This window comes from Apium graveolens, chromosome 1, assembly GCF_009905375.1.
Source record: "Apium graveolens cultivar Ventura chromosome 1, ASM990537v1, whole genome shotgun sequence".
In the NCBI taxonomy this organism is placed as follows: Eukaryota; Viridiplantae; Streptophyta; class Magnoliopsida; order Apiales; family Apiaceae; genus Apium; species Apium graveolens.
The window spans coordinates 152,804,001-152,948,179 of record NC_133647.1 but is presented as its reverse complement, the minus strand read 5'-3'; the positions used below and the strand labels follow the sequence as shown (position 1 = coordinate 152,948,179).

General features: G+C 34.7%; 5 protein-coding genes, 1 long non-coding RNA gene and 1 other non-coding gene across 13 annotated transcripts; 2 read left to right on the top strand and 5 right to left on the bottom strand.

Moving 5' to 3' along the window:
* Positions 1-57,741: 57,741 nt before the first annotated feature.
* LOC141668336 (reticulon-like protein B23) lies at positions 57,742-65,095 on the bottom strand. Its single transcript, XM_074475183.1, has 5 exons — positions 64,969-65,095; positions 64,435-64,747; positions 64,109-64,250; positions 62,707-62,776; positions 57,742-58,179 (listed from the first exon to the last, which is right to left on the bottom strand). The coding sequence occupies exons 2-5, from the start codon at positions 64,701-64,703 to the stop codon at positions 58,088-58,090; spliced, it is 573 nt and encodes a 190-aa protein (XP_074331284.1). The 5' UTR covers positions 64,704-64,747; positions 64,969-65,095; the 3' UTR covers positions 57,742-58,087.
* A 3,146-nt stretch (positions 65,096-68,241) lies between these two features.
* Positions 68,242-70,108, top strand: LOC141721225 (serine/threonine protein phosphatase 2A 57 kDa regulatory subunit B' alpha isoform-like). Its single transcript, XM_074524051.1, has 2 exons — positions 68,242-69,576; positions 69,755-70,108. The coding sequence occupies exons 1-2, from the start codon at positions 68,515-68,517 to the stop codon at positions 70,085-70,087; spliced, it is 1,395 nt and encodes a 464-aa protein (XP_074380152.1). The 5' UTR covers positions 68,242-68,514; the 3' UTR covers positions 70,088-70,108.
* A 1,177-nt stretch (positions 70,109-71,285) lies between these two features.
* Positions 71,286-82,385, bottom strand: LOC141668323 (E3 ubiquitin-protein ligase UPL3-like). Of its 4 annotated transcripts, none has more exons than XM_074475171.1 (19): positions 82,262-82,385; positions 81,041-82,009; positions 80,757-80,867; positions 80,534-80,650; positions 80,245-80,418; positions 80,011-80,172; positions 79,445-79,684; positions 79,230-79,351; positions 77,659-79,084; positions 76,166-76,264; positions 73,889-75,421; positions 73,571-73,789; positions 73,362-73,466; positions 72,890-72,970; positions 72,730-72,798; positions 72,516-72,644; positions 72,265-72,387; positions 71,933-72,147; positions 71,286-71,813 (listed from the first exon to the last, which is right to left on the bottom strand). In XM_074475171.1, the coding sequence occupies exons 2-18, from the start codon at positions 81,890-81,892 to the stop codon at positions 72,082-72,084; spliced, it is 5,628 nt and encodes a 1,875-aa protein (XP_074331272.1). In that variant the 5' UTR covers positions 81,893-82,009; positions 82,262-82,385; the 3' UTR covers positions 71,286-71,813; positions 71,933-72,081. The 4 variants fall into 4 exon arrangements, with proteins under 4 accessions (XP_074331272.1, XP_074331245.1, XP_074331262.1 ...); XM_074475144.1 differs by having other exon boundaries at positions 71,286-71,794; XM_074475161.1 differs by having other exon boundaries at positions 71,286-71,763.
* An 898-nt stretch (positions 82,386-83,283) lies between these two features.
* LOC141708293 (uncharacterized) lies at positions 83,284-83,949 on the bottom strand. The gene has a single exon (XM_074511854.1). The coding sequence runs from the start codon at positions 83,947-83,949 to the stop codon at positions 83,284-83,286; it is 666 nt and encodes a 221-aa protein (XP_074367955.1).
* Positions 83,950-108,642: 24,693 nt separating this feature from the next.
* LOC141668309 (uncharacterized) lies at positions 108,643-111,510 on the bottom strand. 4 transcript variants are annotated; one of them, XR_012552999.1, is made up of 4 exons: positions 111,383-111,510; positions 110,642-110,907; positions 110,348-110,411; positions 108,643-109,740 (listed from the first exon to the last, which is right to left on the bottom strand). It is a non-coding gene; the product is annotated as an uncharacterized LOC141668309 (long non-coding RNA). The 4 variants fall into 4 exon arrangements; XR_012553002.1 differs by lacking the exon at positions 111,383-111,510 and having other exon boundaries at positions 110,642-110,738; positions 110,826-110,957; XR_012552993.1 differs by lacking the exon at positions 111,383-111,510 and having other exon boundaries at positions 108,643-109,090; positions 109,172-109,740; positions 110,642-110,926.
* On the top strand, positions 110,978-114,193 carry LOC141668300 (amino acid permease 4-like). Its single transcript, XM_074475119.1, has 8 exons — positions 110,978-111,207; positions 111,464-111,612; positions 112,052-112,285; positions 112,383-112,476; positions 112,578-112,792; positions 112,862-113,022; positions 113,122-113,349; positions 113,515-114,193. The coding sequence occupies exons 1-8, from the start codon at positions 111,158-111,160 to the stop codon at positions 114,124-114,126; spliced, it is 1,743 nt and encodes a 580-aa protein (XP_074331220.1). The 5' UTR covers positions 110,978-111,157; the 3' UTR covers positions 114,127-114,193.
* Positions 114,194-127,282: 13,089 nt separating this feature from the next.
* LOC141683283 (small nucleolar RNA R71) lies at positions 127,283-127,389 on the bottom strand. Its single transcript, XR_012560218.1, has one exon. It is a non-coding gene; the product is annotated as a small nucleolar RNA R71 (small nucleolar RNA).
* Between the last annotated feature and the right edge of the window lie 16,790 nt (positions 127,390-144,179).

The window sequence follows — 144,179 nt, the reverse complement described above, 5'->3', positions numbered from 1 at the left end:
ACCGAATATATAGACCGATAGTCAATTAACAAGTCACATATAGCACATAATACATCACGTAATCAATGATATATTATTTATAAAGAAGTCTCGGGTCATAAATAGGCTTTCTGGTATTTAAAATGATTTTTAAAATATTTTTTGGAATTAAAACGGGTCGTTGGATCAATTTCGGGTTAATAAACAGGGTTCGGTTGGCCCATTCTGGCTCCGAAATAATTTTAGAATAATTATCGAGCCTTGGAAATAATTTAGAATAATATTTTAAAGCTCGAAACTATTTTTCAGAATTTTTAAATCATTTTTAAATAATTAAATCTAATTAAATAATTAATTAAAATCAATTAATAATTAATTAAATCAATTAATCAATTAATTTTCGAATTAATTGACCAATTAATCAATTATAAATTAACTGAAATTCATTAACTATTTAATTTAGATTTATTTGTGAATTAAAAATAATTTTCGAAATTAAAATAATAATTTTTAGAATTTTCAGAATTTAAAAATGAATTTTTATAATAAAAATAAATAGGAAATATGATTTTTAAACATTTTATAAACAGGAATCCTAAATTTGCAAAGTCTGGAAACTTCAGGGACCTAACTGCATCATTTTCAAAAGTTGGGGTACTAAATTGTAATTTTTACACCCCGTCGCCGGAAAACACAGAGGTGGCCGGAGAACACGTTCTCGGCGTCCTCACTTGTAAGTCATATGTCATAGCCTATTTGTATATTCGAGGATTTAACTCAACTCAAATAAGAATGTAATAAGTAAATAGTGGATCGACCGTCAGAGAGATCTCGCAAAGTAATATCTGTCAAAGGATTCAGAAACAATGTTCATCTACAGACTTGAGGAGGTAATTCACTGGAAGAAGTTCAAGAAGTTGATCATGCCTCAGTGATATAAATCAAGATCGTGGATTTAATCAAGTGACAGAGATCTCGTCAGAGTATCATTAATTACAAGGATTTAATCTGAATTCAATCAGAATATCAAAGTCAAGACATGAAGAAACGTCACCAAAGTTAGTCACTCATGAACCAGACAGTACATCGAGTGTTAGCATTGAAGTGGCGGAATTGATTCATAAGTCTCAGTGACTTTCAGAAGATTGTCAGAAGAATGGATGCTGCTCAGGGTTAGTATTAATTCTCTATTAATTAATTAAGTCATATAATTTAATTAAGAAAATAAATTATATCTGCAAGGATTAATTTATTGATTAATTGAATTAAATTGATTAATTAATTTAGAATTAATATTAAGGATTTACAGAATTTTAATTGGTTAAAATCTGTTTTAATTCTAAAAAGACAACTAATTGTACTAGTATGACAATCGGTATGACAATTGATAGTCATACCGAAAGTCATGCTAATTCAGTTGAATGTCTTGATAAAATTATTATTTAGATTAAAATCACTTATTAATTCAGTAAGACAATTTCATTTGTACTACTATGACAATCGGTATGACAATTGATTGTCATACCGAAAGTCTTGCTAGTTCATTTTAATTGTCTTGCTAGCTCTAAAGATTGTCACACCGAAAGTCTTATTGGACAAAGGATTGTCATACCAGTTTATTAATCTCGGCTGTGTTGATTAAAAGAAGCAGAAGCATCCAATTCATAACAACTAACAGAAAGCAATCAAACAGAACACATTCAAGAACAAAGAAAAGAAAGCAGCCGCCTTGAAACATTTTATTTTCTTCTCTGCTTACATCAAGATCAAAATTCTAGTTTGTTAATGTTAAATCCAAACCACTAGAATTATTTATCTTGTTCTTGTGTAACAATCTAGCGGATCAAAATCCCTAGAACTTAATCTCAAATCGCGTTTAGCATTTGATTCTAATTATTGCAAAAATAGAAAAAGTTCATGTCGAATTTATTCTAGATTTGTGATAATTGATTTGAGATTAATACCTTGTAATCGATACAGTTGTTGTAACACCTTTCAAGTTTAATAATATTTTTATTTAACTTGAATTTTGTTTCACATTTTTTATTCCGCATTTATTCGATTATTTGGTACTGTTTGTATTCAACCCCCCTTCTACAAACACATTGGGACCTAACAATTGGTATCAGAGCCTTCTGATTAACGAACAAATCAAGATCCTAGACTTTTGTGATTTTTCAACTCCTTGAATTTTTATTTATTCAAAAATTCATAATGACTTCACATAAAGTTGGAACCGTTAAAATTCCACAATTTGATAAAGAGAATTATATCATGTGGAAGAAGAAGATGCTATTATTTTTACAAGTTGCAAATCCCAAATATTCAAACTTGTTAAAGAAGGGTATAAAAACTCCGATGGTTATTGAACCGGAGGTAATAATAGATGGTGTGGTGACTGTTGAAGCTAGAACCTATCCAAAAGAGCCTGAAGATTTTACTCCTGCTGAGAAGGAAGAAGCCTCCTTGGATGCCAGCCTTCAATTAATATTAATTGATTCCCTTGATCCCTTGATGAACAGACATGTGATGAACTGTAAAAATTCCAAACACATGTGGGAAACTATTGAGGTGATTAATGAAGGCACAGAGGAAGTTAGGGAGAACAAGTTGGAAATCCTAACCTCTGAATATGAACATTTCAAATCAAATCCAGGAGAAGGAATTACTGAAGTGTTTGAGAGGTACAATGCGTTGATCAACAACCTGAACATCAATGGAAAGTATTATTCAATCAGGGAGGTCAACAAAAAGTTCCTTTTAACACTGCCAGCTCATCTTGAACATAGAATCACTGCCATTAGAGAAGCTAGAGATCTGAGTGAGATTTCTTTGGACAGGCTCTATGGAGTGTTAAAAACCTATGAGTTGGAGCAGATTCAACAGAAGGAAGTCTACGGGAAGGATAGAATGGTCAGCACATCTACTGCACTTGTAGCTGAAGGTCAACAACAACAACAATCTCAACAGTTAGAAAGAATGGTACGGTTTTCCAAGGGTGAGGAAAATGAGTTAGTAGCAGAATATGATCCTCCTACTACAAATCAATCAAGTGATGATTTTTATTCCTTGGAAGAGCTGGAGCAATTGGAAGATGAATCAATGGCCCAAATTGTCAAGAGATTCTCCCATGTCAGATTCAGGAGGAATCCCAAGCTTAAGTACAAGTCCAACTACAACAAATTCCAGAAAGGTGGATCTTCATCCTCTAACACCAGCAGTGGTGGGTACAAAACAGGGATGGTTGATCAGAGCACCATTAGATGCTATAACTGCAATGAGTTGGGACACTTTGCCACAGAATGTAGGAAGCCAAAGCAAGTAAGAAAGAACTCTGAAAGGGCTTATCTGGCAAAGGGAAGAAGCTGGGATGATACTGATAGTGAAGATGAAGAAGAAGGAAATCTTGCTCTTATGGCTATTGATGGAAAAGCTTCATCGTCAAGAAAAGAGGTAAAACTTTCTGATGCTGAAATGGTTTATCATCTAAGAGGTAACTTAGATTGTGCATGTCGTGATAATGAACTGTTAAGTTTACAGATCACAGACCTTGAGAAAGAGGTCAATGAATTAAGACTTGTGCACATTAATCAAGACAAATTAAAAGAACAGGTATCTTTTCTAGAGAATAGAGTTGACTGTTATAGAAAACTCGAAACTATTCTCAAAGACAAGATCACCGGTCTTGAGACTAAGGTTAGAGCCTACTTCAATTCTTGTTCGAAGGCTAAAGAGTTCTACAGTAAGCAAGCTGTTAATCAAACATCTGGAATAGGTTATGATTACAATGCTGCTATTGGAGAATTAGGCATAAACTCCCCTCCTCATGTATGTGCTAAAGGGAGGGAAGTACCACATGTGCTTAAGGGTGTTGATGAACCCCTCTATAAAGCATCAATTGCTGAACCATTTGATGCGACCTCTTCTGTTATTCAAGAAGAAATACGTGCTGAGGATCATGCTTATGAGAAGATTGTTTCCAAGTCAAGTGAGTTGAAAGTTCCAGTCAAAGTTGTGAAAGCAACTGAGACTAACTCAGACACACATGAGTTGGATAACAATAATGCCATGTCTACCATGCATAAATTGCCTGCTGTTAATCACTCTCATAAAGCATGTGGTGTTTCTAATTGTATATCTTGTGCTTTTAATATGATGTATGCTTATTTCAATGGTAAGCATGTGTCTAATGATAAGACTACTCCTCGTCAGCATGTGAATAACAAAAAGCATGATAGGTCTAAGACTGCCAGTCCTTCTAAGGCTAGAAAGGAGACATTTGTGCCTAAGCTTAAACAGAAATTTGTTAAGGCTGTTTACAAGGTCAAATGTTCAGTCATTGAGAAAGTTGAGACAATTAAAATTAAAAATGTTATTTTGCCTGACAAAGGACAGTTCTACAAGTATGCCGGGCCCAACCAAGTTTGGGTTCCGAAGAAGGTCTAATCCATTTGAAGTGCAGGGCAGTATACAGGTGTAACCGGTAGTGTGGATTCTTGATAAGTGGATCATCAAGACATATGACCGGAGATAGAGCCCTGCTATCAAATGTGGTTGAGAAAGATGGCCCCCTGGTTACCTTTGGAGATAACAGCAAAGGTTTATCTGAGGGATATGGCTGTTTGCAAGCTGGATATGTTATCAGTGAAATTTTGTATATTGTGCTAGGTTATTATCAGGAAGCAGTATTTAACATATAGCACCAGTGACGAGACTTGAGAATATTACGACATATCAGACACCTGCTGCTCATTACACTTGGAATTGTACTCTAGTAAGATGTGTACAAGTGTACTCCTGATTGGTGAGTCAAAAGAGGAAGTCAGTGCACCACAGTTCATGGACTTTGCAGTTGCAGATCTATTGGACTATGCAATCTCTTCTTCACAATCTCACTTCAGGTTGGTATGAACGAGTATACTGCTCAAGCAATCGTCAAGGACATGGTATGGCACTCTAACAGAAGTTATAATTTTATATGAATAAGTAGAGTCGTCATATTAGTAACTATCTTATCACTAAGCACAATCATATTGTTTTATATGTGCAGTGGTATATTGATTATGCAACATAACAATTAGTATCTAAAGTACTTGACAAGTATCGGTCAATGATATCTTGTTAACATTATGTTGCAGATATTTGTAAGCTTTTGACATGAATGAGAATTACTTAGACTTTACCCTAAGTGATCAATGTTTTATCAAAAACTCATTCATATTGAAAAACAAAATCAAACTTCTTTCTACATTAGTGATTTCTTATGTCATGTAAAATCTTTTGAAATCACTATTGTAAATCATTTTCTCTCTATCACCATATGTTCTGTGTTACAGGTTCAGTCTCCAATGACTTTCTTTCATTGACAGTCATGAGGTTGAAAACCCACAACATCTATCCCAGACTGTAAAGACAAACATAGAAACAGAACCAACCAACACTCTCTTACCACTAAATGTAGTATGAATGAGCGTGAGGGAGATAGTGCCTTAGTGCACCACATAAGGAAGGTTCTGTAGTCAACCCAGTAGCTCTGTCTCATACATAGATGAGTAGTATTTAAACCGAGACAACTGCTAGCCCCCATACATCTTCTCAAAAAGATGTAATGGCTAAAAAGGCACAAAAACAGTTACTAGATTCATTCTCTCAACAGGGTGCGTCTATTGAAATTTTGCCTGTCGGCCAAGGTATCCGATGTAGTGTCACCACTTCAAACATAATCAATTCTTGATGCACAAGGAAAGGTTACACACACAAAGGATGAGTTGACGGAAACAAGAGTTTCGACCATTTTAAGGTCAGATTCGATTGTTTAAGGTTCGTTAATGGACCAATTGCCTTTACAGGTGTTAGGAGAGGATACTGATCCAAAAGCCATATGTCAGTGGTCAGTGTCTACCTCCCCAGGCTTAAATCCCCTGGATGCATCTGCGGATAGTGGATCTGACATAGGCGCAGATCGGCAACTTGTTGACAATGATTCAGATATTACCTGATGAGTCACAAGGAAGTGTCTTCACAGACATTAGAAGGGAACTTTGATCTTTATGCTAAAATCGTTGGATCATTGTTTACCTTCCCAGAATTCAAATCTGGAACCCTAACAGGGAAATTAGCAACTTGTAGATTATGACTCAGATTTATCTGACGAGTTTAACAAGGATGGGGATTTGTGAACTCCCATTGCACCACCTGTGACCTCCTTAAAGGATGGCTAAGGTGATTTTCCTTGCAGGTACAGCTGGATTATGGAGCTATGAGAGAAGAGTGATACACTTGTGAGAATGAGTGTAAACACGAGTGGAGAGAAGAGTGAAACACATGTGAGGTACACTAAACAGAATCACACACTCACAGTGAGGAAGAAAGAGAAACTACTTGTTATTTCTTTTCCAACCAAGTGAAATATGAGAACTTCTTCAGACGACGGCATACATTCCTTCTTTAAGGGGGAGATAAAAGCTTAAGTAATAGTTTGGAGGATTCCTCAACTAAGGGGGGAGAAATAGCAAGGAGGAAGAAAAAGATCCTAAAAATGTACACTACACCACACCATTGTTGTTTCTAACTACGGATCCTATTGTACGGGAGAGGTGGTAAACACAAGGTGATTTCCTAGTAAGGGAAGAAGCTGTTAGGGGAGTACCATTGGTTTTTATCTGCGGATCCTATTGTACGGGAGAGGTGGTAAATGAAGGTGATCTTCTTTAATCAGTTAATTCTCATAGGGGGAGAAGCAAGAGAGATATGTGCTTCTCAACAGGAAATGTGGTTGTACAAATGAAGATGGAACTACTTGAAGATATGTTCAGTCTAGAGGAACATCTACTTGGAATCTGGAAAATGTTAAATCTAGTCCAGAACTTTTCTACTATTTACTTTGCATTTTTGTTTATATCTTTTTCTTGTTTGTTAGTTGAGTTATCCTCTAGGTATTTGTGTGTTATTGTCTAACAAACAAATAGGGGGAGATTGTAAGTCATATGTCATAGCCTATTTGTATATTCGAGGATTCAACTCAACTCAAATAAGAATGTAATAAGTAAATAGTGGATCGACCGTCAGAGAGATCTCACAAAGTAATATCTGTCAAAGGATTCAGAAACAAGGTTCATCTACAGACTTGAGGAGGTAATTCACTGGAAGAAGTTCAAGAAGTTGATCATGCCTCAGTGATATAAATCAAGATCGTGGATTTAATCAAGTGACAGAGATCTCGTCAGAGTATCATTAATTACAAGGATTTAATCTGAATTCAATCAGAATATCAAAGTCAAGACATGAAGAAACGTCACCAAAGTTAGTCACTCATGAACCAGACAGTACATCGAGTGTCAGCATTGAAGTGGCGGAATTGATTCATAAGTCTCAGTGACTTTCAGAAGATTGTCAGAAGAATGGATGCTGCTCAGGGTTAGTATTAATTCTCTATTAATTAATTAAGTCATATAATTTAATTAAGAAAATAAATTATATCTGCAAGGATTAATTTATTGATTAATTGAATTAAATTGATTAATTAATTTAGAATTAATATTAAGGATTTACAGAATTTTAATTGGTTAAAATCTGTTTTAATTCTAAAGAGACAACTAATTGTACTAGTATGACAATCGGTATGACAATTGATAGTCATACCGAAAGTCATGCTAATTCAGTTGAATGTCTTGATAAAATTATTATTTAGATTAAAATCACTTATTAATTCAGTAAGACAATTTCATTTGTACTACTATGACAATCGGTATGACAATTGATTGTCATACCGAAAGTCTTGCTAGTTCATTTTAATTGTCTTGCTAGCTCTAAAGATTGTCACACCGAAAGTCTTATTGGACAAAGGATTGTCATACCAGTTTATTAATCTCGGCTGTGTTGATTAAAAGAAGCAGAAGCATCCAATTCATAACAACTAACAGAAAGCAATCAAAGAGAACACATTCAAGAACAAAGAAAAGAAAGCAGTCGCCTTGAAACATTTTATTTTCTTCTCTGCTTACATCAAGATCAAAATTCTAGTTTGTTAATGTTAAATCCAAACCACTAGAATTATTTATCTTGTTCTTGTGTAATAAACTAGCGGATCAAAATCCCTAGAACTTAATCTCAAATCGCGTTTAGCATTTGATTCTAATTATTGCAAAAATAGAAAAAGTTCATGTCGAATTTATTCTAGATTTGTGATAATTGATTTGAGATTAATACCTTGTAATCGATACAGTTGTTGTAACACCTTTCAAGTTTAATAATATTTTTATTTAACTTGAATTTTGTTTCACATTTTTTATTCCGCATTTATTCGATTATTTGGTACTGTTTGTATTCAACCCCCCTTCTACAAACACATTGGGACCTAACATCACTCCACCAACACCTCCAGATCATATCTACACAACACCAGGAATACAACCATGCAATCAAAACAGCCCAACAATCCCTGAGTTGGCCGTGAAGTTTTGCAGTTTCCGACGAACATCGGAAAACTTCAAAATACAACTTCCTTATCTACAGACCTCGTTGGTTCATGAAACTTATACGACTAGATTGCAAATTTCACAGAGAACACAACCCACTATAACACAACATCAATTTATCACAGAATAAGAAACCCCCAAATTTTAATTAAGAACATTCATACGGGTTATAAACCCTAATTTTAAAATTCGAAAATCAAACTCAAATTTGAACATTTTATTGAACTCCAAATCAGACGTATGACATATGAAAATCATCAGGAAAACAAGCTCTATAACATGCAATCATCAAATCATACAAACAATCATCCGAACAAAAATTCATATTTTTAATAAAATAAATTCGAAAATAAATAAATTTTTAGAAAAATAACCTTGATTTCTGCAGTGAAACAAAGCTCAGAATCTGATAGAACACTTCAAATCCTTCGTTTTGGTTACTCAAGCTTTGAAAACAGAGATCGGTAACGCCTTCGTTTTGCTGTTTGATTCTTAGAACAGTTTTAGGAAATTAGGGCTTTTCTCTGAAAATTATATAATTAACTATCTGCAAATGATTTTTATACGAAATAAAATACGGTAAAAGGCTATTTATAATTACGGAAAATTTGTATCCCGTTGGATCATTCCGGATATAAAACGGTACGTTTTTTGTAAAAACTGATCCAAACAGTATCGGTTTTCGGGATAATTATCCAAATCAGTACAATTTGTACTGCGGTCTTGGTCTCAGCGCCTGGTTACACGTATTACGAAGTGATAATTGGGATAGTTTAATAAAAAGCTCCCGTTTATCGAAAATACGGGTTTTATTGATTTACCGAAACGAATATTGTATCGAAAATGTTGCGCCGGGACCCGCGCAGGACAAACCGTAAGCCGGATCGAAAAAGTCGAAACATGAAATATGCTCAGAATATTACAATTAGGTTAGGAAGGAGTTCTCGAAAGAGTTTCGGGTTCCAAAAACGTAACAACGGTTGACGTCGGTTGGTTCCCGTTTTTATAAAATAGATTTTAATTACCCGGAAAAAGATTTTAGAAATTTCATATGATTCTTATAAATCCGTAAACCAACATAAAAATAATTAGGAAGATATGACAATTATCTATATTTTATTTTGGACATATAAAAATTAAAATACTCAATTAATATTATTTTTTAATATTCAAGTACAGATAACACTTAACAATTAGCTCACAGAATAGATACTGAACACACATAATAATTATATAATAGCAAAAATAATTACACGATATATCCCGGATATTACATCTTTCCCCCCTTAAAAGGATTCTGTCCTCAGAATCTCCTAAGAAAATAAATGAGGGTACTTTTCTCTCATATCACTTTCTAATTCCCAGGTTGACTCTTCAACCTTTGGGTTTCTCCATAATACTCTTACTAACTTTACTACTTTATTTCTCAATACTTTCTCTCTTTCCTCTAGAATCTCTATCGGACTCTCTACATATGATAAATCTGCCTGAAGCTCTATTGGCTCATATTCTATTACATGCCTGGAGTCTGAATTATATTTCTTGAGCATAGATACGTGAAAAACATTGTGAATGTGCTCCATGTGCGGAGGTAACGCCAATTCGTAAGCTACTTTGCCAACGCGCTTTAGGATTTCAAAAGGTCCGACATATCTTGGGCTTAGCTTCCCTTTCTTCCCAAACCTCGTTAGTCCTTTCCACGGTGATACTTTCAATAATACCAAGCTTCCTTCTTCAAATTCCATGTCTTTTCTTGACTGGTCTGCATATTTCCTTTGACGATCTTGTGCGGCTATTAATCTTTTCTGGATAATTTCAACAACTTCCTTTGTCTGCTGCACCAATTCGGGTCCGAGTATTTTGCGTTCTCCTACTTCGTCCCAATATACTGGAGATCTACATTTGCGTCCATAAAGGGCTTCATAAGGTGGCATCCCAATACTGGCATGATAACTGTTGTTATAAGCAAACTCTACTAGGGGTAAATGCTCGTCCCAACTTCCTTTGAAATCAATAGCACAAACACGTAGCATGTCCTCGATTGTCTGGATCGTTCTTTCACTTTGGCCATCCGTTTGGGGGTGATAGGCCGTACTCATATTCAATCTTGTTCCCAAACATTCTTGAAAACTCTTCCAAAATCTTGAATTAAATCTTGGATCTCGATCAGATACAATAGACACTGGAACTCCATGACGAACTACGATCTCTTTCAAGTACATATGAACTAACTTATCGAGCGAAAATCTTTCATTTATAGGCAGAAAATGAGCTGACTTTGTAAGTCTATCTACTATAACCCAAATGGCATCATGATTAGCCCTTGTCCTTGGTAATCCAACTATGAAATCCATGGCAATATGTTCCCACTTCCACTCTGGAATCTCCAATGGTTGTAGCAATCCGCTTGGTCTCTGATGCTCCGCTTTAACTTTCTGACAGGTATAGCATTTGCTAACCCATTCCGCAATTTTCCTCCTCATATTTGGCCACCAATAATTCTTCTTTAAATCTCTGTACATTTTGGTACTCCCTGAATGGATGGAATATCTTGAACTATGTGCCTCTTGTAAAATTTCATTTTTCAGCTCCGTTACTGGTGGAATCCAAATTCTTGAAGAAAACCTAAGAATACCTTGATTATCTTGTTGCGTGCATAATTCCTCACCTACCAAACTATTTATATCTTGATCCATTACCTCTTTCTGGCATTTCTTTATTTTCTCCAATAACTCCGGTTGGAAAATCATATTATACACTTTTGCTTCCTCAGGCTTGCAAATTCTAATCTCCAATTCCAATTTTTGAAATTCTTTATATATCTCTTCAGGTACGGATAATACATTTAACTTTTCCTTCCGACTTAACGCATCTGCTACAACGTTCGCCTTACCGGGATGATAATTAATCGAGCAATCATAATCTTTTATCAATTCTAACCATCTCCTTTGTCTCATATTAAGTTCCTTCTGGATAAATATATATTTCAAACTTTTGTGATCCGTGAAAATCTCACACTTTTCTCCATACAAATAATGTCTCCAAATCTTCAAAGCGAAAACTATAGCTGCTAACTCCAAATCATGAGTAGGGTACTTCTGTTCGTGTGGTTTCAATTGCCTTGACGCATACGCAATCACCTTGTCGTGCTGCATAAGAACACATCCTAATCATTTGTAAGAAGCATCGCTATAAATTACAAAATTCCCTTGATCGTCTGGAAGTGACAAAATAGGTGTTGTGATTAATCTCCGCTTCAATTCCTGAAAACTTTCTTCGCACTTGTCATTCCATATAAACTTTTCATTCTTTCGTGTAAGCTTTGTCAATAGTGTTGCAATTCTTGAGAAATTCTGAACGAATCGTCGATAATATCCTGCCAATCCCAAGAAACTTCTTACCTCAGTGGGGGTTCTCGGTCTTTCCCAATTCGTAATTGCCTCGATCTTTGCTGGGTCCACTTTGATCCCTTCGTTACTGACTATGTGTCCTAAGAACTGAACTTCCTGTAGCCAAAACTCACACTTCGACAATTTAGCATATAACTTCTTTTTCCTTAAAATCTCCAAAGCTGTCCTCAAATGTTCCGCATGATCCTCCTCTGTCTTTGAATAGATCAAAATATCGTCTATAAATACTATAACGAACTTATCCAAATATTCCTTAAAAATTCTGTTCATCAGGTCTATAAACGCTGCTGGGGCGTTGGTCAATCCAAAAGACATCACTAAAAACTCGTAATGCCCATACCTTGTTCTGAAAGCTGTCTTTGGTATATCTTCTGGTTTGATCTTTAGTTGATGATATCCCGATCTTAAATCGATTTTGAAGAAATACTTGGCTCCCTTCAATTGGTCAAATAAATCATCAATTCTGGGTAACGGATACTTATTCTTGATCGTCAACTTGTTGAGCTCCCTATAGTCGATGCACAGTCTCATGCTTCCATCCTTCTTCTTGACAAATAATACCGGTGCACCCCACGGGGATACGCTGGGTCTAATTACTCCTTTCTCTAACAGCTCTTGCAATTGCTTTGCTAACTCTTTCATCTCAACGGGCGCCATTCTATACGGGGCCTTGGATACTGGTTCGGTTCCAGGTGCTAAGTCAATTGCAAATTCAATTTCTCTATCTGGAGGAAGTCCTGGTAACTCGTCGGGAAATACGTCTGGAAATTCATTTACAACTGGAATATCTTCAAGTTTTGCTGGCTCCTGACTTCTGTCGATCACATATGCTACGAAATGCTCACATCCTTGTCGTAGTAACTTCTTGGCTTGAATCATCGTTAAGAACTTCTTTACCTGCTTCTGTCCCTTGAACGTTACTATTCTTTCGTCTGGCATTTTCACCATTACTTTCTTATTTCGACAATCTATCTGAGCATCATGCTTAGATAACCAATCCATTCCTAATATAACGTCAAATTCTCCTAACTTAAACGGTATCAAATCTACACAAAACTTACTACGAGAAATCTCAATCTCACAATTCCCATAAACTTGGTTAACAGTTACACGTTCTTAATTTGCTAATTCCACAGTCATTATTTCATTTAAATACCCAACTGGACAATTTAACTTACTAACAAAATCTTGTGAAACAAACGATCGAGTTGCTCCCGAATCTATTAACACTTTGGCACATAAAGAGTTCACATTAAGCGTACCTGCCACGACATCCGTATCCTGGATCGCATCCTTCACCGACATGTCAAAAACTCCAGCCCTCGGAGTCTCATTCACTGTTGGGGTAGATCCCATAATCCTTAATGCATTACTGACTGGGGCTGGTGTCTTGCAATCCCTGGCCATATGTCCTGGCTTCCCACATTTAAAGCATGTAAATCCAATGACTGGAACTTTCACTGCTGGATTCCGGATAGGCTGATCCTTATTTACTGGCTCTCTTGCTGGCTGATTTCGGCACTCCCTCGAGTAGTGCCCTTTCTGGTTGCATTTAAAACATACCACATTCAAGTTGTTACAAACTCCTCCATGCTTCTTTCCACATACTTGACAATCTGGAAAAGTTAATCTCAACTGATTCGGCTGATTCACATTAGCTGAACGATTGCCCTGGCCTTCGTCTCCTACATTTTGTCTCCTGAAATTAAAATTTCTCCCTGGCTGAAACTTGCCCTTCTTAAAATTTGGAAACTTCCCTGTTTGTGACTGACCCTCACTTCCCTCAACTTTCCTTTTCTTGCTTTCCTTTTCTTTCTGGAATATCTCACTCTCTGTCTCTGCGATCATAGCTTTCTGTACAACCCCGGCATAGGTATCCAATTCAAAAATAGCTACCTTCCATCTGATCCATGGCTTCAAGCCTTGCTGGAATCTCTTAGCTTTCTTTCTATCAGTATCAACATACGACGGCACATACCTTGACAATTCCTCAAACTTCCCCTCATAATCTGTTACCGACATGTTCCCTTGCTTTAATTCTAAAAACTTCAGCTCCATTTGATCCTGAACAAACTGAGGAAAATACTTTTCTAAAAACAATTCCTTAAACCTTTCCCAAGTAATAACATCTGTGCTTTCCAATGTTTTCACATTTCCCACCAATAGGTGGCCTCATTCTTCAGATAGTAACTTGCAAATTCAACCTTCTGCTCCTCTTTCACTTTTACCAAGGCAAAAGCCTTCTCTATTTCCTTTAACCACACATTTGCTTCAATTGGCTCTAAGGAACCCTTGAATTCTGGTGGGTTTACTGCCTGAAAAGTTTTGAAAGTTACCTGGGGATTGGTCTATCTCTGCTGTTGTTGTGCCAGGTGAACTGTTTGTTGGGCCAAGATTTGAAGAATCTGGGCTATTGCTGGGTCCATGGGTCCTGGGTTCACATTCTGGTTTATATCATTTTGGTTGTTATTGTTGTTGTTGTTGGTTTCTTCATTCTGGGTGTTGGTGCGGATATTTCTTCTGGGAGGCATTTTCTGTAAAGAATCAATCAATTTATTTAGCTTTTGAATCAAATCTTTGTATAAAAGAAAAGTTTTGTGAAATAGAAATATCTCTTTTTGAAAACAGTTGTAACTAAGTAAATTGCATGCTTCTTTACAGAATATAAATAGTTATGGAAAACAGGGTACATGGTATCATAGGATATACTGGTGCAATAAATAAGGTAAAGTAAAACAGGTGTAAGAAAATAAATGACAGTGTTGGAAAGGAAAAGGTACTGATATATAGATCAAAAGTTTTAGGTAATACAAGCGTAAAGACGCTTCGAAAGTAAAAGCAAAAAGGGTACAACAACCTACTCACTAGTCAGCATCGCTAGTCTATAAATACAACTCAAAAGTCTTCTGATACACACTACACACTACTGTTCATACTACATAACCATAACAACACTGCTCAGCATCCCCATCTCAAAATCTCTAACTCATGGCAAATCTGGACCTCCTATCTCCTCAAGCTCCTCTAGAACCCACTTAGCCCACTCCACTAGGAAATCAGGGGTGATGTCCTCATGTGTAGCCTCAGCAATCCTTACAGCAGCTGCTCTATGAAATGCCTGGAGTCTCTCCCTAAGTCGCCTCTCACCACTCCCCATCTCTCTGGTACGCATGATATGCAATAACTCCTGGATCTGACCCTGTAGGAATCGCTGCTCCATAAGGCAAGCCTCAAACTGATGATATGGGATAGGATAGGAAGAGAACTGGAAAGGTACTCCTGTGACTGAATGACTAGTAAAGCCTGAATCAGCAGGTGGGGGTCCTCTAACAGGTGGCCTCATGCCTGGAGGTGGAATAGCCTGCAATGGTACGGGCTGCAACACCGGTGGAGGTAGAATAGCCAATGCTGGTAGAATCACAGGACGTGGATCCGATGCTGGTGCTCCAACTGAAGGCTCTGAGTGATCAGCTGATACGGGAATAAAAGAGTCGGTCATCTCTGCTAACTGAAATTATATCGTAATATAAGAATCTCGTACCACGACGCAAACTATACTAATATCGGTTATACCATAACACTCAACCTCTCGACGTTCTATCATCCTATACCTTACTTCTAATCCTATCCCTCTACCCATTCCCGTCAACCTAGGCTTGTGTCAGTGACTTATAACCTGTAGCTCTGATACCAAACCTGTGGCGCCCTCCAAACCCGGGTCAGAAGTTTGGGGTCCACACACACACCTTAATTATAACCTGCTTATAACAATAATAAAGATAATAATAATATATGCAGTGACCCTACTTACCAACCACCATGGACCGCAACAGGTTAAAGTATGCACACAAGCCAAACACACTAATATATTACAAACCATTCAAATCCCAACTATTCAAACTCAAACTGAGTATTAAACATTATTACAAACTTTTACAAATTTAACTTATCCCAAAAGAAGCCTACTAGCTCAGCTTTCTCAACCTGAACCCCTAGCTCTCGCGTTGGACTGGGGATCCTCTTTACCAACTGGTTCCTTTTTAACTGGAAAGAATATAAACAACATCGCACAAATGAGCTAACTAGCTCAGCAAGTCACAATGACAAAACTGATAATAATGATCATCAGGTGAATATGATTATGATATCAAGTGAACAATGGATTATGATTTAGAATTGGATATTATACTTTTAATTTAAAAACCAAGGTTAGGCTGCTGATCAGTCACGCAGTAACCTCGAGCAAGGCACACATCATTGCTCTAATTACTGGATCCAAGGCACACATTGGCCTAACTTGACCATTATATGGTCTGACCACGAATCTGGTCCAAAATTTTATAAAAATAATCCAATTCTAACATAATAACAGAATATGCAATAATAAGCAATAACCGAAATCATTAACAATAATAAATGTTTAACAATGAAAGGGTTTCAATCCTTGTAAGGATCAATAAGGCAATTTAAAAGCTTGGATGCTGGGTAATGAAAGAATTGGATAACAAAGGAATCAACGTTTCAAGGTTTCAAGGATTTGGTCTTTCAAAGTATAAGGTACCATGGGTTGAGTATATAATAGTTCATTTTAGTGTCTGGTATTTAGTTTGTATGTATTTGTGGAGTGGTATCGTAGATTTGTGGTTCTTGTTTGGGTATACAATAATCAATGGATTAGAAAGAATATGATTCATGGCTCAAGAACAATAACTCAAATCAGGATTTAGGTTTCTGTGCTTCAAAGCACTTGCAATATCACAGGATTATCAAGTACTACAATATCTCGAGAAAGTTTAGAACACTTGCCTGATATTAGGTTACTACACTGCACTCACTTCCAATCACAACCGTTTTACTCCTCAACTACCTGTTTCCCTTTCCTACGTCTTGCCTCTTCTGCTCACATATCATAAGTATCTATCAATAATTTACTCATGGAATTCTATTCAACACATACTTCTATCTACCCTTCGTTTTACCCAAATCCGATTAACGGATTGAAAGTTAGGCAATAATCAAGTAAACACCGAATATATAGACCGATAGTCAATTAACAAGTCACATATAGCACATAATACATCACGTAATCAATGATATATTATTTATAAAGAAGTCACGGGTCATAAATAGGCTTTCTGGTATTTAAAATGATTTTTAAAACATTTTTCGGAATTAAAACGGGTCGTTGGATCAATTTCGGGTTAATAAACAGGGTTCGGTTGGCCCATTCTGGCTCCGAAATAATTTTAGAATAATTATCGAGCCTTGGAAATAATTTAAAATAATATTTTAAAGCTCGAAACTATTTTTCAGAATTTTTAAATCATTTTTAAATAATTAAATCTAATTCAATAATTAATTAAAATCAATTAATAATTAATTAAATCAATTAATCAATTAATTTTTGAATTAAATGACCAATTAATCAATTATAAAGTAACTGAAATTAATTAACTATTTAATTTAGATTTATTTGTGAATTAAAAATAATTTTCGGAATTAAAATAATAATTTTTAGAATTTTCAGAATTTAAAAATGAATTTTTATAATAAAAATAAATAGGAAATATGATTTTTAAACATTTTATAAACAGGAATCCTAAATTTGCAAAGTCTGGAAACTTCAGGGACCTAACTGCATCGTTTTCAAAAGTTGGGGTACTAAATTGTAATTTTTACACCCCGTCGCCGGAAAACACAGAGGTGGTCGGAGAACACGTTCCCGGCGTCCTCACTCCACCAACACCTCCAGATCATATCTACACAACACCAGGAATACAACCATGCAATCAAAACAGCCCAACAATCCTTGAGTTGGCCGTGAGTTGGCCGTGAAGTTTTGCAGTTTCCGACGAACATCGGAAAACTTCAAAATACAACTTCCTTCTCTACAGACCTCGTTGGTTCATGAAACTTATACGACTAGATTGCAAATTTCACAGAGAACACAACCCACTATAACACAACATCAATCTATCACAGAATAAGAAACCCCCAAATTTCAATTAAGAACATTCATACGGGTTATAAACCCTAATTTTAAAATTCGAAAATCAAACTCAAATTTGAACATGTTATTGAACTCCAAATCAGACGTATGACATATGAAAATCATCAGGAAAACAAGCTCTACAACATGCAATCATCAAATCATACAAACAATCATCCGAACAAAAATTCATATTTTTAATAAAATAAATTCGAAAATAAATAAATTTTTAGAAAAATAACCTTGATTTCTGCAGTGAAACAAAGCTCAGAATCTGATAGAACACTTCAAATCCTTCGTTTTGGTTACTCAAGCTTTGAAAACAGAGATCGGTAACGCCTTCGTTTTGCTGTTTGATTCTTAGAACAGTTTTAGGAAATTAGGGTTTTTCTCTGAAAATTATATAATTAACTATCTGCAAATGATTTTTATACGAAATAAAATACGGTAAAAGGCTATTTATAATTACGGAAAATTTGTATCCCGTTGGATCATTCCGGATATAAAACGGTACGTTTATTTATAAAAACTGATCCAAACGGTATCGGTTTTCGGGATAATTATCCAAATCAGTACAATTTGTACTGCGGTCTTGGTCTCAGCGCCTGGTTACACGTATTACGAAGTGATAATTGGGATAGTTTAATAAAAATCTCCCGTTTATCGAAAATACGGGTTTTATTGATTTACCGAAACGAATATTGTATCGAAAATGTTGCGCCGGGACCCGCGCAGGACAAACTGTAAGCCGGATCGAAAAAGTCGAAACATGGAATATGTTCGGAATATTACAATTAGGTTAGGATGGAGTTCTCGAAAGAGTTTCGGGTTCCAAAAACGTAACAACGGTTGACGTCAGTTGGTTCCCGTTTTTATAAAATAGATTTTAATTACCCGGAAAAAGATTTTAGAAATTTCATACGATTCTTATAAATCCGTAAACCAACATAAAAATAATTAGGAAGATATGACAATTATCTATATTTTATTTTGGACATATAAAAATTAAAATACTCAATTAATATTATTTTTGAATATTCAAGTACAGATAACACTTAACAATTAGCTCACAGAATAGATACTGAACACACATAATAATTATATAATAGCAAAAATAATTACACGATATATCCCGGATATTACAGTATAGGGACCCAAAGGTGAAAACATTTTCTAAAACCGGGAGTCGAGGATCCCGAGTAGATTATATATATATATATATTTATATATATATGGTTATAGTTTTCAAAACTATTAATCGAATAAGGTTTATTCGATAACTTTATATTATTTAATGAATATTATTTCGAATATTCCTTCGAGGGCTTATGACTCGGCTTATTTTATTTATTGAATATTATTTCGAATATTCATTCGAGGGCTTATGACTCAGCTTATTTATTTATTGAATATTATTTGAATATTCATTTGAGGATCTATCACTCCGATTATTTGCTGAGATATATTCTTTATTTTATTAAAGAATAAGGTGTCGATAATCAAACTTATCTTTGATGATTCAAATAAAGATAGTACTTTCGTATAAGTATATCTTTGGTTATTTAATACTCATTTCAAGTATAAGTTTTACAACATCTACTTCAATTATTTTTATAAAGATTATTCTTTATGGGAATATTATTTAAATAATAATATTCAGATATTTTCTAATATATTGGGACTGATTTATTTTGTTAAATCAGCATCACTCCAAACATTCTTAAAAATGTTTTGCGAGTCTTCAAAATGATTTTTAAAAGTTAGAGCGGATCCCAAAACTCATTTTTATATTTAAGATCCTCATTTCGAAGGGGATTTAAATACTCGCTCAAAACCTGAGGGATCCGGCTCTGTGGTGTGTTTTATATTCGCAACAAGGTTGCTGTCTTAATAAAAGAATTTTGATTACTTACCCAACACTCGGGAAGTAAAATTCTTGGAACAAGTTAATCCATTAACAGGCATCGCCTGGGAAATATCGGTGAGTTTTCCTTTCCAACTAGATACGACTTCTTGGTGGAGCCGTATCAACAAGTTTCTACTTGGGGAAAGGGGGGACGAGCTTTACGTTTCAGAGTCGTGGATTTCATCTGAACTAGGAGTGGCGTAAGTGGTCGAGTGGCGCCGGCCCAGCCTTATTATATTGGCCCAAAATGGCCTGGAAGTTCCGCTAAGATGGTCCATTCCTTAGGAGTCCAGTGTTCGATTGACAAGTAAATCCGACAGGTTCTCCTCTACATGTAGAAAATGGTGGGGTTGTACTACTATGACTGATCATCGTAAGTGGTCTTCCTGGCGCGGCAAACTCCCGTAATGAGTTCATCATCCAATTGGATATTTCTGCAACACTACCCAGAGCACTTCGATAGAAAGGCTACGGTTGGGCGATTGTTGAGTGTTGGCAGGGTCAAGTTTTCAAAATGATGTGTGCATCAAATGAAGTATCTCATAACTTCATTTTATTTTGATGATATTTTAAAGATTGATTCTATACAAGTTTTGTCTTATAGCTTAATCTATGGGATGAACTATTTATACATTGAACGGTAGTAGTTCAAGTAGTATTCGGAAAAGATATAAGTATATTGGAGTATCTTGTAACTTCATCTTTTAAACTTATATCTAGTAAATGATTATCTTGTGCATGTCAAAGATTTTCAGAAAAACGTTGAGACAAGGTTAGACATATGAGATCACCTTGCAACGATATTTTTATACAGTTATAAACTGGAACTCTGTGTATATTATACATGTCAGAGGACTTCAAAGATTGTGAAAAGTATATATGTACATATACTGAATATTTTGCGACTTCATCGCATTAAGAGATCAAACTTGGTTCATTTCTTTTGACCAAGACTTTCATGAGTACTATGAGAAGGCTCATTTATTGTTAATCATTATACATATTATTTTGGTGGGCTTGCTGCTCACCCTTGCTTTCTTCTTTCATCACACAACATCAGATAGACAAGATGAACAGGATCAAGCTCCCAATTCGCGAGCGGATAGGAAACGTTCCGCAGTTTCCTATAGGCGTTGATGCCATTGTAGCTGAGGTAGGATCTACCAATAGGCTAGGCTTTCAACTTTTGATGTATCAGACTTATGTATATTTATGAATTGTAATAATGGCAAGGAAAATGTAAATTTATTCAGAAACCCTTTTAAGGTGTAATGACAAATAATTGTGGATTAAAATGACTCGTGTTATTTTTGGATATTCATCTCTGAGACTATAACTTGTGGTGTGTGTGTTTATTGTGGGGTCACAGTACGGAGTAGTTGATTGTTTATTAAGATTGGGTGTTATTAAGGGAAATGGAACTCGTGACAACCCGGATCCCCGACCCCGGATTTGGGGGTGTTACAGAAATGGTATCAGAGCTAAGCGTTATAAACCTCAGAGATGATATGACGTTAAAATAATAAGTTCACTAAGATAATAAGAACTCTTGCCAAGTTCATAGTCGGACTACCTAACGTAGTACTGACAGTTAAAACCCTTATGAGAACCCTTATAAATATCGTGATAGAAGCGAAGTTCGTTATCGTATATGGTAGCGGGACTCCGAACCCTGAGGTTGAGGAGCAACAACGCGATGATGTTTTATTAATTATTGGAGATCAGATTGTGGACCCGATAGAGCGTCCTAACGCAGGACCGGATGATGTTCATATTGAGGATGTAGCGGTTGAGGATGTTGTCCTAGAAGGGATTGTGGCTGAGGAGGATTCCGCGGAGGATCCTGACAAGAATGAATAAAGGACCACTGAGGAATTGATGACCATGGTTAGGGAAACTACCATAGGTAGGATTGGCCGGTCACTACCGGAGGTTCGTTCAAGTTTGTAAAGATAGTAGCCCCTTTGACGCGGCTTACTCGTAAGACTAAGAAGTTTGAATGGAAAGAGAAATACGAGAAAAGATTTTAACAACTGAAGCAAAGGTTGGTGGCGGCCAATATGTTGGCGTTGCCGGATAAAAAAGGAGATTTTGTGAATTATAGTGACGCTTCGCATAAGGAATTAGGGTGCTTCTTATACAGCACAGCAAGGTAATCGTGTACGCGTCAAGATAATTAAGGGAATATAAAATTCGATATCCCCACCTATGAGCTTGGGCTCATGGCAATAGTTTTGCCCTAAAGATTGAAGGCACTACTTGTATGGAGAGAAGTGCGAGAATTACCTAAGCCATAAGTGCTCTAGTACATTTTCACGCAGAAAAGAGCTCAACATGCGCCAAATGAGGTGGTTAGAGCTAATCAAGGATTACGATTATGAGATTCTTTATCATTCGGGGAAAGCCAATGTGGTGGCTGATGCCCTTAGTAAAAAGGAGAGACTCAAGATGATAATGTCTTTGAGAGATTTTATAAGAGATTTTGAGAAAATGGAAATAGAAGTGAAGGTAACCGGAGCCGGTACCGAAAAGCTGTTTGAGATTGCAATACAGACCGAATTATTGGAAAAGAGCATATTGTGCCAGAAAAAGGTGATGAATAAAGGCAGAGAGCCAACAAATAAATATGAGATTAATACCGAGAAAGATGATAAGGGAATAATGAGGTATTCCTATAGAATTTGGGTTCCGAATGTTCAAGAGCTTAAAGATGAAATCTTAGATGAAAGCTAGTTTGAGGAATAAGATTTAGAGCAAACCCTGAACGTGATAGTCAGGGAGGTCGCCATCAAGATAGAAGGAACCCATAACATAATGAAGTGGAAAATGAGGATTTTAACGTATAAGATAACCCCAAGTATGGGAGAAGGATGAAACATTTCATACTAAGGAAACATAAAGTCGAGTAAGGAAAGGAGACCCGAGACGGTACTCCTATACGGCAATTCATGGACCTGTCTAAAAAGGACTTAGACTATTATCCCCAACCACCACCCTGAGGAAACAATGCGGTGAGAAATTCTTTCAGGACCTTTAAGTCGCTAAGCCCTTAGAGTTCCAAGGAACAAGCTGACCCAGTCGAGGCAAGAGCCTGACTAAAGGAAATATAGGAATCATTTGAAATTCTAAATGATTGACGAATCACAAAAGACTATTTTTGTCACTTACCCTCCTAAGAGAGAGGCCACCCGCTGGTGAAAGGCCAAGGAAGGCATGGAGCAAGAGATTATAATAAACTGATTTAAGTTCAGTCAATTATTTTCAGGAAAGTACTTCCCAAGGTTATGGAGATAGTGTAAAAGCTTTGGATCCAGAACAAAGACAGACGAGTATGATGAATTATGAATCTAAGTTATAAAAGTTATCAAGATTCGTTCTGATGACAAGAATCCCAGAACGATGTGATGCTTGAAGTCAATGATTAGTGGGTTCATGAAATAATGATAAGAGAAAGGAAAATAAAAAGAAACTGAAGTGGAAAGGAATATAAAGGCAATAGAGTTTGAGGAATGATAAGGGAGTTGGGTATGAGGAAACCCTAAAGACTCGTAGCAATAGAAATAGAAAAGTATGTAATCGTCAGGATAAGGGTGATTCACCATGAGTTAAAGTTGATGATTGAAGGCATAAAAGATACATATATTTTATCCCCTGTAAGTTGGGAGGATTCGAGGAAACCTTGAGATAATTTGAAGGATAAATAATGAGACGCGGATAGACTGAGGAGACAAGGAAGTAAGAAATTAGGAAAATTGGATGAAGGAAGTGACCTTCAAGAATGTGAAGTGTAAGACCGGTGGCTTGATACCCAGAAAGGGAGACGCCAGGTATGAAAGATATCCCAACATTGAGATGACTGTTGAAATAAACAACAAAAGTAAATAAGGAATTATTAAGAAGAAGTTCCCGTTGAACACGACCAATATCTTCCAGAACATCCTTGTTATTGTTACCAAATTAGGCAAGAAAAGCGGATGACCATTGTTATCTTTTGGAGGCCATATGGATTGACCTCAATTTGAATAAGGATGCTATTATGAAATTAGGTATAGACTATCAAGGTGGGAATGATGAATAAGATAATCTATCAAGGATATATGACTTGATTTATCCATTGAAGGATGCAAGTACCTTTTTAAAGGTGGAATTAAGGATATAACTTCGATAACTTGAGATGAACCATAGGGGAATGCATGAAGGTTAGCATTTCACCCTTAATAGGGATAGTATGAGTTTTGACAGTATGAATTGGAAAAGATTAAGGTAATGATGACCTTTAAGTATCAGTGGAGAAAGTTTTTTAGAAACATATAGATAATGGTTCTAGTATTAGTAAAGGGTATTTTGATATGCCCTGTATCTAGGGAATACAGGAGGAACGAATCAAGGATAACCTTACAAGGAGAAAGGTAATATTCAAAATTCTCAAGAATAGAAATGTTGATAAAGGAGATATGACGTAATTATAATGATGCCAAGTGGGGCACGTGTTAAACCATGAGAAAGTATGGATTGAACCAGTAAAGGTCGAAACTGTTCAGGAAAATTAGGACCTAAGATAAAAGATGTTCTAAGTATGATTGAGAGTCATTCGTGACAGTGATTAACCTCTAAAGACCGAGGCAATAACTTATGGAAAAATGGTGATATTTTTTTTTTACTCATCAGATTTTAAGGAAAACATCTTCACATAAGCAGTGATTGAAATGAGGTAGAAAATTTATTTGGAAGTGGTTAAAATGACATTGATTGTAGGGAAATGTTACTATCAGGAAAGGCCAAAGAGGTGGCCGACACTTTAAAGGTAAGAGGATAATTATAGGCGCTTGTGCCAAAGGAATACAGTGATGATGGTTAAAGCTGTGAAGGTTGTATTATGGTTTGGAAGATTGACATTCCTTCTGATGACTATGCAATACCCAACCGTAATAGTAGTTGGTAAAGGTTTAATTCGTGTAATCGCCATGAGCGGGCTATCTATCTCAGAAGATACTATCTTGAGATAAGCCAGGACCATGTTTCAAAAAGGACTAGACGAACCTTTGAGTTAAGTCTTCTATTTAAGGCATATGATTAAGAATGGTATTAACCTGCTATCTTTGCTTTGATTGAAACTCTTCTGCAATTTTATCTGCTTCATGTCATGAATATACGCCAGGATCTGGAGTGTTCTTCATGAATCATGAATGGTGATTATGTTAACTCCTTAGAAGGATTCTATACGACATGTATGGACTCCGTATGGTTAGATATTAAGATTTCATGGAAAGTAAATGACGACAGTAGGTCAGTGGTGGACCATAGTAATGCAGCAATGATTCTGTGAGTAATGAGCTGATTACAACCGTGAGAGTTGTATTGGAATGGATGTTGAGGTTGTGTACCACTAATCGGGTCGTGGTAGTGTATAAGTTATCATTGATAGACTAATTAAGTAGAGTATCTACCTATTGAATATTTATTCCCTCTTATCAATAGAGAGTCATATTACTATACGAGGAAGGTTGTGGTGCAAGCACAGAATTCTAGTATCGATGATGTATAAAATGAGATTCCAGATTCGATTTTCGATGTCGAGGGAGTTTCAAAGGTGATTGAGTATAAGCTCGAGGAATAGCATGGGTCCATAGAATGATGGACGGAATAACAAAAATATTTAGGCATATGAAATACGATGCTATAATACTTGATGTTGATATAAATACATATATGTTTTGTTCTCCTATGACAAACCTCTATAGTTCAGAGGTAGGTTCCAAGCCAGATATTTTGTGGCAGTATATTTTTTTTATATATACAATTCTCTTCAATTCGTTCTTTTCTCTCATTTTCATTTCATGTAAGTTGAGAAGAACAACCCTTCCAGAAGGGGAGGTATTGCTGAATGACTATCTATCTGTGTGATAGAAGCCTAGTAGGATACCACATGTTGTTTAATTGCTTGTCAAGTACTAAAGGCTGGCCACCTTTTGTACTAACTATGTGATATAACAAGTGTTCATGATCATAGTGATCTCTCAATAAATTCTTTTACTTCTATATGAAGGATTAAGCTTTCGAAGATAGAAGCAACTGAAAAAGGAGTAGTAAAGTTGTGGTGGTATTCGGAATGGAAACACATTCGTGATACTAAGGTTGACGAGGTTATTAAAAGGTTATAGAACGCTAACGAGCAAAAGTATAACCAGTATAATATTAGGAACGGAAGGTAGTAGCGATTACGAACTGGAAAAGAATGGGTATTGAGAAGCAAAAGCTCTAATGCTAAAAGCTATAATGAGAGTCTGTGCAATAGACTTGAAAGAAATTGGAATGATCACTTAACACGGATTGAGTTTTCTTACGACAATAGATCATATGTCATTATCGAGTTGTCGCCTTATGAGATCCTTGAGGGAAGACAATGTCGATCTCCCTTATGTTAGGATGAAGTTGTAGAGCGCAAGATGCTCGGACCCGCAGTAGTCCAAAGGACCAAGGATATAATAGATCTAATCAGAGGACGGCTGGTAGTAACCCAAGATGGACATAAGAAGTATATTGATTTGACACGAAAGGACAAGGAATAGGAAGTAGGGGACCTAGTGCTGTTATAGGTTTTCCCTTGGAAAAGATGGATGAGGTTCGGAAAGAAAGGAAAGCTAGGCCCACGAATTGTTGGACCCTTGAATATATTAAGACGTATTGGGAAGTTAGCATATGAGCTAGCCCTACCCCCGAACATGTAGCAAGTTCATAACGTGTTCCACGTATCAATGTTAAGGAAGTGTAATTCGGATGCCAGATAAATAAGGGCATATGAGCGCATACACATGCAACCCGACGTAACCTATATGGAGCAACCAGGAAGGGTTATAGAGTAAAAAGGAACAAGTGCTTAGGAGAAGGGTTATCAAACTAGGCAGAGTTTGGTGGTAGGACCACAATGTGGGAAAATTTACTCGAGAGTTAGAAAGTGTAATGCTAAGAAAGTATCCCTATTCATTTTCTATCTGATTCCGGGACGGAATCCTTTTAAGAAGGGGAGACTGTAATAACCCCAATTTTTGGAATTTTTGAAACCCTTATGAATAGTGATTTTGCTGATTATGCTGAATAAGAAAACTTTTCATACCACACTATGTAAGGGCTCTTTTATTGATCTTCTGGGATATTATTAGTACTCTATATGATAAATAAGTGTATGTAAAGATCGTCAGAATCCAAATTCGAATACTTTGATTTTTCCCGAAAATCTACCAGATACAGAAAGAATTGAGTATAAGGTAACAGAATAAAAAGGATTTAAATTCAAGGATTATAAGAGAGGATCATGAAAGGAATATAATGTATTGAGAAAGGTTAAAGAAACTTAAGTAATAAGATCCCGGGTATGATCCCTCAAACGATAAACAAAAATGAAAGTTAAGCGAACTGTATAACAGATCAGCGGTCATTAGGCAAGCAATTAGGAGTTAATCAAGGAGGTTAGGGATGATGATATCATCAAACCAACAAGGTGTGAACAAGTGGAAGCATTATGACATGTGCAAGATGACATAAGCATGACAAGGGGTTTTGTTTTGTTGGTTGATTTTGGGCCATGTAAAATTTACCATGGTAAAAAGCTAAAACATTTTCCAAGGCAAAAAGGAGAAGAAACCAAGCAAATATCATAAAACACAAAAATTAGAAGTTGACTTTTGCTTCCAAGAGCAAAAGCTCTCGGCCAAAACAAACCCAGCAACTTTAAACTGCCATATCTCCTTTAATGCTCACTCAAATGTTGTGTTCTATAGCTCGTTGGAAAGGTATTGAGATGGTCTACAACTCTTGTTCACAAGTCTCGTCCAAATAAGCATGGTAAGACCCTCATTTTTACAGTTCTTTCAATCAGACTTTTAGAAACTTTAAAGCCTAACTTTGTGTTCTTGATATCTTTGGAAAGATCAAGCTTGTAGGAGGCTCCATAAGGCTTCCTAGTAACTTTCCACCCTCCAAGAAAGGTATAAATCTTCACACCCTTTAGTAATAAGTTTGAATGTTGAAGTTTGGAGATGGTTTGGATGGATGAGTAGTAATTTGAATGATAAGCATGATTCAAGATTAATTGTTAAGTAGTTTAGTTGAATTTGGAGATGTTATAATATATGATTGGATTGAGATCCTTGAGCTTATTATGACTGAAATCAGTAGAATTGATGTATATCTTGATTTGTTGATTAGTAGTTGGATTGATATGATTTGGAATGGTAAAAATTTGGGAAATCGCGTAAACATAGCCGTCGTAATGTCCGATTTACTTTAGACTATTTTTGCTCTTAACATCAGGACCCGAGAACTCCCTGTTAGGTTTTGACCATTGTCATGATTAGATATTTCATGTTACGAGCTTCGTTTTGATATGTGGTTCGTTTGAATCCGATGTACGGTTTAGGAAAAACGACCGTTTTAAGTAACGGCGTTTCGCGACCGAACCATTACCCCTCGCCTTACTTTGAAACCTTGGTTAAGGACTTTAAATGACTATTTAGGGTATGAAACATTTATTTAAAGTGGATTAGGCAGTTGTTAAGGTACTCGCGAAAGAATCGCTTTAAAATTCTTAATGGTTAATTTATTAAAAATGGTGGAGCCGAGGGCACTCGAGGGACTTAAGTAAATCGTTAAGCGCGAAAGCGAACGTTAGGACTCTAAATGGTTAAAGTCTAGTTTCTTAAGCGACCGGGGTTTAATTCCGACTTATGTTGTTGTTCATAGGTTATTGGACCCACTCTAAGCTTAAGTCTATCCGGGAGCACTCATGCAAGTTTTCTATCCGTTATACTGTTGTTGTGATGTATACACTTGTATATGCATTATCTTGTGATAGATGCATGATGGTTAAATTAGCAAATTCTTGCGATATATTGTAGCATGTGATATGGTACGTATGCATGCCTGTTTCGTATTCTTGCCATATATATCTGTTGGTTCAGTTGATAATACCTATGCTAGAGAATAGCGGTAATTTGCATATACCCTTAATATAGGGACCCAAAGGTGAAAACATTTTTTAAAACCGGGAGTCGAGGATCCCGAGTAGATTTTATATATATATATATTTATATATATATGGTTATAGTTTTCAAAACTATTAATCGAATAAGGTTTATTCGATAACTTTATATTATTTAATGAATATTATTTCGAATATTTCTTCGAGGGCTTATGACTCGGCTTATTTTATTTATTGAATATTATTTCGAATATTCATTCGAGGGCTTATGACTCAGCTTATTTATTTATTGAATATTATTTGAATATTCATTTGAGGATCTATGACTCCGATTATTTGCTGAGATATATTCTTTATTTTATTAAAGAATAAGGTGTCGATAATCAAACTTATCTTTGATGATTCAAATAAAGATAGTACTTTCGTATAAGTATATCTTTGATTATTTAATACTCATTTCAAGTATAAGTTTTACAACATCTACTTCAATTATTTTTATAAAGATTATTCTTTATGGGAATATTATTTAAATAATAATATTCAGATATTTTCTAATATATTGAGACTGATTTATTTTGTTAAATCAGCATCACTCCAAACATTCATAAAAATGTTTTGCGAGTCTTCAAAATGATTTTTAAAAGTTAGAGCGGATCCCAAAACTCATTTTTATATTCAAGATCCTCCTTTCGAAGGGGATTTAAATACTCGCTCAAAACCTGAGGGATCCGGCTCTGTGGTGTGTTTTATATTCGCAACAAGGTTGCTGTCTTGATAAAAGAATTTTGATTACTTACCCAACACTCGGGAAGTAAAATTCTTGGAACAAGTTAATCCATTAACTGGCATCGCCTGGGAAATATCGGTGAGTTTTCCTTTCCAACTAGATACGACTTCTTGGTGGAGCCGTATCAACAAGTTTCTACTTGGGGAAAGGGGGGACGAGCTTTACGTTTCAGAGTTATGGATTTCATCTGAACTAGGAGTGGCGTAAGTGGTCGAGTGGCGCCGGCCCAGCCTTATTATATTGGCCCAAAATGGCCTGGAAGTTCCGCTAAGACGGTCCATTCCTTAGGAGTCCAGTGTTCGGTTGACAAGTAAATCCGACAGGTTCTCCTCTACATGTAGAAAATGGTGGGGTTGTACTACTACGACTGATCATCGTAAGTGGTCTTCCTGGCGCGGCAAACTCCCGTAATGAGTTCATCATCCAATTGGATATTTCTGCAACACTACCCAGAGCACTTCGATAGAAAGGCTACGGTTGGGCGATTGTTGAGTGTTGGCAGGGTCAAGTTTTCAAAATGATGTGTGCATCAAATGAAGTATCTCATAACTTCATTTTATTTTGATGATATTTTAAAGATTGATTCTATACAAGTTTTGTCTTATAGCTTAATCTATGGGATGAACTATTTATACATTGAACGGTAGTAGTTCAAGTAGTATTCGGAAAAGATATAAGTATATTGGAGTATCTTGTAACTTCATCTTTTAAACTTATATCTAGTAAATGATTATCTTGTGCATGTCAAAGATTTTCAGAAAAACGTTGAGACAAGGTTAGACATATGAGATCACCTTGCAACGATATTTTTATACAGTTATAAACTGGAACTCTGTGTATATTATACATGTCAGAGGACTTCAAAGATTGTGAAAAGTATATATGTACATATACTGAATATTTTGCGACTTCATCGCATTAAGAGATCAAACTTGGTTCATTTCTTTTGACCAAGACTTTCATGAGTACTATGAGAAGGCTCATTTATTGTTAATCATTATACATATTATTTTGGTGGGCTTGCTGCTCACCCTTGCTTTCTTCTTTCATCACACAACATCAGATAGACAAGATGAACAGGATCAAGCTCCCAATTCGCGAGCGGATAGGAAACGTTCCGCAGTTTCCTATAGGCGTTGATGCCATTGTAGCTGAGGTAGGATCTACCAATAGGCTAGGCTTTCAACTTTTGATGTATCAGACTTATGTATATTTATGAATTGTAATAATGGCAAGGAAAATGTAAATTTATTCAGAAACCCTTTTAAGGTGTAATGACAAATAATTGTGGATTAAAATGACTCGTGTTATTTTTGGATATTCATCTCTGAGACTATAACTTGTGGTGTGTGTGTTTATTGTGGGGTCACAGTACGGAGTAGTTGATTGTTTATTAAGATTGGGTGTTATTAAGGGAAATGGAACTCGTGACAACCCGGATCCCCGACCCCGGATTTGGGGGTGTTACAAATATTGTTGCCTTCCGGGAGCATATACCCGATTAGTAGTAGAACATCAGAGAAGCATGAATCAGACATACCACGCTTCACTTTCAAATTGTACAACTTAACCAAAGCTTTTAACTTAATGTAACTCTTACATCCGGGATAAAATGGCTGATGTTCACCTTTAACATGGTTGATAAAAACTGAAGAATCAGAAGAAATATCATCTTCATCGTCCTCAGGTATATCCATTCCCGTGGAAAATTGATTAATAGATTCTGAAGTACTGTCTGTTTCAGTCGGTACAGGACTTTCTACTAAATTTGACTCCTCGTGCCATATCCAACGTGTATAAGTTTGATCGATACTGTATTGAAAAAGATGAATTTTAACCATTTGAGCTTTCCATGATTTACTATGTGCGCACCTTGTGCATGGACAACTAATCTTTTCTTTGGTATACCCCTTTCCATATGCAAACAACAATAAATCTTTAACGCCTCTTTGAAACTCTTTCGTTCTTCTATCAGCTCGTAACCATGACCTATCCATCTTATACTAACAAGAAACCAAATTAATCAACAAGTATAAGGAAATTAGAATGACGGTAGAACATCAACAAGTATAAACATAATCCACGAAAGCCCTGTTTTGCTATCTCATGGAAAAAACTCGGTTTACTACACTCATTAACTAGCTAAAATATACCGAAGATATCTTTATTACAATAACAAAACAAGATGACATTTATCTCGTGGAACCATCGCGTAGCTCTGCTCTCCCATCACATAATAAAACAGCGGTATTTAAACCATTTACTCAAGAACAAAATTATGATAATATAGGTGCTACTTATTTTGTGATAGGTTTTGTAGAGGTGGCTGCTTAGCTTAGCCCACTGCCGTGCTTTTCTTTCAATTCGATCATAGGTTAGCATCCCACTTGTTTTTAACAGACCTCGTGCATAAAAAAATTGTAACAATGACTACTTTCGGTGAATTATAAAACATATATATTTCTGCAGGTACTACATGGCCAATGCAATTTTTGATTTTTGTATATTTATGGACTGTAAAAGACAACAAATAAACCAATCCTGGGGGTGCTTAAAATATGTTTATATTGTTTCCTGAATCACTCACTCACAGTCACTACAGAAATCAACTTGGTTTCCTCTAGAGGATAGCAATACAACTAAATTTTAATAACAATTAATCACCACATTACCACAAACCATTATATCCACATCACCATAAACCATTCAAAAAGAAACAAATTAAAGTTCTCCATTATCACCACAAACTAAATTAGGTGCAGAACCACTAAAACAAACTTATCAAAATGAACTTATAAAAATGAATTCATTAAACATTTACATAAAATGAAGTGTAGATGGTCGCCTTGATGAAACAATTAGCGGATGAAAAAGATGAAACAATTTGCCTTGATGAACAAATTAACAGAGTAACGGAAAATAAATTAACAGAGAAAAGATGAAAGAAAGAGAAGCACTGAGGAGAAAAAGAAGAAAGAAAGGGATAAGAGAAAGAAACCAACGACCTAATTGTTAGAGCCCAATAATTGTGTTCTTATCTGAACACAATTATTAAGGGTGTAAATATTAATGTCTGTCTTCGATTAATGTGTGTGATTATATTTAAATTAATAAATATTATTAATAAATTATATCGTCTTTCTATTTCTATTAGTAAAAAGTCACATAAGATATTTTTAAAAATTTCAAGAATTTGTTCTATTTAATAAAATCACTTTCCCTCGACATCTGTACGGTTGGATCGTCCAAAAAACATTTTAAAAAAATCATTCCGTTAATCTGCAATGTATCTCAGTTTAGGGGTTAGCACTTTCGCTTCATTTTCCTTATTAAGTCACGGAAGATTATTTTATAAAATTCCGAGAATTTTTTCTAGTAAGTAAAATCGTCTTCCCTCGACATCCGTATGGTTGGATCGTCCAAAAAATATTTAAAAAAATTTTTTCCGTTAATCTGCAACGTATCTCAGTTTAGGGGTTAGCACTTTCACTTCATTTTCCTTATAAAGTCATGGAAGATAATTTTTAAAAATTCTGAGAATTTTTTCTAGTCAATAAAATCGCCTTCCCTCGACATCCGTATGGTTGGATCTTCCAAAAAACATTTTAAATCGTTCCGTTAATCTGCAACGTATCTCTGTTTAGGGGTTAGCACTTTCGCTTCATTTTCCTTATTTTCGAGAATTTTTTCTAGTCAATAAAATCGCCTTCCCTCGACATCCGTACGGTTGGATCGTGCAAAAATCATTTTAAAAAAATCATTCTGTTAATCTGCAAAATATCTCAGTTTAAGGGTTAGCACTTTAGCTTCATTTTCCTTATAAAGTCACGGAAGATAATTTTTAAAAATTCCAAGAATTTTTTCTATTAAATAAAATCGCCTTCCCTCGACATCCGTACAGTTGGATCGTCCAAAAAACATTTTACAAAAATTGTTCCATTAATCTGCAATGTATCTCAGTTTAGGGGTTAACATTTTCGCTTCATTTTCCTTATAAAGTCACGAAAGATAATTTTTAAAAATTCTGAGAATTTTTTCTAGTCAATAAAATCTCCTTCCCCTCGACATCCGTACGATTGAATCATACAAAAAATATTTTAAAAAAATCGTTCGGTTAATCTGCAACGTATCTCAGTTTAGGGGTTAGCACTTTCGCTTCATTTTCCTTATAAAGTCACGAAAAATAATTTTTAAAAATTTCAAGAATTTTTTCTATTCAATAAAATCGCCTTCCCTTAATATCCGTATGGTTGGATCATCCAAAAAATATTTTAAACAAATTGTTCCGTTAATCTTCCATGTATCTCAGTTTAGGGGTTAGCATTTTCGCTTCATTTTCCTTATAAAGTCACGAAAGATAATTTTTAAAAATTCTGAGAATTTTTTCTAGTTAATAAAATCGACTTCACACGATATCTGCACACTATGTAGAATAAATAATAATAATATGTTTTAACGATATGGTACACCCTTGAATGAAAAAATTGAACAGATTATTCAATTTTTACGGGTAACCGTAGTCCTGAACCTGTTGAATTACACAACGGTTTCCGGACAAACCGTTGTAAGAAATAATATATGTGTTCACCTTAAAAAAAAGACAAATATTAGATAATACAAATAATCCTAGTCGTTAGATCTAAGCAACTCTAGCATATGGGTCGTTGCTTCGAAATGAAAATATTTTCACTTTCCCTCCCCTTTTATTTTATTCTCCCCCCATTTACTCTTTTAGTCTCCCGACAGTTTTACAAAATCAAACACCCAAACCCATTTCTCCCATTTCTTCACTCAGCTCTTATCTCACCGGCGATTTCACTCATCTCAAACCCATTTCTTCGGCTATTTCACTCAGCTCAAACTCATTTCAGCTCATCCATATTATCAAAACAACCCATTTCCGGTACATATTTTCAGCTCATATTTCTTTTATTGTTATGAACTTCATCCGTATTTGGGGGTTTTGGATTTTTACATGTCCAAAACCTCAATAGGCCCTTAATTTGTTTTAAAATAGTTCGATTGATTTGGAAACCTTGATATCAATTTTTAGGGTTTTATTATTTGGGGATATTTTTAAAATATTTTTTAAGCCCTTAATTTGTTTTAGCATGTGATGATGTTTGTTTTAGGCCCTTAATTTGTTTGTATTATGTGTTGACTTTGCATGCATTTGTGTTAGTAGATAGTTTTGATGTATTTGTGTTTGTTTGTTTGCATGTTTGTACACTGATATAGAGATAACAAGGCAGAGAAATTAGTAATGAGTATGGCTAAATATGAAAAAGATTACACAAAAAGAGAAAAATATGGATGAATTGGACTTTGAAGTCTGATTCCTCAACTGAAATGATGACATTAAGGTGTATTGCGTTAAGCTTAACAACAGAGTTTACGGAGTTGATTATGTGAAATGGAGTTGCTGAATGTTGGTTGATTATGTGAAATTTAGTTTGGTACCAGAAGTATGATAATATGTAGTGATTATATACTGATAATATGTTGAGTATGAAGTATGCTTTTCAGTTTTTGTACGTACTTGTCCATTATCAATAATTTTTATAGATACTTGGTGGTTAAGAGTTTTACAGACTCAAACTCTGTTTCTGGTTTTGCTAACAAGGTTATTGGAGCACTTCCTTTAGTTGGCCTTGTTGCTAGTATTTGCTAGGTAATGTTGTGATTGTTATGTGTTACCTATGACAAGGTATTAATAGTTTTTAGGCCATTATTTTATTTTATTCAAAGCATTTATATCAAGTTATACATCAATCTTTAATTAGATTGCATTATGTTTACGTCATTCATTCCGTGATTAATAAATATTAAGTGTACTGATACTTATTTGTTTGTTGTGTAGATTATGGCCAGTCCAAATAAAAAGGGAAAGTCGAAGATGAATGAGTCAAAAAAATACAGAGGCAAAGAAAACAGAGTCGAAGAGGACAGAGATTAAAAAGACCAGTCGATCATCACCCTATACAACTACCATGAATGTCATTAAGGCATTAAAAAAGACAAGGTCCTTAAACAACGAGACCCCCACTCCGTCGAGTTCTTCCCCATAATCTGTAAAGAGGAAGCCCATATCTGAAAACTTTCAAAAGGAGATTTCCAAGAAAAGAAAAAGAGAGAAAGCTGTTAGCACTAGTGACAACAGTCAAGGACTAAAGCTACTCAAGCGAGGCAGTGTGACGATGCACCGAATTCTAAGACACAAGATGTTTGGGATCAAGCTTACAATGTCTTTTAATGCAAAAGGAGGGCCATATGGTAAAGCGACGGGAGAGATGCAGTCATATATAGGAGTCCTGGCAAGAACTAAACCCCCAATATGGCATGATTCTTGGAAATATGTTCTTCAAGACACAAAGACAAAGATTTGAGACTGTGTGCTGGTAAAAAATTATAATGATCTAGTTCATTTACTTTCTTATTATCTTTACATTTAGTTACTTGCATTTTTTAACTATAATTGTGTTGCTTATGGATGTAGATGGCTTTCACTACACCTCAGTCAGCCAAGAAGATGGTTTTAAGATCCGGCTGTCAAAAATGGAGGGAGTTCAAATGCCAGCTGACAAAACATTATATTCTTCAATATCTGGATCAACCAAAATTGTTGGCATATCCTCCTGCAGACTATTATTTTATAGAGAAATCCCACTGGGACATATTTGTTATTAATCGCACGTCGAAGGAGTTTATGGTATGCTTCTAGTTACCTTTGTTCACATACAATTTGTAGTTTTACTAATAATATTATATAACCTCATCAGTGCTTTTTATGAAGAAAATTCGTGATGAACAAGTTCAAAGAAGGCTGCTGAGTTATATCCACATCGAATGTCTCGAAAAGGTTATGCTAACCTCGAGAATGAATGGGTTAGTGATAATAAAACAAGTTAAATTTTGGTTCCACGCTAATTTTCCTAACATGCTTATATTATTACTAATGTGATGTTCTATATGTTATGCAGTTTGAATCTCATCCAGAAGCAGAGGAGGTAGACCGATCAGATACCTGGCTCAAGGGAAGGAAGAATAAAGATGGAAATTTTATAAACGATGCAGTTGCGGAAAAAGGTAAGGAAATTGTAAGTTATTGATAGATATTTAATTCAATTAAATATCTTGACTAGGCCATTTTTTTAAAAATACTGCTTAAAAGTAACTACAATTATTTTAAAAAATCTTTAACATTGAATAATGAAAATATGTGACTAATTAAAAATTCAATTAATAAATAAAGAAGATCTATTTCAACGTTTAAAACTATCTCCTTGTACAAAAAATAAAAGTCAAGTAAAAACCGAAATTAGAAAATTTAAAAATTCGAACATATTTATTTTATTTGGCAATTAGGCTAATTAGCAATATGAACACTTGAGTATTATTATTACAACACAACCTTTGTACATTCTTGGACACTATCACATTATAGATGATTCATTGTAAGCATAGCCAAGCCTAGGGATCCCCATCTTATTTCATTACAAATCACCATTTTAAACTTCTCTTTCTTTCTGGTATGTCTCTTCTTCAATATTACCTTGTTTTATGGTTGTAAGTTATAAATATAAGATTGTAACGTACATAAACAAATTAGAATTTTTATATGGGAATTGCTAAGTTTAATAAAATGCTACTCTTAATTTTTTAGGAAAAGTTAAAGGAGGAGGTAAAGAAGGGAAAGTCGTAGTAGAAGGTGCTAACGATATTTTAACCATGGCCCTTGGTAAGCCTGAGCATGGAGGCAAAGTACGTGGTCAAGGAACCCACGTGAAGCAGTCGGTTTACTTTGATCTTCCAAGGCAAAAGAAAGCAAGAATAATGTATGAACATATAGAGGAGGGAGTTCAAAAGTTTATGGCAGTGGAGACTCCAAGGATAATCAAAGAGAGAGATGCATTTTGGGCGGCGGAAATTGAAAAGATTAGAGCAGAATTATCATTGACTAGGGGTGGATGTCATGATAGTCCAAAACCCACTTCGCTGCAAGCAAGCTGTCAGTCCAAGGGTGCGGTTGTTGGGGATGTTGGTGTCAATGATCTCAATACACCTGAAACTGCAAAAAAGATTTTTTCTACCGAAGAGGACAGAGTTGTTCACAAAGTTAAAATGATTGATACTTTATTTGTTGATTTTGGTGTGGATGATTACATGGTGGCTGGTCAGGATGATAAAAAGGTGGGTGGTGATCATGATAAGAAGGTGGATAGTGAGGATGATAAGAAGGTTGCTGTTGAGGATGATAATGATGTGTATGTCATTGAAAACAATGCATGTGAGAAAGTGAAAGTGGATGGTTCAGGTAGTTCTGACTGCAAATTGGCCATAGGATCATTGAGCAACATTGTTGCTTTTGCAAAGATGGATGAAGTCCCTGTTCTTGATAGACGTGAACGGACTATCCATGGAGTCAAACTTGGAGAAGCAAATGTAAGAGTGTCAATTACTCAAGTCATTCAAGGCAACGCAAAGATTCCCTTCCCCATTGGCGATGAAATTGTTTCTGTACAAGAAGCCATGGGAACTTTTATTGTGTGGCCAAAAGACCTCATAGCTGTGGGAAAAAATAGCCTTAACCAGGTTTTTTCTGCTCCAAAGGTTAGAGAGGTTTTTGCATTATGTTTAGTAGAAGTATGTGTTTATTTGTATCTTTATTTCTTACTCTTTTGACATGCATTTTTCAGAGAGCCAAGAAAGGTCTTGCAAAGAAAATAAAGAAGTCATGCAAGTTAATGATGAAGAAGTTGAACCAGAGCTTGTTGTGGACATGGGTCCAAATTATCCATCTCCATTGAATCGCTTGTGGACATGGGCAAAAGATTCGTTGAATGATGGCCAGACTATTTCTTTTCAGTTGAGAAAAGAAGCATTTGGCTTGACAAAAAAGCAGATCATGTTCTTATCTGACATACATGCAGTCTGCTCTAGAGGTGAAATGACAGGGTCTGTTATCTGCCTTTACATTCATTAAGTTTCCTTGTAAATAATTTTTTTTTTAATTTTTCGTGGATTGTCCTACAATTAAAATGTGAATCTTTACTCACTATTTCTTAATAATATATGTAGCTTTTTAAATGACTATATGAAAAAGAATAAGATGTCGAGCATGATAAGCTTCCTTGATCCAAGTACGATTGGTGCCACTGGATGCGGTAATGCAACGCAAAGGTCGCATGCACTGGCTACACGTTTTAAGGGTGCGAGCAAAGAGGAATACTTTCTCATGCCTTACAATGATGTGTGAGTATTACACTACTGCCTTACTAGTTTTTTTAGTATTAAAGATGATCATATGTCTTACCATTTTAAGTTAATTTTTTACGAGAATATAAGTTAGAATTTAAATGCTAGAGTTAGTTTTTGAGTTTAAACCTTGATAATATTTCTTTTAAATTGTAATTGAATGTTTTACGGTAATTTAGGTTATAAATTTTAATAGAAGGGTGAATATGCTTTCAAGTCACGTTTTCAGACAATTGCTAGAATTTGTAATATTAACTGCAGGTTTCATTTTTTAAGTTGATTGTTTACGATAATTTAAGATTTAACTTAAATAAAATGTTTGAATTTAAGATACTAGCTTAATGATAACATGCCTTACTAAAGTTGAATTTTAGATATTCAACTTAATAGTACATGTAGTATTTTAATTGAACATGAAATTTTGATATACAAATTTAAAGACAAGAGAATATTTATTATATCATATAAAAACCATTAATATCTCTTGCAATTTCTGAGTTGATTTTTTATGAAATTTTTAAATTTCATATTTTAATACAATTGTTAATTGCAAGTTATTGCAATTAGTGTCATAATTTGTGACTATTACTGCTTGTTTTTATTTTAGTAATAACGATATATTTTGTTAGGAACCAGTAGACGTTGACTGTGGTAAATTCGAATGCAGAGATAGTCTACTACATGGACCCTCTTAAATGTCGAATTGCAAATGGTGAATCGGTTGATGTTGTCGACAAGTAAGTCCCCTTCTAGTATTCAGTCTTCACTTGTAAAGCTTGTCACACCATACTTTATAGTGCTATGTGTATTTAATGATATATATATATATATATTATTTTCGTTATAGTGCCATTAAGTTGTACAAGGAGGATCTGAATAAGGTTGTCAAGAAGAAAATATTATGGGAGAACATGGCGGTACAGCTTCATTATTATCATGTTTCATTTATGCCGTATGTAATTGTAACTATAATTTTGTTACAATTTTCAGGGAGTTCCAGTGCAGACCGGGAACAAGGACTATGGGCTGTTTGTTATGCGATACATGAAAGAGATTGTTCATGATAACGAGCTTGACTTTGTTACTAAGGTGAGAACTTTAATTTCTTTGAATTTCTAACCAAATATGTATTTACTCTTGTACTGTAAAATATGCGACTTAACAAAAAAAAAGTCATGCTTTTTAGTGGATGCGTCGGTCAAAATTGGTTTATACCGCCGATGAAATCAACGAGATCCAGATTGATTTTGCAAAGTACTTTATGAAACTCCATGCCACTTAGGTTTTAGATCAGTTTATTTGCTTTTGAACTATTTGCTTTTGAACTATTCAGGGAAGTGCAACTTTAAGTTTATGTAGTTGGTGAATTATTATGTAAATTTGGATGTGGCTACTTGATGTTGGTTTGAATGCCTGAATATTTGGTTTTTTGAACTTCTAGTTTAAGTATGATGAATCTTGAACGTCATATAGTCTATGGTCGTTTTTATTTTAGTTGGTTTGGTTGCGTTGTTAATGGATTAAGAAATTACTAATTTGTGGTTTGGCTTGTTTATAGATTTGTTTTATTTCTCGTCAGGTGGATTTGTGAATTGATTGAATTTAGTTTTAGGTTTGTGCAGGTGGTGTGTATCAAATATTAATTAAATTTTTAAAAAATTTACAGTTTCACAGATAATGGTCTTTAAAAGCAAAAAGAACCATTGTACCATACTGATTCAGACAACAAGTCACCTAAAATATAGCAAAAAGAACCATTGCATGATATTATGTAATCAAATGGGTACATAATTAAAACCATTGTGTCAATAACATTCCAATAACTGATGGAAGTGAAATACTGTTGTTTGAAAACCAAAATCACAATGTTACTCCAACACACATAATTGTCTGAAGAGCTTTAAGATACACTGAACAACAATTAGATATTAAAACCATTGTCTAAACAAACTAGAAAAAAGTTTTCATTTCAAAACAGTTGTTGTTAAGTTTTGAGACAATAGGTAATTATAATTACCATTATCTGAAACAGATATACAGTTTGGAAATATTTGAAACAACTCAAGACAAATTCCCCGTTGTCTATACCTCTGGAAACTGTTGTGTTATATTTCTTTCAAAAATGGTTCCCATATTCTAGTGTTGCCTCTTCTACATTCTGACAAGTATTCATATTTTTATGTGCTAACTTATTCTAACAATGGTTTAAAAAGCGTTGTTTGATATACTATCAAACGAGTGCTGGATAGTCAACGGGAAATTCTGAGGTCAGACAACGGTGAAAACTGTTGTGGGATAGCAAAATCCTTGTAGTGTTTAACTAAAAACACAACTTGAAGCTTGTTTGTGCTACTATACTCTCGTCACCACAAATCAAGCCATATTCCTCCTTTCTATCCTCGGCGTGGTCCTCCTCTACTAAAAAAGTCATGTTCAACTAAATTGTATTAAATATATAATATTTATAAATTGCAGAAGATTATTAATTCAATATTCAATATAAAGGGACAACATTTTTATAAAAGATAATTCTAATAATTATTATATTAATAAGTTTAACTGAAATTGGTAATCTTTTACTTCATACCGAACGAGCCAGAATGACTAAAAATTAGAAAATTATCACGCGTATTTTTAATTTTTTGAGTATTACGTTTTAATGTTTTTACTGTATTTTCTACAACTTAACCTTAAATCGAAATACAAGTGAAAAAATTTGATAATCAAATATTAAAAAAGTGTTGTAGTATACAAAAGATAATGAAATTTTAGGGAGCAATATGTATATATATTTTCACATATCACATTTCACACGTCATAAATTTCCGAGGGATTTAAATATAATTAGCTCATTTTTCAATTTTTTAAAAATAAACAAAATAGTAGTAATAATAATGGTAACAACATTATTCATAATATAAATATTAATAATAACAGTAATAATAATAAAACTAATAATAGTAATAATAATAATAAAATTGAAATAAGCATTTAAGTGTTATGAATTCATACAATTAATTGTCTATCCGCATATATTTTAATGTTATAATGTTAGGTGCCATATAGGTTGTATGTGATCCGTTCTCCTTTGTGGGCTTATAATAATGAAGTTCAAATATTTTTCAAGGAGCCCTTAGGGTTCCTTTGAAATTATATTGTTGCCGCTGCCGCCGCTTTCATATATATATATATATATATATATATATATATAAGTTAAGTTTTCTTGGTAACACATATTGTACAACATTTCAAAACCTTGTCAAAAAAAGGTGATGAATGGAAACCGAGAGATGCTAGCCTTAATCACAAAAAACATCTCAGCCGCCAACCCCATTTCAGATCCTCCTCTGCGGCCGATGATGTGCACATTGAGTCAATCTCTCCGGGATCTTCCTTATTATGCAATAAAATGACCTTTCTTCTCCTCGATGTTGTTGGAAATATGAAATAACATATTAAATAAAGTCTAATATATGTATAAAATTATACACACCTATTCAAAAATATGTAAATGGTATATATTTTACTGTACCTATTCCATTGTGAGGTGGTGTGTTTCATGGTACAAAAGCCCTGGGGCTGAAGATATTCCACATGTTTCAACTCCAGCTCCAGAGCCTGCGCCTCCATCATCCCCTTCAACTGGTGGCAAATACGAGCATCATAAATAAAGATGAATGATATATGTGTACACAATATATATATTCTATGTGTAATATTGAATCATATATAATATAAAAAACATCATGTTTTTATATTTTGTATTATTTCTTGTAAATTTTTCCAAATATTCTTGCAATTTAACATGCTTTTTGCTACAAATGTAGAGGGTGGTTGTCAACTCTATTTTACTTTTAGCACCGAAAATTTACTTGATTATTAATTACAGCCACTCGATTAATCACTATTTTTGTTTGTCAACACATTTCAAAATACATGAAAAGCCGTTAGGTCCTTTTGTAAATGCTTTTAGTTAATGAAATGTATAAGGATTCGAATTACATATGATTTATTTATTTTAATCATTTTTATAATGTAAGAATCATTGCAACTATAAACTATGAAAGATTTTTATGCTTACTATCTCAATATTGAATAGAAATGGAAACTGTTTATATAGTTTTCACAAAATTTAATAATAAAGTTCCATTATTTGCTATTTGGTGGATGTATGTTCTGTGATAGTTTAGAGCATAATGGCTAGGACTCTAATATTAAATCTTATATGAATGTTGAGATTCTAAGATATAATTTTTGTGGTAGCAAGAACCAAATTAGAACATACAAAAAATAGAGTCAGAACCGAGAAAAATAATGCCCGAGTTCAGTCATTTAATGTAAAATTTTATTTTAATCGACATGTATGTGTTGCCATAACCTTCTTTTTGGGATTGACTTAATTTGTCGTAAATGAGTTGGCCATGGTTCACGTCGAAATTCAAGAATGACCGCATGTGGTTGTTTCTCATCAAACACTGATGAGATCTTTGTGACAAATGATTGGTTTCCACGTCCACCTGACGGTTCCCCAGTACCAATGGGATAACTCTACACTGACTATGTTATAAGATACAAGCACACACCTATAATTAGACTTAAGTACACTAAATTAAAAGTATAGATTTTTGTGTATCTTAAACCTAACCAATCATAATCCAAGTGTTCCTCTAATCAATATGGTCCATTTTGAATTGAGACGCTGGTCTTTACCGTGAAGTTGGTTGGGATTTTTTAATGGTAAAATTTACTATATTATACTTGAAGAATCCGTTTTATCCTAAAAACTATGCAAGGGAATTTTGTTGTTCCACTTGTTTTGCATACACAAAAAATCCAATGGAATAAAGTACACTCTCATCTAAAAAATTAAAGAAATCAAATCGACATAAACCTAACACCAAATTATAAGAACGAAATATCTCATCTAGCTACTAAAAACTACACATAATTGTATTCGTATACAAAACCAACATTGCTTAATTCATAAATGATTAAAATGTTTTCAAAACAACACTCCAAAAATTTGAAAGGCTTTAATTATGAACGGAATGCTATTTTAACTAAAAACACAAGTTCAAGCTTGTTTGCGGCTATTATACTCTCGTCAGTACGAATCAAGCCATATTCCTCCTTTCCATCCTCGGCGTCGTCCTACTCTACTAAAAAAATCATGTTCAACTAAATAATAGTAAATATTTAATATTTATAAATTGTAGAAGATTTAGTAATTCAATATTCAATTCAAAGGGACAGCATTTTTATAAAAAGATAATTCTAAAAATTATTATATTGATAAGTTTAACTGAAATTGGTAATTTTTTACATAATACCGAGCTAGCCGGAACGAAGAAAAATTAGAAATATATCATGCTAAATTTTAATTTTTTGAGTATTAAGTTACAGAGTTTTTACTATATTTTCAACAACTTCAACTTAAATCGAAATACAAGTGAAAAAATTTGATAATCAAATATTAAAAAAGTGTTGTAGTATGCAACAAATAATGATAATTTAGCGAGCAATATGTATAAACATTTTCACCTATCAAATTTCACTCGACATAAATTTATGAGAGAGATAAATGTAATTAGCTCAGTTCCCAAATTTTTTAAAGTAAAAAAATAGTAGTTTTAATAATGATAACAATATTAATTATAATACAAATAATAATGATAATATTAATATTAATATTAATAATAATATTAATAATGAAATAACCATTTAAGTGTTATGAATTCATACAATTAATTGTCTCTCCCCATATATTTTAATGTTATAATGTTAGGTGCCTTATAGGCTGTATGTGATGGTCTGGAAATGGTCTGTTCTCCTCCATGGATTTATAGTTTTAAAAGCACAAATATTTTTCAAGGGCCCTTAGGGTTTCATTGAAATTATATTGTTCACCCCTTGATATATATATAGAAGTTAAGTTTTCTGGGTAAAACATATTGTACAACATTTCAAAACCTTGTCAAAAAATGGTGATGAATGGAAACCCAGAAATGCTATCCTTAATCACAAAAAAACATCTCAGCTGCCAACCCCATTCCTGATCCACCTCCTCCAGGACGGCCAATGATGTGCACATTGAGTCTGGATCTTCCTTATTCTATAATAAAATGACCTTTCTTCTCCTCAATGTTGTTTGAAATATGAAATAACATATTAGATAAAGTCTAATATATTTATAAAATTATACACACCCATTCAAAAATTTGTAAATGGTATATATTTTACGGTACCTATTCCATTTTATCAGGATGGCGGCTTCCAAGGACTCCTTGTGAGGTGGAGTTTTCCATGGTACAAAAACCCTAGGGTTGAGATATTCTACGTGTTCCATCTCCAGCTCCTCCAGCTCTAGGTCCAGAGCCTGCGCCTCCGTCATCCCCTTCAACTTGTGGCAACTACGAGCACCAGAAATAAAGATGAATGATATATGTGTACACAATATATATGTTCTATGTGTAATATTGAATTCTATATAATAAAAAAATATCATGTTTTTATATTTTTTATTATTTCTTGTAAATTTTTCCAAATATTTTTGCAATTTAACATGCTTTTTACTGCAAATGTAGGGGTGGTTATCAACTCTATTTTACATTTAGCATTGAAAATTTACTTGATTATTATTTACAGCCACTCAAGTGATCACTATTTTATTCACATATCAAAATACATGAAAAGCTATTAAGTCCTTTTGTAAATGCTTTTAGTTAATGAAATGTATAAGGATTCGAATTACATATGATTTGTTTATTTTAATTGTTTTTATAATTGTAAGAATAATTGCAAAATATAAACTATGAAAGATTGTTCTGCTTACTATCTCAATATTGAATAGAAATGGAAAGTGTTTACACAGTTTTCACCAAATTTGATAATAAAGTTCCATTATTTGCTATTTGGTGGATGTATGTTCGCTAATAGTTTAGAGAATAATGGCTAGGACTTTAATATTAAATCATATATGAATGTTGAAGTTCTAAGATATAATTTTTTTTGTAGCGAGAACCAAAATAACGACTTTAAAACCTAGAAAAAATAGAGTCAGAACCGAGAAATATAATGCTCGGGTTCGGTCATTTATTGTAAAATTTTATTTTTAATCGGTATGTATGTGTTGTCATAACCTTGTCGAAATTGAGTTAAATTTCCGAAAATGAGTTGGCCATGGTTCACGTCGAAATCCAAGTATGACCGCATGTGGTTGTTTCTCATCAAACACTGATGAGATCTTTGTGGCAAATGATTGGTTTCCACGTCCACTTGACGGTTCCCCATTACCAATGGGATAACTATGTTATAAGATATAAGCACACACACTCCAACATCTCCATATTTCTTCAGCTGGAATCTCACCACTTTTTCTGTCTACTAAAAGCTATTCACCTTGCCCTCATTTGATACTGAAAGAAATAAGAGTTCACAAAGCAAGAGTACGCCAAAAATGCCCAGGAAGTATCATAAATGGTTTCCAGATATCAGATCAGAAAATTCATGGAAACGATTATTGTATGATTTTACAAAATGTCTTTATAAATTTAAATTGTTGAGCGAACAAAACATCGACCCTCATTGGCCTTTAATCATAAATCACATTTTGCTGTAAAAGAACAGTGATCGTTTCAATTTTACATCCTTTTGAATCAAATCTCTGTTTGAGTTCGTAATTATGAACTATTCGGGAAGGAATGCCATTAATGGCGATCAACAATAAATTAGACTGGACACTAGGAACTAACGTATGCACTATAACCTGCTGATCAGTCAGGAGATAGTGCGGATCTATACCCAACTGCATAGACCCAACCAACATATGGGGCACCCAAGCAACTATGGCCTAAAGGGTCCGGTCCATCCCTGACCCATAGGATCCAGCTTATCACTGGTCCTAATAGTAACCGTCCAGCCCGTAGAGTATTTTGATATCAAATCAATTTGATTTCAAAACATCCCAAATCAGGGTTTGTAAATAACCCGAACGAATGGGTATTTGCTCAAGAGAGCAGTCGAATTATAGGAACAATAATGAAAAGAACTGGCATAATAAGAGTAATTGCAGCAAAATATAAAACAGTTAACTATTCTAAACTTAGAATAGGAGCGAATAAATATTTGCAGTATTTAACGAGAAAGGTTAGGAATACTTGCCTCAATTGAGAATCCCTCTGATTTTTAACTAGCTGCCCTATCACTCAGTCCTGTCACATATGTATTACCCTTGACGGGCTACTTGACCTTTCTTATCATTTACCCTCTTAGGTTTATCTTTATTCTGAATCCACTCATTTCAGTACTACACAGAATCAGGCTTTACTTCTACAATCTCTATCTGGCTTTGAACGTCTCGCACTATGCGGATCTATCACAAATAATACTATTCAATGAACTGACAATATATAATTGAATAGTATATACACTAATCCCTATCGTCTACCCGCCCGATAATAACAAATAAAGATCACATCTCATTCAGATAACGTTTAAAAGACATGTTGACTCATTATTCACATAATACGTACACATAGGGCAGGTAATCATATTATTCAGATAACACATAATCACGTAATTTATGTAGCACATAAGTTGAATCGTCGAAAGATAAGTCTCGATACGTTTAGAATTGAAATCGGGTCAAAAGAATATTTTATTGATCAATAACCGACTCAGAATGATTCATAAGACAAACACCCTTTGGATACAAAAGAATTTAGGTCTCGAAAATATTTTTAATAGAAGCAGAATATTTTTCTGAGTCTAGAGGCGTTCGTTTCGTATTAAACGGACGAACGGTTGATTTATTATGAATTTTTGAATATTTTCCGGAATTAAAACGGTCTCTGAATTATTTAATAATTAAATAATAGGGTTCGAATACCCGAATTTGGCTTTAAAATAATTTTATAGTAATTATCTGACCTTGAAAATAATTTAAAATAATATTTTAAAGCTCGAAACTATTTTTCGGAATTTTTAAATCAATTTTAAATAATTTAATCTAATTATTAAATCAATTAAAATTAACTAATAATTAATTAAATTAATTAATCAATTAATTCTATATTAACCGACTAATTAAAATAATTAAAAACTAATTAAAATTAATTAATAAAATAGTTTTGATTTATTTTTAAATACATAAATAATTAAAACAATTTTCTGAATTTAAAATAATTAAATAAAGAGTTTTTCTGATTTTTAAAATAGTAGAAGTATCGTTTTTAAAATAAAGTAAACAGAAATCCTATTTTCGTAAAGTTTTGAAACTAAAATACGGAATTTATACTTTTTGCAAACAACAGGGGGTCAAATTGTAATTTATCCCCCCTGCCGCGTGCCCCGCCGCTGCGCTGTCACCGGCCGGTCGCGGCCGGCTTTCTTCTGCCCAGAACAACACCAAACGGTGCAGAATGATTACCCTGAGGGCCAGAAACTCATTCTCGTGCCTGGTTTCTATCCTTGATTAACAAAATGGCCGGAAAATCATTCGAAAAACACACCGCCGCCGTCAAGTTCAAGAACTCCGGCGACGCGGTTTCAGCCCCTTCCCGTAGTCGTTTTATATAATTTTATGTACGAATTAATTGCAAATCTCCTCAGGAACATCAATCACATATCAGAATCACCAAAAAATCCTATGAGCAGAAAGTCCTAATTGCGATTAAAAATATTCATATGAACTAGAACCCTAATTCAATTTTCAATAATCAAATCCAAATTTCTATATGTTATTGAACTCCAAATTTAACATATAATATACCAAATTGACCAGGAAAATATTATCTACACGATTGAAGCATCAAATCACATCAACAATATCAAAAATAAATTTTCATATTTTAATTATCAAATAATTCGAATATAATTAAATAAATAAGAAAATTACCATGATTTCTGGGCAAAAACTGATGATTAATTCAGAAAGAAGATTTCGAGAGTTTCGTTTTGATATGTTGCACGCCTGAATCGGAGTTCGGTAACGCCTTCGTTCGTGCGTTTGATTCTCGGGAACGTATCGGTTTTCTAGGGTTTTCTCTGTATTTACAGTATTTTTACTGTTTGCAAATGAATAAACGAATAAAATGAAATAAGAAATATGCTATTTATTTTTACGGAATATTGGTTCGTTCTGGATCATTTTGATCGTTAAATTAGTTCCTTAGCCGCTAAGTAACTGCAATAACGATCCGATTTGATATCAGTTTTGGATAATTATCCCAACCGGGCTTTTTATAAAACACTCTATACAAAAATAATGTAATAATATCTCGTCTTTTGAAAATACGGGTTTCGTTGATTTACCGAAATGATTGTCGTATCGAAAATCTTGCGCCGGGCCACGCACTGGTCAAACCGTAATCCGGATCGAAAAAGTCAAAACACGGAAAATGTCCGGAATTACCAGATTAGGTTAGGAAGGAGTTTTCGGAAGAGTTTCGGGTTGTAAAAACGTAAAAACGGTTGAAGTCGGACAATTCTCGGCTATATAAAATAATTTTATAATTATTCAGAAAATAATTAATAATTCATAAATCATTATAAAATCATCTAACACTCCAAAAATTACCAGAAAAATACCTTAATTATCTATATTTTATTCTGGACATATTAAAATTAACATACTCACATTTTATTACATACAAACATCCAAATATTATTATCAAACATCAGATAATTCACCAAAAATTCATATAATATTCACATAATAATCATATATTGATACAAATAATTACACGATATTTCCTAGATATTACAGTATGCATGGATTACAGAAAGTTGAATAAAGCCACAAGGAAGGATCACTTCCCTCTTCCATTTATTGATCAGATGCTCGACAGGTTGGCTGGTCATGAGTATTATTGTCTTCTGGATGGCTATTCGGGCTACAATCAGATTTGCATTGCACCAGAAGATCAAGAAAATACTACTTTCACTTGTTCATTTGGCACATTTGCTTTCCGCAGTGTTTCTTTTGGCTTATGTGGTGCACCTGCCACTTTTCAGAGATGCATGATGGCTATATTCTCTGATATGATTGGAAATAATGTTGAAGTGTTCATGGACGGCTTCTCCGTCTTTGGACATTTGTATGATGAATGCTTGAATAATCTCTGTTTGGTGCTCAAAAGGTGTGTGGAAACCAATTTAGTGCTCAATTGGGAAAAATGTCACTTCATGGTGCAACAAGGCATCATTCTTGGGCATAAGGTCTCTAGTAAGGGTCTTGAGGTGGATAAATCCAATGTGGGAGTCATTGAAAATATTCTGCCACTTATTTTTGTGAAAGGAATCCGTAGTTTTCTTGGTCATGCGGGTTTTTATCGGCGTTTCATCAAGGACTTCTCTAAGATATCTAAGCCGTTGTGCAACTTGCTCGAGAAAGATGTGCCGTTCAAATTTGATGATGATTGTTTGGCAGCATTCGAGACTCTCAAGAAGAGTTTGATCTCTGCACCAGTTATTACAGTACCTGATTGGAGAGAACCTTTTAAGATGATGTGTGATGCAAGTGATTATGCAGTGGGAGCAGTTCTTGGGCAGCGAAAGTCTAATAACTTTCATGTAGTCTACTATGCTAGTAAGACACTAAATGGAGCTCAACTGAACTACACCACTACTGAGAAGGAGCTCTTGGCTATAGTTTTTGGTTTCGAGAAATTTTGATCTTATCTACTTGGGACAAAGGTGACAGTATTCATTGATCACGCTGCCATCCGCTATCTGGCCTCAAAGAAGGATTCGAAGACTAGACTTATTCGTTGGGTGCTCTTGCTACAAGAATTTGAGTTAGAGATCAAGGATCGAAAAGGTACTGAAAATCAAGTAGCTGACCATCTCTCTAGATTGGAGAATCCCGATTCTACTTCACATGATAAGATATTGATCAACGAATCTTTTTCGGATGAGCAGTTGTTCGCAATTCAAGAGGAAGAGCCATGGTTTGCAGACATTGTGAACTATTTTGTTAGCAATATAATGCCTCCTAATATATATGCGGCTCAAAAGAAGAAGTTTGTGCATGAGGTGAAGTGGTACATGTGGGATGAACTATATTTGTTTAGACAAGGAGCTGCTAGATCATCAGGAGATGTATCACATTTTGTGAGACGGAGGGGATATTACGAGACTGTCATTCCACAGTTTATGGTGGACATTATGGTGGTGAAAAGACAGCAGCTCGTATTCTTCAAGCAGGTTTTTTCAGGCCTACGTTGTTTAAGGATGCACATCAGTTCGTTTTAAGGTGTGATCGTTGCCAAAGAGTTGGGAATCTTACCAGAAAGGATGAGATGCCTTTAAATGTGATGCTTGAAGTTGAGGTCTTCGATGTTTGGGGAATCGATATTATGGGACCATTTATCTCATCCAGCAATAATCAGTACATCTTGCTGGCAGTCGATTATGTCTCGAAATGGGTAGAAGTCAAGGCTCTACCGACTAATGATGCAAAGGTAGTGTTGAGTTTTCTTCATAAGCAGATATTCACAAGGTTTGGAACGCCAAGAGTTATCATAAGTGATGAAGGGTCGCATTTCTGCAATCGTAAGTTCACTATATGATGCAACGCTATAATGTGAATCATCGCATTGCTACTGCCTATCATTCGCAAACTAATGATCAAGCTGAAGTGTCTAATAGAGAGATCAAGCATATTCTAGAGAAAGCCATTTTTCCGTCAAGGAAAGATTGGTCTTTGAAGCTCGATGAAGCTGTTTGGGCTTATAGAACAGCATACAAGACTCCACTTGGGATGTCCCCATTTCAACTTGTCTATGGTAAGGGATGTCATTTACCTGCGGAGCTTGAGCATAAGGCATATTGGGCATTGAAAAAGTTAAACCTTGATCTAGATGCAGCTGGAACGAAGTGAATGCTTCAGTTAAATGAACTTGATGAATTTCGACTTCAAGCGCATGAAAACAACAAAATGTACAAGGAAAAAGTAAAAAGGTGGCACGACAGGAAGCTATCTCCTAAGTCATTTGTGTCGGGGAAACAAGTTCTTCTATTCAACTCTCGTCTCCGACTTTTTCCTAGAAAGTTGAAATCAAGGTGGTCTAGACCATTTATCGTCAAAACGGTGTTTCCACATGGAGCGGTGGAGATTTTTGAGAACGATCTGGGCCAAGCATTCAAAGTAAATGCTCAGAGATTGAAGCACTATTATGGGGATACGGCAAACCATGAAGTGGTTAGTGTCATTTTATTGTCAACTTGATCGCATTACTCTACGTCAAGCTAATGACGTCAAAGAAACGCTTCTTGGGAGGCAACCCAAGATATGAGACCATAGGAACCCTTAGAATGTAGTACTTTATCCAAAAACCAAAAAAAATCTGAAAAATGTGACAGAAAAAAAATCCAGAGACCTAGCATGCGCCCGCCTGCTAGGACCAGGCGGCCGCGTGCTAGCAGACGCCCTCCTGCAGACCTGAATTTTGAAAAAAAACGGTTTTCAGCCTATAAAAAAAACAGAAAAACAACAAAAAAAAACCACAGCATCATTACCCCATTACCCACGATTTTCTTCCTACAAATCAGCCACAATCCCACTTCTAATCAATTTCTAACCCTAAGCTGACCCTATATATACATACAACCTCATATTACACATCTCACATATTTTCAACTCTCAAACTCTCTCCTACACACAAAACACAAACACTTAAGCCCTTATATTCAGTTTTCATGGCACCAAAGAGATCGAGAACTATGGGTAGCAGCAGCACCAATCCGACTGCTACTGATTCATCGAGGAGCACTGCTGCGAGGCCCCGATTTTTGGATAGGGTTGCTGAAGAGGAGTATACCAAGCTGTTAATGAAGCCGATTATGAAGGAGAGGGGGTTCTTGCCATCGGGGAGGGATGGTGAGTTGTTACCGATGATTGTAGAGAAGGGATGATTACTTTCTGTGAGTCACCTGAGGCTGTACCGATGAGTGTTGTTCGCGAGTTCTATGCGAACGCCAAGGCCGACAAGAATGGGTATTCTGTTGTTCATGGGCTTATTGTTGATTATCAGCCCGAGGCGATTCACCGGGTAATTGGGCAGCGACAAAGGAAATCCCAAGAGGAGAATTGGAATGAAAAGGCCCCTGAGGATTTTGACTCAGATTTGATTATTGCTACTCTCTGTCAGCCAGGCACGGTATGGAAGTTTAAGAGGGGATCCAACGATTATTGTAGTTTCCCTGCTGTCACCATGAACAGGTATGCTCGTGCATGGAATGCATTTATTTGTGCTAATATTCTTCCTTCTTCGCATGCACATGAGGTTATAGTTAAGAGAGTCAGGTTGTTGTGGGGGATTCTGAATGAGGAGTATTATTGGACCTTGGTGAGTTTATCTACCAAGGGATTTTAAAGTTTTTGAGGGGAAAGTCGCAGTACAATATCCCGTATGCCTCTATTGTCACAAAGTTGTGCAAGGTTGTTGGAGTCCATTGGCCTTCTTATGAGCAGTTGCAGATGCCGGCTGCTCCTATTGATTCATCGACGCTGAATGTGATGCAGGAGTGGACGGGTGGCGAGCCCGAGTCACATGGTTTGGGATATCACCTCTCAGGAGGACGTCCAGCAGCTGGGGCTACCATGGCTAGGTCTAGCCAGGTTCAAGGAGAGGCAGGTTCTTCGAGAGCCCAGGGAGGAGATGGTTCGGGATTGGCTGATGTCCAGTACAAGAGGCTTTCTAGGAGGATGGATGCGATGTATGAGTCACAGAGTAGGTTTGCACAGGAGTCCACCCTAGCGCTTGGGACTGCATTTAGAGGCCTTGGAGCTGACATCCAGTGGCCCGTTTTTGGTGAGGATTCTGCTTATTCACCTCCTGAGACTCCACCCTCTGAGGGTGATGATGATGATGATGATTCTTCTGAGTAGGTATACCCTGTGTTCCTTTATATTACCTTCACTGGGGACAGTGAAGATTTTAAGTTTGGGGGTGGTAGTTAAGGAACATATATTTATGTGTGTGTCATGTAGTTGCATTTTCATGTTAGTTTAGTTCATATAGTTGCATATTTTTCCATATAGTTTTTTTATAGTTTTTATTTATTTATTTTATAGCTTTATTTATCATGTCATATAGCTCATGCATATTCCATGATCCCTTTTGTGTTGCTTTATCGATTGATATGTGATATTGATGCAAGTGTAGTGATAATGTTAGAGTGATGTTGAATCTTGTTAGGTTGGCATGCATACTAGAAACAATTATAATTTCACTAAGTCTTAGAGTATGCCTAAGGACTAGATTGTTGTCATGATTTGATGGTTTTTGAGGTTAATCTATTTCTTATGCTTAGAATGTATGATAGGTTCTTAATGATAAAAGGCATGAAAAGATAAAAATTGGAGTAAAAATTGGAATTCATTGCTAGTTGTGGCTAGGCGTCAAATGGCTAGTAGCCGACTCGTATTGTATACGAGTAGTCAAGGGTTGAGCAAGATGGAGCGAAACGCACTTGCTCAGAAATTTGAAAAAAATAAAAAAAAAGAGGAAAAAAAATATGGTTTAATGCATAATTGATCACGAGTGAGCTCTTTGGTATTCGAGTTATTAAGTTCTTAGGGGACTTTGTGCCTAGTGACCTAAGACTTTTATAGTTTGGGATCCGCTAACCTAACGCTCGCTAAATGGGTACCATTGCATAATCTTTTGTGGACCTCACTCATTGCACGATCAAATAAGCATTTATTTATGTGTTGAATAAAAGCATGATTCCGTAATAAACTCCAATAATCTTAAAGTGTTATAAGTCATTTTGTGTCTAGACTATATTCTTCGTATTATCTTGTGATTACCTTGAGGATAATTAAGTTATGGTAATTGATCTAGTTTCGAAGCATATCTGTTACGCATTCGCACACACCGTGTTTCTAATTGTATGTTAGCTTGCGTAATTTGATTGATCTCTAGTCGCCTAATTGCATTATTGATATGTCATGTGTTGGTTGGTTTAGTCATCGCGATGGGGATCGCTGCATTTCATATAGTTTGCATTCATGCATGTTTTTTTATTCTGAGTTTGAGTCTGTGCTGCTTGAGGACATGCATCGATTTAAGTTTGGGGGTGTGATAAGTGGCATTTTATACCACTTAGAGCGTCTCATAACGGCTTGAATTGATGTTTTGAACTCGAATATTTTGTGTATTTAACGCGTTTTCGAGTGTTTTTGCATTTTAGGGTATAACTTGCTTAGATAGGAAGATGTCATTAAAATAAGCCTAGGGAAGTACCTGGGATCAGTTGTGGGGAGTTGTGCGAAGAATTCAGCAAAAACAGAAGCAGAAATTGGAATTTTCCAGTAGGCTTGCAGGCGCCCGCCTAGAGGGAGCAGGCGACCGCCTGGTAGCAGGCGTCCGCCTGGAAGGAGGAGGCGGCCGCCTGGTTCGTAAATTCAGAATCTGATTTTCATAATTCGAGTTCTATTGGGCTTCTGTGACTGTTGTTTCTTGTGGACTCGTATGTAAGTATTATTGGGAGACGTTTACAAGGAGAGAAGATCAAGAAGACCGTTTTAGCACGCAACAACGAAGAAGAGGAAGCATACGTTTATCTTGTGATTCTTTTAATTCGTTGTAACAGTGGATGCTAGTTTTCTTTACTCTTTGAACCTTAATACTCTTGTGACGTACTCTGTTTTTATTAAGTATTTTTATTAGTTTATATCGTTGTGTTATTATCATGTTTTCATATGAACCCATGGTGACTATGAGTTCTATCATGGGCTAATCATGATCATGGGATCATAGCGGATTTACTATGGATTTCTTTAGTTAATTATTTAATATCTTGGTATGTGGTGATTGTATGATATCTAGCATAGGTTGTGCTTATTCGTCTTATGTGCGTCGCGAATATATAAGATAGTTTGTTAATCTCTTGTGAAGCGACAGTGAATCTTGAGATTTAGAACTTGGCATGCTAGCATAGGTTCATGTATTGTATGCATGATTAGTGGGTAACTCTAACCGTTTTGCTTGCCCTGTATAATCATAATGAATAACTTGCGCTTAAATCGTTATGTTATCAAATTCTGTAGACATATAGGGTCTCAACATAATTGATGTCTATTCAACTTCTATCTTAATTGTGGATGCTTGGTAGAATGATATTCGTACAACGAAAGTTGGCGTTTATCAGTTTCGTGTTGTTCGATTAAAATCATCACCATTACATGCTAAGGGTAATAACAATAACTATTGAATGAAGTAGTAATGAAGTTATGATCTCATGTGTGTTTAATATTGATAAATTAAGTGTTTAATTCTCGTAGTTAATATTAGTTAATCAACATTAATTGTTATTGTCTTGACATTGAAGAGTAATCAAACATTAGTGAGTAAGTGTTAATTAAATATATTTAATCAGAGTCTCTATGGGAACGAACTAGAAATTATTCTATATTACTTGTAAATGCGTATACTTGCTTGATTTAAATAGCGCATGCTTTGTGCCTAACAATCAGCACATCTCAAATCCTGATTTACAGACACATCTGATGGCCATTACTATCTTTCTTAGAGGTGTACATTTTTCTATGCAAGCTGCACAGAAATCAAATGAGACCATTAAGGCCTTTGTTGATACGTTCAATGTCAATGCTCCACTAAAGCTCCAAATGACTGGTATGAACAAAATCACTGAGATTGAGAAAAATCAACAATCTATGGACACCATGATGGAATCTCTTGAAATAAACGTGGATGGTCTAGACTCCAAAATTATTGTTATATGATACGTACATATATGTTGGACTAGTTGTGTTATTGTACATATGATCGGGGGGGAAGTTGGGTATCCTTTGCGATCGCTTGTGATGTAATTCACCTTGTTGCTCGGTTATGGACTTATGGTTGAACTCGTAAATGGGAGGTGATCTGCATGGGTTATATACACATATAAAGTTGTATATATAATTTTGTGGGATGTCCATGTCAGCAAATATAATATTTATTATTACAATCAAGAAAGTCAACTATGACATGTTCATGCAATTACTCTTTACAATAATGGTGTATTATAGATAAACCTGGCCACCTGTGCGGTCCGTGCGTGCCGGGCCGGGCCGCACACAGGTTGGGCACTTGAAATGATAACACTGAACCGGCATGTTAATTAACGAACCGGGCTCGGGTCGGACTTGAATCGAGAAAACCGAAGTCGTAACTGCACAAGAGAATAACCGCATACGAGTTGTGCGGTTAACCCGGGCCGTGCCTGCTTTGCAAAGCACCGCCAACCTTCTCCCTTCTTTCTGCCAATTACTTGATATAATATATTATAAGTATTATTACATTTTTAGTGCAGGAGGCAGGAGGAAAGAGCAATGCAGTGTAGGTTGTATGCACATAATCACATGTAGTAGACACTAGACAGTAGTACATAAAAGATAATTAATGTCTTATGCTCGACTAGTGCGGGTTAGTGCAGGCCAGGCTCGGTCCCGGTTTTCCAATATAATATTCGTAACCGGCTCGACTAATTTAACGAATTGTGCGGGTTTGAACCTGCCCGATTCGGGCCGAATAATTACGGGTTTCTGTACGAACCGGTCCCGAATGTGCGGTTCAAATCCGCACATTTGGCCAGCTCTAATTATAGACCCCGATAATTATAATCAATGAACTAATTAATATATAACCCCCTAATTAATATATGAACCCCTCAGGTGATCACTTTAATATTTAACCCAATATATTTGTTCTATATAAAAATTTAGCAGAACAACAAAGATTTATTAACAATAGAAATCAATAAAGTATATTAGTTTCCTCTTTTCATTTGAAAGAAATAGCATCCCATTAAAGCCAAGAACGCAATGTTTAAAAATACATAAAATTCGCAAATTCCGTTGAAGATATTTTAATTCCGTTACCACAGGTAAAAGTTCGAAGTAGCACAATTTCCTGCAGACTTGATTTTACAGTACAACTCAAACAGGGGGTGAGGCATAAAATGATACTCTGTAATCTACTTTAACAGATTACTAGTGTCTGCCTATGTCACAATGGAATGCCTGAAACACAACTGCAAATTCTAAACCACAAAAATAAGATATGTAATCCTGTAACGATTATAGAAGCAACCCTTATGTCTTCAAAGCACCCTTCGATGTGGTTGGCAATACAGATGCTCATTTACATAATAATTACACAACATCGAGAACATGGAATATATATATTTGCATAACTAAAGAAAAGGGAAAAAGCTTCGCCAAGTAATCAGTAATAGAGGAAAGAAAATGGTAAATTTCTTGAGCCTGCTATGCATCATGTAGCAGTTTGCCAGTTTCAACCATCTCCTCTCCCAGAAACACGTGACACGTATGTTGTGATCAATAACGAATTCTCAGCAAGCAAGTAGACACTGAACAAACATAGTCCTGTTGTGGCATAATTAGTTGAGATAAGCACATAAATGTAGAACTAACAAAGAGAAACTCTAAAAGAGAGGAGTAAAATACATATTTAGACTAGAGCCGGCAATTTCATACACGACACGATAACACGACACGAAAACGACACGCAAATAACGGGTTTGGTTTGACATTTTTGGTACACGAACACGAAAGTACACGGATGAATTTAGTGTCGGTTTTGGGTTTACACTTAGGTACACGACACGAAACGAAAGTACACGACATAAATAAATATATAAATAAATTTATCAAAATTATATGAATACATATATCTTACAATAATATTTTACATATAATATGTACATAAAATAGATTCAAATTTAAATTTCATAATAATTGAATACACTTCAATCTTTATGACTTATTAACTTAAGACTCGACTAATAAAAACTTAATATTTAAATATATATTTTATTTATCTTTATTTTTATTATTATTTTTAAATTACACGGAACACGACACGAAACGTACACGAAATGAAGGTACATGAACACGAAACGAAACGAATCCTTAAAGGTTCGGGTTTGGGTTGGGCATTCATGACACGAAAGTACACGAAACGAACGAATTGCCAGCTCTAATTTAGATTACTCAAAAAGAAGATAATTTTTCTCATGGAGGAATTTGAGAAGTAAAACAAAATCTGCATTCTCAGCTTTAATAGGCTGGCAAAATCTCATGACTTATTTTATCAGGCCGCATGTATGTTACAGGCACACCAGAATTACACGGGATGTGATGAAGAATTGTAAGTGGATCCAAATGTAGTAAACTTGTGATTAAACGAAATTATAGATTATATGTTTAGTCGACATGCATGATATATATAGTTTTTAAAGAATTTATCTCATATGTATGATATTTCCTCCATATTTATATATTATTAATTATAGTTTAATATTTTATGACAGAAAATAAAAAAATTCCAAAATTGGAAGGAATTACGCTAATTTGTGCTTAAATGATAAGGAAGTTCGGATTACCAAAATTGAACCATTTACAACCCATGTGAATATAACAAAACTATCTACAATTCAGAAGTGGTCCAACAACAAGATTCCAACTAGAATTGCCCAGAATCAACCTAGAAAACATACTACGAATTTTAAATTCAGAATTCAATTATTTGTTTCGGGAAATTTCTTATATTTTTTTAAAAAGCATTATAACATAATTGTTTATTATATTAGGTTTTTACACATTGTACAAAACACCACCATTTCATACTATTGAGTAGAACTAGAGATGGCCATACTTCAGAGAGAAGGAAGCGAAACACTTTGGAGCGAAATTGGAAAAAGGAGTAAAGAAACTTTTCGAGCTGTATCTTTGTACTTAAATTCTTCAACTCATGATAGCGTTATTAATGCATGATTATTTTATCTTATCATGAATAGCTAATCCCTTTATCCAAGAATAGAGCCGTATTCATTGGCTTATTATGTTTATTTTATTATAATGTAATTTTCTTGTTACTGTTAATTTGTCATTGAGTGCTTAATACAATTTAGAGAATCGCGAACTTTTAACTGAATCTCAAAGACTAATAACAAATCAGAGAGGACTTATAATTCTTATACATGATTTAATAGATATAATATTAAGTTAATAGATTAGGATATTGATATCCAAATTGTGAAATTGATATTTTTTGGTTATTAATAGACTATAGTTATACTTTGATCGACCATGGGAGTGGTGTTTAAGGAAGCTTGTAGGCACTATGATCTCCTGCATTTTATAAACATTAGAAAAATTGTATTCAGCAAAATAGGAGACACAAATTAGATTGAAAACCTCTAATTTTTGGATTATAATTCTTGTATTGTTTTCTCTCGCACTTGTTAAATAATTTTATTTGTTTATTAGGTTAAATTAATAGATAATAGAAACACAACACCAAATTTCTACATACTTCTAAATTGTAAGGAATAACAGATTTTATGAAACTGTAAAAATTAACTTCAACAATGCATCATATCATAGAATTAGCTTGAGAATGACAATAGCATTGGCCATATATGCGGCAGGTGGTCGGAGACAGTATTGTCGAATTTTGTATTATAGGAGTAATTTTTCTTAATATAAAATGTAATAGATAGAGTCTGCATTAAACTGTAGTTATATTTGTCTAGTTAATACATCACACTTATGTTCTATTGCAATAAATATTGGGTTCTGTTGAGCAACAAAACATTTTTTTCATATTTAAAATATATGACCAATTAATAGGTTTAGATGCCCCTCGAAACCAACTTGCAGATATGTCATTAAACTTAAAAAACTTGCTTAAAGATCAATAAACTTACTCAAGGATCACTACCACCGCCATAATTTACACTTATTTCAAATAATCCTTATTACAATTTTAAACACCCACCGCAATATGTGTAGGATTCTTCACAATGGGTGTAGGATTCTCTACAAAATTGTAGAAAGGTGTATATATATATATATATATATACATTTGCTCAAATAAAAATAACTCTTAAAATTAAACTAGAAATTAATCTAAGTCTTTAGATCAATCCAAACTACTGCCCTATAGCCTATATATATGTATATGTGTATATAGGCTTTTACTCAAATGAGAATTTCTTTAAATGAGAACGGTGAGAACCGGTGATTTTCATAGTTAAACTTGGTGATTTTCCAAATTTTAATATTTTTGTTTTACACAAATCACCAATTTTCTGAATTCGAAATTTTCAGATTTTTCGAAAAATCACCAATTTCAACTACAATAATCGCCAGTTCTCACAGTTCTCGTTTTAAGAAGTTCTCATGGGAGCCCGACCCTGTGTATATATATGTATTTGTATATATACACACAACATAAACCTTAAACAAAACTTACGCAAAGAAGGTGTCAGATGAAAAACCAAATTATAACTATAATAAGTTGAACGAAACCAAATCTTCACTAGAATTTCCACAATTACGGTGGTCGAATTCGATATCAAAAGCTACATATATTTATATAGGCTAGCTTCAAATTCAAAATTTACCCATCATCAAGTATAGAAAATGAAAAATAGAGGAGACGCGGTTTGTGAAGTGTGAACATAAACTAGTCGTCCAAATCTAGCGCACCAATCGAATCAATTAATCGGCTAATTAATGGAAATAGTGTCTTTATCTTAATTTCTTCTTAATCATCATCTTCAATAGATTATGCATGTATATATCCAAATCTACATATTATACAACGAGAACAAGGTAGATGTCAATTACTTATATACATACACATAACTTAGTTTACATTAATTTTTTATTTGGTTGAACTTAAAAGCTGAGATATGGAATAGATATGATATGTGATATTAACTCGTTGACTCGATTTATACAGAAATCGGGTTGAAAATTACATTTTTTATAAAATTTAATTAAACACTAAAAAATCGAATACAAATCGGTGTTTGGTACTTTGAATATTGAATTAGACATGCTACTAATAATATTTATAAATTAGTTAGACATAAATATATATATCTAATAGAGGCATAATTTAGATAATTATATTTTAAATATAATATTATAAAAACACGAACATAAAAAATTACTCTGTTTTTATAATTTAACTCCTTCAGCAAAAATTAAAGTGAGAACTCGTCCAGAAACATTTAATTGTCATCCAGAGATATTCATGCGCCGTCCAGATTCTATAAAAAAAATAACCAAACAATCTGAACATGTGTATATAAATCATGAACATGTGTTATAAGAATCGTCTACTTAATATCCTTTCGTTAAGCTGTAACAAATAATCCCCAAGTCTCAATAGCAATTGGGATTATTATAAATATCCTTTCGTTAAGCTGTAACAAATAATCCCCAAGTCTCAATAGCAATTGGGATTATTATATAACCTATTAAATAATAAACTACTAGGCCCACATAAAAGTATATGTAAATACAATAATTTCTCAACTAAATATGTAAATAAACTATTTACTAACGAAAATAAAAACTCCTATTATTTTCATTCCCGTTCCTCATCATCCTGTATAAGCGCATCTACCATATTGGATATCAACTTTGAAAGCTATGCATGTCCTGGGATGTTTGGAAGATTACCCTTTAGATAAGACAAGAACTAGATACTATTCCTCCACTTCAATTTAAAAATAAATAAAAAAACTCAACTTCAGTCAATCTAATATTCAGAATTATTGTAATTTGTTAATATAAAATTTTGCATTCAACAATAAATTATAAATACTCCGATGATAACCATAACTTGCTTTAACCGCATAAATGACACTACACTAATTCTGAAACGAAAAATAAACTGAAAGTTAGATCGGGTCGTTTATGTTGGATTAGTTTGAGAATATCTATTAAGAACGAAAATAACTTGATGGTGGATTTGTACCACTCAAGCAGCAGTATATAAGAAAATAAATTTAAATGATTTTCAATACCAAAGACATCTGCACAAACCGTAAATGAAAATAGAAATTAAAAAAAAAAGAGTATGTTGCCGCTTACCAGCATATGCAATCGTAACACCTGAGACCACTCTTCCCAAAGCTGAGAGCAGATAGAGACTTGCAACCACCTGTGGAGTACCAAAAATGCAGATCAATATATTTTATTCAACTGGTAACTAATTTTCCTAAACATGCTGAATCTTTCTTGTGCAGATAACCGCCATGGGTAAATACAATTATGTGATATTACTTTTTCAAAACAGCTTCAAGATGGACTTGGATTACAAAAGTAGCAAACGTTTATAATAAATAGGAACTCTGGAGTGTTATTAAATTAGAGCTTTCATATTTGTGATTATTTCATTTATTAGTGGTTTATGTTGCAAGAGAATTCCCCCAAATCTTATCTTAGCCTCAACCACCAATCAAGTGCTCCCGTGAGAACATCACATCTATTATTTTGTGTGTTTTTTGAAAAAAAATCTTTCAATAGTAGTATTTTATTTCATATTACGCTTAAGAAGATAAAATGTAGATGTGTGCGGAGAAGGGAGAAGCGTTTGTTTGCTTTCTTTCCTTTCAAAAACTTTGTACAAATCCAGGTAAAAAAGTAATTCAGATTACAATCCATCTTCTCTTTAAGTTGTAAGGATATAACTATATGAGAGTCCAGTTCATAATAATATATAAAACAGATAGGTAAATATATTTTAAAAAATGTAAAAAACCATCGAACATTGCACATTACTCGGGAAATAAGTGGAAGAAATTGAACTAGCACATGAAATAAAAAGGTTATATAGTACAAGTTCATATTCCATAGAAGAATTACTTCTTACAGGTGCTTTGCGATTTTCGAATTTCTTATTATGATATAAACTATTTATATACCACCCCTATATATTTAAACAAATTAATTTGATAAATCAAATTGCACGTTTTATTTTATACTATAAAAAATAATTTGTGACTACATTAAAAAAAGTTGCTCAATGTTTATTTTTAATTCTTAAAGTTTAATGTAAGTATAAATTTTATTTCATGGAGAGACGAAAAGAAAAAAAAAATAAAGGAATAACGGCAATAATTGTTAAATGAATATACTGTTTTTCTATTTTAAATTTATTGTAGAAATTATGTGGTATCCGATATATATAAAAAAATTATAAAAATTAAACTTTACATGATTAAGGTGGAAATAGAATTTGAAACGTGAATTAAGAAGTGACCAATAGGAAAGCATGGTTGTCACGTTGATAAGTTGAGTCGACTCCGTCCACCTTGTCGACTAGATTAGTCATAGACCGCATAACCCTGCTTCGACGGGGTATCAATAAAATCATGATCCTTCAAGTATGTGGCATAAAGTGACCTTTTTCAATTTGATACACACCATAGAGCAACAAACTATTTGTATAAATTAGTGGAAACTAATTATGTATTAATCTTAAAGAAAAGACCTTGAAGAATAGCCTTTTGTCCTGGCCTGTAGCTGCAATACGTAGAACAGACTCAGCAGCGCCTATAGTATTAGCAAGGCATGCAAAGATGCAGTTAGCAGTATCCTGTGATATTTGCCATTCCAGGGGATCCACCGGCACCCTTGATGAGGGGGATACAAATAACAAATATACGAAAATGAGAGATCAAAATGTTGTCATTTTTAAAAATACAAGCTCAATTCCCAACAAATTCCAAGCAACAAGAATTTTCTTTGTGTGTGTGTGTGTTTATACTAGAGTATCGGTAGTAATTATAATAAAATATGGGGAACTGGAAGAGTTACGAAATGTTGATTTGGCGGAAGAGGAGACCCAGAATAGCAAGGGAGCAGAGGAGGACAATAAACACATCCGATAAAAGAGAGAGAAAGGTGGAATTCCGATAAGCACAGTGATAGTAAACCAGAGTTCCGCAAATCATTCCTATTATCGTCTTCCCTACCATTTCTCCCCTTAATCGTACTTTCCTGTCACCATCAGTCTTATTTTTACCGCTACCGCCACCACCTCCGGCATTACTAACATTATTTCCTACATTGCTACTGCTCTCCATCTAATTCAGCACTACTTTTTTACTATTTCCACGAAAACTCGCATCTGTTTACGAAACAAAAAATGACATAAAACAAATAAATGAATTCAATATCAAAGCAGCAAAGTTGAAACATAACACAAACTAATTGAATCATAATTTAAGCTTAGTTGTAAATTCTAAAGCTAACAACTGTTATTACTTAAATGCAAAAAATATAATTCATAATTGACTCGAAGCATATAATCAATTTCAATTACCAATTTTATTCATCGAAGAATCGTACCTGTTGAATCGAAACCGGAGTAAAACGCCGCCGGTGATTTGGACGTACCCGGGTTTCGGTTTGATCCAATTCAATCGGATACTTTATATTTTATTTTTGGGGTTTTTTAATGAATATGTCCCATTTTACAAACCCATTAATAAATATATCATATTTATAATATAATTAATAAATATGTTTCATTTTCAATTTTTTGAGTTAATTATAGTTAATTTTATTATTTCACATTTTTAAGTGATATATTTAACCTTTACTTAAATATCATATTTAATATATTACTATTTTACTATCTTAAATAATTAGTTACTTGAATATCAATATTTTTATATTAGTTTTTTTTTGTTAAGCAATAGTAAGACTAATAAGAAGGTCATGGCATCATTACATCTCTGGTTTCAAATCAACAAAAACTAACGGCCTGGCCTTGCTAAGCCCTAATAAAAATCTTACAGTCTGCTGAATTTTTTGATCAAGAATTGAATAGATTGAGATAAAGAATTTTAAGGCCCAAATATCACATTCGAACTCTCACAAAAAAATTAATTCAAAAGTATGGATCGACTGTGATAATTGAATTTTTTTTGACATGTATAAAAAATAATACTACTTACATGTATATGAGTTATATAAGAGTTAACCCTGGGACATTTTTATATTTGTTAAATAAGATGTGATATATTTATAAAGTAACTATTAATGTGAGACATATTATACAAATTCCCTTATTTTTATTATCAGGCGCACATTAAAGTAGTTTAATCATATTTAAAAAATAAGAATCCTAAAACTTTTTTTTCGAATAAAAAAATATAACTATTATACTAACTTATAGAATTTAAAAAAATAATAACCTTATATATGCGGTAAATTCATTTTAAAATGTGTGAAAAAAATTAAGTGACATTTGATTTTGGTCACGATTATAAAACTCAATTGATTGATCAAATATTAAAAAAAAAAATTATCTAATCAAATTTAACGTCGAATGTTTGAAAATTGTTGCTCAAAATTTGGACAATCACTTGTACTTTAAGAACGGAAACAAGTACAATTGATTTTCAACTTTTATGATCTTGATTTTGACACATATTTGGGAGCTACTCCGTATTATATTTAAAATTTTATACCAAAATAAAATTTACAACCAAAATTTTGCAATAAAAACTTAATAATATCCCAAAAATGAAGGAAGTATTTGTATCTAGAGGAGATCACGATATGGAGCAGAACAAATTAAAATTGAATTCCATTCTCGAAAATGTTTGTTCTACAATGTGATTGATACACAAATTGTAGAGTTAAATTTTCGATTATGTACAGAGTTACTTTTGTGTATGTCTTGTCTCGGTCCATTAGATTATTTTTCTGCCTTTGATAAGAACAAACTCATTCGATTTGTTGAGTTCTATCGTGCTGATTTTTTCCACCTAATCTCATAATACTAGAAAATCAACTTCTCAATTATATTTTTGATGTAAAAAGTCATACAGATTATATTGAGGTGAATGGTATTAATGTACTTGCTCACAAAATGGTTGAAACCAAAACAAATTTAGTATATCTGTTTGTACTTAATCTTTTAAAGTTGACTTTAACTTTGTCGGTTGCTACCGTTGAGAGAATCTTTTCAGCAATGAAGACGAAACCGAATGGGAGATCGTTGGCTGAATGATTGTTTATTTACTTAGGGGTCATTTGTTAAATCTGAACGATATTTTCTGAATGAATATGAATCTGAACGAATGAGTAATCTGAATTATGAACGAGAAATGTTGTTTGACAAAAAAAGTATATAAATTTTTGAATGAATATTTTTTTAATTTAATTTAATTTCTTTAAAGTTTTTATAGCATGTAATGTTATAATAGTTTGAACATTAGACCATTTGTTTTGCTAAATAAAACATTACACATATTTAGTTGTTTAGATATTTAAATTTATTATATTTTAATTAAATTAGTGTCATATTATTATGACAACTAAAAAATAAATCATCAAAAATTCAATACTTCAACTACATAAATTATAGTATTGATGGCATAGATACGAGTAATGATTAATTTATTAAATCAAAAATAATTTTTTTTAATTTTTTTTGAATTAAAAAAATTTAGATATTGTGTACCTTTATAGGATAATTAATTTTAATTGATATCAAACAAATATTTATTACCTTCTATTTGTTTAGCTTTTCAAAAAATGAAAATGAATAATATTACTACTTTTTATCAATTATTTGAGTAACAGCTAATTTTTGAAGTAAAAAAAGAGTGAGTATTGGCCAGAGATTAGGAGATGCACTGAGTGATTTGAATGGTTCAGCTGGATTTCAAAGGAGGATTCGTCCAGAAAAAATCAGGTGTCGTCCAGATTAAAAATTCATTCACAAACGGTCTGAATGATTATTTCATGGATAGTTCAGTTCATTCTCTTCCATTCATCTATTAACAAATGGCCCCTTACATTAAGAAGGAAATATTTGAAGAGATCTCGACAAAAGAAATTATCATAACAATTTCAAGAAATAAAGATTAAAAGAGTCGCGTTGTCATTATTGTATGTATAAGACATAAATCATATTTTTCTTACTGAATAAGTACATTTGATTTTATATCTTGGTGTTAATATATTTGTTCAAATTTTTTGTGCCCCTAATATGAAACTTTCTAGATCCGCCACCGTTTGGTGGCACATTGAAACCAGTGCGAATAGCTCTCGTCTACTTGGAAAACTAGTGCCCACCGGAGTAGAACAAATAAGGGAAATGTTTAATAGAGATTACTCCCTATGTACTCAAGGATGATTAATCTTCCTTTTAATGCATTAGTTTGAGGTCTTAAAAAAAACGGTTACTTTAGAAGCCAAGTATATGCATTTACTTCGTGAACTTTTGGCCCCTATCTGTAATGTAAACGTACTATTGTGGATACCGTTGATACGGGGATCTGGCATAGACATGGGAGTGATAATTCATGCATTAGTTGAGGCTTGATCGAACTTCTCCAAACACTCTCTTCCAAATTTCTGCTATTATATTATAAAAATGAACATTGTTTAATCCAGATTGATGGTTGGTGAAGGCCAGCAGTTGTAGTCCACCTAATGCTGTGTGCAACAAAGTTTCCATATCGCAAATCTACAAGAATTGTCCTGATGCAGATAACTGTGGATTATTAGCAAAGGACAACTCTGATCATCTCTCGTCGCAGCAAGAGACATCCACGTGGCCCTCGCAAAACAAGAGATGATCAATCACACGGAGGGTTCATATATTCAGCAGAGAATATAGCAGACTTGTCCATGTCATGACATATGGTACAAAGTCATTGTTTCTTCGCCTGATATTACAATACTTGTTGCCTAGAAGATATCAAATTCTTATGGCCTTTTCTGCATGACAATCCAAGAAAAAACAGATGAAAGAAAATGTCCAAACATTTCCTTTCTCTTTCCTGACTTTGGGAAGAGTGTATCTAAACTGGCTGGCATAAAAGTTTGTATGAGATAAAAAAGAAACAGAATATCACCAAGACGAGCAAGAAAGAAATGGGAGCTCAAAGGAAGAGCCCCAGTGTCTCTCGGACGAAGAATTCCATCACTCTTCAATACCTTTTTGATCTTGATTCAAGAAGCAATGTTGGAAGTAAGCTTTTGGCTAATGACAACAGCGCAAGCAGATCGTCTACTGACTCTGAAGATGAAGAAATCATGTCTGTAATCTCCTACTGCACTATTACTTATTCGTTCGATGATCCTTCTGAAGTAGCTTCTCATTTTGATCTCAAGCGCCTCAAACTCATCCAGCTCCTCTCAATCATAAAAACCTTGAAGAAACCACTAGAAGATCAAATCCTGCAACCTCTATTTCAAATGCTGTCTTCCAACCTTTTCCGGCCACTCCCTCCGCCCTGTAACACCTCCATAACCTCCATATTACCTGATGACGATGATCTTGTTGCTACTTCTACAGCCGCATGGCCACATCTGCAACTCATTTACGATATCCTTCTCCGCTTAATTATAAGCATGGAGGCAAAGGACCTTCAAGATTTTATTGACCAGTCCTTTATTACAAATCTGCTTTACCTCTTCCAATCAGAAGACCCAAGAGAACGGGAGAGCTTAAAGAATGTGTACCATAGAATTTATTCCAAGTTCACTTTTTACAGAGCTCTCATGAGGAAGGGTATGAATGACGTATTCTTGTACTATGTTTTTGAGACAGATGACCGGTGCCATTGGGGTATCGGAGATCTTCTTGAGATATGGGGAAGCATCATAAATGGTTTTACTGTTCCATTGAAGGAAGAACATAAGCTTTTTTTAAAGAGGGTTCTTATTCCTCTTCACAAGCCAACAAGTATGCAGGCATATCATCGGCAATTATCTTATTGTGTATCACAGTTTGTGCAGAAGGAGCCTGTTCTTGGTGGAATTGCTATTCGAGGAATTTTGAAATTTTGGCCAGTCACTAATTGCCAGAAGGAAGTTCTGCTTATCGGTGAACTGGAAGAACTCGTAGAATATATTGATCCTGGTCAGTACCGTAAATTTGCCTTACCTATCTGTAGCAAGATAACCAAGTGCTCCAACAGCCGTAACTCACAGGTGAAACATTAAAACTCCATTTGCTTCAATATTTGTCATGTTCACCGGAGCCTCTGAATATGTTCATCATGTGTATTATATATCATGAATATTTCTTTGTCAGAACTTGATTATTTACCCATCAGCTAGCTAAAATTAATGAGAACAGGTCCTAAGTAAGATGCTTCCACTTACACAGGTTGCAGAGCGAGCACTTTACGTGTGGAATAATGAGGAAATGCTGAAGATGGCATCACAAGCAATGGATGATGTTTTCCCTGTGTTGGTTCAAGGGATAGAAAACAACCTAAAGACTCACTGGAGCAAGGGTGTGCACCAACTTACTGAAAATGTAAAGGTAATGCTGGAAGAAATCGAACCTAGTCTATACAAAAAATGCCTCCAAAAACTCAAACTTCAGAATACAGCTGCTCAACTTGAAGAAAAGAGAAGGAAAAAGGAGTGGGATAGAATAGAATCTGCAGCATCCAGAAATGAGGTCTTGCAGCAGCAACTTCATACCTCTGATTGAAGCCCAAATACATAATACCGAATAGGGTGCTGATTCTTGTCAAAATAATTATAATTATTGGTTAAAATATTCGAATCAATTTGAATTTTTTTGTTCAGTCTCTACTCTACTGTTTGTTCAATTATACATCTAACATTTCCAGTTTGGATCGTGAGATTCCAATCAGGTGAATTGAATGGAAATGAGATTACGATACAAAATTGTATCAGAAGCTCGTTCACATTCCCCTTGAATTCTCATGACCCTAACGGCCAGTTTTTCACAAAAACAGGTCCTTCAACCCTGCCTAGTGCATAGATTTTAACCAAATTTTGAAACACTGCTTTATAGATTTTAACCAAAATCTGCATTTATAAAAACCAATCTTAGCATTTCTTCTATGTAACGTATATAACCAACAGCGAGCTATTAGAGTTGAACTAGGATACGCTATCGATTTCTACAGAAGACTCGAAATCAAATAGGATCTACAGACAACTTAATTTTATGTTGAATCCAACTCCTTCAAGAGTTTCAAACTGGATTGATTACAACAAGCTACTATATAAATGTGATTTGAAATAGATTTATACAAAATTATTATCTAAAAGTAAGGTAAACTTTGTGTGATTATATGAGTAGAATTAAGCTCAGCCCCGGAAATGCGTCAAGTTTCTGTCGCATATAGGAAGTAGTCTAATAAGAAAGCTAGCACAACACTACAACACTACAGGAGTCTTTGATCTTATATAACATTTTTTGTTACTCTTGCCAAAACATCAAATATGAACCAAAAAATCTCGAATGCCTCATATATATTTTTCAGTTCAAAGTTTCGTACACATATTATCACTAAAACAGTTGTAGAGCAATGTTTACACCGAAATAAAACACACAATACAGAATTTTACAAGACAAATCTCAAAGTTACCACTGGAATGGTTAGACACAAATGCGAAGTTAGGTACTGAAAATGTCGAGGCCACTGAATATCACAAGGTAATGACCATGACAATGTTCAATTGTATGACCTGAACAACAGCTTTATCTCAATTGTTATCTTACGGTCCAAGAGACTATTTACTTATGTATTCTATTATATATTCCCCAAACATTTGATTATATATTTTTCTCGGAAATAATATTGATACATTATTCTTGAGATATCATGTACATTACTTATTATTCGCTTCTGTTAATCTTTTGCAACACAGTCAGATACATACAATTGCTTTATATTAAGGCATACAACACACAGGTTTAGATTTAACTGCCTTCAAAAAGCCAAGTCTTAAAAATTATGCAGGAAACGCTAATAGCCCAACATATTTATAATGGTTACCACTAATTACAATTTTGCATGTTAACTGTCAACCCTAGAATAGTTATTTAACATCACTTTCGAATAATTTGAAAAGAAAAAATCATTTAGAACAAGAGCTTACTAAATTTAAGAGAAAAAGTGAAGACCCAAAACAAACTTCCTACTTTTATTTACAATTAATAATAGGAGGGGGGGATTCAGAAAGGAGTTCCATTAGTCTCTCTGTCTTGGATATTCTTACTGGAGAACCATGGACAGTCAATTTTCTGGATATTCTAGCCTGACAACCATGGACAGTCAAGCTAATAAGATGAACAAAACTTCCACACTCAAGCGACAACTGACGAAAAAAATCATTTTGTTGGAGTAGGAACTGCAGAGGACATGAAACCAAATACAAGCACCTGAGAATCGCAACACAAACTATGATACAATTAATTAAATCATGGTGCCCTATGAACATACAAAAACGGCAAAAAGATTATTCTATAAACACTGCCAACGGAAAAATATAATAAGACCCAATGGCTCAGACTACTGACCTCGTAAATACATGTCCATATATTCGCACCAAAATGAAACCCCAATTGAGTAGCATAGAGCTTATGACTTTTGAGGTCAACAATGTCCAGTTGCGGAATACAGATGATAGTGAACTCAGACAATGCACAAGTCCAGTAAGATTTAGACACTAAGACAAATCAAAAGAACCCTGCCCCTCACTTATTGCATAGATAAGCTTCTTGTACATGACATCCTGTTGCAACCAAAACCCTAAAAGTAAGAAAGACCTAACTACACATGCTGAAAGCATAAATCAATAAGAAAACTCCGCAAGATGAAATTCATAGAGAAATTACAGCTGACACAGTACCTTGGTAGAATAAGGAGGAAGCTTCAGGTAATTAGCACAAGTCATTACGCTTGGCAAGTCATCATCAGCAGATTCTGAAAACCCGGACGCATTAGATGCAGTGTTACCAATGGTTGATGAATGCTGGTACAACATTAACTGACATGTTAGTACAAAACTACAAGAGAGACTTGTGCAATAGAACATCAAATAATATCAGAGTTATCATATATGATATTTATACATTCATCATATCTTTTAACAACACCTACCTTTCTCACAATAGTTAGCTTCGGATTCAGAACTGCCAAACCACCTGGAGGAAGTCGGGGTGCACCAGTCACAAACTGACAGAAAGCTCGCTGCTGCTCTGGGGTGAATTCCCCCATAATCTCAAGTAACTAATAAAAATCACAATAAAACATATTACAGTTTCCATTGTTCTAACACAAGGATACGGTTTGGGGTTATTTAAAGGACACATACATTGATAATTGGAGAACTTTTTGCAGTATAACCATGGTCAAACTTTATGTGATCTGCCAAGGTCTCCATCTGCACAGAAGAAACTTCAAATTTAAGTATATGTCATACTGTAAATACAGGCCAAGGTACATAGTTACCAAAGAATAACAAAAGTAATTACCTCCCATAATTCTCTCCGACCACAAAGCAAATAGTCCAACTCCTTTGCAGAAAATATTTGCAACGATGAAATGTCAAACACCTGAGGTTGCTGACATCAGTTAGCACATTTCAAGCAACAAATGCAAAAAAAAACATAAAATCAGGTGGTAACACTTTGTTTTTAATAGTTTTTACTTTTTTGCTATTAGATTTATACTTTCATCTGACTACAGCAAGTACCAATACAAGATACAAAATGATTTGAAACTATCTTTCCAGCAGACTATGTTGATATCCACTGAAAATTTACCAAACTCAACAGCTGGAACAGAAAAAACCAGACGAAAGACCAACTCATAGCACTAAGTGGTATATTAGAGGGAAAACAACGCTACACGATATATACCAGAAATACTTACAACTGAAAATTTGATCTATTACAGTGTGGATTAATAAATACAGTTAGGATAAATACAAATGAGCCTGCTTACCTGACTAAACCCAGCTCTTAGTGCTTCCAACTGTCTCCTAATTCCAACCCCAACTGTGGCATCAACTACAAGAGAAATATATTCTTCCAAATTGTTTATATCCACCTGCAAATTTAACGATACATAGTTTCATTGGACATACCTCCATAAAAAGCAAACATGGTACAGTTCTATATTTCAAGATCTAATTAGATAACCACAGGAATTACATTCTCGTCGCCAGTCTTCAAAATGTAATCTGGATAGCCAGGTAGCGTGAAATCTAAGCAGAGATCTTCTATTAGAGTCCCATGGAAACGTAGGTCAGAAACTTGATCATTGGCACCCGTTGTTTCCAGATACCGTTTCCGGTGAACAACAGCTTCAAATTCAAGCAATGTCTTTCCCAATTCAGCATCAAAAGAAATGATATCATGCAAATCGAGGTCCTAAAAATGAAGAAATCATAACATTAAGATGTAAATATCTACTTTATATGTAAGTAATGAAACAGCTCGATTATTCTTAAACCAAAAAAATTAGCATACTTGACCAAGCAAAAGCTTATAAAATGCAGTAGATAATGGAAGATCTAAAAGCCTTCCATCTTGAAGAGCCTTCGCCAAAACACGGCCAAGCAATCTAAAGTGTTCAACTACTTTGCTTAATTTGCTGTCATCAGACACATCTGCACTTGCCAACCAAGGACGCGGAAACAGCCCAAGAGGTGCCTGAATTAGATGTTCAAGAGGAGCCATATCGTTAATCATCTTACTGCTTTTCTCATCAATTTCCATCATGGACTTATCCGATGCAGAATTAAACCTCCACATTTGAAGTCCAACCTTCTGTAGATCATGACTTAAAAGAGTGTAGAACTCCAAGGTTGGCCCCAATCCAGTGCCAACCTCGCCAAAATATTCTACTTCTAGAACAGCTTTCTGGCTCGAATACATCTCCATAACTTTTGCAGCAGAGTCAAGGATCCGATGTCGGGACACGCGAACTTTCTGGCGCTGCAATCTCCCTAATCTCACCTCTCTCTCATTCATTGATCCATGACCATCTGCACCCTGCTGCTGCTGAAGACGATAGAGAGCACGAGACAAACCAAAAGCCGTTGAATGGAAGTACTGACGCCGTGTCTCAAATGGAAACAAGAACGGACATGCTTTTGTCAACTGGTCACACCATGATGGAAGACTTCCGGTACAAAGTGCAAGTGCATCCTGAATCTGTCGAGCTAATTTCGGAGTAAGTTTACTATTGATGAATTCTTCACCGGGGACCAAGACACCAGTCACACTAAGATCATTTAGGCTCAATATCTTTCCTTCAGAAAATCTGTCTGTAACTGCCTGTCTACGTAAACGTGGAGCTAGCTCATTCAACCCCTCTAATACGCGTAACAATGCTAATATATTATAAGTTGGATCACTTTTTTCTAGATCGCATGGAAGCTCTCCTTGAAAAATGCTATCCAAATGTGATAATTGCTGCTTGCATAAATCATCAGTGGAACTGGACAGAGAAACCACTTTTCTCGATCTAGATGAGGAGCCAGAGCTTATTGTACCAACTGAAACCTTATCACTGGGGAGGTCTGCCTTTTGGTACGTAATGGTATATATATCTCCCCATGACCTGCTTCCATCACTGGAAACAGACTCACTACCATTATATTTATCATTCTCATCCTCATCAAGTACAAGTTGTCGCTGAATAGCTTGATAAATTGGCAACTTATTACTTAAATGCTTCCCGCCTGCAGTAAAAGTTAGCTTGGGAGATGCTAGAGGTCTTCCCTGCCTCTCTCTGGTTGTGGTACCTCTACCACTTGAAGATGAAAGACCAGCCATCGCAGCAGCAGCAAATGACATTGCACCTCTTGAACCATGAGTATTCCCGCTCCTCAGATCTGCAGAGTCTGAAACCCTTGATTTTGTCGCTCTGCTGGTAGAACCAATGGCTGGATTCACCTGGTTATCACTTGGGGGAGGACCACCATCAACTGAACCACCCAATTTAACATCATGCACTGCATGCATTATGCCAACAGGGATAGAACCATCCCCCAGTACCTAAAAAATCAGTAAACAAACAAAAAATATCCAAAATGAATGAAATTCCAAAAATCAAGATGACTCTTTACATAAATATCTAAATTGCCTTGCAGAGACCTCAAGAACACTAGTAAAGGAAATCACACCGACTCTCATGCACGTAAATAAAGATTATCTTAGTAAAATTGTCAACTTACATAAATACTTATTGTTATGTCATTGTTGATTCGTAAGTAAGTAGCACTAACACCAAGAAGGAACATAAAAAATCGGGCATGCATTTTTTTCCTTAATATCTACTTCTACCAAATCATACAAAAAACGAATAATTTATATAAAACCCATCCGAAAATCCCAAGAAAAATTAATGAGTATATGACAATCTTACACTCCTATTGATGCATATGAGCAAATTTCGCCACAATACTGACAAAAAAAATTATAGACTATAACTAAAACCAAAGAAAGCAATAACAAATCATGATATCCTACATTAAATGCAAGATCACATTTATAATCCTACTACCACATCTTTCACATCTATAAAAAGCTTGCTATCAAAATAGCAAATTTTTAATCCGCTAAATGGCTACGTATTTAAAAACTGACAGTCAGCCAATTCCTCAGCTCGTACCTCTATAAATAACATGAAGTTGACATAACTATTCAGGAGAAAACTAATGTTATGAATCTCTTCAGTAACAAATTCCACGAAGAATTAAAACTTTGGTTAGTTAACGGATTAAAGGTAATTATACATACATCATCCTGCCCTTCCTCATCGTTGTCATCAGAGATATCTTCATCTTCGATCACCATCTCATCATCAATCTCCAAAGGAGATGTCTCCAATTCCTCGTCCTACCAAATACGAAACATAGTTACACAACACAACAGAAATAAAATACAATATAAGACCTATTTTTAGGAACTGTAACACAGATGACTGAGAAAAACTGTAAAAACGGTAAATGACGTCTATATTTTAAATCGGCACAAAACCTTTGACATCGTTGATATTAGAGAAACTGAATACCTACCAATTACAGCAGGATATTGGTCACTGTAGATTGGACGAAACATGCTAGACTACAAAAATATTAGAGCAAGGAATATAAACGGCAGCATAAATAAACCCACACATCCATGGAAATTATAACCTCCAATTCCTCCACCATCAGTCGGGCATAAATATAACATTCTAATGGGAGACTACTACAAGATCTTGGGTAAATTTTTATTATTGTATGTTTTCCCTCTTTTTTTAAAATCATATATGCTTATATACTGCAGTATTTTTTAAGCAATTGAGCTAAGGAAAACCAAAATAATCATTTAGCGCATAAAGCACATATTGACCGACACAGGCTCAATTTGTTGTAGGAGACCTTGAAGCACACTGTGCATGCTGCACTCAAGACCATTACTATGTCTCTTGTATTATTTTTTAGATTATTAACCTAGACACTATCCCACCTTCTGGTTGATGAAAAGAATTTGTTAGAAGTATATTTTTTATATGCCGAAGTTACATATCAGTATATCACCAACCTAAGAACACTAGCCTCCACTGAGTGGAAAGGAGTCATAAAGCAGGCAGGCATCATCAAGCACAATTTGTCACAATCAATAATTTACTGAAGAACACTTGACTTTATTCTCAGATATCTTATACTTCAATTAAAATATATGAAACAGGAAAATGGGAACATTGAGGTCAAAATTGTTATCAAACATATAATAAGAGTTTAAAATGATAATGTCAATGGAAACTTCGAAGAATATAATCTACCAGTGATGGCTAAGGACCTTGAAAGATTGGTTTTGATACTGATACCAACTCTTGGCAAGATTAAGAATCACTTGTTAATTGACCGAGACTGGACGGCATAAGGTTAACCCGGGAAGATGCAACTTCCTACGAGGTCAAATTAATAACATAAGATTTCTTACTGTTTGCCTATATACTTCGGATGCAATTCTAACATTACAACTAAAATTGACGTTACCACAAAATATAATTTATGTAAGGTTGACTAATTATAATAGGCTAATAGCAATTTCTACAAATAACTGCAAAAGCCTGAATTTTCTGCAAAACACTCGACCTAAACTATAGTGCATATCACAGTTGTAACAATAACTCTTGTTAAGCTAATATTGTTGTTATGAATGAGATATTGGGATCAAGGGAACAACACTGAAGTTTATCACGCATGGGAAAATAATATACACACTGTTACCTATATACATACCTCTGAACTAGAATTTACTTCCACGGCTTTCATTTGTGCATCTTTATCCAGAGCTGCTTGTCTACGAGCAGCGTTTCTTGTACGAGGACCACTTCCATTTTCTTCAGCTGTCCTCAAAACAGCCTTTCCCGTTCCCTTTGATAAGCTAGTATTTTTCTCTTGTACCATTTCCTTCCTTGCACTGTCACCGATACTAATAGATTTTCTGGATCTTGTTGACATACGGCAAGCCATGGGGACAGTAGTTGAATTAAAAGGTGATGAAGCACCAGCAGCAGTAGACATGGTCCTGGACTCAGATCTTCCTACAGATGCTGAAGGCTTCTTTCCAGACTCATCTCGCTTAACTCGAGGCCACAGAAACTCTTCAACAGCAGCTAAACTTGCTAAAGGATCAATTAAAACAACATTTGAAGAATAATCACGGAGAGATTTTTCTCCCTTTTCTCTACAAAGACGTAACTTTATTGGTTGAACTAAAGCACTCAACCCAGATGACAGGCGTCCACTTCCACTAGATGACCTGGAACTATGGCTTAGCACCACCGGAAAACGCTCCAATGAGGACAAAGCATTTTGAAGCTTCTGAACTAGGATACTCATAGGAGCCAAATTCTTTTCTTGAAGACCAGAAGGAAGAGCAACTGCAATAAATGATTTGTACCGTCTCAGTGCCTGCTGACGGTACTTAGAAATAGCAGTATCAGAAATCTTCTCCTTTGAGGAGAATCCGCATGATAAGTACTTGAGCAAAGCAGCTACAACCCCACTACCAATGAACTCAAAAGTTGAAACACTGTCCCCTTTGCATAACTCTGTTAGTATTTCAGATATTACCCTAGCCAAATCCTCTTCCTTATTAGGACAAATATCAGCAACACATAGCCCTATAGCTTTAGATTTTCCTTTAGACTTAGTTCTTTGATTATCAACTCCAGCATTTAACTTTGAGCAGAGATTTTTCATATGTAGGAGATCATCTGTAAACCCAGCTTCAATAGAACCAGGATCCGAAGGGAAATATTTATCTTTAAAAGCCCGGGCAGATAAGCTTACTTCCACACGTAGACTGGAACTGACAGTTGACACCTGTGCAGGATTTGGCGGTGAACCACCAGCTAAACTTGAACGTTTGGAATCTTCAGCCGTGTTTCCATTTATATTTAAGTTTCCACCACGTCTTCGGTGACGTCCGGACCTCGATAACGATCCAGCTACAGAATCACTTTCTTTCTCAAATGTTGGTAGAGGCAGAGCAGTTGCAGGAGATCCGGCTATTATTAATGCATCTACAGCATGCACCACACCTTCCCTCACAAATATCTTGGAGAATGTTTGTGGAAGTTTATTCATTAAAATCTCAGATATCTGCAGGGCAGGGATCAACACCTGCGGATCTTTCAACGCTAGAACTCCAGCTAAGAAGCTAAACATCAACCAACAAAATTAACTGGTGAATATCTATCTACACTCAAAGCAGATCCACATAATTTACACATGGTGAATATCTATCTACACTCAAAGCAGATCCACATAATTTACACATGTAAGTTTTCACAACAAAGGGTTACCTTGATATGTTTGTCCCACTCAATAGAGACCGGAGTATGTCTGCGCTGCTGAAGTACATAAGCTTCCCAATAACAGAAAGGCAACTGTGACGGACAGGACCATTGACACTGGATCCGTAGATCTGCATAGTACAAAAAAAAGATATAAAAAAAACAAAAATAGCAGCGAATAAGAGCTCTTTTAGGTCTGGAATCTAGATTATTGGGAAATTAACCTGGATTAATACAGGAAGAAGATCCGTTCCAAATTTCTGGAGGAGCTCGGGCTGTTCACTGAGCAATTTCTCACGAGCAGAAATCTCATTCTCAATTAAATCATCTCGCTCCTCAGAAACAACAGGGGGCAACTTTGTAAGAGATCCTTTCACAAATACATTAGAGCTTGAAGGAAGAGATATGGTTCCTTGAGGCAGCGGGGGAAGAAGTTCATTCGCTAAATTTACAATCTCAAAAATCTGTACCAATATACAAAGTTCAGATATCCACACATAGATGCAAGGTAGAAACCTTGAATATTAAGAACAATGGTACTGCCATATACAAACTAAAAATGAATACAGAAACCAATAACAACGGAAACTATGTAACTAAACCATGAGTGAATTCAAATGTAAAATATATTATCCTATTTTACCAACCACCTAATATTTGATGACTACTACCTAGATTTAGATTGTGTCATTAACTATCACATTAAAATTTTGCATCTTCTCAAAGATGTCAATTAAGTATATTAATCAAGAAAATAATTCACTACAGATGGGTACAAATTAACATGTACCTGGTCAGGTGGCCTACTTAGTGCAGGGGAAGCAGACATGCTTGTGACAAGCCCGGAACCAGATAGTATATCTTTCAGAATGCTGCTAATCCCAAGGAGCAACAACGTTTTGGCTCCTAAATGCGAGCTACGTGCACAGGTTGAAAGTAAGCGAACCAAGCCCTGCATAATTCTACAGTTACAAACACAGTAAACGAATGCAACTCCCTAACATTGATCATCATTTGCAAGTACCGTATAAGTGGATGTGCTAAGTGCAGCTTGTCCACCTCCAGAACTACCAGTGGAGATTAGTGATAATGCTTGCATGATGAGCCCATGATTACATAGTTCATCATTCAGCCTATCCGGAGAAGATGCGAATGCCTCCACAATCTTAGTCAAGCATATTGAAGAAAGTTCTACAACCTAAAATCAGATGAATAAAAAAAGAAGGGCTTAGTTAGCTTGTACTAAAGACAAACTCACATGGAACCTTTGTGGTTGCAAGTTGCAGCCAATTATATAGATAAATAGGGCTTACCTTGGCATCTTGATACTGAAGAAGTGGGGTCAGTAAAGGAACGGCATTTGTTACAAATTCGGCAGCATCAGCAGGGAGTTTCTTGCACATATTCACAGCAATGGAAAGTGCCACACGCTGAAGAAAGTAATAATTTTGAAATGAAATCATCGCATATTTAATATAGATGCAACTTAACAAATTCCACAATTCAGTACTGGAAAAAGTTTACTCAATTGATTACCTGGACTCCTGTTGAGAAAAAATCAAGAAACTGGAGCACTGCCATAAGTGCCCCTGCCCTTAAGCAAGCAGTTGGGTTCTCCTGAGATATCTTCTTGAGGGCTTGTAAAGACTGTTATCATCGCAATAAGAAGCAAATTTACAACTTGAAATTTTAGAGATACATTATCAAGGATAAAATATGACAACCTTTCTTTTAATATAACAAAGTGAAGTTTAAACTATAGAAAGTCTAAAATTATATGAGTTTTCAACTACCATTCGAAGTCAACATAATTGGCTCACCTGTTCAGCCAAATCCATGTACTCGATTGTGAGCAGTTTATCCACAAAAGAACTCACTGCACCATAATGCACAACAGTAGCACATGAAGTTGGAAGCACATCGCATAAGTGAGTAAGTGCCCTGGCCGCAAGAAGCATTATGTCAGCATTATCCGTATAGCTAAGAAAATTCACAAGCACCGGAACAAACGACTCTACTGGAAACGAACTAAGTGAGTCCTCGGTCCCAATTGAGAGCATCTCACAAAGTTGAGTCAATGCCTCAATTTGCCTTCCCTCCTCCCCATCTGCCTGCAATCCAGACAGAATTTTCTTTAGCCTACTACTCTGATGCGAGGAAGAGGCAGCAGCAGCCATCGCAGACGACGGAAGCAAATCATCTAATCCAGCTCCCAATTTTCTCAAAAGACCTTGAAGTGCACTACTAGCCGAAGTCAAATTATGGTGTAACATTCCCGCATCACTCTCACTATCATGATCATCCTCATCCTCATCACCATCTCCTCCATTACCCGTCGATTCCATATTCAAACCCAAACCCCTCTCCGCATCTCTACTCTCTCTATTCCTTTCCCTAATCCTAACTTGATGCTCTTTCTCTTTGGCTTTCTCTTTACCTTTACTCAAACTATCCTTATCCTGATTCTTACCACGGCGACCACCACGTGAACCAGAACCAGACGCCTCAGCCATTTTCAAACCTCGACTCGACAATGCAGGAGTAACAGGCGAATTTGCGTTAGTAGACGAAGAAGTAGACAAACGAACACGTTTACGAGTAACAAGACCTGACGACGACGAAGAAGGGGCTGATGAGGTAGCCTCTGCCCGCTTCCGACTACGAGTTTCCATACAAAAACCACTATCAAACACTATTCAATCGCCGATACTATCGACGATCAAACAATAACCAATCTAAAATCTCTTATCATCCCCCAACCACAAAACCTGATTGTCCAATTTTACAATCTGCACTATAAACAAATTAAAACATGTATTATTATAACTAATTAAAACAAGAATCAAGACTAATTAATCAAATTAATCCAATCAGTTAAGCAGTTATAATAACATGAATAAGTGATATAAACAGATACAATTGGGACGAGTATCAATAACAAAACCCTAATTAAAATAACGATCGACAAACAAGTTTTAGTTTAAAAATTAAATTAGATATTAAACGAACGTGATAACAATCTAAAAAATCTAAAATCTAACCTCTGATGATTGTATGATTCTTAGGTATTGGTGAACTGGGTATATGTTATATGGGAGGGGTACAGTTAATATGATATGGTTATATCAATGGACACTTCTATTTTTAAAGGTTAAAAAGCCCAATTATACATTACAGGGTTAGATAATTTTAATATCAGTCCAGTAATTAATACCGAATAAAATACTATAATGGTTTTTGTTTTTACATTATCCGTTTTTAGAGATTAGTTGGCGAAAAAAGTTCTAGTAATATCTGACAGTTGTACATGACTTTTATCGATGGGATCCGCAACTTTTTAAAAATAATCTCGACAATACTTTTCTCCCGGGTTAGTAGCAATGGCAAATAGGAACAATTAGATTGCCCTTTTGAACCATGGGGCCGTTGATTACTAGACTACACAGTATTTCATGGAGATTAACTTTTTTTTTATGAAAGTAAATTGCTTCATTACTCAAAGACAATTATAAGAAAGAGCCTCCAACAAACACGTAGAAGGAGACGTGAATAAATTATGGGAATTTACTAAACACAGGATTCCAGCGACTTCATGTGCTACCTCGTTAGCATTCTTCCGAACAAAAACAATCGAAACTCTACATAAATTGCTTAGCATTTGTTTACAATTCTCGATTATTTCTCCAACCTCTAGAAAATTCACCTTCTGGCCTGCAATTGCATCAGCATTGAGCTTTGAATCAGACTCAATTATCACTTCATCATTTTGCTTGCCCATGTCCTTGATCCATGATAATGCTTCCATAATACCTATTGCTTCCGCTTCAACTACTGATATCTCCCCTGCCAATTTCTTCGTCTTGGCTGCTAAGAACTGGCCTTCATGGTTCCTTAGCACCATACCTGTGGATAAAACTTTGGCACCTGGAATGACAGATGCATCAACATTTATTTTGAACCCTGCAGGTGGGGGAGGTTTCCATCTTTCGTTGGCTTTAGACACTACAACTTGAGTTCTCGGTGGATCATGTTCCACAAGATCGGGGTGTTTTCTTGCTTGAGTTCATTGTGCTAAAATCTGGAAGCTACTATCCATAGCAAAAGCAGCTGTGACTACTTTGCCATCCCATACCTTTTTATTTTTCCAGTACCAAATGCCCCATAAAACCATACAAATTTTCAAAAGCTCCTCAGCCTTAGCATCAGTAAGTTTCTGCAGCAGCCACCCATGAGCACACTCCACTTGACTCCAATCATAAGTTAGCCCCACGTGATTCCAGCATTCAGTAGCAAAACTGTAGTCATAAAACAAATGTATCATATGTTCTACATCAGTTTCACACATAGGACAAGTAATAGGAATTCGAATTCCTCTAGAGTTTAATCTCCATCGAACTGGGACAACATTCCTACAATATCGCCACACAAAAACTTTAATTTTATGCGGGATATTTAGATGCCAAATTCTCTTCCAACCTACACATGAGGGAGTAGCATGCAAACCAATATTTGATTCATACCAAAAGTGATAAGCTCTTTTTGCCGTATAAGCACCATTACTCGAATGAACCCAAACTACTTGATCAGCCACATCTCGTTGAGGGATACGAGTTTCAAGAATTGCATCAGCATCTTCTTGAACAAAATTTTGTCTGACTAAAGTCGTGTTCCATTTCTTTTCACCTGGCATGAACAGAGAAGCCACTTTCCCATCTCTACCTTCATACATTTGAACTTGCTCCACCTGATTAATTTTGGTAATTTGTTTTAGTTTCAAAAAAAAACTTTGGTAATTTGTTTTAATTTAACCAAGTTTAAATGAATAAGTTACAGCAGTCCATCATATTCACCAATCAAATTTCTACTTCACAGGCTTTAAGATGAGATATATATTGCGCTTCTTTTAAACACAATGGTCAAGAAACATTTATCACACAGTGTATTAATCAAACCAATTATCGAATCTGAAGTATTTCCATACAAATGTAGGTAAATCTCATGTGATATGAAAAAATTTGTGGGCAAAATCTAAACTACTTTGTGATCCAATTTTTTTTCTTCAAATTATTCTTAGTTCATGTGATATATGACACCTGTTTTTTTTTACTTTTTACATATTGTACGCGTACATAATAAATGGTATTGATATTTAGATTAGATCATAATTGTGATAAACAATAAATTAATACCTTATCGAGAAACTCCAATTGTGTGTCCGTCAAATTAATTCTGGAAAACAAAAACAAATCAGTCCGACAACCATAAAATTCTAGTTGCAGGGCCAGGGTAGTATTTGCATAATCTTATCATATTACTTGGGGGGGTTTACACACATGTCGATGTAAGTGAATTATACTTTAGAAGGAGATAGAAAATCGTGCCGCGGTTTGTAAGAGTAAAAGATTGAAAGAAAATATGGTTATGAATGATACAACCAAAATCCTAAATCTTTTTTCGGTTTTCAAAATGACAACGAACACGGGGCTGCAAGACATCAACGGAGAGATTAACATATGATTTTTGATTTGCGGGAGATTAAAGCCATCTATTTGTTAGTGTATACTGAAAATATTTATTTGAAGTATATACATTTATTTCTGGCCAGTTTAATTGAGAATCATTTGAATGTTTACATGTTGTCTAATATTATATATTGTGTACAATCTAGTATCAAATGGGATACAGAATATTAGATTGTTAAATACGATTATATAATATAATAAGGTTCACAGCACATGTGGTGTTGGACAATCCACTGGTATGGCTGTAGTATTATTTAGATTAGTTTATATTGACTAATAAATAATGCTAGTATACTTTGTGTATATTGAACAGGATCAAATTTAGAATTGTTCCCTTAATACTGATTAAGAAGGAGAACTAAGATTCTATGCTATTATTAATGCTTAGGTTCTTAATCCGGAAATAGTAATTGACACGTGTATATTATTTACATGCTTTGATTTATATATTAAAAAATTCTTTTGAATTATATCATTATATTTTGGGTGATGGAATTATATACATGGTGGATATTATTTATTGAAGGAATCCATGTCCTGATAATATTCGGGGTAATGATGTCCCCTTGAAAGCTCAAAAAGATTTAATTATGTGAAACCCTACAGGTGGAATTTATTCTGGCATAATTAAATAAAGGTTGAGTGGATGATCAAGGATAAAAGATATTAATTAAATAAATTATCAGTAATTTATTTAATTAATGGACATATGATATTTTAAATATGGGGAATTTAATAAGCAAATAATATTGGAACCGAATTAATTAAATTACGGTATTAGGAAAGGTAGTGCAAATATTAATTCTTTAGTGGATTGAATTAATATTTAATTACATTGGGCTAGGCTCAAGATGTAATTAGAAGGCCCAACCTAATTATCCATGGTCTCTATTGTAGCCTATATATATTCTTATTCTCTTCTTGCTTGGCAATTGTGTGAAAACATATTGTAGCCACCAAGGAGTAAGGAGAGGATAAATTGAGAAGACGGAGGCCACACTTCGCTCAAGGGAATTTGGGAATACAATAGAAGAGCGTGGAATCAACCATTAACAAGGTAATCTTCTTTTCGTAATCTTTATCGTAAAATGTAGTAACACCCCAAGTCTGTGGTTCCCAACACTATTTTCTATTATTGTTGACCGTTTTACTTTGATTTTCTCATGTTATTGATCGATTTTTTTGGTCGAGACTACTGTTTATTATGTGCAATCCACACATCTTCAATGACACAAAAAAGGGAGAAAGAGTTTGGGAAGTGATCAAATGGTGGTTACCATTTTTTCATTTGGCCATTCATTAATGTTTCTTGATTCGATCCAGTGCGAGGCCTTCAACGGACAATTGGGTGCAAAGTTTCATACATTGCAATATTGGAAAAATGCATACAGTTTCAGTTGTGAGTGAGAAATTGAAGACATATCTGTGGGGTCAAGTGAAAAGTTGAAGACATGTCGATTGGGGGAAACAAAGGCATTAGACTAGATGAGATATCTCGAGATTAGTAGTGTCAGACATATCAGTCAATTTGGAAGCATGAAGCATCTTAAAAGAGACTCCTTGTAGGTATGTTTATGTAAATACAACCATGGGCTCAGGTTTGTCTAGTGTACTTTTCTTACTTATATTGTTTGATTAATATTTGTCATTTTTGTTACTGTATACATTTATCACATACTATTTTTATCGTGCACTAAACTGAGGGTCTTCACAAAAACAACCTCCATATTCTCCAGAGTATGGATATGGTCTGCGTACATCTCACCCTCCCCAAATACTGTTCCAAGCAATATATACTGGTTATTTTTTTATTTTATTTTATTTTGTTTTGTTTCATTTTTGAGAGAAAAAAGAAAGTATTTTTTTAAAAAAAAATACTGTAAGTTTCGTTAAAACGACCATCCATACACGAGAATCTACCTACTATTACGTGGATGGCATGAGAATACAAGTTAATCTGCTCAACTCATGAACCACCTTATTTGCATGTTTTCCAACAAGAGATACAAAGAATGCTAGTTGTGCTTTAAGCTTATCCCAACAATTCGGTAAAATGTGGCCCACTTCCAAGTGAACAAAACTCCCTTTCTACAAAATTTAAAATGTGATGAGTGAATCCGTGTTAACTTTGCTTCAATTCATGATAAAGTCTTACACACTCCCATGACCAGAGGCTCCATATAACTAAATCATTTTTTAGTAATCGAAGATAAAATGTCCCAATACAATTTCTAAAAACCATACCAAACTAGAAAGACTTAACTCCTGCAAATACATATACATCTACATTCACTTTTAAATACCTGTTTTTCGGGGTTTTCTATGTTCAATTATTAGAACCAACTTCTTGACATGGATCATTGGTAGTAATATGTTGCCCATTACGTGTTTTAGCTTTCTTTTAATCTGTCACCATCATGGCACACAAATCCAAAGGTACACAAGTGTCATTGTTAGTTTTAACTTATATTTAAAAACATAAATAAAAAAATGAATAATTATATGAGTTACATTTGGATAGTTATTATTATCTTAATTGGGCATTAAATGTAATAATTAAGTATTAGGCAATTATTTTTTATGGGGTGGAAGAGTGGGATGATTTGCTCATATATTGAGGGTAATCATGTTAAAATATACACCAAGAAAAGATGATAGATTATTCAATCCTCTATTCGAAACCCTTAAATAATTTTATCTTTATTATATATTTTTTTAAATATTTTATTTGATTAAATACAACAGTCACTACCTTAACTTCTTATACTCTTTTATTCTTTCAAAACCAAATACCCTATAAAATCTTAGTTATCTTAGTGATCACAACATTTGAAGCAATAATGAGTTTATTAAGTAGGATTCAGGAGCATAAGTGGCATTATGATATTATATGTAATATATACATATGCATAACACTTAGGTTAAAATTATTTTCAAAAAAAAATACTTAGGTTAAAATTGGCAATCAAAAAATATATGGAGTAAATGTTCTATATCTGTGTGACACATAAGTCATGTAATAGAAAACTTACATCTTTAGATTTTACTCAATTCTTCATACGAATGTTGTTTTGACAAAATCTCCAAAGAAAAATATGTAACTTAGAAGGGATTGTGAGCCTTCAGATTTTCTTCCATCCTTCATCGTGCACCACAACTAAGAAACAATAATTGCCATAATAGGTTTCACATATTCTTAATGAAAATGCTCCTTCACCATGTCATTGTCCCCCTAATTACATCCCGAAATAAGTATGAGACTAGCTCATTTTGTCTAGCATATATGTGACTTTGTTCAACATGAATCCCTCTTTTACTTTGAAGTCAGGGGTCATTGGTTGTAAATATATATGTCACATCTCCTGCAACTCATATGTACTCTGTATACAAGTTTTCTTTTGCAGCGTGGATTCTAGACTAGACCGTATGTATTTAAAAGCTTCCAAAAAATGAGAGTGAAAATAATATATCGTTTTATAAAGACGAGCAACCTGAAACTGAGGTTCGTTTATAAACTTCCAGCATATTTCAAAACCATCCATATTTCGAAAATATAAACCACTTTGCTTTTGGTATACTCATTGTTTTCCAAGAGTGCCACTTTATACATGTGCTTTCATTCACATTCGAGCTCCACTAGAATTTATTCAACATTATTTCAATTTCTTGACAGAGTGATTTAGGGAGTAAGAAAGAACATGTGCAATATGAGGGAATGGACTGTGTTATATTTTTTATCAAAACCAATTTATCTGCACTTGAGAAAGGCTCCACCTTCCATCCTTGTATACTCCTCTAAACCTTGTCTTTGATAAAACCAAAAAAATCATATTCTTTGACCTTCCAGTAAGTGTTGGTAAAAATTATATTCTTTAACCTTCTACGTTTTCTTGAAAAACCAAATAAATATTATCCACAAATAAAAAATGTGTGATAATCAGAGTTGTGGAGCTAATTTGAAATTCTTGAATACTCATATTCATGGCAACTTGTTCAAGAGAGTTCGAAAAGCCTTCAACACAAAGTAAAAATAGGTACAAGGAAAATGGACCCCCTGACGGAGGCTCGTCTTTGGAGTGATATGACCTATGTAGGATCCATTAAAACACACCTCATATGACACTGTGGATACACACAACATTATCCAATTTACCCACTTGTTATAAAAGCCTTTAATCCTCACTATATACTTCAAATAGTTCCAATCTACATGATCGCCGACCATACTAATCTCGATTTTTAAAGCAATTTCCTACGATTCTACTTCCTTTATATATGATGAACGGCCTCGAACGCTACCAAAAAGGTTATCAGTTATGCTCTTTTTTTGTATAAAAGTGGAAAATGAGTAAAATATTAATCGAGGATCTAATCCCAAGCTTTCTCGAACCGGTGTCACAAAAATATGCATAGTGGAATATGCATAAAAGAGGATCTTCTCGTAAGTTTCGTACTAAATTATATGTCTATTTATTGTAAGCTCTAAAAAATAATTGGTAATATATTTGGTCGTCGTTTGGTTCAACCATAAAAAAATTATGGTTACATCTTCAATAATTAAATAAATAAGAGTTGTTATATTTATACTAAGAAATATACTCTATATATACTATTATACTAAAAACCCAAGTATCGAACATCTCTTTTTATAGAATATTATACCAAAAACCTATGGTTGGAACCTTTTATCAATTATGTTTAAAAAAATTATATATTAAGGTTATTTTACCAAAAGTTCAAGATTTGAATCTTCTAAATAAAAATAATAAAAATTGGAATTTCTGTTATTATTCAAAATAATACATGCAATTCATTTAGCGGAAAAAAATATGTAATTATTTAAATAACTATTATAATCATTATTAAAATTATAACTCTTAAAAATAAAATTTTAAAATAAAAATTATTATAAATACTAGTTAATATGATTAAACTATTTATAAAATTAAAAATAACTGTTAAAAATATTATAATATAAAAAATTATAATGAATATTTAAAAAAATAATGCTAGGGGTTGTATTCTAGCAATCTATACTATTGTATTAAAGACAAAACGTTAAAAATAAGGTTTTCAATTCTTTAGTCATTCCCGATCCAAAGTCAAATATTTCATATTAAAGTTATGACAGTCGTTATATATAATCCTAAATATTATTACATAAGGGGTTTAATGTTTGAATCTCAGCAACAATATATTAAAATTACTAGTATATAACCCGTGCGATGCACAATTGTATTTATCATTATATACTGTAAATTATAATTTTAACATGTTGATGGAATTCGAACCTTGCATTGTATAAGATATTTTGGGATTATATTATAAATTTAATATGGTGTTGGTGAGATTCGAACATTGCATCCCCTTATACAAATGTTTTTAGGATTATATCCACGGTTTTCATAAACTGAACCTTAAATATCAAATGGGAACTGAATTGAGAACTTGAACAATTTGATGAATTCGAAGAGTCGATGCAAGTGTTTGTGAACTTGGGTAATTTATTGATTTCAGAGAGTTGATGAAGGCAAATAGGTAATGCGGACAATTGATACAATTGATGGACATTAAGTTGTATGAACCCAGCAGGAGTAGACGTCAGAGATAATTGATATGTGAGAGTTGTGCGGGTGCGTGTGTTTTGTGTCCGGGAACAATTTATTTTCTATTCTAAATATAAAGTTATTTTTATTTGTAGGTGTTCTTTTTTTAAATATAATAGAAGAATATAATATAAGTGTCCTATTTTAAATATAATAGAATGACCAAAGACCAACAGACAAACTTTCAATATTTTATTTTTAATATAATAATTTATAACATATAGAGATAAAACAAAGGTGAATTGCATGGGTTATATACTAGTAATTATATAAAAAATATATAATTGGTGGCAATTTGCTTCAAACATAGACCATTAAATTTTTAGTAAAAAATTCAGAACTATTAGATCTAATACTAAAACATATTTTATATTTAAATTATTTTATTAAAATACTAAGGTTCGAACCCATTAATGCCACACTTATATTAAAATGTTAAATTATTATTTTAAAATATTTAATAATTTATTAATATTTACTAAAATAAAAATAATTGTATAAAATATTTACCGCGGTACTTTAAAAAAAATCTTCACATTGCACAGGTTTACAAGTTAGTATATATAAATAGAGTAGTGTTGGTGGTACCAAAGAAAAATAGAAAAATGAAAAATGACACATTATAATTTGTGAATGCATTTTTATGCACGATGAAACTATCATTTTATGAAAATTATTACGCAATACATTTTTCCATGTGTCATTAAAAATGTTTTTGGGACCTTTATTATTTCTCATATAAAAAAGTATGGGAGGACCATCCTCCGGGTGAAAAATTCTTTTTCGGTGACTAATTGTCATTTATTAGAGCACGGGTATAAAGTGTTCTTATATCAAAATGGGTTAATTACTCCATGCTTCATCATTTTATCTTATTTATGTAAAATTAAATATGAGTTGAACCACATATGAATATAGTCAATGAATTTCACAATCTAATCAACTGAGATTCTAGCTCAATATTTGAAGTTGTTAATTTGCAAGTAGATTTCATGGTTTCTTTTGTACCCAAAATCTTCATCGGCTTGATTTAGGTGCATTCGACTTAGAGTTCGCATCTTTAAGTGATAAATGACCTAGATAATAGGCCTTGGATGATGTATGAATAAGAATTGTAGTTAGACAGAATAGAGAGGTCTTCAGAAAGTTTACAGGGATTTAAAGGTTCTACATGAACAAAAAGGTTACTTAGGGAACATAATCCTTCATCTGGAGAAGATTACAGCAGTTTAACATGGTTGGAACAGTTTTTTCTTATTTACATTATTATTATTATTATTATTATTATTATTATTATTGTTAGTGTTAGTGTTGATTTTATTATTATTATTATTATAAATATACAGTTATTATATACTTCTAAAAATATATTAAAGTTCTTATATGATTAGATAAATAAAATTTTAAAAATATAAATATTAACAGAAATACATGTATCTCACAGGGTTTAAGATAGTGGTTTTAAATTTCTATTGGAGGAATCTCAAAATAAGTAATTTATAACTTAAAATGAATAAGTAATTTATGAGTGATAAGTGAATAAATACTTATAAGTCATATAAGCATTTGAGTAATTTATTTATAACTCGTATTTTTTTATTTAAATGAACTAAAATAAACAAATTTTGAATACAATCATCGTACTTCATGTATTATAAACTAGAACAATATTTAATATATATAGGGTCGCGCTCAAATGAGAATCTTGTTATAGTGAGATATGAGAACCAATCATAGTCACTCATTTTTATGTCTTGTATTAATCTTTCACAATTAATTTAATATTTGATCATCTTTCTAATTTAAATACCAACCACTACCATCTACGATGACCATCATTTCCGACCACCACTATCACCAGTGACCACCACCACCTCACGCGACCACCAGAAAATCACCACCGTTAAACCAAAATCACCACCGAAAAATATAAAATCACCACCAAAAAATGAAAATCAAAATCTGCAAAAATAAAATCACCACCGGGAAACCTATAATCACCGGATTCGAGTACTATTTTTTTCCCCCAGATCCGACCCCGGTCACCAACTCCGACCATTATACCAATATAATCACCACATCACTAATTACCACCAATCAACACTAAAAATACACTATTTACAAATATCAGCCATCACCTACAAATTTTACCAACACAATAGCATTACCCATCACCATCATCATACACCGCCTTCAACCCTACAACACACTACCACTAATCAATAATATTTAAAATATCATCATTATATAATCATAAAGTAATACAATATTATATAAAATTACCAAAAATGAAACAAAAATCTTAATAAACAAATTTAAGTAGTAATTTCAGATATGAGTTTCGTCGGAGAAAAAACAAATCTAGTAAATTAACTATTGCTGGTAGCGAGGGGAGTGGTGGCAGCGATGCCTCGTCGTGGCGGAAGGAGGTTGTTATTGCTGGCGGCAAAGTTATAGATAGATGGTGGGGAGGGGGGAGAGAGAGAAGATCTAAGATCCGTGCTTACCGGATATAGGCGGTGGAGTAGCGGAGGAATTTCTGTAGGGCGGCGGGAGATGGGGGTGGGATGGGTGGATGCTGGGTTGCTGGGGAAGGGGTCAGAGGAAATAGAAATGAACAATTTAAAATGTATGATCATGATTTAATTTAGTATTAAAATTGTATGGCTGAGGTTAGATCTTAGTTCTCACATTAGTGAAGTGTTCTCATCTGAGCAAAAACAAATATATATATATATATAAATATATATGTTGGTAATCCATGTAGGACTCCCTTCGATAGAGGTCCGTAGAAAACTATTATTTAAAAAATGTAAAATCACAATTTTTTTTCATTTTTCATCATATATAGTTACAAATTTTAATTACCAGATTAAAAACAAAGTTGCACATGTTTTTATTTAAAAAATTATTCAAATTTGATGAAATAGTTTAAAGTGGTCATGTAGTAGAATCACTGTAAAACCACACTTATTCCAAATTATTTCACATTAGAATCAAATTTAAAGTCAATTTTTTTTTTGAAATTTCAATTGTTAAACGTTTTATTATATTTAAATAAAATTATTATTCTACATTAGCAACGAATTTGATGAAATCCTATAATAGAATCAAGGGTTTTCTACGGTTCTCTATATAAGATGGTTCTCTCTTGAAGAAATGTCTATATATATAAATTTATATATTAAAACTAAAATTAATAAAAAAGTGAATATCAAAATAAGTTCATAAAAAATATGTTTTTACCGCTTATAAGTTTTAGATTTGACTTATAAGTTAGGTTGACAAACATTCATCGATAAGTTGGTACGGATTTATAAGTTATGACTTGACTTATAAGTTATAGCCAAACACACTCTAAAATCCATTTCTAAACTTTTAGAGCTGGCTTAAATTTACTTGTTTTAATTTCATATAGTTTTATTTAAGGAAAGTTAATATGCTTATTTAAATGTTCAACTTAATGGTTTCATATTTTAAATATTAAATAAAGTATAAAAAATTTAAAAAAACTATCCAAAATAGATAACAATACATAACTTTTACTTTTCATTAATTATAACTTAAAATAACATTAAATCATAAATCAATCTTTTAAATTACCTAAAAAGGCTCATCTAGTACTCCATTCATCCCTTTTTAGGTAGTCGCATTTACTTTATATGTAACAACCCGACTTTTCGGACGATTAAATCTAAATCAAAACTAATAAAAAAATATAATTTACTAATTCACGATTCAATTACAAAGGTGACTATTACAAAAGCGCAATTAAAAATGAAAGTCCAAAAGTTGATCTACTCCACAACTTAGGTCTCCAATCTTCAATTTGTTAGGAATATGTGTATTAGTTTGATGATAAGTTCAGCAAAACACTTAAGTAGAAATCTAGTGTTTGTAGCCTCAACGGATAAGACCATCTTGGCTATCCGTTGAAGGAGTAGACTTACTTAGCAATAAGTTTGGTATTGTAGCACATCTCACTCTCTGGTTTCAAGCTGTAATTCTTAGATGTTGTTAGGAGATAATCAGTCATGTTGACTACTAATGGATGTACAAATAGGAGGGCTAATTGTAAATATTTCATGCCTTGTAATTTTGTATAAGTGAAGAAGTGTCAACGGATATTGAAGACCTTCAACGGATGAGAAACAAAGCTTCAACGGATGTCTCTAACGCTTCAACGGATAAAGCTTCAACTGCTAGAGCATCAACGGATAAAGCCATCAACGGATGAAAGCTTCAACGGATGCACTGCTAGAGCATCAACGGATAAAGCCATCAACGGATGAAAGCTTCAACGGATGCACTGCTAGAGCATCAACGGATAAAGCCATCAACGGATGAAAGCTTCAACAGATGCTCAGTCTCATAGCAGTTGATAGTGACAGTTAACAAAGCTGACAGAGGCACATGGATTGATAGAGATGTGGTAGCCTATTTCAGGAACAGCAGAAAAAGCAGCCGTTTTTAGTCTGGTTTAAAATGGAAAGTCAACAGATAATTCCATATTACACTGGATAAAAATGGAACAGAAACAAGTGGAGAACTATTGTCTTATTGTACTTTATCTTTGTCTTCACTTGTAAACTTGGTGTCATATAAACCAAGTAGTAGCTAGTAATTAGATATGAATTTTCCCTGAGCTGTTTAGAAATATCAAGAGAGAAAATCATCTAGTTTGTACTAGGAAGCAGCTGTGATTTAGTTTTGAATCACAGATTTTCTGAAATAACACATCTCTGGTGGAATAAAAAAATCCACCAGAAAAGTTTTTAAGTTCTTTGTGTTCATTACATTTGTGTTTGAATATATATCTGTCTGCATCAGCTCCAAGCAATTCACACACATTTGATCACTCAAACACTTAGTCTTACAAACTGCTCAAAACTTGAAAAAGTTTTGAGATTTACATTCAACCCCCCTTCTGTAAATCTCATTGTTAGTCCACTGGGAATAACAATTGGTATCAGAGCAAGCTCTTAACATACAAAGAGTTTAAAGATCTATTCTGCTAACATCATGAGTAAGAAGGATATTGGTGTAAAGATTCCAATCCTGGAAATAGATAACTATCATCACTGGAAGGTGAAGATGCATTTACATCTTCTCTCTCAAGATGAAAGCTACATCAACTGCATTGAGAATGGTCCTCACATCCCACACAAGGTGGCCACAGCTGCTACTGCTACAGTTGATGTTGGACAGTCTATTCCCAAGCCAAAGGCAGAATGGACTGTTGAAGATATTGAAGAGGTCCACAAGGACAAGAAAGCCATGAACATTTTATTTAATGGCCTGGATCAAGATATGTTTGACAATGTCATCAATAGCCAAACTGCTAAGGAAATTTGGGATACTGTGCAGCTTATCTGTGAAGGCACTGAGCAAGTTAGAGAAAATAAAATGCAGCTTCTCATTCAATAATATGAATATTTTCATTTTGAAGAAGGAGAATCATTGAATGATACATTCAACAGATTTCAGAAACTATTGAATGGATTAAAGCTGTATGGGAGAGTGTACCAAGTCAAGGACTCCAATTTAAAATTTCTAAGGTCTCTACCAAAGGAATGGAAGCCAATGACTGTTTCTCTAAGAAATTCTCAAGATTATAAGGACTTCACACTTGAAAGATTATATGGAATATTGAAGACTTATGAACTTGAGATGGAGCAAGATGAGCTGTTGGAAAAGGGAAAGAGAAAAGGAGGATCAGTTGCACTTGTAGCTGACAGTGAAAAAGTTGAAGCCAGAAATGAGGAAAAGACAATGCCAAGTCTCAAAATTGGCACAAGCAAATCAGAATCAAGCAAGGGTAAAGAGCAAGTTGCTGAGGATGAAGACAATTCCAGTCAGGATGAATCTGATGATATTGATGAACATCTGGCCTTTCTGTCCAGGAGGTTTGCAAAGATGAAATTCAGGAAAAACACAAAGTTCACTAAGCCAAACAAAAACATGGTGGACAAATCAAAGTTCAAATGTTACAACTGTGGCATTATTGGACACTTTGCAAGTGAGTGTAGGAAGCCAAATTCTGAGAAAAAGAAATTTGAGCAAGTTGATTACAAAAAGAAGTATTTTGATTTGCTCAAACAAAAGGAAAGAGCTTTTCTCACTCAAGATGATTGGGAAGCAGATGGGGTAAATGAAGATGATGATGTGGAATATGTCAACCTAGCCCTGATGGCTAATTCTGATGAAAATGAAACTAGTTCATCAAGCAACCAGGTAATTACTACTGATCTCTCTCAGCTTTCTAAACATGAATGCAATGAAGCCATAAATGATATGTCCAATGAATTATATCATTTGCGTGTTTCTCTTAAATCACTAGCTAAAGAAAATACTAGGATCAAAGAAAATAATGTGTTTTTAAGTGATAGGAATGCTGTGTTAGAGAGTCAGGTAATTGAGCTTGAAAAGATTAAACTTAAATGCTTGACTGTTGAGAGTGAACTAGAAGAAGCTGTTAAGAAAGTAGAAATTCTTTCTAAACAGTTAGAAAGTGAGCAAGAGGTAATCAAGGCCTGGAAAACATCTAGGGATGTTGGTGTTCAAATTGCCAAGGTTCAGGGAATTGAATCATTCTGTGAGGATGCCTGGAAGAAAAACAAAAAGAAGTTAGAATTAATTGATGGATTGTCAACGGATGTGGAATCAACGGATGATGAAAGTTATCCATTGAAGGAAGAAAAGGAGCATCCGTTGAAGGCTCATCAATTAAAACAGGCAAGTTCTTTTAAAAATAAAAAGAATGATTCAACTCTCAAGAACTTTGTCAAAGAAGGAGCTAGCACATCCAGAGATGTCAGTAAGGTGAACATAAGACACATGACTTTAGATCAGTTGAAAGATAGGCTTAAGTTGGTTGAGGATAAGAAGGAAACTAAAAGAAAATCTAAAAGAAATGGGAAGGTAGGGATTAATAAACATAACAATTATACACCTGATAGGTATGCTCCTAGAAAAAGCTGTGTACATTGTAAAAGTGTTAATCACCTATCTGATAATTGCAAATCTGTTAAAAATGCTCTCATGCCTTCAAATCCCTCCATGCCTAACATGTCTATGTCACCTCTGCATGCTATGCCTGTTATGTCTCACCAGAATCCCCATGCACATTTTGCAAACATGCCATACATTAACAATCCTTACTTTACTGCATTTAGTATGCCTCAAATGCCATACAATATGCCTATGTGGAATAATATGTTTGCACAACCTATGCCTTATCAAATTCAATCAAATGTGTTAAATGATTCTGTGACTAACCCTACACTTCAACCAACCACATCTGAGACCAAGGTTGACCCAAAGTTACCTAAGTCAAAAGATGCAGGAGGAATGAAGTCTAGGAAAAAGACTAACAAGGCTGGACCCAAGGAAACTTGGGTACCAAAATCAACTTGATTGAATTTGTTGTGTGCAGGGACAAAGAAGGAATCTATGGTACTTGGACAGTGGTTGTTCAAGACACATGACAGGAGATTTTACCCTGCTCACAGAGTTTAAGGAGAGAGCTGGCCCTAGCATAACCTTTGGAGATGACAGCAAAGGATTCACTATAGGATATGGCTTGATTTCAAAAGAAAATGTCATCATTGATGAAGTTGCATTGGTTGATGGTCTCAAACACAATTTATTGAGCATCAGTCAACTATGTGACAGAGGGAATACTTTTTCCTTCAATTCTGAAGCCTGTATTGTCACAAGTAAAAAGGACAATAAAGTGGTTCTAACTGGAGTTAGAAAAGGGAATGTGTACTTAGCTGATTTCAACTCTACAGATGCAGAATCCATTACTTGTCTTCTCAGCAAAGCAAGTCCAGTTGAAAGTTGGCTATGGCACAAGAAGCTGTCCCATTTGAATTTCAAGACAATGAATGATCTAGTCAAAAAGGACTTAGTTAGAGGAATGCCTCTAGTGGAATTCACAAGGGATGGACTGTGTGATGCTTGTCAGAAAGGAAAGCAAAAGAAAGTATCATTCAGTAAGAAGCTTGAATCTGCAATTGATGAACCACTGCAACTTCTACACATGGATCTTTTTGGACCAGTCAATGTATTGTCAATTTCAAGGAAAAGATACTGCCTAGTGATTGTAGATGATTTCTCAAAGTTTTCATGGGTTTATTTTCTTGGATCAAAGGATGAAGCTAGTGAAATCATCATCAATCATATCAAGCAAGTCAACAATCATCCTGATTTCAAAGTAAGGAATATTAGGAGTGACAATGGAACTGAGTTCAAGAATTCAACCATGAAGATGTTCTGTGAAGAAAATGGGATCATGCATGAGTTCTCAGCTCCAAGAACTCCACAACAAAATGGTGTGGTGGAAAGGAAGAACAGATCACTAATTGAAGCTGCAAGGACAATGCTTGAGGAGTCAAAACTCCCAACTTATTTTTGGGCTGAGGCTGTTAACTGTGCATGTTACACTCAGAATATTTCTCTAATCAATCAAGCAAAATGCATGACTCCCTATCAATTATTCAAGAGAAGAAAACCAACTTTAAACTTTCTACATGTCTTTGGTTGCAAATGTTACATCTTAAGGAATCAATCTGATCACAAAGGAAAGTTTGATGCAAAGGCTGATGAAGGAATATTTGTTGGTTATTCTGCTGCAAAATCATATAGGGTCTACAATCTAAGAACCAACATTGTCATGGAATCTGTACATGTTGTGTTTGATGATAAAAAGATTGATGGACTAACAGATAAGGGACATCATGAAGGACTCGAATTTGACAATATTGAGATATATTATGATGATAGTGAAGATGAGAATGATGAAGAAGGCATCTCAAGAAGAAACCAGAGTCTGCCTTTGGATAATGCACAGAATGCTGCATCCGTTGAAAGTCATAATTCAGCTTCCGTTGAAAGAAGCAATGCATCATCCGTTGAAAGACAAAGTGCATCATCCGTTGAAGTTCATAACGAAGCATCCGTTGATCACAGTCTGTCAACGGATAATCAATTCACCTCATCAGTTGATAGAACTCCCAATTCCTTTCAAAGGATCAGCAACTCAGGGGGAGTTTCAACAAATCAACACTCTATCTCACATCATGACAATACTGAGGCAACCTCATCAAGGGCTAATCTACCACCTCAAAGGAAATGGACCAAGAATCACCCTTTTGAACTGATCATTGGTGATGCTACATCTAAAGTACAAACTAGAAGGGCTACTCAAGATGAATGTCTGTATAGTAGCTTTCTATCACAGGAGGAACCTAAGCGAGTGGAAGAAGCTCTTTTGGATCCAGATTGGATTTTAGCAATGCAAGAGGAGCTAAACCAATTTGAGAGGAACAAAGTGTGGAAGCTGGTACCCAAGCCAAAGAACAAGAGTTCTATTGACATAAAATGGGTATTCAGAAACAAGATAGATGAAAATGGCATTGTCATAAGGAATAAAGCCAGATTGGTTGCCAAAGGCTATTCTCAACAAGAGGGAATAGATTTTGATGAAACATTTGCTCCAGTTGCAAGACTTGAAGCCATCAGAATCTTTCTAGCCTATGCAGCTAATGTCAATTTCAAAGTCTATCAGATGGATGTCAAGAGTGCATTTCTAAATGGGGAATTGGAGGAAGAAGTTTATGTAAGCCAACCTCCAGGTTTTGAAGATCCAAATTTTCCAGACCATGTGTATTATTTGTTGAAAGCACTCTATGGACTAAAGCAAGCACCTAGAGTCTGGTATGAGACTTTATCAAAGTTCCTTCTAGATAATCACTTCACAAGAGGTACTGTTGACAAAACTCTCTTCTTTAGAAATGTTAATGGCTCTAAGATACTTGTACAAATTTATGTAGATGATATTATATTTGGATCTACAGATGATAAACTTTGTAAAAAGTTTGCTAAATTAATGCAAAGTAAATATGAAATGAGCATGATGGGAGAGCTAACTTACTTTCTTGGTTTACAAGTTAAACAAGTTAGTGGTGAAATTTTCATTAGTCAAACTAAATATATTTATGATCTTTTAAAGAAGTTTGACTTAATGGATTGTTCACCTGCAAAAACTCCCATGGCCACTGCCACCAAGCTTGAATTAAACAAGGCTGAAAAGTCTGTGGATATTACAAGTTATAGAGGCATGGTTGGCTCACTTTTATATTTAACTGCCAGTAGACCTGATATTATGTTTTCTACATGTCTCTGTGCTAGATTTCAAGCTGACCCTAAAGAATCTCACTTAGTGTCTATTAAAAGAATTTTCAAATATCTCAAGGGGACTCCAAATCTAGGAATTTGGTACCCTAGAGAGTCTGGTTTTGATCTAATTGGCTACTCAGATGCAGATTATGCAGGTTGTAAAATAGACAGGAAAAGCACAACAGGCACCTGTCAATTTCTAGGAAACAAGCTTGTATCATGGTTCAGCAAGAAGCAGAATTCTGTTTCCACATCAACAGCTGAAGCTGAATACATTGCAGCTGGTAGTTGCTGTGCACAAATACTGTGGATGAGGAACCAGTTATTTGACTATGGTATAACCGTTGACAAAATTCCAATATTTTGTGACAACACAAGTGCCATTGCCATTACTGAAAATCCAGTGCAGCACTCAAGAACCAAGCACATTGATATCAAGTACCACTTCATTAGGGAACATGTGATGAAAGGTACAGTGGAACTTCATTTTGTTCCAAGTGAAAAGCAGATTGCAGACATATTTACCAAGCCACTTGATGAATCAACATTCACAAGATTAGTAAGTGAGTTAGGTATGCTTAACTATTCATAATCTATGTCATCTATGTAATCTGTCTTGTAGCCTAAAATGAATTTGCTGCAAGAACAAAGTTGGCTTTAATCAAGACTTATCCTATCAACGGATATTCCCTATCCGTTGAAAGCCAAAATTGTTCTATCAATGGATATTCATTATCCGTTGAAAGACAAATACATTTCTGGTAATTTTATCCTTCAACGGATAAAATAGTGTTGTTCATCAACGGATAACTATTTACCTTATCCGTTGATGTGTCACGTCAGTGAGTCACATCCGTTGATTCTTTTACTCAACCGTTGATACAGATATACAGTGTTGCATGTATTTGTATTTACGGTAGTTTTCAGAATTTCTACAGTTTCATTTATTCCTGAACGGCTATCACTTACTTAAAAGTATCATTTAATTATTTTATTTGTGTTTTAATTCAAGAAAGTATAAAAGCCCAATTGAATTCTTATTTTCACTTTACGCTTTCTTGCAATTATCATTCTCTTTCTCTCTCAATTCTCAAGTTTTTCTCTGCAACCTCTACTCACAACAATGGCACCAGTAGTCAAAATTATGTCTCAAACATGATTTGTTTATGAAAAGAATAATTTCATAGTCTTGGTTGAAAAGAATGAAGCCCATTCTGATTATCACAAGATGATGGACTTCATCAAGAACTGCAATATGAGCTATGCAATGCTGGAAGCCCCAACCATCTACTGTGAAGTGATTGAGGAGATTTGGACAACTGCAGAGTTCAACTCCACAGATATGACTATTGCCTTCTCTCTCAAAGGTAAGGACTATTGCATTAATTATGATGATATACAATCTTGCTTTAAGTTGCCTGAGAATAATGCCATGACACCACATACTGATAAAGATGTCTCTGCAATGCTAGATTCCATAGGCTATGCTTTTGATTCTGCTAGTTTAGGTAGTATTAGAAGGAAAGGCCTTAGGAAAGAATGGAGTTTTCTTGGAGATGCCTTTATTAAGGTTTTCTCTGGGAAGATTAGCAATTTTGATGCTATCACTTCATCTCTTGTTAATATGCTCTATATGCTAGTTTCTGATAGGTACTTTAATTTTAGCAACTGTGTTATGCTAGAATTAGGTTCCAGATTAGGCAACAAAGCTAATAGACCACATAACATCTACTTTGCTAGATTCTTTATGATTTTGGCTAACCATGTTGCTGAAGGTTTGGTTATATCCAATGAGAATAATAAACTCAAATGCTGGGCACAAGAGAAAAGGGTCCTTGCAGACCTTTTGAGAATGAACCTCAACACCCAGGTGCCATTGGTATACTTGCCAATCATGAATGCACCACTGGTAAGTGAGGTAAATATTTCTATAACTCCTACTATTTCCAACCCCAATGTTTCTTTGCCTTCTAGTGTGGCTATGGAACCTGTGTCATTGTCCAAACAGGCTCCTACCAAAGCCGCCAAATCTAAAGTTTCCAAAGTCAAGTCAAAGAAACCTACCTCTGTTGTTTCTCAAAAGACAACAGTTGTAACAACTACCATAAACCCTAAAGGGAGTGAACAGGGTGTGAGTGGTGAGGGGAGGGGTGAACATCAAAAAGCCCCCCAGGATAAGGTGGGAGAGGTGAGTGGTACCCAAACTAGCCAAGCCACAGTCTCTCAAAAGACTGTAGTGGTTCAAAAGGAGTCCAGCACATCCCTAGTTGCATCCTCCCAAAAGGATGCAACTATTAAAAATAGTCCCCAACCAGGGACACAGAACAAAAGAGGGAGGGACACTGAAACTACACATTCACCAATTCAAGCCTTTTCAAGGAAGAAGAAGGCCAAAACCCTAGTTTCCACACAAGGGACACACACAGCACAGATACATCCACCAGTATCTGTGCCTTCTCAAATTCAGCTTGATGTGATTCCAGCAAATGTGGAATCACAGCCCCATTCTCTCAATATAGAAACACACCATTCCTCAAACTCTCCAACACCCTCTCTGGATGTGGATATGATATTCACATCAATTCCTGATTCTCCCTCATTAAAACTCAGGGAGGAGCCCCACTCAAAACCTGGTGATCATCATCTTTTAGATGATTTGTTGGATCATCAGCCAATTCTTTCAGATGTAGTTGCAAAATCTGTGTCACCACACTTAAAATCAATCCACACAGATTCAACAATTATATCACTTTCTATCTCTACATCATTTCTTTCTTCAACGGATATCTCTCATCCGTTGACAAGTGGTTGTTCTTCAACGGATAAGCTTAACAGCAGTTATCCGTTGATACCATCAGTTTCTACTTCAATGGATACTCCCTATCCGTTGATGGCCTCTACACACTTAACAGAAACAACTCCAACTGTAGAGGACATGGCAACTGTACAATCACTTTTAGGCTTGAGGGAAGGGAGTGATTTTTTGAGTGAGAGGCTGGGTTGCTCCCAGGCAAAAGGAGAGGTTGAGAGTCACCAAATGCATGCTATTTCTTCCAGCACGGCAAAAGTAAGTGAGAGGAGTGCCACCTTAGAAGGTGAAGGTGAGGGTGTGAGGGTGTGTGTGAGCCAGGGGGAGCCCCTGATGCAAGAACAGAGAGAAATTGAGAGAAAGGCAGGTACAGAAGCTATAAGGGTGGATCCAGCCATTATTAGTGAGTTAATGAAAGTGGATGATGCAGATAAGGAAAGATAATTTCAGCAACACTACAAAGCTGTAATTGATAACATTTCCTTGGATGCTGACACTTTTACTCACCCTGTTTCAGCCTATCAATTATTGGCTGCACATGACAATGTGGAGGCAGAACAGACACTACACATTGTACACACTTCAGAATCTCTTCTCAGAGACAAAGCTGCTGTCAACAGGCTGCCTTCTCAAGCTGGTGAGCCATCTGAAGAATTTGGAGTAAATTCTAATGATGATGACTCTAATTCTTTGAATGAGAGCATGAACTTAGGGGGAGTAGCAGGCCCAAGTTCTGTTCCTAATCTTCCTGCATGGGCATGGGCAAAACCATCAACACTAGGAGAGTTTGGTGTCACTTTGGTCAAACAAGTCATGACAATTCAGCAGGCCATTCAGGAGACTCAGGATGCTGGTACCAAGGCAATTCTTCAAGCTCATCTGGAATCTCTGCATCTCTTGCAGTTGCAGCATTACCAGCAAAATCTAAGTGTGGATGAGCTCAAGCTGGACATTGCTGATCTGAAATCCTACAATGCTGAGAAATTGGATTCAGTTATACCCTATGATACTATGCAAGATTTGTTGGGGAGACTGAGGAAGGCATCTGATGCTGACAAGAGGCTGGCCAGATTGGAAGATAGGGTTCAAATCATTGAAGATTCTATGGTCACCATTCTTTAGAATCAACAAACTCAAACAAATCTACTCATGCAGCTGGCACAAGCACAAGGCTTGACCCCTACCCTTGATGATAACAAAAAGGGGGAGAATAAAGGGGAAGGGGAAGGAGAGCCATCTACAACAGTTCAGATTTCTCAAGTGCTATTTCATGTCATCACAACTTCTCCACCAATTCAAGTCAAAGGAAAGCTAGATGGAATTGATCTAATCCAGATAGCAGCAGCTGAATTGCAAGTCAAAGAGCAAAGGAAGAAGATTGATGAAAAGATGCAACTAATATTTGGTTCTACAACTTCTCAATCACAATCTGTGAAGCATAGCACAAAAGTGGAATCAATTATTATGGAACTCAAGCCAGTAGGGAGGCATAAGGATGGAGAAACTTCTTCCAAAGATCTGCAACCTATGGTTCTCAAGCCCAACAACAGATCCAATAAGGACTCTACAAAGAATCCTCTAAAAGAGGTGGATTTTCCTCTTCCAAAAGCTGATGAGGACAAGCTTTTAGGTAGAAGTATTGCATATCTCAAAGAGACCATGGATGAGGCTGTAAGGAGAAACATGGCTATTATCTTCAGAGAGGGAAAGAACATATGTGTGATACAAGGACATCCCAAATTCTCAATAGCCAAGAGGGAAGAAACCAAAAGGTTGAAGGAAGAAGCCAAACAACTAAAGGCTGACAAAAGAGCACAAGCAAAGCTTGAAAAACAGCTAAAGTCAAGTCAGGCTGAAGAACAGAAAGAAATTGAAGACAAAGGTGAAGATGAAGCTATGGGGGACATGGTTGGTACTGAGATGGAGGAAAGAAGTAAGGAAGAATGGCAGAAAGGGAAAAGAAAGAAGGTCAATGCAAAGAGAAAGAAGGTAGATAAGACTGAAGAAACCCAATCAATATCAAAACCACTACCCTCTATTCCTGAACCCATTGTACCTGACCCCTTCATGAACATTCATGGTGAAACAATCATTCCCAAGGAGGAACCAATTGATTGGGACACCATCAAATTGCCCACCTTCCTAACCTCTTCTCCACCATCAAAGAAGCAGAAAAGAAGAATCAAATCAACACCCTCTAAAGCCTCAATCAAATTCACACAGAAGCCTAAGCCTAAACCTCAAACCTCTAAAGATGATTATGTTCACATCTGTGACATAAAAGAATTTTCAGACATTGAACTCTATCTGGATGAGCTGGAGGATGTAAGGGGAATAGCTGCCTACAGACAGCTACCAGAAAGACTAGTGTTCAAATACAAAGGAGCTGGGGAAAGAACATGGCCTCTTCACAGAATTCTGAATGAAGGCTACTCTATCTTGATTAGAGTCTACTCAGCCATACATAAGGATTCTGGCTTTACCAGAACTGCCAGGACTGAGATTCTCAACAAGATTGCCAACATAAGGAAAACTTGGAGGGAGCCCAATGCCTTGCCTAGAACTTTACTCATTCAAGAGAGAGGTATTACAATTCACAAATCACCTCATTGGTTGATGGAGTTCAGAGACAACAAAGGAGTCAGAAGATTTTTCAGAATTGAAGATCAGCTAAAGATTGCCAGTAATGAAACTCTCAAGGATATGCAATCTAAGTTAGATATCAATGAAGAAGATGAAGCTGAATTCTACAGACAACTTCAACTTCAAATAGAGGAAAATGACAGGAGGCTAGGAAAGAAAACCAGGGATCAAAGGAAAAGAAAGTAATTTGCTCAGGCTAAAGGAGCACCCTTGGAAATAATGTATTTCTTCAATTTCATCTCAACATATACATTTTGTAGCACTTTTGAATTTCTGCTTTGTTACAGTTTATATATTTGTTAAGTGTTTTGTTATCATCAAGCTAAACCCAAATTTATGCCTACAGTTCTAGTAGACATAAATAGGGGGAGATTGTTAGGAATATGTGTATTAGTTTGATGATAAGTTCAGCAAAACACTTAAGTAGAAATCTAGTGTTTGTAGCCTCAACGGATAAGACCATCTTGGCTATCCGTTGAAGGAGTAGCCTTACTTAGCAATAAGTTTGGTATTGTAGCACATCTCACTCTCTGGTTTCAAGCTGTAATTCTTAGATGTTGTTAGGAGATAATCAGTCATGTTGACTACTAATGGATGTACAAATAGGAGGGCTAATTGTAAATATTTCATGCCTTGTAATTTTGTATAAGTGAAGAAGTGTCAACGGATATTGAAGACCTTCAACGGATGAGAAACAAAGCTTCAACGGATGTCTCTAACGCTTCAACGGATAAAGCTTCAACTGCTAGAGCATCAACGGATAAAGCCATCAACGGATGAAAGCTTCAACGGATGCACTGCTAGAGCATCAACGGATAAAGTCATCAACGGATGAAAGCTTCAACGGATGCACTGCTAGAGCATCAACGGATAAAGCCATCAACGGATGAAAGCTTCAACAGATGCTCAGTCTCATAGCAGTTGATAGTGACAGTTAACAAAGCTGACAGAGGCACATGGATTGACAGAGATGTGGTAGCCTATTTCAGGAACAGCAGAAAAAGCAGCCGTTTTTAGTCTGGTTCAAAATGGAAAGTCAACAGATAATTCCATATTACACTGGATAAAAATGGAACAGAAACAAGTGGAGAACTATTGTCTTATTGTACTTTATCTTTGTCTTCACTTGTAAACTTGGTGTCAAATAAACCAAGTAGTAGCTAGTAATTAGATATGAATTTTCCCTGAGCTGTTTAGAAATATCAAGAGAGAAAATCATCTAATTTGTACTAGGAAGCAGCTGTGATTTAGTTTTGAATCACAGATTTTCTGAAATAACACATCTCTGGTGGAACAAAAAAATCCACCAGAAAAGTTTTTAAGTTCTTTGTGTTCATTACATTTGTGTTTGAATATATATCTGTCTGCATCAGCTCCAAGCAATTCACACACATTTGATCACTCAAACACTTAGTTTTACAAACTGCTCAAAACTTGAAAAAGTTTTGAGATTTATATTCAACCCCCCTTCTGTAAATCTCATTTTTAGTCCACTGGGAATAACACAATTCTATCTGACTTGAATCTTTAATGAAACCAGAAATTGCAAGTAATGAGCTATACAGCCCAACAAGAAAATAATCGATCCGACTAGCTGGCCAAGTAACAAATACACATATAACAAAATATGATAATCTATACAATATGATATACGAAACAAACACTTTCGATACATATTCTTATTTTTATTCTTATTCGATACATACGATACATATAACACATAAACAACAATAATTCAGAACCCATAATTCATGCCACGACCACTACAACCCGGTGATAACAATCCTAAATTTTCAGAAAACTGTCACTACAATTTGGTGAATACGGTCGTAAGTTCTTATTCGATATTTTTATAAATCATGACACAAATCAAAAATTCAAAATTATTGTCTCGACACCGCACATATACAACAATACATATATTATAACACATAATACTTTCAAATATATCATCACTTAGCCCAAATTTTGATAATCAAATATATACGCATGACATACAATTTTGAAAGCACTATCAAGATCGATCGAAAACTTACCTCAAGTTCTGACCAGATCTGTTTTCCCCTTTTTAACCCTCTGAATGATATTGTTTTGAAAAACACGAAGCGCGAAAGTTGTATTGAATGAAAAGATCTTTCCGAAAAGTCCAAAACCAACTAATTTAGACTTACGATGATTTTTTTACGAAATCTGGAAAACTGCTAATTTTTGTGGCTAAAAGCCCTACGAATTTTGATATTAAAAACGAGTAAAACGAATAGGATCTTTTATAACGATACAAAACCCTATTTTTTAACGTACAAGTTATTTATATTCAATTTCAGATCCAAATTTTAGGCTCATTAGTCTAATTAAATTTTAAATCTCAGTCCTTATTTAATTATAATTATTTTTTATTCTAGTATTAATCTAACTCTTAAAATTACGAGATATTACTTTATAGAAGTCAAATTGATCAATATTTTACCAATGATTAAATATTATACTTATATTATTTTTTAAAAAAACTAAAAATTATATAATAAATTAGATTAAATATACTTTTCAACTATGTTTTTTTTGTTCAATTATAAAATATTAACAAATATCAGTCAAACTTTAATCAATTTAAATGTATCAAAGTCAAATTTGACTAGTAAAACGGAAGGGAGAAAGTATTAGTCATCTTGGGGGCAGGTGGAAGTAGTTCTTTTTTTAAAAGAAACTATTTCATTGTAACAAAATATTACAGGGGAGAACCTCCCTAGCGCCTACAGGGGAGAAACCCATTCCAAGATAAACTAACTCGCTTCGCTTAAGTTAACCTGGCTAACTTATGAGTATCTTTGTTAAACATTCTCCTTACAAACTAAAATCCCTTGAATCCACAAGGAACTAAGTTTCATATATTTCTTACCAGCACCTCCTGATCATTATGATCAATACCTGAACTACATAACAAATTAACCGCATTAACACAATCTGATTCCACGCACATCGGATAAATTTGATCCTTTGAAAGTAACAGTCCTTCCTTATTAGCATATAATTCAACAACTAAAGGAGTATATGCTCTGTGAAAGTACGGTCATCTCCCCTTAACAACATTTCCTTCATGATCTTTAAGAACTGCAGCAACACCACAACCTACACTTACTTTTGAAATAGATGCATCTACAAATATTTTAACACCCTTAAGATTAAACTTACTTGGATCATTATCAATCTTCTGACCCTTGACAATAGAGTTCATATTTCTGAACTCATCCAGATAAGCCTGGCACCATTTCAATAAATCTGGTATACTAGGATTTTTGTCATCCTGAAAAGTTTTATTTCTCAAGTTCCACCAAGCCTGCCAAGAAACAATGATCACAAAAAACTCAAATTTGTCCAAGGATATTTTTTGCAAAATACTAGTCAGAAAAACAACGGTATCCTGATATCGAAACTCCTTCATAAGCTTCCAGAATCCACTTTTTTTTTCACAAGTCTTTATGTTGCGGACAAAACCAGATAGCATGAAAAATATCCTCTTTCCGAGAACCTTCACGTTTGAAACAAAACTCATTCGTTTGCACACCTCTATATGCTTGACTTAAATTAGTACAAAGTCACCCATGTCCAAGTCTCCATAAAAAGTGCTTAATTTTTTAGGTAATTTTAACTTCCAAATTGGCGACCACCAATACTGCTCTCATATCTGAACCTTCACCACTATCATCGAAAAATCTTATCACAGCTTTGTATAATTCTATCATCCACCTCGCAACCCCCACCTGGAATAGATAAAATTAAACAAGAATCCTCCACATTAAACACACTTTTAATAAATTTTTCATTCCACGCATCATCATTTAATTTAAGATTCATAACACGCAAAACCTCCAGAAGATATGGTTGATCATATTTCCTGAAATTATTAGGTCTTTGTATCCACGTATCCTCACTAACTCTAACACTACTCCCCATCACCAATTCTCCATCCATCTATATATCCTGAAGTAGTTTGTACTTTGTGCATAATTCTCACCCTGGAGTATTGTTACATTAGCCACAAGCCCACAACGGATTTTTAAGACTCAGCACATGTGTATAATGACTTGGTAAAACATATCGGTGGACTGTATAAGACTAATACTCTGCGTGTCCAACCATTTCTTTACGGTTTCATTTTTGAGATGTCTCATCTAATTTTTAATTACATTTCAAAATTTATCAAACATAAATTTCACCCGCTTCTGCTTTTCTTTTTCACTATTTTATTAATATTTCTTAAATTTCGTGTCTAAACCAAACGTAAAGAATTGGCGGGGACGGAGGGAGCAGTTAGAAAAGTGTGGTGTGGGTGTATATGTATGCTTTTCCAAAGTAATAAAATTATACCTATATTTGATGATAGAATTAGCTTCCCATGAGAGTTGACCTCACTATATACTGCACATATCGACTGTGATACAAAAGAGAGTGGGGATAAAGATGTTAGTGTTTTTATTAGGTTTAGACAATTATATTGTCTACCATTATATCTATATCTTAATCCACACTTGAAGGCCTAGTTAGCTATCATAAAAGAACTAGTACAGTTTCTTAGATGTCATGCATAACAGTTGCATAAGAGTTAAGAATTAAGATACACTGAACAGCCCATCGAATATTACATACATGATATCTACGAACCTGCTCGTGCTCTCTTAAAGCAGCGTAACCGTATTAGCAACCTCCAGAAGCGAGCCACCGACCCTACAGTCCAGATGTTTACTTTATCCAGCAGTATCTAGAAGCATTAATATGATTAAGAAGGTAGTTATTTGAATAAATATTATTGCATCCAAAGCTTGAGAAGTGAATATACAGGTTGTACATGTATGTAAAAGAAGAGTACTGATGATGGTAGGCCGTCTAGGCAAGTCAGCAAGCACTATATATATGCCAGATAATACAATCTACAAAAAGAAAGAGAACGGATGTCTAAATGGGGGCAGTAAAAGAAGAAAACATGTTGCACGAAATCAGACTATGACTCATAAGCAGTTAAAAAAGTAGTAGCCAATCTTCCTCAAATAACACAAGATATTTTTTTTAGAAAAACAACAAAACATGTTTATCTTCTCCTATATATAGCCCTCACATCCCACTATACAAGTGCACCTTAATTCTGTTTGATATAATTACACCTGCACACATATACAGAGTATGCTGCCAAGAAGTCGAACTCTTCCTTCAAGGATTCAAATTGGCAACGTAAGTATCTATCTAACTCTGTTCTAGTCATGTAAATTTGATATATATATTTTGGTCTTCCCAATCAAGTTTCATTCGACTCAAAAAACTTAATGTTTAGATCCCGATTCTCCTAAAACTTTGGGGTGTTAGGAGTATGGCTTTACAAGATCGTATATTATATATTCTAACACTTACTTGCGGCTCTTTGATAACCAGATCTGGTTATTATATCTGTATTGTGAAAAAATTTAATAATCCGGCTAGCTGCATGCATGCTGATGAAAGACATGATGTTAAGCACTACCTTCAAGTGGAAGTCCAGCCTAAACTTACTATTTCAACTCAACAAACTGATCAGCAGGCCATCAACATTGAGCCCAATTATTCCAAGTGTTTCGATGACGATGGTCGATTAAGGAGAACAGGTAACTCTATACCTCTTACAAGAGCCGATTGTCTAGCTAGATATTGTTGCCCACTATATATGCTGTACAAGTATTTATATTTCACTTATAAAACAGACATAAAAAATGAATGATTTCATCCAAAGTTATTCTAAATTTCGACAGATTCGTGTAATAAGGAACATAAGCAGGTTCATTATAATCTTGCATTCTACCTGCATACATGTGTACAAGTGTATTGCTCAGTAGTGGAAAACATAATAATTTAGGGCTCCACTTTCTGTGCTCACCCTAACTTTATGGATCCATACTTTATGTCCAATAATTGTGTTGTAATAAAAGTTACTATCTGTAAATCATTAATTATCACCTCAACTATAACTGAATTTATTTATTAGGAAACTCAAGATTAATTAGTTGGTACACAGTAAAGCTTACTGCATACCTCTCGGTTCTTAAGGTACTTTCTGGACTGCTTCTTCGCATATTATCACAGCCGTGATTGGCTCGGGTGTTCTCTCATTGGCATGGGCCATAGGCCAACTTGGTTGGGTTGCTGGACCAACAGTTATGATCCTTTTTGCATTTGTCATTCTCTATACTTCCAATCTTTTGTCCCAGTGCTATAGGTCTGGTGATCCTGCAACCGGACAACGAAACTACACTTATATGGATGCAGTTAGAGCTAATCTGGGTATACATTAATTTCTTAATACATGTATTTTAAATTGTACCATCAAGTGATCGTCTCTTTTGACATTTATGATGGATATTGGATCTAATTACTTTAGGGGGACGACGAGTTGTTATATGTGGAATGGTTCAATACGTGAATCTATTTGGAGTAGCAATTGGTTACACCATTGCAGCCTCAGTTAGTATGATGTAAGAACATATTTTCTTTACAAGAAAGCGAAGTAAGAAAAAAGTTAACGGTTTTTGTTTGTGACAGAGGCCCTATATTTTAATGTACTTGACATTTACAGGGCAATAAAGAGATCAAATTGTTATCATAGCAGTCATGGGAAAGATCCGTGTCACATGTCAAGCAACGGCTATATGATAACATTTGGAGTTATAGAAATTCTCTTTTCTCAGATTCCAGATTTTGATCAAATGTGGTGGCTTTCCATAGTTGCTGCTGTTATGTCCTTCACTTACTCTTTTGCTGGTCTTGGTCTTGGAATTGGTAAAGTTGCAGGTACGTTAACCAACATATTCTGCCAAATATATGCCATCTTCATCTATAATTTCTCTTCATATTGAACAGGAAATAGGAGCTTTAAGGGAAGCCTAACTGGGATCAGCATAGGTACTGTAACACCTAGCGGATCGACAGTTACTGAAACTCAGAAATTATGGAGGGGCATGCAAGCTTTAGGAGCTATTGCATTTGCCTATTCTTATTCCATAATCCTCATCGAAATTCAAGTAAAATTAATCAGTTTTGTATCTTATAAAATTGTTCTTTACTTAATTACATGAAAACATGATGGTTCTGCAAGGTTATTAAATTTCCACTATACACAGGATACTTTAAAATCCCCACCAGCAGAGTACAAGACCATGAAAAAAGCAACTGTACTAAGTATCACGGTTACTACAATTTTTTACATGCTATGTGGATGCATGGGTTATGCAGCCTTTGGAGATTTGGCCCCTGGCAATCTTCTTACTGGATTTGGATTCTACAACCCGTATTGGCTACTTGACATTGCTAATATTGCTATAGTGGTTCATCTTGTAGGCGCGTACCAGGTAAGAAAGAGTTATTACATTTAAGTGCACTGTCCTCATGTCCTTTTAGACCTTGATACATAATAAAATAAAAATAGCCCTGTATCCTTACTGGCATGAATGTTGATATTTTCAAGATTGAAGCAGAAAAAATAAAATTTGAGATCATATCCAATCTGATCCCAGGTATATTGCCAACCCCTGTTTGCATTTGTGGAAAAATGGAGTGCAAAAAAGTGGTCTAGGAGTACTTTTGTCACTGGAGAGTACGACATAGCAATTCCTTTCTTCGGTGTTTACAAGATAAACTTCTTTCGAATGGTATGGAGGACATGCTTTATGGTGCTAACAACAATCATAGCAATGCTGCTGCCTTTCTTCAACGACGTTGTGGGGATTCTAGGAGCCATGGGATTTTGGCCATTAACAGTTTACTTCCCCATTGAGATGTACATTTCTCAGAAGAACATTGGACAATGGACTAATCGTTGGCTCGGACTTCAGTTGCTAAGCTTCTCTTGCCTTATTGTCTCTGTAGCAGCAGCTGTTGGCTCGTTTGCTGGTGTTGTTCTTGACCTCCAAAGTTATAAGCCCTTCCAGACTACTTACCGATTGCAGCTGTGTGCTATCTTTAGTAAAAACTTGTACACTAATAAAACGTCACTTTCTAGCGTAAAGATACTTCTTAAGTTTACACTTGTAGGTTGTGTCCCCGCCACTTTCATTTTGTGTGCGAAAACGTTGGACAAAACTAAATTTTGCAGGTTGTCTCCACGGACAAATGTAAAGGGTAAGTAGTATCGCCCTCTAGATCTAGCCATATTTTCTTCGGTTTTGGGGAGAAATCCAAACAGTTAAAACTCAAGTGCGGTGAATCCTGAGGATTTTTTTTTAAAATAATGGTTAACTTGAATATATTATATTTGTTATCAAATTATTTTCTTTCCTAATTTAAAAAAATTAATAAATAATTAAAATTACTTGTTTATATGTATTTGTGATAATTTTAGGAAAAGTATTATGAGATTAGCATAGAGTAACTCCAGTAGATTCCCTATTTATTATTCTAAGATGTAATTTAATAAATGAGGCTAAAAAATGTGTTTTAACATAATACTAATGAGTTCTTATTTCACTAATATCTTTCCTCAAATATTTAAAAAAATTAACATACATCTTCTTTTAGCAAGGGCTAACTTTCATTTAATAATATAATATTAGAGCACTTTCTTTCTCTTTTTATTTTATGGTGTATGAAAAATATTTTTAATAATATAATATTAAAGGAACCTACAAAAGGAATATTGTTGGAATTGTCCCAAGCATCCAAGTTAGAATAAGGATCCTAAGGTTATATAGGAAAATTTTCTTAGATAATGGTTGACTTACATATATTATATTTGTTATTAATTATTAAATGATTTTCTTTCCTAATTTAAAAACATATAAAATATATAGTAAAACTAATCCAGGACGGAAGAATAGAGCTAATTTGTGGTTAAGAGTGCTAGTGTGCTACAGCTAGAAAGGTCCGGATATATTGAAACTGCTGTTTGGCAACACATATAAGCCCACACTAACTTATTGGTCTGTGTTCGGCGAGAAGTTGAGTGTGGACAGGACAATTTTAAGATGACACGATAAAATAATATAAAAAATGATAGGAACATGTCACAAAAATTTAGTATTTATATTTTTATATTTTAAGTACACAACGGAAAAAGGTATAAAACATGAGATATACACTTGAGATATTACCCCGGTTTTGTATTCATCCTTTTGATATGTTACACGACACGAGCATGAAATAAATATTAATATTTATTATAAATATTAATATCTAAATTATATAATGTAAATATAAATATGTATAATTATAATGAATACTTTAATTTTGTTTATATTTTACCTAAAAATTCAGTATTTACATTTATTTATTTATTATATTAATATTCAATTTTACAGAAAATATGACACGAGAATGATACGAAATGGAGGTACACGAAAATACACGAAATCTATATAGGTCAATTTTGTGTTTGACTTTTAAGTACATGAAAAGTTACGCCACACAAGAGTAGATGACACCAACGAATTGCTACGTCTAAGCTAGTTAGCCAATTTTAGCTTTAACAGCAAGTTTATTATTTTATTAACGTTATTCCCATTATTTATAAAGGCTTAAATTATTTTTTTAAAAGAATATTATAATCATAATATTTTTATGAATGTATAATATTTCTTTCCTTGAGTTAATTTTATTTAATTTTGAAATTTCTTAACTTAAAATATTATCCTAAACATTTTTCATTGACATATACTTCATTCATCTCATACTTCTTTGACTTATTTGAGCTTTCATTGTACATTGACTAAATTCTAACCATAACATATATAGTATAATTAAAATAATTATAAAATTATATGGTTAGAAATAATCTGTAATCGATTTTAAGATATTTTATTAAAAAAATTAAATATAAAAGAATGTTATTTAAATTGTAATTAAAATTTGGTAAATCTCTTTTATATATAATAGAAGAACATGGTGATATTCCTGAGATTAAAAGATGTTGTTTGTGGGAATTGAACTCGAGATATTTCATTCAACTATACAACCTTTTACAATTATACCATATTGTCACATGTATTTTTTTATCATACACATAATATGTAACTGTGCTAAATAAATATTTTATTTAACTTTAAAGATAGTTACTTGAATTTCGCAAAAAAAGGATAGTTACTTGAATACTTATACAATTAATTTTAAAGAATTAAATTGCAGATATAAAGTTAGGCATATTATATAAATGGATTATTATCTTATTTATTAATTATTTTTTAGTTTGAAAATATATCTCATATATTTTTAACATATTTTTTATAATTAAAAGTAATTAATATATATATAACTTTTAAAGAAAATATTGAAAATAGAATCGCTTATATATAAATAATCTATATTAGTATTACATATTTAAATAAGTTCAAATTATAATGAGTCAACACATTTTGTTTTATTTCGAATTTGAAATTAGAACTTGGCCCATTGTTCAAAAAATACTTGAAATTTGATTACATGACCCGGTCGAGAAACATCGTCACATTCTACGTTTAGTAAATTTAAATTACAAGTTTCGCGAGAATAGCTTACCAATAATGTGAAATTTTTTAATATCTTATGTTAATATAAATTAATGCGTTTGATGTCTTTATAGGATCAAGTCAATTGATTATTTGTATTAAAATTACTAACTTCACTAGTAGTGCATTATTTTTTTGTGACTTGTCCTGATTTTAAAAATGATACGAGATCTCACGAGATTTGTTAAAATTATGATGCTATATTAAATCGATTTATTTTTCATTTTTCACTTTAAAAAAAACTATCTTAAAAAAAAATTCTTTTAGATAAGCGATTGTTAGGTCACACAACACTGTAGAAGGGGATTGAATACAGTGTTTATACAATCAAATCGATTTAACACAAGTATGTAACAAAGATCAAGTATATTCAATAAACTCTGTTACAATATGAACTACTGTTCTCTCTCAGTGATGAACAAATATCACTAAGAGCTGTTAGGTTACAATGAATAATGTTTCTCGATAATGATAACACATGTAGTGTAAAGCCTAAGTCTGTGTTTATATAGTATACAGTTACAAGATATATTCTAATTGATATGGAATACAATTCTGCCTCCTAAAATATATCAACCAGATATCTTCTACAAGTCTTCTAGTCCTCTAACTCTTTTCATGCATATCTTCTATTGTTTTAGTCCAGATCATCTCCTGTAAATCAGCTTCATTCCTTAACTGAAAGTCTTCCCGCACTTAAGTACTGATATGTATCTTAAGTTCTGATATTAAGCTCTGACTTTAGTAAGTCCTGATATGTCCTATTGTTAAATTCTGAAAACTAAGCACAAATCATATTAGACATGACATCTCAAATATATCTAACAATCTCCTCCAACTTGTAAATTATGTAAAATATACAAGTTAATAGATTTGATGATGTCAAAAATATTTAAGTACAAATGCAATAAGAGTTTATCTAGATAACTAACTACAACTTACAGTCCTTGTAGCTTTTACCAATCTCACTAAGTCAATTTGAATCCAAAATGATTCTTGACAAAGTTTGATATCAGCTTTTCTTCTTTATTCCTCAGGACTTGAGATATTGTAATCTTGACTTGCTTCATCTCTTCATCTTGACTTTCAATCTGGTAGATTGTAGTCCTTAAAGCAGAGATATGGTTTCTTTCTAAACCATCACCAAGTCTTATTACCCTTGGATGAGAAGAATCTTCATTGTAGCATAGACATTTCTCTTTCAGTATCACTTCAAGTTTAGCAGAATCCTTCTTTATTGGAATTTCACTTCCATCATCTTCAACTATGTTTGGAATGATTTCTGTAACCCTTGAACTATAAATTCTAGCTTTATCTCTTATGGTCTTCAATATGAAATTTGACCATCTCCTGGTAATATCAGACTTTATCTCTAAAAGATAATGAAAGAATTGAAGTTCTTTCAAGGATTTGTTCAGCACATCTGATTCTAACATTTGATATGTCCTTCCATCTTTAAGAAATAGAATCAAATTTTCTTTGACATTATGCTTGTCATGAGCATCCATTACCACTTGAACAGAGATAACCTTATCAAGGTGTTTCTGTGTAACATCTTTAAGAGGTTTGTCAATTAACAAAAATGGATCTCTAGTAGCAACTTCAACTCCTATCTTGATCTTAGCTTCATCAAAACCTAATCCAGCCCTGTCTCTTGGTTCTCTAGCATTTAACCCAATAGTCATGAAATCAGACAAAAAGTGGCTTTTCTTTGGATCTGATGGTTTAAAATTTTTCCATAGAAGTTTCTTTTTATCAGCTACTTTCATCTTGTCTAAATCAACTTGAGCTATGTCAGAGGTTGATGTCTTGATGACTTTATCAGATCTTGCTATTTCTGCTGTAGCTTGCTGTTTTTCACTCTGAACAAATTGAGATTTGTCAGAGGTTGTCTTGGATTCTTCAGAAATCTTCCTTCTTTTCAGAGTTTGAACATCTTCATCTTCAGCAAGAGTGTCATCAATAACTTGAACCATTTTGCACACTGGTTTCATCAGGATTTGAGGAATTTTCATCTCCAGTGGCTTGGTTGGTTCATCAACTTTTCCCTTCCCTTTGTCTTTGGGATCAATCTCAGCCTGTGATCTATTCTTGGGCTTTGATGCCTTAGTATTTGACTTCTCCTTGATCACAATGCCTTTTTTCCTTAGGTCTTGGAGGTTTATTTGCAACAGAAGCTTTTTGCTTTAGATTTGTCTTTTCATCTTTAAATCTAGCTTCTTCCTCCTTGAGATTTTCTAAATCCATTCCAGGATTATGCTTCAGAAATAATCTTCTAGTAATCTCTTCATCAAGTGTCTGAATCTTGGGATCCTTGTAGTAGACAGTAGTCTTCTTTCCCTTGAGCTTCAGAGTTTGCAAAAACTTCTGAGAGTCTTTACTTCCACCTTGAATCAGAACATCAGGCTTTGTCATCAGACTTTGCTCATCAGAACTTGATATCAGATTTTGATTATCAGCACTTGCTATCAGATTTTGAGTTTGAGCAGCTTCAGAACTTGTCTTCTTATGAGTAGAAGATTTGCTTGCATCAGAGATTAGTTTCCTAGAAGAAAACCTGCTGCTTTGCCCTTGACCTTGATCTTTTCCATGACCTCTGCTCTTATCAGAGTTTCCCTGGTCATCACCTTTGTCATCCTTCTTCTTCAGTATTGGAGTAGGTGAGCATTTGGACTTAACTACCTTCTCCCCCTTTTTGGCATCATCAGGTAGTAGGAGAGAGAGAAAAAGTTCAACTGAAGATTGGATTTCATCCAATTGAGCTTTTTGAGAGGCTTGATTTTGCAGGACCTCAGCAATTTGGGCCTGTTGCTTCTTCTGAACCTTCTCAATTGCTTCAACTTTTTCAGAAATAGGTCTGATAAACCACTTTTTATCAAGTTTGGTCTCAATATCCAGCTTTTCAGCTTTTTCAAGAAGTTTATCAACCTTTTCATGAGTTATAGAGTGCTGACCTTGAAGAGTCTTGACACTTAGAGCTGTAACTTTGAGTTGAGTCTTGAAATCAGAACTTGTCATCAACTCATCAGCTTTGGCCATATGTTCAGACAGAACTTTAGAGCTTGGAATGAAATCAGTTTCATTCCACTTATTGGTCCACTCCACACCTCTGTGAGTATCTTCCCAAGGAATAGGAGAAGCTTGATCAACAAACTTCTCAATAAGTGCCTCCTTTCCTAGAATGGGAGCTGGAGTATCAACAAAAACACTGTCTTCAGAACTTGAAGAAGACTCATTATATTCTGAAAGTACTAGTGTGTGTGTTGCTATTGGAGATTCTGGAATAACTTCATCTAAATTATGATCATCAGAATTTATCTCCAGAATAGGAGTTGTTGGTATCTCAGCCTGTAGAATAGGAGAATTGACTGTAGATGGATGAGCTGTTGTTGTTGGAGCTTCCAGAAATAAAACAGTAGGAATAATCAGCCTTTGAAGGTCAATTTCAGGACTTAATCCCGAATCTTCAACTGTTGTTTTTCGGACTAGAGAGACAGTAGGAGTGATCACTGTATTATTAGCAGTATCTTTGGCTTGAGCTGGAGGTGGCAAAGATTCAATCACAATTGGATTTGAGATCAGAGATTTCTGATCCCTTCCTCAGCTTCAGTAGTATCCTCATATGGAGGCTTAGCCATGTGCCTTCCTGCCCTCATTTTCTTTAATCTCCTAGATAGCGAAGGAGTTGCTTGATCAGCATCAGAACTTACAGCTCTCTTTCTCTTCAAATTACCAGAACCCTCAGCTTCAACATTTATCTGATGGGTTGACCCTTCAGCTTCTATTTCTTTCTGAAAAACCACATTTTCAGCTTCCACAGTCACAGGTTCTGATGCATGAACCTGTGCTTCTTCATCATCTGATTCATCCCTTAGAATCATCCTTCTTCTCTTTGATGGAGATTTAGGAACATATTTAGCTCTCTTAGGCTTTGAGGATGAAGGTCTGATGGTAGGTGCTGATGGTTGTTATTGTGAGGATTGAGATGGTTGGAAGTATGTTCTGATGGTAGGTTGAGTTGGTTAAGGTTGAGAGGTGGTTGGTTGTGTAGTGGTTGGAGGTGCTGATGGAGGTTGGGTTGGTTGGACATCATGATATTTGGAGGTATAGGTGTTTGGGTCAGAGTTACTAAAAACTGTTTGACTGATTGTGGAATTTGGAGGGGTCTTAGAACAGTTTTCTTATTATCAGTAGATAATAAGTCAGTAAATGCTCTCTTAGCAAGTTTAAATGGTGAAATTAACTCACTTGCTAGTTGGGGTGCATCAGAGTTACAAAAGCTGTAAATAAGTTGACAGAATCTAGCAAAATATATAGTATTTCTATCTTCTGTCATCCTATCCCCTATGAATCCTAGTACAACAGTAGCATAATCAAAATGAGATTGAGTAATCAAAGCATACCCGATTTGCTGACTTAGGATAGGAATTACATTAAAATTTGAACACTTGTTTGCAAAGGTTCTTGTGATGCAGTCAAAGAAGAAACTCCACTCCCTCCTGATGTGGGGTCTCTTTAGTTGTCCAAGCTTTGCCAAAGTCTTTTCATAGCCCATATTGACCATTAGCTGTTGAAGAGCTGGCTCCTCAACTGTTGAATAAGTGCAGTTTTCTGGAAATTGTAGTTCTTAGCGAACTGTAGACACAATCACCGCATGTTCATCCTCCCCTGTTGTGAAGATAATACTAGGGGACCCATTTGCTCCAACATCATCATACACACCACTCCTCCAAAACTCCAGCACTTGAGTTCCTGAGATTGCTTCTGGTTGTGTCAGTGCATAGCCTATTTCACTTCGAGATAAAAAGTCTTGGATGAAGTGAAGTTCTGATGGGGCTTCATCCTTGCTGAGAATAGCTAAGTAGTTGTTCGGAACAAACTTAGCTCCATTGAAAACAATGACTTTTGATGCCATTTTTGTGAAAAATAAGTGAGAAAATAGAGTGTACACAAGGTGTTTGATAAAAGGCCTGTAAGAAAATAGCTTCAGAGAATATTAGAGAGAGAGAGAGAATAAGAGAGATTAGAGAAAGAAAAGTAGGTAAAAAATTATAAAATCTTTTAACTCTCATATATATACTCTCTTTTTGACAACTGTTATGATTGAAGCAGAACAGACTTTAGACACCTGGCAGCATATCATTAGTCAAAACATTATTAGTGGGCACGGGTAATAAGCAGTAATAAATGTGCACATGCAGTGTTTCAAGGAATACACGCTTCCCACTTACTAAATGATTATGACTGTTTTTATCTCACCTAATTATATTCTGATTAAAATATGACCGTTACAGTATTTACCACAAATAAGTCAAGTAAATAAAATAATGCCACGTAAGCATCAGAGTTTCCATCAGGATTTAATATCAGAACTTGACTATTATCAGATTTTAACGGTCATCAGAACATGGCTTCTGTACTCAAAAAGTGAATGTTTGTTTTTGTGATTCTTCATACAAATACTGACTTGTTTCTTCAGAGTTTAAGCATCAGAACTTCCATCAGAACTTGTTCTCAGAATTTATGCAACTGACACTTAACTATTTATCAAAAACAACTTAATCACCACATTAATTTTCACCATTCATATGGAGTGAAAGTGTGTGCATTATCAAAATATCAGATAAAGATTAAAGTCTGATAAACTTCAGTACATCTTAGAAATAAGGCATAACTCAGAAAAGTGCTTAAAATCTGTCATTAGTAGTGAAGTCTACTATAGAATAAATTTATGCAAGAATCTACCTCAACTATTTGTGCTCATTTTATGCATTTTTTGAAATTCCTTTTTACAGTGGCTTCTCAGTGTAAGTGAGTCACAACTGCTATCAGAATTTATGCTATTATCAGAGTATTTCTCCAGTAATCAGAGAATGTGAAAAGTCACAAAGAAAAATTTATTTGCTTTTCTAATGCATATAACTTAATACCAGCAATGCACTTGGTTATTCCCTTCCACATATTTACTCCAGATCTCAAAGGAGTACCTGACTTTAATTTTCTTTTCTTCAGATAAGTGAGGCATATCAAGCATGTGATTCATCCTTAAGATTTACTAACATTAGAATTTGACAGATAAGAAGCAAGAATCTAGTTTGTGACTTAGTAATAAGATACACAAAGTAAATTTAACTAAGCTCAAAATCAGAATTTGCTTGTGTTAATGAATTTCCACATAAACAACTAATTCAAACATGGGATTTCCAGTATGTTAAAGACTACTAGGTCGGCATCTAGCACAGTAATCCTCATTGGATTGAATAGGCACAGAACATTCAAAACACTATCAGAGTATATAGAATCACACAGATAACAATCAGTATTTAATATTTTATAATTTAAGCACATATTACATAGAGATAAGACAATCTGTAAACACTGATCATAAAGTCTGATGCAAGAGAACAAAAACTAAGCAGATTTAGAGAAAGAACCTGAAACCATTCCAAGTTCATTTACCAGTCTTGTAAAAGTAGCTTCACATAGTGGTTTTGTGAAGATATCTGCTAGTTGTTGATTTGTTGGAATAAAATGCAATTCCACTGTACCTTCCATCACATGTTCCCTTATGAAATGGTACCTAATGCTGATGTGCTTTGTCATTGAGTGTTGAACTAGATTACCTGTCATAGCAATAGCACTTTGATTATCACAGTAAATAGGTATTTTAGAAAATTCTAACCCATAGTCCAGTATCTGATTCTTCATCCAAAGAATCTGTGCACAACAGCTTCTTGCATCAATATATTCTGCTTCTGCAGTTGATGTGGAAATTGATTTTTGTTTCTTGCTAAACCAAGAAACCAATCTACCTCCAAGAAATTGGCAGCTTCCACTAGTGCTTTCCTGTCTATTTTGCATCCTGCAAAATCTGCATCCGAGTAACCTATTAGCTTAAAATCTGATTCTCTAGGATACCATAATCCTAGATAAGCTGTACCCTTGAGTTACTTGAAAATTCTTTTCACAGCTATTAGATGAGGTTCTCTTGGATCAGCCTGAAATCTTGCACAAAGACAAGTAACATACATGATATCAGGTCTACTTGCAGTTAAATAGAGTAAAGAGCCAATCATACCTCTATAGTTAGTAATATCTACTAATGAACCAGTATCTTTATCTAACTTGGTTGCAGTGGCCATGGGAGTAGATGCAGTTGAGCAGTCTTGCATTCCAAATTTCTTGAGTAAATTTCTGGTGTACTTAGATTGACAGATAAAAGTACCTTCTTCATTTTGCTTGACTTGAAGTCCCAGAAAATAGCTAAGTTCTCCCATCATACTCATTTGATATCTTGATTGCATTAGCTTTACAAATCTTTCACAGAGCTTGGCATTCGTAGAACCAAATATGATATTATCAACATATATCTGTACCAAAAGTAAGTCTTTTCCATGGTTGAGGTAGAACAGTGTTTTATCAATTGTACCTCTGTGAAATCCACTTTCTAGAGGGAATTGAGTTAAAGTCTCATACCATGCTCTTGGAGCTTGCTTAAGGCCATAAAGTGCTTTGTCAAGTCTGTAGACATGATTTGGAAATTATGGATCTATAAATCCTGGAGGTTGTTCAACATATACCTCTTCTTCCAATTCTCCATTGAGAAAAACACTTTTCACATCCATTTGAAAGACTTTAAACTTCTTGTGAGCAGCATAAGACAAAAAGATTCTTATGGCTTCCAATCTAGCAACTGGTGCAAATGTTTCTTCATAATCAATACCCTCCTGTTGAGAGTAGCCTTTAGCAACCAGCCTTGCTTTGTTTCTTGTAATTATGCCATCACTATCAGTTTCGTTTCTGAACACCCATTTTGTGCCAACAATTGATGTGTTCTTTGGTCTTGGCACTAATGTCCAAACTTTATTTCTTTCAAATTCATTTAACTCTTCCTGCATTGCTTGCACCCTATCAGCATCTTGAAGAGCTTCTTCCACTTTCTTTGGTTCAGTATGAGACAGAAAGGAATGATAGAGACATTCATTTGATGTTGTAGTTCTAGTTCTGACACCTACTTTAGGATCTCCAATAATTAAGTCAGGTGTATGTGATTTGGTCCATTTCCTTGCAGATGGAAGTTGATTTCTAGAACTAGATCCTCCCCCATGATCCATGCTATCTCCATCAGCATTTTCTGATGCTCCCCCTGTAGTTATGCTCTTTAAAACTTCAGAAGTTGAGTTGGATCCTTCAAGATTTGAACTATCAGAGTTTCCAGAATTATCAAAATTTGTCTCATCAGAACTTGATAAATCAGAACTTGAAGAGCCAGTGACAGGTTCCGATACTTCTTGAGAGTCTTGAGTTGTGGTAGGATCTTCAACTTGCTCCCCTGGACAGGTGCATTTTCCCTTGGAGTAGTTACCATAGTTTTAATGATATTAGAACTTAACCCGTCAGAACTTATAGGATTAGGATTTAAGTCATCAGAATTTAAATCTTCATTTTCAAATCTCAGCTGATCATGATCATTGAAATCTTTAAGTCCAGTAATCTTCTTATCATCAAAAGTTACATTGATAGATTCCATGACAACCCTTGTTCTTAAATTGTAGACTCTGAAGGCTTTTGTGGAAAGTGGATATCCAACAAAAATTCCTTCATCAGCTTTTAGATCAAATTTTGACAGCTGTTCAGGATAAGTGTTAAGAACAAAACATTTGCATCCAAATACATTAAAGTATTTCAGATTTGGCTTCTTTTTCTTCACCATCTCATATGGTGTTTTTCCATGCTTGTTTATGAGTGTAGCATGGTAAGTGGATTTTATATCCACTTGGAATGCTTTATTACAAGCTTAAATTGGTGTTTTGGACTCAAGTTGTTGGTATTTTGATGTGTTTTTGTGTTATTGCATTTCAGGTATCAGTTAAATGAAGAAAAGATCTTTTAAAGGAAATATGATAAAAAGTGATCAGAATTGGAAGCCTATGCCATTTCCAAGTTGTAGAGAATCTCGTTAGCTTCGCGTGGGCAGTTGAATCGCCTAATTCTGACGAGTAGAACTCAAGTTATGGCCAAAACAAGATTCATCAGAAATTTTTCCAGACATGCTCCAGGCGCCCGCCCGGGATGTGGGGCGGTCGCCCAGGAGCTGAGGCGCCCGCCCGGAGAGCTATGGCGCCCGCCCGGAGAGCTGAGGCGCCCACCTGGAGAGCTGAGGCGGCCGCCCGAGGCGCGACTGGTTGCTTATTTCGCTGAAAAAGCTTTTTTTGAGTGGAATTTGACGAATTTAGGGGTCCAGGTCCACTAGGGGCGTATATATACTTAAAAAAAGGGTTTTCATCATCCAGGAAGATTAGGATACCAAGGAGAAGACCTAGAAGCACAAAAAAACTCCGAAAAAGAAGATCTTGTTTTCAACTTTTGATTCTTTGAATTAGTTGAAACTTTAAATGCTCGTTTTCATTCTTGTTGAACCTAGATCTCATTTATTCGTACTTTGATTATTATTCAGTTTATTAAGACCTTGTTTATACCATGCTTTCATTGGAATCCATGGTGACGATGAGTTCAATCATGGGCTAATCGTTATCATGGGATTCTAGCGGATTTACTTATGGATTTCAATAGTTAATTGTTTCGAAATCTTGGTGTGTGGTGATTGTATGATATCCCAGTATTGGTTGTGCTTATTCGTCTTATGTGCGTAGCTAATATATAAGATAGCATGTTAATCTCTATTGAAGCGACAATGAATATTTTAGAACTTGCCATGCTAGCATAGGTTCATGTATTTGTTATGCATGATTCATAGGTAATTTTACCCATCTTACTAGCCCTGTGTAATCAAGATAGATAACTTATGCTTAAACCGTTATGTTGTCAAATTCTATTGACATATAGGGTCTCAATATAATTGGTGCCTATTCAGCTTCTATCTCTTTTGTGGATGTCTGGTAGAATGGTACTCGTGCAACGAAAGTTTGCGTTTATCAGTTTCGTGTTATCTAATTAGTGTCATCACCATCACATGCTAAGGTTAAGAATGAAAAGGCTATTGAATGAAGTATTTAATGAAGTTAGAATCCCATGTTTGTCATATATAGTAATTCAACCTCAATTCTCTTAGTTAATGTTATTTAGTATAATCTCTTAGTTTAATCAAAACCCAATTTGTTATTTGTCTTAGCATTGAGCGACAACCATACATTGTTGCATAGGTGCATAAATTGAACTTAACCTAAACCAGTCTATGTGGGAACGAATCTGATTTATATCTTATACTACTTGCGAACGCGTATACTTGCGTGAATATTAGCGCGTGTTTTCACCCTAACAAGTTTTTGGCGCCGCTGCCGGGGACTCGGTGTTAATTTTTAGTTTATGTGCTTGTCATCAGTGGTCGTTATAGTTCACTGACTCAGACTCTTTTACTCTCACGGTTTATTTGTTTGTGTTTCAGGTACTCATTACAATGGGAGATCCAGCAGCACGAACGAAAGCTTTGATGGATTTTTCTCAACCCAAGATCAATGACATTCAATCTAGCATTGTCCGGCCAACTATCACAACTAATACCTTTGAGATCAAGCCTGACATAATTCAATGGGTGCATAATTCAATCCAGTTTGGGGGTTCCCCAACTGAAGATCCCAATATGCACATTAAGGACTTTATTGAGATCTGCGACACCTTCAGGTTCAATGGTGTTTCCGAAGATGCTATTAAGCTGAGACTGTTTCCATTCTCTTTGAGGGACAAGGCTAAGAGCTGGTTACACTCTCTACCAGCTGGTTCAATTACTACTTGGGAGGTTCTTGCTAAGAAATTCCTTACTAAATTCTTCCCTATTGTGAAGACAGCTGCAATGAGGAACGCTATTACTCAATTTGTGCAGCAAATGGGAGAATCGCTATGTGAAGCTTGGGAGCACTACAAGGAGATGCTTAGGAAGTGTCCTCATCATGGAATTCCTGATTGGATGATCATCACTTATTTTTACAATGGGTTGGGAGTACAGTCCAGACCCATGCTCGATGCAACATCAGGCGGAGCATTATGGGCAAAGAGCTATGAGGAAGCTTATGATCTAATTGAACAGATGGCTGTTAATGAATATCAGTATCCAACCCAGAGATGTCCATAGGGCAAGGTAGCAGGAGTTCTTGAAGTGGATACAACTACGGCTATCACTGCTCAACTAAAGGCGTTGTCTATGAAGATCGATTCTCTAACTAACTACGGTGTTAATCAGATAACCAGTGTTTGTGAGCTATGTATAGGTTCACATGTGATGGAGCAATGCACTATATCTAGTCACTCAGCTCAGTTAGTGAGCAACCTTTAGAGATCGCAGCAACCAGTTCCAGACACTTATCATCCTGACAACTGGAATCATCCTAACTTCTGCTGGAGCAACAATCAGAATGCGATGCAACAGTCGTTCCAGCAGTTTGGAAATAAGCTATTCAACCCTCCTGGTTTTCAGCAACAAATTATACCAAAACAACAAACTCATGATGCAGGTCTATCTTTGAATGAAAAATCTGAATTGGAGGAGTTGCGGCTTATATGCAAAAACCAGGCTCTTATATGCCAAAGCCAGGCTGTTTCTATCAAGACTCTGAAGAACAAAATAGGGCAAATTGCTAATGCCTTATTGAATCGACCACCAGGAATGCTTCCTAGTGATACAGAAACAAATCCAGTCAAGAGGTAAGTTGAAGAACAGGTGAACGCCATCACCTTAAGGTCTGGAAAGGTCGCAAGTCCCCAAATTTAGCAAGACGAAGAGCCTGAAAAATCTCAAGATTCAGAAAATGCAGTTGTGGCTGAAGAAGAAGTGCAAAAGGAAGCAGAGGTGGAACCAAGGAAGACTACTGTGGAACACACCCCTCCTGAGGGTAATATAGGGGAGAAACAGATCTATCCTCCACCTCCTTTTCCTAAGAGGCTGTAGAAGAAAAAGCTGGATAAGCAGTTTGAGAAGTTTTTGGAGGTGTTCAAGAAACTTCATATCAACATACCTTTCGCTAAAGCTCTTGAACAGATGCCTAGCTATGCGAGGTTTATGAAAGGTATTCTCTCTCAGAAAGTGAAGCTCGATGACTTCGAGACCGTTGCTCTAATGGAGGAATGCAGTGCTGTGTTGCAACAGAAGTTGCCTCCGAAGCTTAAAGATCCTGGAAGCTTCACTATTCCTTGCACCATCGGAAACTTGTCGTTCAATAAGTGTTTATGTAATTTAGGAGCTAGCATCAATCTGATGCCCTTATCTATCTTCAAGAAGCTTGGTCTGCCTGATCCGAAACCAACATACATGTCATTTCAACTAGCTGACCGTTCCATCGCTTATCCACGAGGTATAGTGGAGGATGTCTTGGTCAAGGTGGATAAACTCTTCTTCCCTGCTGACTTTGTAATTCTTGATTTTGAGGAAGATAAGAAGATTCCCATCATCTTGGGAAGACCATTCTTGGCTACAGGCCGAACTATGATCGATGTGCAAAAAGGAGAGCTTTCGATGAAGGTTTACGATCAAAAGGTCACTTTTAATGTGTTCAAGGAAATAAAGTTACCCACAGCTAAAGAGGAGTGCTTTAAAGTAGAGCAATTACAGGTTTTGAATGCACCTCAGTGGAAGAGGAAGTTAGATATGCCATTCGATTCTCTTGGGTTAGCAGAGTTAAAATTTTCTGAGGAGCGTTTTGAACCATTTATTCAAGAAGATCCCACACTTGAGCTCAACCAAATGCCAGATCACTTGAGTTATTCATTCTTAGGTGCACCCCCTGACAAGGGGTTTGTATATACTTTTGACGATGTAGAGGGTGACCGGCCGATTTCTGCCGTGCCTACAGAGGGTTCTTCTCATGTGCAACAGGTAGTTGATAGGACTGGTATTGGTGATGCACAATATAGAAGATTGACTAGGCGTATGGAGGCCATGCATGTCATCCACCGATATTTTACTGAAGATTTAACACACGCTTTCGGTACTGTTGTTCGAGACACTGGTGGCGAGGTTGATTGGCCACCTGATCCTCCACCCGATGAGGGTGACTCTCCCGCTAATTAGGTATGCCTGAAATCCTTATTATTGCCTTCAATGCGGATATTGAAAATTTTAAGTTTGGGGGTGATAATGTAAAGATTAGTAGTGTGTGTCCATATAGATTCATATAGATTCATATTGCATGTTTAATTGTATTTCATTCATATTTTTGCATGATTTGTTCATTTAGGACATATTTTTTTGTTTTTATGTGATTTCATATAGTTGCATTTGCATGCATATTTAGCATGATCCCTTAAGATGAACTATGATATTTGATAAGTTGATGTTGATTTCAGTGTGGTGATGACGAATAGAGGGATGTTTAAGTCTTAATGAATTGATTTGCATGCCAGAAACAAATATTTTCACAAAGTCTTATAGGGTTGCATTTGATCTAGATCATGATCATACTTGTTTGTTGTTGAGATTTAATCACTTTATTATATTTAGAATTTATGATATTCTTGTAATGACGTAAAAATACTGATTTTTTTTATCTGGAGAAAAACTTGGATTTCATTGCTAGTTGTTGTAAGGTTAGGCGTCAAATGGCTAGTAGCCGACTCATATTTTTATGAGTAGTCTAGGGTTGAATGAGATGGAGCGAAACACACTCATTCAGAAATTATTAAAAAAAAAGAAAAAAAAAGAAAAAATAAAAAGAAAGAAAAAAAGTATGTGTTTATGCATAATTGATCAAGAGTGAGCTCTTTAATACTCGAGTTATTAAGTTCTAGGGGACTTTGTGCCTAGTGACCTAAGGCTTTTATAGTCTGGATCCACTAGCCTAACGCTCGCTACATGGGTATTATTGCATAAGTCTTTTGGGACCTCATTCATTGCACGGTCAAATAAGCATCTTTGTTATGTGTTCAATAATAGTGTAAATCCTTGTATAACTCTAGCCAGAAAGGAGGTGTTGTGAGTCATAATGCGTTTATTGTCTATTCTGTTTATAAACTTTTGATTGTTTCGATGATAGATAAGTTATGGTTATTGATCTAGTATCGAGAGATATCTGTTAAGCATTCCACACACGCACGTTTCTGATTTGTGAGTTGGTTTGTGGGATTTATTCGAACTCTGTTTATAGTAATTGCATTCTTAGAGGCATCGGCTTATTCATTTGGTTATGGTTATTCTGAGGGGATCGATTGCATTATCATTTAGTAACAATCATGTAGTTGCATTCAGTTGCATTCATGCATTAGGTTTGTTTTGTAGTTTTGAGTCTGTTTATGCTTGAGGACAAGCATTGATTCAAGTTTGGGGGTGTGATAAGTGGATTTTATATCCACTTGGAATACTTTATTACAAGCTTAAATTGGTGTTTTGGACTCAAGTGGTTGGTATTTTGATGTGTTTTTGTGTTATTGCATTTCAGGTATCAGTTAAATGAAGAGAGGAGCTTTTAAAGGAAATATAATAAAAAGTGATAAGAATTGGAAGCCTAGGCCATTGTCAAGTTATAGAGAATCTCGTTAGCTTCGCGTGCGCAGTTGAATCGCCTAATTCTGACGAGTAGAACTCAAGTTATGGCCAAAACAAGATTCATCGGAAATTTTTCCAGACAGGCTCCAGGCGCCCGCCCGGGATGTGGGGCGGCCGTCCGGGAGCTGAGGCGCCCGCCCGGAGAGCTGAGGCGGCCGCCCGAGGCGCGACTGGTCGCTGATTTCGCTGAAAAAGCTTTCTTTGAGTGGAATTTGACGATTTTAAGGGTCCAGGTCCACTAGGGGCGTATATATACTTAAAAAAGGGTTTTCATCATCCGGGAAGATTGGGATACCAAGGAAAAGACCTAGAAGCACAAAACAACTCCGAAAAAGAAGATCTTGTTTTCAACTTGTGATTCTTTGAATTAGTTGTAACTTTGGATGCTCGTTTTCGTTCTTGTTGAACCTAGATCTCATTTATTCGTACTTTGATTATTATTCAGTTTATTAAGACCTTGTTTATACCATGCTTTCATTTTAACCCATGGTGATGATGAGTTCAATCATGGGCTAATCGTTATCGTGGGATTCTAGCGGATTTACTTATGGATTTCAATAGTTAATTGTTTCGATATCTTGGTGTGTGGTGATTGTATGATATCCTAATATTGGTTGTGCTTATTCATCTTATGTGCATAGCTAACATATAAGATAACATGTTAATCTCTATTGAAGCGACAGTGAATATAGAGGTTTAGAACTTGCCATGCTAGCATAGGTTTATGTATTTGTTATGCGTGATTCGTAGGTAATTTTACCCATCTTACTTGCCCTGTGTAATCAAGATAGATAACTTATGCTTAAACCGTTATGTTGTCAAATTCTATAGACATATAGGGTCTCAATATAATTGGTGCCTATTTAGCTTCTATCTCTTTTGTGGATGTCTGGCAGAATGGTACTCGTGCAACGAAAGTTGGCGTTTATCAGTTTCGTGTTATCTGATTAGTGTCATCACCATCACATGCTAAGGTTAAGAACAAAAAGGCTATTGAATGAAGTATTTAATGAAGTTAGAATCCCATGTTTGTCATATATAGTAATTCAACCTCAATTCTCTTAGTTAATATTATTTAGTATAATCTCTTAGTTTAATCAAAACCCAATTTGTTATTTGTCTTAGCATTGAGCGATAACCATACATTGTTGCATAGGTGCATAAATTGAACTTAACCTAAACCAGTCTCTGTGGGAACGAATCTGATTTATATCTTATACTACTTGCGAACGCGTATACTTGCTTGAATATTAACGCGTGTTTTCACCCTAATATAGCATTCTGTGTAAAGCAAGCAGTCTGCACAGCTTCAGCCCAAAAGTAGGTTGGTAGCTTTGCTTCATCAAGCATAGTTCATGCAACTTCAATGAGAGTCTTGTTCTTTCTTTCTACAACTCCATTTTGCTGTGGAGTTCCAGGTGCAGAAAATTCCTGTTTAATTCCATGCTCTTTGCAGAAATCTTCCATGTTTGAATTCTTGAACTCAGTGCCATTATCACTTCTTATTATTTTAACAGAATATTTGACCAATTTCTCCAGCTGTCTGACATGATTAGTTAGAATAGGTGCAGTTTCATTCTTCTTGTGCAAGAAATACATCCAAGTGTATCTTGTGAACTCATCCACTATAACCATAGCATATTTCTTCTTTGCAATTGACATGACATTGACTGGACCAAATAGATCAACATGTAGTAGGTAATAAGGCTCAAGAATTGAGGATTCAGTTTTGCTCTTGAATGAAGATTTTCTTTGTTTTGCCTTTTGACATGAATCACAAAGGCCATCAGGAGCAAATTCTGATTTTGGCAGTCCTCTCACAAGATCTTTCTTTACTAGCTCATTTATGTTGTTGAAATTTAAATGAGAGAGTCTCTTGTGCCAATTCCAGCTTTCTTCAATTGATGCTCTACTCAACAAACAGATTGCAGAAACATCAGAACTTGTTGAAAGTTTGGCTTCATATATGTTACCATGCATGTAACCTTTCAGAACTACTTTGCCTGTAGAATTACTTACAACTTCACAGTGTTCTTCAAAGAAATCCACATGATAACCTCAGTCACAGATTTGACTCACACTTAGCATATTGTGTTTAAGTCCTGAGACAAGAGCTACTGTTTCAATGATGACATTCCCAAGATTGATATTGCCATATCCCAGAGTTTTTCCCATGTTTCCATCTTCATAAGAAACTCCTGGGCCAGCTTTCTCCACAAAGTCTGATATCAGGGCTTTATTTCCAGTCATATGTCCTGAACATCCACTGTCCAGCAGTAGGATATTTTTCATGTTGCCCTGCAATCACAAAGACCACTATTGGTTAGTTTTAAGGACCCAGACTTGCTTGGATCCTTTGGTCTTTTTAAGTTTGTTAGCATTTGCAGCGGATTTAATTTCAGAGTTTATGCTAATATGCTGTTTATCAGAATTTATATCAGACTTTGCATCAGACTTTACACTAGAAGGAATAATACTAACTTTCTTCAAAGAAGGTTTTATTTGATAATAATCACAGTACAAACTATGATATTCCTTACAAGTATAAATGGAATGCCTTAAACTACCACAATGAAAACAAGGATTTTGTGGTTTAAACCTAACAGACTGACTCTTAACTCCTGATTTAGGAGGTAAAAAGTTTATTTCTTTATTTTTCCTGCAAAAAGAAACAAGATGGTTAGAGTTTCCACAGTTATAACATTTCTTTCTAGGAGCATTAGGAACAGGCATATAATTATTACTTTTATTCACACCTTCCTTTCCATTCCTATTTTTCCTAGCTTCATTTACCTTGTTCATATTTTTAATCTCTTCCAGCTTATGCTTAAGCTGCTTCTTTGTCATTAAGCCGATGTTTACTTCAGCTGGTTTATCTTGTTTTAATTTGTCAGAAGTTGACTTTTCTTTGACTTATGTCCTAGACTCTTTCATCTTTTCAGAATCAGACTTTACAGTTTTTGCTACAAACTTAACATGATTTACCTTTGGCTTAGAAGTCTGATTAACAACAATTGGCTCAATTTGCACAGTTCCTTTCTCACTTAGTAAATTCTGAGTTGTTCTGCCAGAGTTAGTCCAAGTTCTGATGATCTCTCTTTTCTCTAACATACAAAGCCTCTTCTCTTTCATTCTTAGTTTGATGAAGAAAAATTAACTCTTTTTCTAAATAGTCATTTCTATTTTTAAAAGCAAGATTTTCAGATGTTAATCTTTCACATGTAAAGTCTGATCTCTATAACTAATGAACATGGTTTTAAAATATTATCTCAACTCAGTAATATCATCAGTATGAAAAGCATAAGTTGTTTGAGGTACCTTCAATTCAGCAGTTTCAGTACTGCTATCAGCATTTGCCATCAAGGCATAGTTCATCTCTTTTTCAGAATCTGAAGCGTTTGTCCAACTTTTCTTCTTTGTGATAAGTGCCTTACCTTTGTCACTTTTTCCTTTCTTGCAGTCAGGAGATATGTGGCCTCTTTCACTACAATTGTAGCATTTGACATTTGAGTTATCTCCTCTGTCAGACTTTCCTCCTTTGCCTTTAAACTTTCTGAATCCTTACTTATCAGAACTTCCACCTTTCCTGGAAAACTTCTTGCCCTTTCTGAATTTCCTGTAGGCTATCTTTGTGATACCTTTCACCATAAGAGCACATAGTTGCATCATCTCTGCATCAACATCAACTTTAGATAAACTTTCAATTTCTGAATCATCATTATCAGAATATGATGACTCTGAATCAGACTTTATGATAGGAGCCTTTCCTTTGCCCCTCTTTGAGGCAACCACTTTAGGAGATTCCTCCTCAGCTTTAAGAGCAACTGTCCTTGACTTTCTTCCATGCCTCTTGCTCCTTTGATCCATCTCAAGTTCATGAGTCTTGAGCATACCATAAATTTCATCAAGAGTAGTTTCAGTAAGGTCATAGTTGTCTCTTATGGTAGTAGACTTCAAATCCCAATTTAAAGGAAGAGCTAAAAGGAATTTTAGATTTGAATCTTCAAGATCATATTTCTTGTCCACCAGTGACAGATCATTCAAGAGTTTGGCAAACTTGTCATATAAATCAGTTAATGACTCATCAGCTTTTGAGTCAAAGTGCTCATACTCTTGAGTGAGTATAGTCCTCCTGTTCTTTTTGATTGCATCAGTTCCCTGGCATCTTGTCTCCAAAGCATCCCATATCTCCTTTGCAGTCTTGCAATTAATTACCCTGTTTGACATGACATTATCAATGACACTATGCAACAAATGCCTTACCCTTGTATCCTTGGCAATAGATGAGATGTCTTCAGCTCTGTAGCCACCTTTCTCTTTGGTATGGACTTTGCTGGTTGATTAGCAACTGCAACAGAGAGCTTGGTAGGCTTATATGGTCCTTCATTAATCCTATCAAGGTATTCTGGATCTATAGCTTCTAGAAACATAGCCATCTTCACTTTCCATATGGGATACTCAGAAGGTCTCAGTATGGGAACTCTAATAGTCTCATATCGACTGTGGGTTTGGGTGTTTTGAGTTTCTTGAGTTTTGGTGGGCTTAGTTGGGGTTTGTGTTTCTTCAGACATGATTGTTTGGAACTTTACTGTATGTGTGTTAACAGAAAGGCTCTGATACCACTTGTTAGGTCACACAACATTGTAGAAGGGGGTTGAATACAGTGTTTATACAATCAAATCGATTTAACACAAGTATGTAACAAAGATCAAGTATATTCAATAAACTCTGTGATAATATGAACTACTGTTATCTCTCAGTGATGAACAAATATCACTAAGAGCTGCTAGGTTACAATGAATAATGTTTCTCAATAATGATAACACATATAGTGTAAACCCTAAGTCTGTGTTTACAGAGTACACAGTTACAAGATATATTCTAATTGATATGGAATACAATTCTGTCTCCTAAAATATATCAATCAGATATCTTCTACAAGTCTTCTAGTCCTCTAACTCTTTCCATGCATATCTTTTATTGTTTTAGTCCAGATCTTCTCCTGTAAATCAGCTTCATTCCTTAACTGAAAGTCTTCCCGCACTTAAGTACTGATATGTATCTTAAGTTCTGATATTAAGCTCTGACTTCAGTAAATCCTGATATGTCCTGTTGTTAAGTTCTGAAAACTAAACATAAATCATATTAGACATGACATCTCAAATATATCTAACAACGATATTCATTGATCAAGATAATATTGCACAAATATTTTGAATTATTTTAATATATTTTGAATTATTCAAATAAAAGTTATACTATATTATAGCATTTGATTCAATGTATTTTATAATATTTAAAGAATATATATATATATATATTGTTCAATAGTTTGAATGAATTAACCAGTTCAACTAATATTTATAAAACTTTATCGAATTGAAAAATATTTAATTTTAGGATAATAGTTTACAATGTTATCAAATTATTATATGAAGAAAGATTAAAATCGTGATGAAAGAAACTTAAAAATGGTTTAAATAATGATATAATTACAATTTTTCCTTCGAATTCTTGAAAAAAAAATCATGAATATCAATAGTAAGTCTTTACAATATATAATTTATTTTTATCTTATAATCATGATTGATACTCGGTTGCGTAAACAATAGAAATGGATTGTTTTCCAGTGATAATGTGAATACCATATATAAATTATTGCAATTTATTTATTACATAATTTTAATTTTTTAATAATTATAAATGCATGTTATTTAGGTAATCAATTGCCTCACTAGATGTTAATAATTATTAGACATGTACATATATCAGATATTTAGCATATAAATAAGTGCAACCATCGTAATTTACTAAGAAATGTAACATACGATAATTTACACGCTGACACACACATATAAGTTAATCTTACTTTGTTAACAGTAGTGTAAATAAAAAAACTAACATTTTTCCATATATACATACGTTAAATTTCAAAAACTAACATTTTTCATTAAAATTAACTTTTATATTAACAATAATGTAAATTTTACATTGTTGTATATTATGATTGGAAGTCATTCTAACTTCAGTTATGTATTTTTGATCTTTTTAAATTGAGTAAGTTAATTGTAAGTTAGTAGTTAACTCAGTAATAATATAAACCAGTACATATCGTTTATTTAAATAAAACTCAAAATTTTTGGTCAACTATGTATTCAACATATATGTTAATTTTTAACTTTTTCTTTGTAAACATACTAACGGCATTTTGTAGATTAGGTTTAATCATTTCGTTTTAAACGTACACTGACTATCCTGTTTATATTCATTTATTAAATACAAATTATATAACACAAACAAGAATATATATATTTTGTTTAATGAGCTATATTAAATGCTGTATGATTTAGTAATGTCTTATATGAAAATAATACACATTGATAAACAATCAACTTGTATTTGATATATGTTAGACATTGTACAATATTTCAATCACATTTTCTTAGCATGTACCCATGGGCACACACTAGACAAACCAATTTACAAATAAGAAAACAACTAAGAACATTATAACTGCATGATGCATAAAAAACTCTAGAAAATGACCCGTGCCTCACACAGGTTATTATGCTAGTTTGACCATAAAAGTCGAACAAGTTAAAAATTATAGACGAGGGAATTACATTTTTTAAGTTTTCTAAGAAAATTATTAACTTTTAGTCGATAATTTAACAGTATTTTATTGAACTTATAAATAAGACAAAATTAATCAATTCACCAAACATATCAGCACAACTTATAAGCAAACCTATCCAAAACACATAAATAACTTATAAGTAACAATTTACTTATCACTTATTGACCACTTTTTGCTCACTTATTTAACATTTTTTTCGCTATAAGTTATAAGTTATGTTTTTTAAAACATCTCAAATAGACCCATGTTATCTATTCAAAATGTGGGATTTAGCCCACATGCGTTTTATTACTTCCCCGAATATCTTGTGTTCCTCGTTTTATTACTCCAAACACTATTCACCTCAAGAACACGAAACCACTAACCGAGCACTAAATATATATTCGCTAAAGATTCGAAAGAATTTTTAATTTAGTGATTATCGTATTCAACCCCCCATCTACGATAATTCGGGACCTAAAAATTGATATCAGAGCTGACTGATTGATACACAAATTAGGATCCTCAAATAAATTTATGTTATTAATTTTAATTTACATAATTTATTTTATAAATTTCCTATTGATCATAAGGGCTCCACCTCCTCCACCCCATCACACGTGGCCGCCTTTATAGAGAAGCCGCTCTCTGCTATCTCATGTTACCTGATGCCTAGCTCTAGAGCAGAGATCTAGCAAGGCATTCTAGGCACAGATCATTGGTATTGGATTAAGTTTTTTAGTTCCACTAAGCTAACCATAAATTATTCTAATTATAATAGTAATCTGAATTCCCCTAAAAATGGATCAATCTGTAATGGCTGTGAGGCACCGAGTCTGAATAGGCATCAACAAGCACATAGATGTCCGAGGAAGCAAAGGCTAGGGCGTTCTTATCGGGCGGTACTCTTGCTCTTCCCGGCTTGACTTGACTGGCTTGTGGACCATGACCTGCTACTCAACACTCGGGATCTAGCCCTTATGTCCACACCGCTTCTCCTGCAACAAAAACTTGGGTGAAGAATTCAGTGGAGAAAAAGTAAATTGCTTCCCAGACTTCACTCTTTCAACACTTGTATACTTTCTAAAGAGTCAGGCATGCCCCTGTCCCCGTCTCTTAAAGCCCTATCAGGCTTCCCCTTGTTTGCCGGAAATTTATTCTATAAATTTAATTTAAATAATTTTATTATTTATATTTGAATAAGTTTATTTTATAAAATTAATTTAAATAAATTTATTTTATAAATTTGATTTAAATTAATTTATCATTTAAGTTATTGTAAATAAGAATTCTTAATTTAATTTATTTTTTCGGGTGTTTTTTTGTTGCTGTTAGAGATTGTTATTTTCGGCCATTTAAAGCTGCCATTTTTCTTTCTTGTTAGTTCAAAACTTTGTTAGTTTTGGCAACTAATCAATTATTCTGCCAAATTGAAAAGAATGCAGCTCACCTTGCAAATGTTTATTTGGGAAGGAACAAAAGGAGGGGCCCGCGTGATTGTTAACAAAAAAAAAAGTGGAGAATCACAACAGGTGGATTCATGCGCAACAAAAACGAGCCTTCCGTTTGCTGCTCACGCGTGGGGCTAAGCTGTCCAGTGGAGTCGCCTTGTGATTCACGCGCCTGGTTCGCGCCTAAGCAACGTGCGAATAGAACTTGTTGTACACGCGCGGAAACCACCTCTGTTTAAAGCGCACGCGTGGGAGTTATTTTCTGAGTAGCTAGGTACACACTGGGGAGAAATCATTCGGCAGCTAAAGTAGTCGCCATAGAGACAGAATAATTGGCTAAGGAAACAAAATCAAATGTACAACATAGGTAGTTGGAGTCGCAAGAGAAAAAGGTTCGAAAATAAACTACGTGAAGAAGCCTGTCCTTCTCCTAATCGCCATAGACACCACAGAGATATACAAGGGAACTACCTGAGTTGCCACATAACAAATTTATTTGTAGCCCCTTAATTGTTATTTCTGACTTATTTATTTTTTCATAAAATTTAAAATTCTTAAATTTAATTTTTTCTTAGATAATAATTTACGTTTTATTTAATTTTTAAGAAAATTCGAAATTTTTGAAAATTAGATTTTACGTAAAAATTTATTTTTGAATAATTTATTTTTATTAAGAAAATTAAAAATATTGGAAATTTAAATTTCTCTTAAATATTAAATTAAGGATACTGAACGGATTGGTAGACTCGAGATTTCTCCGGGCTTTAAAAGTGGATTTTAATCTTTCGAAGAAAACGAAGACCATGTGCTATTCAGACGGAAAATTCCTGAATACGGGAATTGTAGATAATGGTTTTCTTACTCCAATGGAACTGATTTCAAGACCTACAGACGAAAATTATGGAACATCCTCAAAGGCTTACTTCATAGGATACCACTGGGTTTTCAGACGCAGGAAAGGAATGAAATTTCTGCGGGTACAATTTTTCTCGAAGATTCTAAGATAACTCTATGATTCCAGATTATACAATCACATAGTGGTTTGTACCAATGCTACATTTATCCGGTAATCAATGAGATCATATAGGTAGGAATTGTGGAGGTTAGAGAGAATAGTGGGGACATACAAACATCTCAGGTACAAACATTAAAGTTGGAACCTCGGGACAGAATGTAAGAGTTACTAATAGCTGAATCAGAAGAAGCTCAGGTAGAAGTACTCAAGGGACTGGACGTCTGGGCAATGTTTCAAATGTCAGGGAAGTTTGGTCATATTGGATTAATATAGAATACAAGATCTATATCCAAGGATCAAGCCTCTCTATTCCGATGCAGAAATTTTTACAGATTCAATTCAAGAGGTGATTACAAGACTGAGATTGGAACAGAAACAAGATTTAATGGTTGCAATTCTGACAAGATATTTATGCATCAAGTAACTATCAGAGGTTTTGCTACAACAGAACAAGAAGCTTGACAAACAAGGATGAGTAAGGATTCAGTTGAAGAGTTAAGACAAAGGTGGAATGTTTTCTTAGGGAAGCAGCCAGTCAAAACTTATAGTGCACGGGAAAGAGTTGGGATGGATCAGATGACGAGAATAATGAATATCTTGCTTTCACAACAATCTCTGAAGATGGTCCAACTCACATATCTCAGGTTTTAAAATTCTTGAATCACTGCAATATTTTGTTTTCAACATTCAATGCATGTTAAGATCATAGTGTTTAAATGTGTTAGGCCTTATGACATGAGTCACAAAGACCATCAGGAGCAAATATTAATTTTAGCAGTCCTCTCATAAGATCTTTCTTTACTAGCTCATTTATGTTGTTGAAATTTAAATGAGAGAGTTTCTTATGCCAATTCCAGCTTTCTTCAATTGATGCTCTGCTTAACAGATAGATTGCAGAACCATCAGAATTTGTTGAAAGTCTGGCTTCATATATGTTACCATGTCTGTAACCTTTCAGAACCACTTTGCCTGTAGAATTACTTACAACTTCACAGTGTTCTTCAAAGAATTCCACATGATAACCTCCGTCACAAATTCGACTCACACTTAGCAGATTGTGTTTATGTCCTGAGACAAGAGCTACTGATTTAATTATGACATTCCCAAGATTGATATTGCCATATCCCAGAGTCTTTCCCATGATATTGTCCTCATACGCTCTCTTTCCTCAGGTGTCTTAGGAGACATTTTTTTTTGGAAAGGGACACTCCATGGCTAATCGGTATGAGACCTCTTTTGGAGTTTTCCATGCTAAACCGGTAACACCCCCAGATCCGGGGTCGGGGATCCGGGTTGTCACGGTCTTTCTTTCCACAATATCACTTCACTTAATTAATAATAAATAACCTCATGCTGTGTAATAACCCCAATTTTTGAGAAATTTTGAAACCCTTATGAATAGTGTTTTTGCTGAACGAGAAAACTTTTCATGCCACACTATGTAGGGGTTCTGATATGGATATTCTGAGATTTTATTAGTACTTTATATGGAATATAAGTGTATGTAAAGATCGTCAGAATCCAATTCTGAACACTTTGATTTTTCCCGGAAATCCACAAGATACGGAGAGAATTGAGTATAAGGTAACAGGATAAAAAGGATTTAAATTAAAGGATTATAATAAAGGATCATAAAAAGGAATATAATGTATTGAGAAAGGTTAAGGGAACCTAAGTAATAAGATCCCGGGTATGATCCTTCAAACGATAAACGAGAACGAAAGTTAAGCGAACCGTATAACAGATCAGCGGTCATTAGGCAAACGATTAGGAAGTTAATCAAAGGGATTAATGGGAATGATGTCATCCAACCAATAGAAAGAAGACAAGGAAGGAAGGATGACATCATGAGGATGAGGTAAGCATGACATGGGAAGGAATGAGGTGTGGTTGAATAAGAACCACACAAATTCAAGGGCAAGGTAGTAATTTGCTAAATCAAATACAAAAAAAAACCAAGCCAACCAAGCTAGCAAAATCATTTCATCAAAAAATCAAAAACAACCAAGGCATGAGTTCATCTTGCTCTCGGCTTTTTAGCATTTTCAAGGCATAGATTTTTCAAAATCCAAGATCAAAGCTTCCTAAATTGGTAAGAAAATTCCCTAATCATCTTCATGCTTAGTTATGGCTATATCATGAGTTTAAGCCATTAATTCTTTCTCAAACTTCTTCATTTAATCAATGAAGAAGACAATGAATAGTGTTTTCAAGATTTTTAACTTGAAGTTTGTCTTGTTTTCTTGAAGATCCAAGCTTTCTTAAAACTTCTCCAAGCTTCTTAAGGCTTCCTAGCTCCACCCACCACTTCAAGGAAGGTATACCATCTCCTAACCCTAGATTCCTATATATTATAGGATGATTTTGAGTAGTGGGTTGATATTGTATCTTGTTGTTATGATTTAGAGTTTGAGATTTGGTATGGTAGTGAATGGAATGGTAATTATTGTGGTTTTGATTTAAAAGAACTTAAGAATGATTAAAGTTAAGTTTAAGCATAAGTATGAAAGATTAAATTGAATTGGTTGGGGTGGTTATGATGTGATAAGGATGGAGGTTGGTTGTATGTTGGATTTGAGGTTGATTTGGGTTGTTTGTGAATGGGTTAAAATTTGGAAATCGCGTAAACATAGCCGTCGTAACGTCCGATTTTCTTTGGACTGTTTTTGTGTATAGCATTAGGACCCGAGAACCCCCTGCTAGATTGTGACCACTGCCATGTTTAGATAGCTCATGTTACGAGCTTCGTTTTGATATGTAGTTCGTTCGATTCCGATTTACGGTTTAGGAGAAACGACCGTTTCAAGTAACGGCGTTTCGCGAACGAAACTTTTCCCCTCGCCTTACTTTGAAATGTAGGTTAAAGACCAAAAAGGGTTAATTAATGCATGAAACATTTATGGTAAGTGTTTTAGGCAATTGGTAAGTCACTCGAGAAGGAATCGCTTTAAAACTCGTAAAGGTTAAATTATTAAAAATGGTGGAGCCGAGGGTACCCGAGTGACTTAAGCGAATCAGTGAGCGCAAAACAAGCGTTAGAGTCTAAGTTAGTTAAAGTATAGATTTACAAGTGACTTTGGTTTAATTCCAACTTACTTGTTGCTTATAGGTTACCAGACTCGTCCCGAGCCATTCGTAACCCCCAGTCGCTCAGGCAAGTATTCTATCCGTTATACTGTTGTTGTGATGTATACACTTGTATATGCATTATCTTGCGATAGATGCATGTTGGTTATTTAGCAAATTCTTGCGATATATTGTAGCATGTGATATGGTATATATGCATGCCTGTTTCATATTCTTGAAATATATATCTGTTGGTTCGGTTGATAATACCTATGCTAGAGGATAGCGGTATCTTGCATATACCCTTAGTATAGGGACCCAAAGGTGAAAATATTTTCAAAAACCGGGAGTCGAGGATCCCGAGTAGATTTTATATATATGGATATGGATATTTATATATATATATATTTATATATATATGTATGGTTATAGTTTTCTAAACTATTAATCGAATAAGGTTTATTCGATAACTTGAAACTTTATTTTATTATTAAATATTATTTCGAATATTATTCGAAGGCGTATGACTCCTTTTATTATTTATTGAATATTATTTGAATATTCATTCGAGGGCTTATGACTCTTTTATATTATTTATTGAATATTATTTGAATATTCATTTGAGGATGTATGACTCCTTTATTTTATTTAATGAATATTATTTATAATATTCATTCGAGGTATTATGACTCAGCTTATTTTATTTATTGAATATTATTTGAATATTCATTTGAGGATCTATGACTCCGATTATTTGCTGAGATATATTCTTTATTTTATTAAAGAATAAGGTGTAAATAATCAAACTTATTTTCGATTATTCAAATAAAGATAATACTTTCATATAAGTATATCTTTGGTTATTTAATGTTTATTTCAAGTAAAAGTTTTAATACTTCTACTTCAATTATTTTTATAAAGATTATTCTTTATGGGAATATTATTTAATTAATAATATTCAGATATTTTCTAATATTCTGGGGACTGATTTACTTCATTAAATCAGCCTTACTCCAAACACTCTTTAAAGTGTTTTCGAGTCTTCAAAATGATTTTTAAAAGTCA

Bases quoted from the DNA above. Each gene is read 5' to 3' on its own strand.
- LOC141668336 (XM_074475183.1), bottom strand. From the start codon at position 64,703: ATGGAGAGCAGTAGCAATGTAGGAAATAATGTTAGTAATGCCGGAGGT. The intron at 64,251-64,434 runs GTAACTCTTCCA...CCCCTCATCAAG, and splicing joins TTCCGCCAAATCAACATTTC to GGTGCCGGTGGATCCCCTGG. The intron at 58,180-62,706 runs GTAAGCGGCAAC...ATGCCACAACAG, and splicing joins TGTTACGATTGCATATGCTG to GACTATGTTTGTTCAGTGTC.
- LOC141721225 (XM_074524051.1), top strand. From the start codon at position 68,515: ATGGGAGCTCAAAGGAAGAGCCCCAGTGTCTCTCGGACGAAGAATTCC. The intron at 69,577-69,754 runs GTGAAACATTAA...CCACTTACACAG, and splicing joins CCAACAGCCGTAACTCACAG to GTTGCAGAGCGAGCACTTTA.
- LOC141668323 (XM_074475171.1), bottom strand. From the start codon at position 81,892: ATGGAAACTCGTAGTCGGAAGCGGGCAGAGGCTACCTCATCAGCCCCT. The intron at 79,685-80,010 runs GTACATGTTAAT...ATATTGGTACAG, and splicing joins TAAGTAGGCCACCTGACCAG to ATTTTTGAGATTGTAAATTT. The intron at 76,265-77,658 runs GTATGTATATAG...CGTATTTGGTAG, and splicing joins AAGTAAATTCTAGTTCAGAG to GACGAGGAATTGGAGACATC.
- LOC141708293 (XM_074511854.1), bottom strand. From the start codon at position 83,949: ATGTATGAAGGTAGAGATGGGAAAGTGGCTTCTCTGTTCATGCCAGGT.
- LOC141668300 (XM_074475119.1), top strand. From the start codon at position 111,158: ATGCTGCCAAGAAGTCGAACTCTTCCTTCAAGGATTCAAATTGGCAAC. The intron at 112,477-112,577 runs GTAAGAACATAT...TGACATTTACAG, and splicing joins GCAGCCTCAGTTAGTATGAT to GGCAATAAAGAGATCAAATT. The intron at 113,350-113,514 runs GTAAGAAAGAGT...ATCTGATCCCAG, and splicing joins ATCTTGTAGGCGCGTACCAG to GTATATTGCCAACCCCTGTT.